General features: G+C 33.9%; 12 protein-coding genes, 1 long non-coding RNA gene, 1 other non-coding gene and 1 pseudogene across 21 annotated transcripts; 8 read left to right on the top strand and 7 right to left on the bottom strand.

Moving 5' to 3' along the window:
• Positions 1–15,868: 15,868 nt before the first annotated feature.
• Positions 15,869–20,227, top strand: LOC123909263 (probable pectinesterase/pectinesterase inhibitor 34). Its single transcript, XM_045960075.1, has 3 exons — positions 15,869–17,078; positions 17,845–17,981; positions 19,345–20,227. Exons 1-3 carry the CDS (start codon positions 16,117–16,119, stop codon positions 20,040–20,042), a joined length of 1,797 nt encoding a protein of 598 aa, XP_045816031.1. The 5' UTR covers positions 15,869–16,116; the 3' UTR covers positions 20,043–20,227.
• Positions 20,228–22,411: 2,184 nt separating this feature from the next.
• Positions 22,412–26,694, bottom strand: LOC123909262 (phosphatidylinositol 4-kinase gamma 3). The gene is made up of 3 exons (XM_045960074.1): positions 26,421–26,694; positions 24,046–25,869; positions 22,412–23,119 (listed from the first exon to the last, which is right to left on the bottom strand). Exons 2-3 carry the CDS (start codon positions 25,405–25,407, stop codon positions 22,742–22,744), a joined length of 1,740 nt encoding a protein of 579 aa, XP_045816030.1. The 5' UTR covers positions 25,408–25,869; positions 26,421–26,694; the 3' UTR covers positions 22,412–22,741.
• Positions 26,695–31,390: 4,696 nt separating this feature from the next.
• Positions 31,391–38,497, bottom strand: LOC123909261 (dipeptidyl aminopeptidase 4). Of its 3 annotated transcripts, none has more exons than XM_045960072.1 (7): positions 38,298–38,497; positions 38,171–38,196; positions 36,831–37,301; positions 36,506–36,700; positions 35,985–36,014; positions 32,875–33,984; positions 31,391–32,128 (listed from the first exon to the last, which is right to left on the bottom strand). In XM_045960072.1, exons 3-7 carry the CDS (start codon positions 37,254–37,256, stop codon positions 31,577–31,579), a joined length of 2,313 nt encoding a protein of 770 aa, XP_045816028.1. In that variant the 5' UTR covers positions 37,257–37,301; positions 38,171–38,196; positions 38,298–38,497; the 3' UTR covers positions 31,391–31,576. The 3 variants fall into 3 exon arrangements, with proteins under 3 accessions (XP_045816028.1, XP_045816029.1, XP_045816026.1); XM_045960073.1 differs by having other exon boundaries at positions 38,302–38,488; XM_045960070.1 differs by having other exon boundaries at positions 36,831–38,196; positions 38,298–38,459.
• A 13,687-nt stretch (positions 38,498–52,184) lies between these two features.
• On the bottom strand, positions 52,185–57,536 carry LOC123909260 (calcineurin B-like protein 4). 4 transcript variants are annotated; one of them, XM_045960066.1, is made up of 9 exons: positions 57,330–57,536; positions 53,736–53,875; positions 53,525–53,607; positions 53,353–53,412; positions 53,166–53,274; positions 52,995–53,047; positions 52,645–52,725; positions 52,423–52,535; positions 52,185–52,335 (listed from the first exon to the last, which is right to left on the bottom strand). In XM_045960066.1, exons 2-9 carry the CDS (start codon positions 53,821–53,823, stop codon positions 52,272–52,274), a joined length of 651 nt encoding a protein of 216 aa, XP_045816022.1. In that variant the 5' UTR covers positions 53,824–53,875; positions 57,330–57,536; the 3' UTR covers positions 52,185–52,271. The 4 variants fall into 4 exon arrangements, with proteins under 4 accessions (XP_045816022.1, XP_045816023.1, XP_045816024.1 ...); XM_045960067.1 differs by lacking the exon at positions 57,330–57,536 and adding an exon at positions 54,308–54,413; XM_045960068.1 differs by lacking the exon at positions 57,330–57,536 and adding an exon at positions 54,046–54,133.
• Positions 57,537–58,947: 1,411 nt separating this feature from the next.
• Positions 58,948–61,219, top strand: LOC123909257 (pentatricopeptide repeat-containing protein At3g49240, mitochondrial). The gene has a single exon (XM_045960064.1). The coding sequence runs from the start codon at positions 59,027–59,029 to the stop codon at positions 60,983–60,985; it is 1,959 nt and encodes a 652-aa protein (XP_045816020.1). The 5' UTR covers positions 58,948–59,026; the 3' UTR covers positions 60,986–61,219.
• A 407-nt stretch (positions 61,220–61,626) lies between these two features.
• On the top strand, positions 61,627–67,693 carry LOC123905136 (annotated as a pseudogene).
• Positions 67,694–70,293: 2,600 nt separating this feature from the next.
• On the top strand, positions 70,294–72,284 carry LOC123909258 (two-component response regulator ARR14-like). The gene is made up of 5 exons (XM_045960065.1): positions 70,294–70,587; positions 70,688–70,834; positions 70,929–71,270; positions 71,585–71,661; positions 71,783–72,284. Exons 1-5 carry the CDS (start codon positions 70,467–70,469, stop codon positions 72,107–72,109), a joined length of 1,014 nt encoding a protein of 337 aa, XP_045816021.1. The 5' UTR covers positions 70,294–70,466; the 3' UTR covers positions 72,110–72,284.
• A 1,199-nt stretch (positions 72,285–73,483) lies between these two features.
• On the top strand, positions 73,484–75,801 carry LOC123909259. Its single transcript, XR_006809858.1, has 4 exons — positions 73,484–73,662; positions 73,808–73,833; positions 74,356–74,426; positions 75,159–75,801. It is a non-coding gene; the product is annotated as an uncharacterized LOC123909259 (long non-coding RNA).
• Positions 75,802–76,169: 368 nt separating this feature from the next.
• LOC123909256 (E3 ubiquitin-protein ligase SINAT5-like) lies at positions 76,170–79,535 on the bottom strand. Its single transcript, XM_045960062.1, has 3 exons — positions 78,980–79,535; positions 77,443–77,829; positions 76,170–76,803 (listed from the first exon to the last, which is right to left on the bottom strand). The coding sequence occupies exons 1-3, from the start codon at positions 79,190–79,192 to the stop codon at positions 76,444–76,446; spliced, it is 960 nt and encodes a 319-aa protein (XP_045816018.1). The 5' UTR covers positions 79,193–79,535; the 3' UTR covers positions 76,170–76,443.
• A 1,742-nt stretch (positions 79,536–81,277) lies between these two features.
• Positions 81,278–87,529, bottom strand: LOC123909255 (CLP protease regulatory subunit CLPX1, mitochondrial). Its single transcript, XM_045960061.1, has 15 exons — positions 86,648–87,529; positions 86,504–86,559; positions 86,255–86,367; positions 85,818–85,897; positions 85,352–85,402; positions 84,738–84,812; positions 84,583–84,660; positions 83,817–83,873; positions 83,407–83,477; positions 83,215–83,314; positions 83,000–83,104; positions 82,623–82,685; positions 82,139–82,261; positions 81,777–81,935; positions 81,278–81,692 (listed from the first exon to the last, which is right to left on the bottom strand). The coding sequence occupies exons 1-15, from the start codon at positions 87,245–87,247 to the stop codon at positions 81,621–81,623; spliced, it is 1,803 nt and encodes a 600-aa protein (XP_045816017.1). The 5' UTR covers positions 87,248–87,529; the 3' UTR covers positions 81,278–81,620.
• A 6,071-nt stretch (positions 87,530–93,600) lies between these two features.
• On the bottom strand, positions 93,601–93,672 carry TRNAD-GUC. The gene has a single exon. It is a non-coding gene; the product is annotated as a tRNA-Asp (tRNA).
• A 3,145-nt stretch (positions 93,673–96,817) lies between these two features.
• LOC123909254 (protein IQ-DOMAIN 21-like) lies at positions 96,818–102,011 on the top strand. 2 transcript variants are annotated; one of them, XM_045960059.1, is made up of 6 exons: positions 96,845–96,936; positions 97,086–97,149; positions 97,265–97,351; positions 99,858–100,151; positions 100,556–100,882; positions 101,242–102,011. In XM_045960059.1, the coding sequence occupies exons 3-6, from the start codon at positions 97,265–97,267 to the stop codon at positions 101,869–101,871; spliced, it is 1,338 nt and encodes a 445-aa protein (XP_045816015.1). In that variant the 5' UTR covers positions 96,845–96,936; positions 97,086–97,149; the 3' UTR covers positions 101,872–102,011. The 2 variants fall into 2 exon arrangements, with proteins under 2 accessions (XP_045816016.1, XP_045816015.1); XM_045960060.1 differs by having other exon boundaries at positions 96,818–97,149.
• Positions 102,012–107,007: 4,996 nt separating this feature from the next.
• LOC123909252 (starch synthase 1, chloroplastic/amyloplastic) lies at positions 107,008–117,626 on the top strand. The gene is made up of 15 exons (XM_045960058.1): positions 107,008–107,561; positions 112,743–113,101; positions 113,246–113,323; positions 113,421–113,545; positions 113,870–113,951; positions 114,464–114,637; positions 114,754–114,835; positions 115,203–115,294; positions 115,378–115,440; positions 115,547–115,636; positions 116,119–116,243; positions 116,342–116,450; positions 116,531–116,601; positions 116,748–116,787; positions 117,010–117,626. Exons 1-15 carry the CDS (start codon positions 107,240–107,242, stop codon positions 117,163–117,165), a joined length of 1,968 nt encoding a protein of 655 aa, XP_045816014.1. The 5' UTR covers positions 107,008–107,239; the 3' UTR covers positions 117,166–117,626.
• Positions 117,627–119,665: 2,039 nt separating this feature from the next.
• On the top strand, positions 119,666–120,994 carry LOC123909251 (phytolongin Phyl2.2). Its single transcript, XM_045960057.1, has one exon. The coding sequence runs from the start codon at positions 119,962–119,964 to the stop codon at positions 120,649–120,651; it is 690 nt and encodes a 229-aa protein (XP_045816013.1). The 5' UTR covers positions 119,666–119,961; the 3' UTR covers positions 120,652–120,994.
• Positions 120,995–127,046: 6,052 nt separating this feature from the next.
• LOC123909250 (RING-H2 finger protein ATL65) lies at positions 127,047–131,366 on the bottom strand. 2 transcript variants are annotated; one of them, XM_045960056.1, is made up of 3 exons: positions 129,158–131,366; positions 129,007–129,038; positions 127,047–128,381 (listed from the first exon to the last, which is right to left on the bottom strand). In XM_045960056.1, exon 1 carries the CDS (start codon positions 131,017–131,019, stop codon positions 129,919–129,921), a length of 1,101 nt encoding a protein of 366 aa, XP_045816012.1. In that variant the 5' UTR covers positions 131,020–131,366; the 3' UTR covers positions 127,047–128,381; positions 129,007–129,038; positions 129,158–129,918. The 2 variants fall into 2 exon arrangements, with proteins under 2 accessions (XP_045816012.1, XP_045816011.1); XM_045960055.1 differs by lacking the exon at positions 127,047–128,381 and having other exon boundaries at positions 128,896–129,038.
• Between the last annotated feature and the right edge of the window lie 76 nt (positions 131,367–131,442).

The raw sequence follows: 131,442 nt of genomic DNA, 5'->3' as shown, positions 1-131,442 counted from the left end.
GATGTAGAAGGTGAAACCAGTGAACCAGTCACTGAGAATGAGATGGAACTTAATGTTGACAGTGATTCAGATATGAGTATAGCTGATGAAAGTACAAAAGCAAGTATTTTCGTTATATCGTATCCACAGGGACTAGTGTGATATCAATTGTACATACACAAATTCCATGATTTTAAGTGCGGGTTTGTTTCGATTTGGTTTCGTAACATAAAATTGCAATAAAAGTGCGGGATAAACTTTTGAGATAAAAACTTGTTGGAATTGGATTCCATCAAATCATTCACATGTATCAGTTTAACTATTGATATATATATTTCATTTACCAATCAATATCGTCACGTATTACTCGTAGATCATATCCATGTCCGGAATATGTCTTGAAATCTATTGTATCTATCAACTTTCCGATGTCTCGAATCATTAATCGATAAAATAGCATTAAGCTCTAATACTTTTAAGTGACAATTAAAGCTCAAGATCTATGTCTAAACTTTGAATTTTAACAAGTGATTATCCTACCTTTGATTCAAATAACATATGTCTATATCATTTAAATCTTTTAATAAAAGCATGAAAACAAGGACATCACTAATATTGATTGATAAATAAAACACATATAGCAAAGTTAAACTAGATTCATGATCATAATTCAATTACATCCAATCCCAACAAAAGAGATTTAGCTATGAATAGCCATAATAAACTTACAAAAGAGTGAAGATGAGAAGGATTGAAAAACCATTGGGCTTGATTTCTCAAGTTGTGTGGAATCCACCTTCAAAACCTCACTAACAGGATATATCTATGAAAATAGTGTTTTTCTATCTGATATTTGGTAACTTCATATTTTACAAAATGATCTGAAATGCTATTTATAGACTTCTGAAATAGGCTTATTCGCTACGCGAATCCGTGTTCGCTACGCGAATAAGTTGCTTAGTTGAAGAGGTTTGCTGACACGTGTATTTAGCTGTGACTCATCCTTTGCTCGCTAGGTGTTCGCTGCAGCGAGCTTATTCGCTGCATGCTCGCTGGGTGTTCGCCAAGTACCCTGGACTCCCTGCCTTCGTTCGCTGTGTGTTCGCTGTATGTTCGCTGCAGCGAATGCTTCAGGATTTTGTTTCTTTTCTTTAATATCAGCATGAACCTAACAAAATGGTTGGATTTGATAATTCTTGCACAATTTCTTAGTACATACTATATTTACATCAAAAGTGATTTATATTCCAAGGATTTGTATTCAATAAGTGCCTTTTAAACATGCATTTTAACCAATATTTAGCACTTATCAAATCTCCCCAACTTAGGACTTTGTTTGTCCTCAAACAAAAGGTATTTTAACAAGCTCAATATTCATTCAAAAGAGTGGGTTTGTAATCAATCAAAGTTTTCAAAATCTCAGAGCACAAGTAAAGCAATGTCATCTCAAAGATTAGTCCCCAAAACATTCAAAGAAAACAAAGCATGATCATGAAATGATTCCTATGCCTAAGCAAAATTCTCAACATTCTTATCAAACAATCAGGACTCAAGTGTTATCTCAAATTTCTCACAATTATTTCTCTCAAGGGTAAGTGTTTAACTCAATCCAAGCAATGTGCATGCAACATTTCAATTCAAACATTTATCCAAGCAAAATCACAAAACATGCTATCAGTTGTGGATCACTAAGGACTTTATCAAGCTTGTAATGGGGCTGGGCTACAAAAATTCATTGTTTTTCTATGGATTCAAAAAGCCTCAAGGATAAGAGAGCACAAAATCTGCAAAATTCATCTCATGATTCATTCACTCCCTTTCTTTTCCCCCTATTTCCATTTGTGGTGATTTCTTTTGTTTTGACACTTTTCACAAAATTTTGTTTTCTTTTCTCATTTCCTTTTGACTTTCAATTGTGTCAAGTAACTCTTTTATTTTTTTTTTTTTTTATATATTTTCTTTTCTTTTTCAATCACCACAATACTACCTTTTTTTTTTTTTTTTTTTTTTTTCAACCAATTTATTTTTTTATTTTTCAACCTACTTCTCCCCAACTTGAATCTTACATATAACCCTTATAAAAATACACTTGCTCTCCTATCCTAAGACAAGGGTAGAGTAGTTGTTTTTCTTTTCTTCTGGTTTCAGGGTTTATAAAACAAACAATTTTCAAAATTTAAGGCTCAAATGGGGACACAAAAGATCACTATCTCACAGGGTAGGTTAAATTTGGCTAAGTGGTTATCACTCAAAAAGAAACAAGGCCTTGATCATATCCACAACATCAAACATATTAGTGACAGCAAGATTAAGCTAAAATCAAATGAGCATACACAATTGCCGGCACTCTCATATTTATGTAAACAATGGAAAGTTCACACATTCTCACCCAGCTAGATTGGATAACACAAGTTTCAATCATGTTCAACAAAAATAGTGAGAATCATCTTAGGACAAGTAACACATTTCAAAAACATGTTAAGTTTCTAAGCCTATTTTGAACACTAATCAAAGAAGATTGACATAAATCTCTACAAATCAACTATCATGCTCAACGCATTGATTTATCACAAACCTATCTTTCAATTTCAAACACATGTGAGCTTGTTCTTCAAAATGCTATTCACAATATTTCACATTACTAGACTATCATACTACTATATTAAATTACTAATTATCATGCATTAAACTTCAAACATTCATCATATGTTCACAACAAAACACAAAACAAGTGACACACATTCATACTTCCACATGTTCCACATAGTCAATACAAAAGATAAACTACTAAAACTTAAACATTAAATGACTGAAAGCTTTTAAAGTTCACTCATTTTGGCGTGCTTTTCAGCCATCTCCTTGCTTTCTTCACTCGGATTCAGAACCGGCCTCCGAACCAGATTCGGAGCCAGCATCACTTTCATCTCCTTCTTGCATAGATGCATCAGAACCAGCTTCTCCTTCACTTGCATTGTCTCCTTCACTAGCAGCTTCAGCATCTGCTACATTACCCCCTCCGAGAAAAGTAGGCCTGACCTCAGGCCATGCAACAAAGGCTTCGAAATCTTGTGGTGTCATCACCGACTGCCCAGTATGCTGATTATAGAAAGATTGCTGCATTGCACTCATGGCTCTATATCCTGCATCATTCTGATCATACAAATAAGTAAAATGATTATAAAAATTCTGATCATGAACAGCAGAGGTGGAGGCCTGGGGTGGTGGGGGTGGTGGTGGTTGTTGTGCAGCTCTTCTTCTCTTCGGTTTGCAATACCGATCCACATAATTATCATCAATCTTCCCAATCTCCTCACGTCCAATTTCAGGAATGTGTATCCTATTAGCTGTACACAATCCCATAATTAAGCACGGGAAACCCAAAGGACTGTCGGATCTCACAGCAGTGGACTTAAGGTTTTTGTCAGGGTGGCCACACAAGGTAATCTCTTTCATCCAACCAGAGATGATACCGGCCAAATCCACTTCAAGGCCTTCATTTATGTAATGAATGAGGCCAAGTATATTCATGACAGCATCAGAAGTGTGAGAATTAGGTTGGATGTTATATAAAACAAGTAGGAAAAGGAGTAGGGTGAAGGTGCGCATATCATCTCTAAGGGCCCTCAAAGGTTTGTTGGTTGTGCCATATACGAAGTCATGGTTAGGCCTAAGAAGTTTTCTTCGCATGGTGTCAATGTCCCAAGTCTTGCGGGCTCTTTGCTTCTGAAAATCACACAAGGTTTCATGGGCGGGTAGGGTGAAAGGGTTGCCAAGATACTCATTGATGGCATTGCGGTCAAAACGGATGGTTTTTCCGCGTACCACAGTGGTAAAAGAGAATGGCTCACCCTCAGATGGGTAAGCATTTGCATAAAATTCTCTCACAAAGGTAGAATTAAAATATTTTGGTGGGTCAATAATTCTACCCCAACGCCTATCATTGATGATTGTTGCAAACCTCTCATAGCTGCCATGCTCAAAAATCTCGAATTTCCTTTCATTCCAAATCTTTTTCTTTTCAAGTATTTGGTACCGCTCAAATTGCTCCGGTCCACGAAACCTGCTGGGGTCAAAGGCTGTGTGCGATGAACTTGCCCCAGTCTTTTGCTTCTTTCCGGTGCTTGTTGCGGGTCTTTTTGGTGCCATTCCTGAAATTACTTCGAAAAACCACATAAGTCTTTTGCTCAGAATTTTAGATAATTCATATGACAGAGCATGAATTTCAACTTTTCACAGTTCAATTGATCGAAAATTTTCGGGTTTTTGAAGTAAAATATAACACAAGGATTTTCATTTTGGCAAACCACAACTATGCACACACAAAGGGTTGGAGTTAGGGTTGACAAATTCAATCTTTTGAAACAAATTTGTAGCATGAGTGAACAAATTTACACAATTCAAAAGCAATGTTATTTATTCACAATTGTTCACAATTTTGTCAAGAAGAATTTTAACATGAAGAGATTTAAATTTGTGTACCCTAATTCATTGAAGAACATACAAGGCTACCCAAAATTTCATCAAAATTTTCAAACTATCTATACAATTATGCATCTTTCTACCCATAATATCATGCATCTTTCACTATGAACAAAAATGATAAAAATTTAAAATTGAAGTTTAAAATTTCTGCATACCTGAGTGATGGAGATGCACAAACTGAAAGTAGAAATGAATGGGGTAGTGGGTGTTGTCTTAGATTGGAGATGGTGAAGGATGGAGATGGTGGTTGAGAATTTTGTGAGAAGATGGAGTTTAGAAAAGTGGAATTAGGGTTGAAAATGGGGAGATTCGTACTCCCCTCTGATTTTGTGGAAGTGGGGTGTGAGGTGGCATGTGAGGTGGCAAAAAATGGCCAGCTGTCACTTAATTATAAAACTGCAGATTTCGCACTGTTCGCTTAGCGAATGGATTATTCGCTTAGCGAACACACACCAGAAAAAAATTTCTGCATAATTGGCCTGCTGTGTCTGGCCAACTTGCTTCCTTCATAACAAAAGTGTTTAATGCATGCTAAAACTCATAAATACTTACAAAATTGGGTTGCCTCCCAACAAGCGCTTGTTTTACGTCATTAGCTCGACGTTCTTTTTGGAGCTTCAAGGATCGGAAAGTGGGATTTTGGTAGTGCCACGATCAAATTCACCACCAAAATAGAGCTTCAATCTTTGACCATTCACAGTCCATGTGTTATTGGTAGCTGGATCTTCCAACACAACTGCACCATATGGTTTCACTTCACGGATTTTGAAAGGACCGGACCATTTGGATTTAAGCTTTCCCGGAAATAACTTCAATCTTGAGTTGAAAAGCAAAACCATTTGGCCTGGCCTGAATTCTTTGTTGACAAGCCGTTTATCATGATAGCTTTTGACCTTCTCTTTGTACAGCTTAGAAGATTCATAAGCTTGGCATCTCAATTCATCCAACTGTTGAAGCTGAACTTTTCTTTGCTCTCCGGCTTGACTTTTATCAAAATTTAAAAATTTCAAAGCCCAATAGGCTTTATGTTCAAGTTCAACCGGGAGATGACATGCCTTACCATATACCATCTGAAAAGGTGTAAGGCCTATTGGTGCTTTGAAAGCAGTACGATATGCCCATAATGCCTCGTCTAACTTCAATGACCAATCTTTTCTTGATGCAGACACAGTTTTTTCAAGAATTTTCTTTATTTCACGATTCGAAACTTCTGCTTGTCCGTTGGTCTGAGGATGGTATGGTGATGCTACTTTGTGCTTGACTCCATAATGCTCAAGTGCTTTGGCTAGTTGAGAATTGCAGAAATGTGACCCTCCATCACTAATAAGCACACGAGGAGTTCCAAAACGAGTGAAAATGTTTCTTTTTAGAAATTTTATCACCGTTTTGCCATCGGCTTTTGGTGACGCAATTGCTTCCACCCACTTAGACACATAATCTACTGCCACAAGAATGTATTCATTTGAAAATGATGATGGAAAAGGGCCAACGAAATCAATACCCCAGCAATCAAATATTTCCACAACATGCATGTTTTGAAGTGGCATTTCATTGCGCCTTGAAATTCCACCAATTCTTTGACAGTTATCACATCTCCGAGCATGTTCATAAGTGTCTTTGAACAAACTCGGCCAAAAGAATCCTGACTGCAAAATTTTTGCTGCTGTTCTCTCTCCATTATAGTGACCTCCATATGGTGAGTTATGACAATGCCACATGATGCTTGTGGCTTCCTCTTTGGTAACACATCTCCTCAACAGGTTATCTGCTCCAATCTTAAACAAATAAGGATCATCCCAAACATATTGATTTGCTTCACGGAGGAACTTTTTCTTTTGGTGCCAATTGAAATCATCCGGTATTAATCCAGATGCTTTGAAATTAGCCATATCAGCAAACCATGGCCTTTCTTGCACCATAAGCAGTTTTTCATCGGGGAATTCTTCAAGAACCTCACGTTCATGTTTGGTCACCTCATTGTTTACAAGTCTTGATAAGTGATCAGCTACCAAGTTTTCTGTTCCCTTTTTATCTTTTATCTCAAGATCAAATTCTTGTAATAAAAGCATCCACCGAATGAGTCTCGGCTTAGAATCAGCTTTTGTAATCAGATACTTGATAGCTGCATGGTCAGTATACACAACAATTTTTGAACCAATCAAATAAGAACGAAATTTCTCAAATGCATACACTATAGCAAGCAATTCTTTCTCGGTTGTTGCATAGTTAACTTGTGCATCATTTAATACTTTGCTTGCATAGTGTATAGCATGAAAAATTTTGTTCTTTCTTTGGCCAAGGACTGCACCAACTGCATAATCACTAGCATCACACATTAATTCAAATTCGAGTTTCCAATCGGGTGCTATGATTATGGGTGCAGTCACCAATCTGTCTTTCAATTCATTAAAAGCAATTAAACATTCATCATCAAATTTAAAAGACGTACCTTTATTAAGCAAATTGCTTAATGGTTTGGCAATTTTTGAGAAATCCTTGATGAATCTTCGGTAGAAACCGGCATGACCTAGAAAACTTCTGATTCCTTTGACATTTACCGGAGGAGGGAGCTTTTCAATGACCTCCACCTTTGCTTTATCCACTTCAATACCCTTGGAAGAGATCTTGTGACCAAGAACAATACCTTCGGTCACCATGAAATGACACTTCTCCCAATTAAGAACCAGATTCGTTTCAACACACCGCTTCAGTACGGTGTCCAAATTCTTCAAGCAATGTTGGAATGACGGACCGAACACGGAGAAATCATCCATGAACACTTCGATGCATTTCTCTATCAAGTCAGAAAAAATTGCTTGCATACACCGTTGAAATGTTGCCGGTGCATTGCACAATCCGAAAGGCATTCTTCTATAAGCAAAAACACCGAAAGGACATGTGAAAGCTGTTTTTTCATGATCTTCGGGGTTGACTGAAATCTGATTGTACCCCGAATATCCATCTAGAAAGCAATAGAACTTCTGACCAGATAATCTCTCAAGCATTTGATCCATAAATGGTAATGGAAAATGATCTTTTCTGGTTGCTTTGTTGAGTCTCCGGTAATCTATACACATCCGCCACCCGGTGACGGTTCTTGATGGAATTAACTCATTTTTGTCATTTGTGATTACTGTCATCCCACCTTTCTTCGGGGCCACCTGGACCGGACTCACCCAAGTACTGTCTGAAATAGGGTAAATCATGCCAGCTTCAAGCAACTTCACTACCTCCTTTCGCACCACCTCTTTCATTGTTGGATTTAATCGACGTTGAGGTTGAGCAACAGGTTTGTAATCATCTTCCATCATAATATTATGCATACAATAAGATGGACTAATACCTTTGAGATCGGATAAAGACCATCCGATTGCTTCTTTGTTTTCTTTCAGAATTTGAATCAAGTTTTTTTCTTCATCAGCTGACAATGAGTTGCTAATGATCACCGGCTTCTTTTCTTCTTCTTCAAGGAATGCATACTTGAGATGAGATGGTAATGTTTTCAACTCAAGCTTCACTTCACCCGGTCTTTCTTCATTTTTAAGCTCCTCAATCTTTGCTTCTAAAGGAGTTACTTCCTTCAAAGCATCCAGCTGCTTCAGAAAGCTCTCAACTTCTTCTTCTTTCTCAGGATCAAGTGCTTCAAAACTTTCAGTTAGGGCTTGTTCGAGTGATGAAGGTTGATGTGCTTGTTTCCTCACATCTAAGATGGCTTCATCAGTTGCATCTAACTTAAAACATATATCCTTCTCATTTGGATGCTTAATAGCTTCCCACAGATTGAAGCTAACTTCCTCATCTTGTACTCGAACTTTCATCACCCCGTCATCAATATCTATCATCATACGAGCTGTCTTCATAAAAGGCCTTCCAAGAATCAATGGAACATCGTCATCCTCTTCAATATCCATCACCACAAAGTCAATTGGAAACATGAATTTATCAACCTTTACAAGAACATCTTCCGCCATTCCCGAAGGACGTGTGATTGACTTGTCGGCTAGCTGTAGTGTCATTCTTGTTCGGGTAACATCAAGACCACCAATCCGTTTAATTACTGATAACGGAATGAGGTTAATGCTTGACCCTAGATCAATGAGAGCTTTTCCAACATTCACATTACCAATGGTAACTGGCAACGTGACTCTTCCCGGATCTTTTTCTTTTGTCGGAAGAGTGCGTTGAATGATAGCACTGCAGCTTGCATCTAACTGGATAACTTCATCATCATCAAACTTTCTCTTTTTTGTAAGAATCTCTTTCATAAACTTTGCATATGTCGGCATTTGCTCTAAGGCCTCGGCAAATGGAATGTTTATTTGCAATCTTTTGAATATGTCGAGAAACCTTGCATATTGCCTTTCCTTGTCTTTCTTTGATGGAGCATGAGGATATGGTAAGTGTTGAACAAGTGGATTTTTCTGAATACTTTTCTCTTCTCTTGCCTTTTGTTTCTTTTTCCTCTTCTCCTCACTTACTTCTCCCTCAAACTCTTCTTCTTTTTCATTTTTTTCATTTTTTTGATTTTCAACTAAATCTCCCTCATTATTTTCTTCAACTTCCTTCTCACTTACTTCTACTCCCTCTCTTTCTTTTCTTGTCAAAACCTCCTCTTCAGTTTTCAAATTGTCTCCGATTCCCTTTCCTACCTCCTTACCACTTCGAGTTGTGACAGACTTACATTGCTCTTTTGGATTTGGTTCGGTATTTGCTGCAAATGATCCTCCTTGATTTTTGTTATTGGCCATTTCTTTTGCTATTTGACCAATCTGAGTCTCAAGATTTCTTAACACCGCATCATTGCCTCTTTGGTAGACTTGAGTTTCTTGCACAAACTGATTTTGTTGTTGATTCTGTTTGGTCTGCATCTCTATGAATGATCTCAAAGCTTCTTCCAAATTTGAATTTTGAGTTTGTTGTACCGGTGGTTGACTGTAGCTTTCATATTGTCTTTGCCTATTTGCTGAGCCACCATCTTGTTTCCAACCTTGACCATAGTTTGAGTTGTTTCCCCTTTGATAGCCAGCATTATTCGGATACTGACTTTGTCTTTGTTGATTTGCCATGAAGTTCACCTCTTCATGAGATGGAGGACAATGACCAGTTGGATGATTTCCGGTGCATAATTCACATGATGCTACTTGCTTTGCTTTCCCCGATCCTTCTTGAAGAGTCATCAATTTTGACATTTGTTTGGATAACTCCTCCACTGTGTTGGTAAGAAGTTTATTTTGAGCCAATACAGCATCTGACGGATCAAGTTCAAGAATCCCAGGCTTCCTTTGAGTTTTGCTGCGTTCACTTTGTCGATCACTAAGTGACATTTTCTCAATGATAGTCGTAGCATCTGCAGCACTTAATGATAAGAGAGAGCCACCTGCTGTCGCATCTAAAAGGAGCTTTGAATCCTGCAAAAGACCATTTCTAAAAATATGAATTTGGGTTAGTTCATCAAATCCATGATTAGGGCATTTACGCAGCATTGCTTTGTATCGATCCCATGCTTCACATAGAGTCTCATTGGAGCCTTGAGAGAACACCGCAATTGATGTCTTTGACTCCATGAATTTATGATGTGGAAAGAACCGATCAAGAAACTTCTCTTCCAAAGTATTCCAATTTGTCATGACTTGAGCTGGTAAATCAAGATACCAATCTTTGGCCTTTCCTATCAATGAATGTGGAAACATTCTCATGAACACCGCTTCCTCCTCCGCTTCAGGAGCACCAAGTGAACCGGCTATTTCATAGAACTTCACCAAATGATTGTATGGATCTTCATGTGATAAACCTGTAAAAGGGTTAGCATATAACAGTTGCAAGAGACCGGTTTTCATCTCCGTCTGTCTTGCACCTCTGGGAGGTCTTGCAAGATGAGCAAGCCTTCGTGGACTGTTGTGACATGGCCTCATACCGGCACCTTCGTTACGTGGCGGATCTTCAGCCATCTCTTCGGCTATTGAGGATGTTGAAGAAATAGAAGCAGAATTTTCTTCTTGCAGCCTCTTTTGTTTGGCTAATTGTTTCCTTTTCTTTCTTTGACTGTTATTCCTTCGAGCTGTTCTTTCGATTTCTGGATCAAACAGTAAATTCTCTGCAGAAATCTTTCCTCGCATAAACAGGACAACAACCTAACCAAACAAGTTAGCGTGCACAAAAGATAACGAATAGTAACTGAAATTAAAAAGTACAAAATTGCTTAAAACGATAGAAATTGCGATTAAACAACTAATATCAAACGCCAGTCCCCGGCAACGGCGCCATTTGATGAAAGTACAAAAGCAAGTATTTTCGTTATATCGTATCCACAGGGACTAGTGTGATATCAATTGTACATACACAAATTCCATGATTTTAAGTGCGGGTTTGTTTCGATTTGGTTTCGTAACATAAAATTGCAATAAAAGTGCGGGATAAACTTTTGAGATAAAAACTTGTTGGAATTGGATTCCATCAAATCATTCACATGTATCAGTTTAACTATTGATATATATATTTCATTTACCAATCAATATCGTCACGTATTACTCGTAGATCATATCCATGTCCGGAATATGTCTTGAAATCTATTGTATCTATCAACTTTCCGATGTCTCGAATCATTAATCGATAAAATAGCATTAAGCTCTAATACTTTTAAGTGACAATTAAAGCTCAAGATCTATGTCTAAACTTTGAATTTTAACAAGTGATTATCCTACCTTTGATTCAAATAACATATGTCTATATCATTTAAATCTTTTAATAAAAGCATGAAAACAAGGACATCACTAATATTGATTGATAAATAAAACACATATAGCAAAGTTAAACTAGATTCATGATCATAATTCAATTACATCCAATCCCAACAAAAGAGATTTAGCTATGAATAGCCATAATAAACTTACAAAAGAGTGAAGATGAGAAGGATTGAAAAACCATTGGGCTTGATTTCTCAAGTTGTGTGGAATCCACCTTCAAAACCTCACTAACAGGATATATCTATGAAAATAGTGTTTTTCTATCTGATATTTGGTAACTTCATATTTTACAAAATGATCTGAAATGCTATTTATAGACTTCTGAAATAGGCTTATTCGCTACGCGAATCCGTGTTCGCTACGCGAATAAGTTTCTTAGTTGAAGAGGTTTGCTGACACGTGTATTTAGCTGTGACTCATCCTTTGCTCGCTAGGTGTTCGCTGCAGCGAGCTTATTCGCTGCATGCTCGCTGGGTGTTCGCCAAGTACCCTGGACTCCCTGCCTTCGTTCGCTGTGTGTTCGCTGTATGTTCGCTGCAGCGAATGCTTCAGGATTTTGTTTCTTTTCTTTAATATCAGCATGAACCTAACAAAATGGTTGGATTTGATAATTCTTGCACAATTTCTTAGTACATACTATATTTACATCAAAAGTGATTTATATTCCAAGGATTTGTATTCAATAAGTGCCTTTTAAACATGCATTTTAACCAATATTTAGCACTTATCAATAGCTACAAATCCAATTCAGACTCCAAATGAATCTGATGATGAGGTTGCTTTACCACCAAGAAACAGAAGACCACTAGCTAGTCACAGTGATTATGTATCAGGGAGTGAACTTGATGATGAAGATTTGCACAATCTAGCTATCTACTCTCCAGCTGATGATCCAAAGAACTATGCAGAAGCTGCAAAATTTGATGTGTGGAGAACTGCTATGGATCAGGAGATTGAAGCAATAAAGAACAATGATACTTGGGAGTTGACAACTCTACCAGATGGTTCCAATGCAATTGGAGTTAAATGGATCTATAAGACTAAGTACAATGAAAAGGGTGAGATTGAAAAGCATAAAGCTAGGCTGGTTGCTAAGGGCTATAGTCAGAAACTTGGTGTTGACTACAATGAAGTATTTGCTCCTGTGGCAAGATGGGATACAATCAGATCTATATTGGAGTGTGTTCCAATCGGATGTAAAAAGTGCCTTTTACATGGTGAACTAGTTGAAGATATATATGTGGAACAACCTCTTGGATATCAGAAGGATGGTAATAACAAAGTGTACAAATTGAAAAAGGCTCTTTATGGATTGAAGCAGGCTCCCAGAGCATGGTACAACAAGATTGAAAGTTACTTCAATTTTGAAAAGTTTGAAAAATGCTCTCATGAACACACATTGTTTGTGAAATATGGAAAAGATGGAAAAATATTAATTGTCAGCTTATATGTTGATGATTTAATATGTACTGGTAATGATATGGATATGATTCATGAATTCAAAGAGTCTATGAAAAGAAAGTTTGCTATGACTGACTTAGGGAGGATGAAATATTTCCTTGGAGTTGAAGTCATTCAATCCAAAGCAGGAATTTTCATCAATCAAAACAAGTATGCAGCAGAGATTTTGAAAAGGTTTGGAATGGAAAACTGTAATGAGGTATGTAGTCCAATAGTGTCAGGTTCTAAGCTTGTCAAAGATGAAAATGGAACAGCCACTGATGCAAGAGAATACAAGCAGATGGTTGGATGCTTAATGTTTTTGCTAGCTACTAGGCCAGACTTAGCCTACTCAGTGTGCTTGGTTGCCAGGTTTATAGACAGGCCAACAGAATTGCATGTCACTGTTATAAAGAGAATTTTAATATACTTGAAGGGTACACTAGCTGATGGAATCATGTACAGCCACAACCCTAATGAGAATGAACTGATAGGTTGGTCAGATTCAGACTATGCTGGTGATTTGGATGACAGAAAAAGTATTTCTGGTTATGTGTTTATGCTTGGAACAGGTGCTATATCTTGGTCTTCAAAGAAACAGCCTATTGTAACCTTGTCTACTACTGAAGCTGAGTATGTTGCAGCTTCCTTGTGTGCTTGTCAGTGTATTTGGTTGAGAAATATTCTGAGTCATTTAGGGATTGGACAAGGCAAGACATCTTTGATCTACTGTGACAATAGTTCATCCATCAAATTATCAAAGAATCCTATAATGCATGGAAGATGTAAGCATATAGATGTGAGATTTCACTTCTTGAGAAATCTTGCTAAGGAAGGAATTGTGGAGCTTAAGCATTGTACAACTCAAGAGCAGCTAGCTGATTTGATGACTAAACCATTGAAACTTGATACATTTCAGAAATTGAGAAGCAAATTGGGAATGATGGCTCTTCAGAAGGTGTGATAGTGCTGCTTGATTGGCTGCAGTTGAGGCCTGCAAGGCTTGCCTGGCTTATCTGTTTGTGCCTGAGGCCTGCAAGATTGGCGCGCGCTCAACTAGCTTGCCTGGCTTGCCAATGAGCTTGACTGGCTTGTGATGCTGCATTTTGTCTCGATCTGTTTTAGTTTGGATTATAATGTTTGTTGATTCTAGTTTGTTTTTACTTGTTTTGTTAATTGTATAGTCATACAATTAGGGGAGGATTATGTTAGGTATTGGGCCTTATGAGCATTAAGCCCAAAACAAATGTGTACTTTGGCTCATTAGCTTATATATGGTGCTTTGCCTATATAAGTAATGTGTGCTTGATCAATACAACTAGAGGATTACCATTTGATCACAACAGTAACATATATGGTCTTTGAATATATGGTCTTTAAATTAAACATTTGTTTACTTCTAACGTGCATAGGGTATTTCACGAATCGCTTAATTTCTTTGTAGTTTTTTTTTTGACAAATGCTCTCTTTGTAAATTAAAAAAAAAAAAAAAAGTCATTCATTTTGAAGGAGAGTTAAAATTAGTTTATTGAGGACTTTTGTTTCCCTCTCCTCCTCTTCTTTCATCTTAATAATTGAACCAAAGAGTACATTACGCCATATAGGAAATGGGGGATTCTAGCGTGGGAGACTCAAGCTTGTCTCCCACGGGTGGAAAATCTAGAATACCTGTTATAGTAGGTGGATCCAGTAATAGGAAATAATAATTTTTAAATTTTTTAGAAAAATTTTAAAACAACATAATTTATTTATACTTTAAAATTAGAGTTATTTACAAATATTTTGGAACTTGCTACCAGATCTGTTTCTCTATAGAATTTACTGCCAAATCTGTTTCTTCCTTGTTCTTTCATTTTTGTTCTAAGATTATTTTGGAACTCTATCATCCTTATACAATATGTGAATTTGAGATTTCCTTCCTCAACCTAAATCGTTTCTGCATCATCAAGAACGGAGAACAACATCCAATCAACAATTTATGCGCCCTTCGTCTAAGTAGAAACGAGAGAAGGAGATAACATGTGGAAGAGATGAAATGCAGTATTCCACCGAACAACTCCACATAGAAACAAAGAAAATGAAATAAAAATCTTATAAAAGAAAAAATGGATCTTCCATCATTGCTCTATACAACTTCAGATCTAATTATTTTTATACAAAGTTTAGATTTTTTGGTTCAATTCCTTCCATCTTTGGATTTTCTTTCTATTCAAAGTTTTTAATCTTCAGATCTTGTTCAAGCAAGCAACAATTATTTAAGTCATTAACTAACAAAACTATTATTTTCTTTCTGCACTTTTGCAGATTCAGAAAGGAAGCAACAATCTTCAGATCTTTGTTTAAGAAAACTATTATTTAAGTGAAATAGATAATTAAAATAAAAAGAATAAATCAAACATTAAAAACTGCTATTATAATGTAGCAATAGGTTTCTTGTACTTAATCACAGCCGTTGAATGTTTTTTACACACATCCTACGGATGAAACCAGTCTCGCACTTGTGAGAGACATGTTTCAGTCTCCCATGCTAGAATCCCCCATAGGAAATGGGGCCACAAATTCATTTGGTTGGTCCATCATCCTGGTGAATCATCTATGAGCTTGATCAATTAACAAATCGATTACATTAGGAGGAGGATACTCTAATATAAGCACACACACAATCCTTTGAGAAATGAATTTGAAAGGAATTAAATTAACTAAACTTTTTGGGCATGATTGAAAAGTTGAAAAGTGAAATGGAAGTAGAATTTAGAATAACAAGGATGAGATTAGATCGTTAAAGAGTTATCCTATCCACTTAATCATATTAATTAAGATGTATGATCATGATGCAGCATGGTCGACCCCTTTTGTACACAACTAACTAATAATCTAATATTAAAGCTTAACTTATCTTTCCAATTTTTCTTCATCCTCACGTCACATTTTGATCATAATAATATATGTAAATTATAAGAATGAGCAAACAAAGCAAGGGGTGGTAACAGAAACAAGAACCCCAATACTGTATAATGAGTGAGTTTTGTTTTGAGTTCAGTTCAGTGGGCAGTAGTGGAAATAAAAGTCCCAAAGTAGTAGCTTCCAGCTCATACTTCTGACGATACCGACCTCACACCAACCTCACTAAAAACATCAACATACAACACATTACATTACACTATTCTTACACTGCATTTTGTACCGGACATAAACATCGGACACTGATACGTCGACGCTGATTATAATTAAAAAAAAAATCTTATAATTTAAATATGATCATAAGTGTCAACATGGTGACTGACACCAATAGGTGTCGGAAATCAAGACACACCTAATCCAAAGATAGCTGATAACATAATAGCACCGTCATTTATATAAAAAGGTCCCATTCATTACAACATTACTCTTCACAACAAACTTCATTATTAGTATAAACTACACCATTTTCTCTCTTTCACTCATCACACAAAACACAAAAACAAAACACACAATGGAGTATGGAAGGTTAGGACTATCCGAACCTGGAGGCTCGTCTCCCTCCCCCTCCGAACCTATAATCATTTCCAGACCTAGATCTTCCAAGAAGAAAATCGTTTTTCTTTCACTACTTGCTGTGTTACTGATCGTTGTCTCCGCCGTCTCCGCCGCAATGCTCACCGGAATCCATTACCGAACATCCTCACCAAAAAATCCAACTCTAAAGCATAATCCAACACAAGCAATTTCAAAAACATGTAGCAAAACTCGTTTTCCATCACTCTGTGAAAACTATCTTCTCGATTTTCTTGGATCGGATATTGCATCGGAAAAAGACCTGATCCACATTTCACTCAACATGACACTACAACACATTTCAAAAGCACTTTATTCCTCCGCCGCTATCTCCTCCACCGTCGGCATGAATCCTCGCATCCGCGCCGCTTATATAGATTGTCTTGAACTTCTAGACGATTCCGTCGACGCTCTTTCTCGTTCACTTACTTCCGTCGTACCTTCAACTTCCTCCGGAGCAGTTAAGCCTCTTACAGCTTCCTCAACAGACGACGTTCTCACGTGGCTTAGCGCCGCGCTAACTAATCAAGACACGTGTGCTGACGGTTTTTCCGACGTTTCCGGAGCGGTGAAAGATCAGATGGCGAGTAATATAAAGGATTTATCAGAGCTTGTGAGTAATTGTTTAGCTATTTTCTCTGCTTCCGGTGCCGGAGATGATTTCTCCGGTGTTCCGATAGGGAATAGAAGACGGTTAATGACAATGCCGGATGAAGATGAGTTTCCGGTGTGGTTGAAAAAGCGTGAGAGGAGGTTGTTGAGTTTACCGGTGACGGCGATACAAGCGGATGTGGTTGTTTCTAAAGACGGTAACGGAACGGTGAAAACTATAGAGGAGGCTCTTAAGAAGATACCTGAATATGGTAACCGACGCTTCATTATCTATATTAGACAAGGAAGGTAAATTAATTAGTAGTATAATTTTTACTGTGTCCTTTTCACTGTCTCTGTTTTCTTCTTCTTTGTCATTAGCATCCAATTTTTTAATCATTTCTGTTTGGTAGATTATTTATTATTGGTGGAATATGGATTGCGTTGTCATTGCGTCATTGACTTGTTGACTTCATTAATTATTCATGTACCAATAATAACTGTAATCATGTGATCAGCTTAATTAATTAAACAATAACAGTCATCAATTAATGATCTATTTTAGCGGTGCTTAACTTAGTGTTTGTTTGGTTGGGCGTCTGTACTCGAAACACAGGTCTATCATTGCTACTTTTGTCATAATTTTTGACACGCTATGATATTAAGTTTATGCGTTGCTGTGATTTTTTGCCGCGATTTTGGCATGTACATCTAAACATACACTACATCTTTGTTATAGTACTTTAATAGTCAAGACTCAAATGGTAAACGCCATTGAAATTTACACTTTAAAGTGTTTAGTTTTTTCTTTTTTATATATTTTTGAAAGTCTTCAGTTTAACAGTATTGATATTGTCGGTTAAAATATTTCATTAAAATGATTTTAACAATATTAAAATTTATAAAGAAAAGGTTAATGTGAATCATGTGATAGTGTAATCCATGAAAGCTACATGAAAGAATAGTACTATGAAAACCAGGGTGTTTGGTGGTGTACTGACAATGTTGCCATTATAGATAATAAAAAATGTACTAGTAGTAACAATTTTTTGATTAATACAAAAATACATTTCAGGTACGAAGAGGACAATTTAAAGATAGGAAGGAAGAAAACTAATGTCATGATCATAGGAGACGGAAAGGGAAAGACAGTGATCACAGGTGGCAAAAATGTTTTGCAAAACTTGACCACATTTCACACAGCTTCCTTTGGTAATTTCCCTTACCATTTTCTTTACCCTATTGTATTTGTTTAATAAAAATTGGCAATGTTTTTTATTTTTAAAATATGATAAAATTTAATGTGTGTAAATTGGGAGGGGAGGGGTGAGCCTGTCCCTCTCCTTTAGGGAGGGGTGCATATAAAAAATAATTTAAAATTGAATATGAAAATGTATAATGGCTAATCTAATCTAACTAAATTTTGTTTTGTCAAATAGTTTAGTGTCTATAATTTTGTCTTGGATAAGTGAAGTGTCTGTGCCGCTGAGTTAAATTTGTGGGATGGAAATAAATAAATTTTAAAATACTGTAGAAAGAAAAATCCTAATTTAACATAGAAAGATAATTGATTTATTATAAAGATACACTTTGGCCTTTCTATGTTAAAAAATGAAGGAAAAGAACCACGAATGAAACTAAGGTTAAAAAGCATGCACGAAACGAGGTATAGACTTGGTACAAGTTGAACGTGGGCTGCTATTCCAATTTCCAAATCCACACTGTCATATTTCAAGATTCCTGTTTACTCCCGTGTCTACTCCTCCAAAGTGAGTCTTTGTCTATGGTATCACGATAGATACACCAGAATCACGATTATCTGCCGTGGTTTTTCAAAAGCTACACTATGTAGCTTTTGTGATATCACAATTGGTCACCGTGATTTTGGCATAACCACCGTGATATCAAACATAGGTTTTGATTATATCCACCCTCTTCATCTATCTTTTTTAAATAAAAAAAATAGAAGTAAAAGCAAAAAGGGGCATCCATTTAATTTAAACTACTTTTACAATAACATTATATCTTGAGTGAAGTCATGAAAATCGTAGTGGTTCATTCTGATTCTAACACACACATGTAGTGATGATACACTAGCTAGACATGGACTTTATCATTTTCGTTACACTATTTTAAGTTATTTACTTATATAAATAATCAAATCCTGTCGACATGATTTCCTTTATTTTAATCCTTATTTCTTCAGTTGGATAATGATAACAATCTAATGAAAAAAACAATTGGTTATATCCAATGAGACAAATATATTGTGAACTTTTTTTAATTATATCAGCACTAAGTTCAATTGAAAAAGATGAAAAAACGGAAAAAAACTAATGGCTTCAAATGAAACTAGCAAAACCGAATTATTGTCGGTGGGTCATGCATTGCTTGTCAAATTGAAAAACAATGTAACATGTTCTTGTCTAGCACCAGCACTAAAAATAACAGAATTCTCATAATTCCTAAAGACAAGACCACTAACGATAATTCTATTTCAACCACTTATACAAAAGTATTTTAATCCCATAATGCTAATGCTAATACTAATCCTTAATCTTATATTGTTGTACAGCTGCTAGTGGTCCAGGTTTCATTGCAAGAGATGTAACATTTGAGAACTATGCCGGTCCGGCGAAACACCAAGCGGTCGCTCTCCGTGTCGGATCAGACCATGCAGTTGTGTACCGTTGCAACATCATAGGATACCAAGACACAATGTATGCACACTCAAACCGTCAATTCTACCGCGAATGTGACATATATGGTACCGTAGACTTCATATTTGGCAATGCTGCGGTGGTTTTTCAAAATTGTAGCCTCTATGCACGAAAGCCCATGCCCCAACAAAAAAACACCATCACGGCTCAAAACCGAAAAGACCCAAATCAAAACACAGGTATATCCATTCACAACTGTCGGATCCTTGCCACATCAGATCTACAAGCATCCAAGGGTAGCTATCAAACCTATCTGGGCCGTCCGTGGAAATTATACTCTAGAACGGTATACATGCTATCATACATGGGAGATCATTTGCATCCACGTGGATGGCTAGAGTGGAATACAACTTTTGCTCTAGACACTTTGTATTATGGTGAGTACATGAATTATGGGCCAGGTGGAGCTATTGGACAAAGAGTCCACTGGCCCGGATATCGGGTTATTACATCCACCGTGGAAGCGAATAGATTCACAGTGGCTCAATTCATATCAGGATCGACTTGGATACCGTCTACCGGGGTTGCATTCGTAGCTGGCTTATCCACCTGAAGTCTATTCTGCTGCAAGTATAGATACATGGACCATTCAATCCTTAATATTAGTACTATTTAATTGTTAAAAAAAGTGCTAATTTGATTCGATTTGCCCTGTAATTTTATAGTACATAGTTTATTTGGCAATTGTACCAAACTACATATATAGTATTTTTCAGGCATGATGCTTATTTTCCACAATGATAATATGAGAAATATAAGTTGTAAACAATGTTTGATTAAAAAGAAAGAGATATACTACTAGCTCTTAACCTTAGTTTCCTTCTTTTTTTTATTCACAAGTCTTAAGTTGGTAACAAAGTCAAAAAGAGAACTTGCAAGTTGCATCATTGTTCCACCGACAGAAATTAAATAAGCTGTACTAACTTATAACTTATGAGTACGGGTATTGACTGTGAATCACGAGCTTAAGTACTATTTACAACCTCTCTGCCCCTTTATTATAAGGTGGAGTTTAAGTTGGGACAGTGAATTAGATCTCCCAACGTAGACACGTACTACTACTCGTCTTGGATTTCCAAATAGCCTTACCTGAAACTACTAGACACACTGAGCCACTAAGTACCTCTCTCGCCCGCCGTATGCTATGGATGGTCACACTAGCCCCTCGATGGCATGGTGGAATTTCTCATTGATTGTTTCTGAGGTAATGTCATTCATTCTTTTGGGAGATCCTTTAACTCCAGACAGAAGGAAAAGCATCGATCCAGACCGGTAACACCCAAAAAGGAGTCTTAGCTTTAGTTAGTCTTTTTGCGTTTGGCTTGTTGAATCATCTACATTGATTGAGGATTCGATGTCAGAATGCATTCTTCGATATCTGTTGTAGTGTAACCGTTAGATTGTAAGGTCTTAATTTTAAGGATGTCATGATATACTACCAGCAAAAGTGAGAGTATTAGAATTCAAATCATAACCTTACATATTATATACAATATTCTTACCAACCGAATTATACTAACGGTTATTCATGAAATTAATTTTTAAGTCCGTCGAACAAAAGCTCCCGGAGATAAAATACTTGTGTGCTACTATTTGACTTCTTGCACCATCCTCCTGAATACCGATTTGGACTTATTAACAAGGTTGTTGCAAGTGGACCAATGTGCCAAATTCATTTGTTTTGTTTTTGCAATAAAATAAATAAAAATAAAAAACTTTCTTTTTTTATGTATTCTATTCTCAATTTATCCATGACATCATACATTTACTTTAGACAAAAAGTGCAAAACAGTTTCTACAAAAAATGAGAATACAAAACTTTTCTTGTTTTCCCTTTTAGGCATTGGATGAGACCCTTTTAGTGCAATTTCCTGGAAACTTCCGTGGAGCATGCATTGTAGTCTCCGTAATCAATTAGTAACGGGGGCACCAGCTAGATTAGAGTCTTGACATCTCACATGGAGTGTCCTTTGTAATGATAGTTCCTATCACCAATCTTCCCATGTTTAGGTTCAACCTGGGACACTTTGATTAGAGAGGCCCATAAAATGTACTTTGAGAGATACTAGTAACTACTACTAGTAGTACTGTGTCCCTCTCTAAATATAAGTTACTTAAAAAAAATTGAATATATTGATTAATTTTATAAAAATATTTATATTAATGATAATTTTTTAATATAAACAAATAAAATTTATATTTCAAGATGAATTCAGAAGAAATAAATAGGTGTTGAAAGAAGTGTGAAAGATAGGTGTTGAAATAGATAGGCCTTTATATCTAAATTTTCAAAAGAAATAGATAATAATAGAACTCAATTTTTGAAAGTGTGTTGTGTTTTTTTCAGGAAAGATAGAAAAATAAAATTAAAAAATTAGTATTTTCTTTCGAAAAGATAGATAGGCGATCTAGAGTATCGAAAAGGAGAGCCAAGATTATGAAAGAGCTGGAAAACATTTTGTGGCCTTCGAGGTAGAGTGATATTTGCAAGTACTCTAATACATAAGTCGGTATAAGAATGAGTTGAAGTATATATAATGATTAGATATAAATTGTGTATTTTTCGCTTAACCAAAATCAGTTTGTTTATAGTGAAAAAATGATATGGAAGAACGGTAATGTATCATTAGTGGGACAATTTCGAGCCACATAATTCGCCATACACCTATTATTTGTTTGTTGGGGCAATGAATTGGAGGGGGGACGTTGCAATTTCAAAAATTTATAGACGTGGGTCTTTGGATTGTTCCTTGGTGCATTAGGAATTTAGATTCTTGAAGGGTTGTATCTTGGTCCAATTTAGAACAATATATTCAATCTAGAGGCTATTTAATTTAGAGGTTTAGCTTAGAAAGGAGACTATTAGAGGTCATGGTATCCCTCAACCCCACTTAACTTTAACATATTAAGAGAAAAACAACATGGACAGAACATGGAATGGAAAATTTTATTTATCAATATTTCAAATATTGGTTCAAGAAGCACAAATCAGTTGAATGATAGTGCACAGAAATTCCATAATCATTCCTTGTCAATATACAAATATAGTTCCATTCCATACAACCAGAGATGTAGTATAAAAAACACAAAAGTCTACATAGCAACACAAACATCAAATTCTTGATTGGTGGTTGCAACTTGCAAGAACTTAACTCCATCATAGTAGATTGTGGGATATACCTTGAAGACGAATCGAGCACCATCACTTTACACCAGTATCTTATTAAATGTAGCATGTGCATTACAATTCAGTCATGGGAATAGCTCTTCTAAATGATTATCCAAGAACACTGAAACAAGATCAAGGAATGCGGATTCACTTGTTCCAGGAAGTGCAGCTTCATCCGCTTTCTGAACAATCTGCTCAATGGTAGAATTTTTGTTTAATGTTTCTCTACACATGATGCTTCCAATGGTGAAAGGAGTGAGTCCTTTCTCTGCACCTTTCTGAAGAAGCATTGTTGATATATGTAGGATGCGGGCACATTCAGGAGGAAGTTCCCATCCATGAGACTTCAAAAGCTTAATATCTTCTTCTGCATTCAGAGATTTTATGTACTCAATGGTGTCTGGGGAGTAAGGTTCTTTAGCTTGTGGCCAGTATAACCAGTCAAAAGTGCAGTCTTCAAACTGCAAAAGGGGGAAAGGAATAGCCTTTACAAATATAATAATTTAACTCCTTTAACAAATAAAGAAGAGTTAACCAATCGTTAGTTGGTTCAGTGGTGATTGACGCTGAACTTGGTAGGGAGGACTACGGTTCGATCCCCCGCAACTGCGATCGGGAGGGGGCTGAAACCACTTGATGCCAGAACTGACTCCCGAACCAGATTAAACTGGTGGTGAAAAACCAAAAAAATAAAAATAAAATAAAGAGTTAATATTGACTACTTGACTACTATTCCGTCTTCCATGTTACAACAGTAGCCACACACAGGTTAATTATATCCTAACTTGGAAAAGCATTTATAAAGTGGCTTAAATATATGATAAACCAAATTAATTCAATCATAAAATGGTAGACACTACTAGACAGTATAGAGACAAATGCAAAAATGGTAGAAGTCAAGTCGAGAGTTTTCAAAAGGTTTTGAATTAAGAATGACAAGCATTGTTGGAAATGATTGCAATGTTCATGCTATAAATGTACTAGAGAGGTTCAGCAATCAGCACTCGGCAGGGATCATGGGCAATAATGAAAATCCATTATGTAAAAGTAATCAATATGGAAATTATCAGATAGTAGTATGCAGTATAGTGACACAAAAGAAGAGTCAAAACTCAACAGTTTACCGGTCTAGCCTATGGCAATTTGAGAAAAACTACTCTCATATGAATGTGACACAAATTTGTTAAGCACATAAAAGTTAGAATAGTAGTTGCAGATATAAAACAGAGAACTGGATCCACATTTTTGCAGCATTTTATCAAATATCTTATCTAGGGGATAAGCATGAGAAGTTGATCTAAGAAAGACACGACCAAGTTGCCCAAAATAAGATCAGACAAATGGAAGAAAAAAGGAACCGGTTCACATATCATTTTAGAAGACTTACATTCTTCGGTAGGCAATAGCCATGATCAATAGGAATAAGGACAGTTGGACCACCTTCGCCATCCTTGGCAACCAATATGTTCCCAGCATGTCTATCTGCATTTACCAATCTCATATCCAGAACAGAGATCTTGTGCACCTCTTCCACCGGAAATGCACTAGGGCCCATGTCTTCACAGCTTCCAATGTTCCTCATAAACGTCTGAAGCGATCCTATCTTAACATCACTTGAACCATTCTTATAACCTTCAGGATGATGGAACCCTTCATTCATGCATTTGACCATAACAGTAGGTGGAACTCCCGCGAATCCCAACTCCTCATTGTTATTATATGTTCGGCGTCCTTTCCTAGGATGGTCTAAAATGTAAGCTGCAACTTCTCTCAACGCACCTTGGCCTACTTGAGTGCCTTTCTTTAACCCTTCACCGTCGACAGAGATAGGTAATCCCCGAGGATTATTAATTGCCATTGGCTCCTCATCAATAGGCTTGAAAACTGAAACATACTTTAAGCCAGAAGAATCTTGCATGAGATAAGCTCCTCCTGACCCCTCTGAAGATTGAATTGGCTTGCGACCTTTCTCTAACCCCTCTAATGTAACCTTAATTAGTTCCTGGATCACTGGTGGAATTTTGATATTGGAATTCTTAAAAATTGGTTCCAAAAGAAATTCTTTAGCCAAAAGGCACCTTTTCAGGACCTTATTTGTTATAGACACTGGCCCTAACTGGTCTGCAGCTAAATTTGGCACCGTATCATGTGTGAATGATGCCCCAATTGATAATTCCAAATCCTTCTCAACTGGTTTAGTTCTTACCTTGGTATCTGATATCCTGACCAACAAATGAATCACAGCATCATTGTCCTTACAGATGTCCTCAATAAGTCTCTGATCTTCAAGTGCCTCACCCTCCCATACCAATTCTTGATCTTCAATATGAAAGAACCCTTGCCCTTTCCTTGCAATCTGCTGCTTCACATAACCCACATTCCTAGTCTTCTCGACATAAAACCCAAATTCCTGACCACATAAAGTCCTAACAGTAATAGCTTTAAGATCAGAAAGCCTTAGCATTAGGTGGAACACATTTCCATCAGCAACACCATAATCTCGAAAACAAGATTTGTTATGAGCCAATTCCTTCCCTTCAAAAACCAGTTTCCGTTTCTTTACAAAAAATCCTTTGAAGGTTTGAATTCTCAGCTTCACCGAAGCAATAGAATCCGTCTCCATAATATGCATGGGGATCACAGATCCACCAACAGTTAGGTAAATCAAAATAGAGACCCTCATATGAGGACTAAAACAACTGGTAAATTCACCCTGTTCATGCATCGGACCAAGTGTCAAACAAGCCATTCTCAATTTACAGGTTCAAAATCTTGCTGGCTCAAAAATAAACAAGCTATGAACCCTACCATCAATACTAAAATCAAAACATTCCCATCACAAAATCAGTACCCTCAACTAATCTCCCCCCTCTATATTTTTACTTTGACCGACTTTCACTCTCATTGCAAAAGTAACTCATGCCTGACCCTAAGCAGTAAACAAGAATCATAAACCTAAAATATGTAATGCAGTTTCTTTCCAAAAATCAAGGTTCAGAATCAAACCAAGACTTCTGGAAAATGAAACTTCTAGCGAAATGAAGATCCGCTGATCAAATCAAATGTCTCCTTTGTTTTAAAAAAAAATTAAATGTCTCCTTGAATTGATATTGATAATACCAGATATTCTTACATCGCGACAGTGTTTAAATTTAATGCTACCACAAAATTTAGTAACAAGAAATTTCTGGGAAGCCGGAGTCCGGTTACCCTACAGAAAGAAAAAAAATACATAATTAGACAGATAATTTTAAATTCAATGAAAGAAATGAAAGAGGATAAATATATTCAACAACTTATAGTAAGATACTAAAACTTTGAAGCATGGACACAGATACGGACACCAGACACAATACAGACACACATATAGACACGGGCACATCAATACCGATTATAATTCAATGTTATCATAAATGTTGGTGTGAGACACCAGTGCGAGTTTGTGCTGCACAGTACTAAAATGCCTATTTAGTCTTTAAATAAGATAATCACCACTAAAATGTAAAATGTGACGTTTAATTTGACATGAATTAGGAAATATTCAATCAGATTAAGTTAATTTCATATCTATGAAGAAAAATCTAGTCTAGGTAAACACAGAAATTGCATGTTGAATCAAAAGGAATTATCGATGAATATAATAATAATTTATGGCACGAATTTGAAATAATCAATTTCAAAATTTCAAATTAGAATCTATAAAACAAACTACGATCATAAATGAGAATCCATAAAACGAATCTTGTTACAAAAAATGCTTACAGAGAGTGAAAGAAGAACGAAGAAACTCAGGTAGGAAGACGGTGGAAGAAGAAAGTGTCGAAATGAAGCAGCATTGTGTGAATCGGAAGTTATTTCAGATTTGACTCAGTGAGTCACGACGCACGAGCGATGAAAAGATACAGTGTTGTGTGTGAGTAAAAGTTGAGTTAGAATCACATCAAATCACATCACGGTTTTGAGGTTGGTTTGGTATTTATAATGATCGATGATTTCTTACTTGTCTTGTCACCCAAGTTCAAAACATTTTTCATTTTTCTTCATGACGACATTTATTCCACATTTATTAACCTCCTCGCCAAGTAATATTTATTATTTAATGTGCATTTTCCAATTCAAAAACTTTATTTACTCATTCTTTTATAGTTTTATTACATTTTTTTTTTTTGCGTTTTGAATCTATGAAAGTTCTAGAATGTGGACATCACACAAGGTGACGATAGCTTAAGCCATAATTAGTGCACAAGATAGCCGATTACCTAGTATATTTGTAGTTTTTTTTTTAAAATAAAAAACTTAACAATTGAATTCATCTATTATTACTAATATATTAAAATCGATTACCACCAAAGTTACTAATTTATCCTTATTACTTTTAACCACGTTGCAAGTTTTATATAATTCATTGTAATTTCACTAAAAAAAAAATATAGAAAGAATATAAGATTTGTACAAAAAATAAGATAAATACAAAAAAAATGAAAAAGAGTTTAGTCAATAAAAAAAATTATAGAAAGAATATAGAAAAAATAAGAAGAAACCGCATAAAAATAAGAATAAATAAATTAAAAAATTACTCTATAAAAAAAAACATAAACAATATTTTTCATAAAAAAAACATAAATAACATTACTACCAAATTTACTATTAACCACTAATAATAATATAATAAAGTTTTAGTTTTTTTGACTTAATAATATAATAAAGTTTTTTTTGACTAATAATATAATAAAGCTAATTAGTATCAAACTTACTAAATTACACTAAATATTCCAAATAAATTTCTAATTTTTTTTATTAAAAATATACACGGGACCATTATTTGTCACTGAAACATAAAAAATTAAATAAATAAGTTTGCAAGAAAAAACACAATAATTCCTCTTATATTTTAACAATATTATATAACAATTTTTTAAATATTTAATTCTAAATAAAATTTTCACCTTAATATAATGACAAACATAAATATCGAACAAAAATTAATTGACCCGTGTGAATGCACGGGTCTTTAAACCAGTAATAAATATAAAATAATATTAAGAGAATCTAATTAACATTATCTCTATCTTTTTAAATATATAAAATCTTATTAGGGTGTTTGCTTAAAGGTTATTTAATTTCACTCATAATAAGTAGGGTACCAATTTTTATTTGTAATGCATATCTTTGTGCGGATTGCCCCCATTTTAGACTTTGTATATGGCGGACTTCGCCTTGTGGAAGTGGGATGGGGATGGAATTTCTCTTGAGAGGGGTTTAGGGATAGCAGAGACCCCCCCCCGAATATTTTATCAAAATAAATTTCATATATGTATTTTTGAGTAGTTTATACATTATATTTATTTGTATTTTCACACATCATTGTTAGTATTTGGTAAGCAACTTTTTAACAATTTGATTAATAATACTACGTACGTGCATTGTTGATGTTAAGCATGACAAAGGTTCCTATTAAAAAGCCAAGGTGCTCCGAGCTTGTAAAGCTATACGCAACAAACAGAATGCTTGTTTCCAAAAAAGATTAAGTTGTAAAGATATACGCAACATTTAGAATGATTGTCTACATATGACCCTCATAGGAAATATCAATCAACAGTGAAGGTGAAGTGCATATTGGATCACTACTTGACTTTGGATCCCTAATATTTATGTAATCAGTGTATTATGTTGGAGATTTTGTTGGGGAAGATATTGCAACACTTGAATAAAGAAAGTGTTGATGACGGATGCACGTAAAAATTTAAAGCGTGTTTTCACACTATTCTTTAGGTTCTATTCGCCCCCACCAATAATGTGTATTTGATGCAAATGAGATGAACAACGAATACCTTGCAGGATACTTTGAATGCCTTGATGTGATTTGCACTAACACAACAAGCATATCTCTTATAACATTTTACAAAAATATGATTCCAACAATTCACTCATGCATTAATGAAGTGAAGGATGATTTAGAAGAATGTAAGTGGGAGAGAATTTGGTTTGATTATGTCAGTTTTCTTGTATGTTTACTGTTTCCAACTTTCTCTATAACCATGATTTGATCAAGAGAATAACTTCTCCTAATAACCATTATTAACGGTTACAATTCAAAACATATCATTAACTGCTTGCCTAGTCTGATGGTGTGCGCATTTTTTCCAATAATGAAGGGATGGGTGTTCGGTTCCAATAATCAACAATTTAAAATAATAAATGATGAGTGAAATTCACAATTAATATATATATATATATATATATATGATCAATATGAATAAGATTTAGAGTAATGCTTTACCATTCTGGTAAGCGGTACGAGCGAGTCTAGAATAAATTTTTGGAACTCTCGCATTTTGAATCTTTGTAACTTAAGGGCAGAAAGTTGTCTGTTAGCTTCAGAGAGATCCAAACTTGCACGGTGGAGCATCCGAATTGCATTTCGTTCACCTTCTACCTCCACATTTTTTCCGGCAATTTCATTTCGCATCCTTTGGAGATTGGGTTCTTCCTCCGAAGAACAATTCCGCTGAACTTTCATTAGAAAATCCCATTGGTTGTTCAAATATGTATTATGTGCTTGTTTCATGGCCGCTTCATTCTTTTTGTCGAGATCCACCCATCGATGGCTAGATAAGGTCTTACCCTTCTGATTTGGTATGTTTAATGTTTCCAACTTTCTCTATTTATAGAGAGATAACCATCATTTGATCAAGAGAATAACTTCTCCTAATAATTGTTATTAACGGTTACAATTCAAAACATATAAGTAACTGCTTGCCTAGTCTGATGCGTGCGCATTTTTTCAATAATGAAGGGATGCGTGTTTGGTTCCTAACTGTTACACTTTTTGCTAAAAATTCGAATTCTGAAAAATCAATGTTACACTAAATGTTACACTTTTTGCTAGAGGACGTCGAAGAGGTCAGATGGGTAAGACCTTATCTAGCCATCGATGGGTGGATCTCGACAAAAAGAATAAAGCGGCCATGAAACAAGCACATAATACATATTTGAACAACCAATGAGATTTTCTAATGAAAGTTCAGTGGAATCGTTCTTTGGAGGAAGAACCCAATCTCCAAAGAATGCAGAATGAAATTGCCGGAAAAAATAGAAGGTGAACGAAATGCAATTTGAAACGTGACAAATCAATGTTCGAATTTCGACTGAAAGAGTTGCTCACATTTAGTGTTTGACAGTACCGAGCTTTGTCTAAAAAGTGTAAAGCCGAGCTTTGTCTTTTTTATAGAACAAATTGGTTATTTAATGTGTTAGGGAAAACAATTTAAATTTCTAAACACTAGTATTTATTCTAAAAAAAATCATTAGAGACATTGTTATTCTAAAAACAGTAGTATGAAGAAAAATTTGTGACCAAGAAAGTACTACACTATAATATTGTCAATATAAACAAATGCATTGTTTTAAATGAGTATAGCATAAAGTATAAATAATTAAAATTTGGCTATTCAAAAAAATTGTTTTTTAGCAAATAGTTGTTATAAATAGTTAAATACATTGGAATGCTCATTTTTGCAAAAAATAAAATAAAATAAAAATGAACTTATGCAAGTGGGGCATTCATTCTTACTTATAGTATTTAAAAGGTGTTGAGGGAATAGAAAAAGATAAAGAAAAGGTATTTGGTGTTGTTAATTTGTTAATCCCTCCGTCCCAAATTATAAGAAAAAAACAAAAAACACATTTATTAAAAAAAAAGTAAAACATGATAATTTGAAATATGCTTTTGTGGATTTTTCTTGGAATAAGATGCATGGGAAGATGTAAAACTAATTCTTATTGGTTGTTGTTTATTGAGATTAAGGAAAAAAAATTCTTGAGAATGGTTTTTCCCTTATAATTTGGGGAAAAAAAATTAGATTTTTTTTTCTTATAATTTGGGACAGAGGAATATTATCTTAGGGTAATTTTTATATTTAAAGTCAGATCCAATGTACAACTGCACACTATGAATTTTGAAAAGTTGTATATACAACCTCAAATTTTCCATTTCAACCACTCTTATTTATAGTTTTGCAAAGGTGTAAGTTTATCTTATTCCTCCTTGAAAGAACTCATATCCCCTTTTTTATAAGTCTTGTAAAGCCTTGTTAGTATTCAAATCCAAGAAAAGTGAGAAAATATGTATGATCACTTAGAACATCTCCAATGGTGGTACTTATATTTTTAAGTACTAGTACCTAATAGGTACTCCCATTGGAGAAAAAGCAAAATTGTACCTTATAGGTACTAGTTATACAATAAGACATAATACCTAAATAATTTTTGTGGGACCCATTTAAAATGATGTTGAGTTATTGGATAGATGTGTTACTAGTGGGACCAATTTAGAACTTTTGAAGAGGTTTTAGGTTGGAGGGATTGAGTACTTATTATGTACTATTATTAAAAAAATTATAAATGAATAATGTGTACATTTGGGGCCCACTTAAGTACTCAAAAATGAGTAGCTCCATTGTGGATGCTGAAAGAGTTTTTATGAGTGAGTGCTAAAATCCTTGCATGTACTACTACCTGCAATTCATACAAACTCTTTGACCAATCAAGATGCTATCATACTAGTACTAGCATTAACAGAACTCCGCATTGAGAGCCGAAGCGTCAATGCCATTCAAAAAAAAAAAAAGAGAGCAGAAGCGTCAAAGCTAAAAACAATTCCATACGATAAGGGAAAGAAGAGCAACATATTTCAGAATCAAAATTAGACTAGTTAGTTTTAATGCTTATTATAATGTGATAATTGGAAGTTTTTTTTTTTCCTGTATAATGAAATGCGCCAAATGGCCAATGGTCTTCGGTAAAAGAAGCTAACAAGTTACAAAACAATATTACATGTTGGGTAAAAGAACTTGAGAAACTACAATGCTCATTCGATCGAACAAAAGAAAATAAAAATGCGCGAAAAATGTATAATGTCACAGATTCCTGTCTATGAATTCCCACATCCTCTCTTCCATATAAACTCGATCGCTATATCGCCGAGGCATATGTCGCTCATCTGGGAAAATTATCAGCTCGTACGTTTTTCCAGCTGCCACAAGTGCATTGATAAGCCTTGCAGTGTGCCGAAAATGTACATTCTCGTCAATCATGCCATGCACAAGCAACAACCGTCCTTTCAACTTATGCACATGGTTCATCACAGAAGCTCTTACATACCCTGATTTATTTTCAGATGGCAGTCCCATGTACTTTTCTGTATAGAATGTGTCGTATCCATCCCACGATGTAGCAGGTGCACCGGCTATAGCACACTTGAAGAAATCTGGATACCTTGACAGTGTCATAGCGGAGAGATACCCTCCGTAGCTCCACCCGTATAACCCAATGTGACCAAATTCTGCAAGCCCTTGTTTGACAAGCCACTCTGCTCCAGTAAACTGATCATCAGCGTCGATTTGTCCAAGTTTGTGCTTCAAATAGCTTTCAAACTTCAACCCTCGTCTAGAAGTTCCTCTATTGTCTAACTGTAAACAAGGAAAGTAAGAATTGAGATGGAAGGATGAACTAACTAACAAGTAACAATGTACTGGGAAGCTGATAAGAGAGAATGTCTAGATTTTTTGCATGCTACATGACATTAAAGATTGGACAAAAACCTATGAAATTAAGACATCGGAGCAATTCAATAACCATTGAGTATACTAATGGAAACACCAAATTCAAGGATGTTATGAAAACATTCGAACAAGTTGTCACTGGCATGAACATTTTGTAAATATGGATCATTGAGTATACCAATGGAAACACCAAATACAAGGATGAAAACATTCAAACAACTTGTCACTGTTAGGCATGAACATTTTCCATGTATAAATATGGATTTTGCTCATCTTAATCATATTCGTGTCAATCTGTCTTCTAGCAAACACTCGAGTATTCAATTTAACCACATCTGAGGGCCCGTTGATTACAGTTTTTTTGTGAAAATATTTTTTAAAAAAGAACACTTTTAGGAGTTTTTATGCCGTATAAAATATCACTTCTTTTTTATAATCTGTAACAAATGGGCCCTAACTACACGAAGGTTCAAAAGTTTGCACAAATTCAATATAGGGACCATGTAAATGTTCACACCTGTATATGTTTTATCATGTGGTTGAACAATAAAAAACTACATGCATAAAAATTTAAAAGCAATCGAGAGAGAGAGAGAGAGAGAGAGAGAGAGAGAGAGAGGAAGTCCAAATCACGTAAAGTTCAGAAAACTAACCTTCCAAACTAAGATGCCTTTATTTCTCAAGTATTGTGCTCTCAGGTCAACTGTATTTTGCCAAGAGTTAGAAACAAGCTGTACACTTGGACCGCCATAAACATTGATCATGGTTTTGTAAGGTGGAGGTCCAAATCTTGAAACATCAGGCTTATAAAGAGCTCCATATAAGATAGTGCCATCGTCAGCCTGTACTTCAACAATCTCTGGAGGTTCAAGTTGAAGCTTTTTGGATTTTGGAATTGGTATTGGCTGTTCATACAAAGGCATGATTATGCTTCCATCCTCTAACGAACAAAGTAATACCCTAGGCGGACAACTAAGGGAGTCATGTAAATCAACAAATGTTTGCATATGATGATCAAGGACCACAATGTGCTTTCCCTTGCTATGTGTAAGTCTGGTAGGGGCTTGAAGTGGTTGAGTTCCATCGACAAAAAGTTTAGCACAGTATAAGTTGGATTCAAGAGGACTATCTAAGGTGCCGGTGAAATATATTAGACCTGTTGCCTCATTCACACCGGCGATTTGCTCAACCATCCATTCACCTTCAGTGATGGGTCCTAAACAATTCCCATTTGCATCATGAAGATAGAGATGTCTAAATCCTGTTTTCTCACTAGCCCAGATAAATCCACCTGAAAACTTGGTAACTCCTTTATCAAGAGGTGTGAAACAATCATGTATGTTGATCCAAGTTTTGTTTTCTTCTACCAATATCACTTTCTTTTCTCCTGTTCTAATATCAAACTTAACAATCTTTATTTTAGTCTGGTGTCTATTTATGATCTGAGCAGTAAGAACATTTCCATGCACCCAATTAACTCTCGCCAAATATTCATCCTCGTTGTCTAATTCTTTCACACCCCCGCAGACAAGATCCATCCAAGTGGTGGAGCCTCCAGCTATGGAAACAACTCCAAGACGTACTTTAACATTTGAAGCTCCTGCGAAAGGATATGGATGGTCTTCCTGTGCATCTGTGCCAACTGAGCTCTTACCTGGGTGCATAATTCTAAAAAGCGGTATTTCAGAATAATCAACTTCCGTAAAGGCAATATATTTACAGTCCAGTGACCACCAATATCCAGTTTTTCTGTCCATCTCCTCCTGAAATCAGAAAATTACATGTTAAAGATATAAACCAATCGCAGGGTTGCAAGTAGATGCAAGATTGTAAAACGTAGGAACATAATGGGAATGGTAAGGTCCCACCAATATGAAAAAGTATACTAATATGCATGCATGCATACATAATATGAAAAATTATATCAATATCCTTTAAATAGAGGATAGATATTCTTGCTTGCACTCAGCCTAATCTGAATAAATGAATACAAAACCTGGGGGCCAAGTGCGGTGTCCCTAGCATCATATTTATATCATAAACAAACCAATAAAACCCAGAAAGGAAAAAAAGGCCCTTTCAGAATCAGGGTATGCTGTCACTGAGAGGGGGGAGATAGAAAACGAGAGACGGGGCAGAATGGAGGAGGCCCTTGCACCCTAGCCACACAACAGAGCTGAGACCATCGTAACACAAGAATTGCTCTTTTTCAGATCACAACATATCAAACAATCTCTAGTTCTCTACGATCTAATGCGCAGTCTGACTCCAATTTTATCTGTATCCGATTTTGCATGGGATCCAACTCGAATTGAGAAGGCAAGATCGCTACATCATGCGATCTTACGATTTAGATTGCGATCTTGACAACACTCTGATAGGCCGGTTACTGTTAGTTAAAAAGTACTTAGTTAAGGAGTTAGTTAATTAATTAGTTAATGGGTAGTTAGTGGGTGTGTTGAGACTAACATATGCTGCCTATAAATAGAGAGGAGGATTAGAGAGGGGATCATCTGGTCATTTGGGAGGAATAGGGCCTTTTGGCATTGGGAGGTAGACCAGGTCAAAGTACTGCCATTGTTTGTAATCAAAGGGGATTCTTCCCCATTTTAACTGGTTGGTGCTATCAATTGGTATCGGAGCTCTTTCTGGGCTCTATGGGTGGCCATCATAATGAATGCAGAAGAAGTTCAGAATTCAACAAGAATGATGAATATTTTTGATGAATTGCTGAAGGAGTTGAGAGATTGGAGAAGAGAACTCAAAGAGTTACGATTATCAATACCAATCTTTGAAGGAAAAGAATGCTGATGGGTGACTTGTAAAGGTTGAAGAATTTTTTTTTTCTGTAGGAGGCGTATGGGAAAGAAGAAGAGATACGTGAAGTTGTGCAATGGATGGGTGGTCAAGCCCTCACATGGTACCAACTATGGGTTTCAAGCAATCTAGATGCAACTTGGGAACATTTTAGAAATGAAGTTCGCCAACAGTTTTGGCCAGAATTCAAATATTCAACCTAATTATCTCTTAACACACCCACTAACTAACCCATTAAATAATTAATTAACTAGCTACTTTTTTTTTTGAATAGCAAAGAAATTTATTAATAACCCTCTAATCTTGGCACAAGAAGAACCAAGAAAGGGAAACAAAAAAAAAAAAAAAAATACAAACAAAGAGTACAATGGGATTAAACTCAAACACAAGAGATTAAGCACCAACCCCTCCAAAGCAAGAAAAACAAAACAACCTATAAACCAAGTCAACGAACAAACTACCAAACCCCAAAAGAACACAAACATCAAAAGAACTTCATCTATTAAAACAAATACCAGGTTCCCATTTCCATTCATAAAAGAGACTTGGGACTATTTTCAAACTCTCCACACTCCATTTCCAAGAGATGACTTTCACTTCCTCCACAACCTCCAAAGGCTCCAACACAACATTATTAAAAATGTTATTATTCCGCGCATTCCAAATGTTATTAACTAGCTACTGAACTAACAAGAAACAACTTCTAACTAACAATAACAGACCTATCACACTCCATGGCACTACAAAACCTAGGTAAAGTATTCACTAAACCAACAATCATATAGTAGATAATACCATCCTAGTAGAACAAAAGTATTATGCAACTTGGCTAATCAAAAGTAGAGAAAGTACGGACTACTTTATACACACAAGAGATACAATGCACCCAACATAATTTAAAATTAAAATATACATAGACAAGATATAATTTTGAAAGAAATATCACCTGTGCTATATATTCAGCGAGCCCGTGAGTCTGCAACACAATAATGCAATGTCAATTTTCAGAAACCGAGACTATCTAAAAGTATAACAAACGTAAAAAAAAAGACTACCATTGTATGAACATGCATAATTGATTCTTTAAAGCTCCAAATGTCTTAATACAATCGAGCTCTATTTCAGGATTAAGAAAAAAGAACCATAGACTACTACTAAAGATTGACCCTAGAAGTCAATCAACACTGCATTTAACTACCATTACTAAGCTCGATGATAACAAAGGATGGAAGAAAGCTTAACTAAATTTGGCAGGACGATTCTTAACCAAACACATTTGATGGTGTAAGTATATGCTGGGATATTTCAAGATACATCACACAGATCATTTATCTTTTTTATTGTTAAAATTATGTTTTCAAAAAAGATATTTTAGCTACAAAGGCTATATTTGGTTGTTAGTGACTATATAAAACTCATTTAACTGTTTTTCATATAAATTAACAATAAACCAACTACTGGACTTACAACGCCATTTTCCTTCGCGCCATGGGTCAACTGCTTTGATTCATTAGACAAGAGATTCATAACATGCAACTCGTAGTCTCTTACATAAGCAAGCATAGATCCATCTGGAGACAGATGTGGATCAATAATGGGTGAAGCTGGTATACTTGGAAGCTTGAGCTCTGCTTTTGAATGGGAAATATCATGGAAATAAATCTGTTCAACGAGACAAAAAACAATAACCATAACAAATTTGAGTGTAAGATATTAATCAATATTTAATTAATTCATAAGAAACAACTACAAAACAGTGCTAGAAAATATTTTGTACGATAAAGGAACACACCCCAGCAGGTAATGGAACCATGACTGTTTTCCTTTTTGAGTTCGTCTTCACCCATTCGTACCGCGTCACTCCTAAACCACGCTCCCTCAACCTCTCCCTCCTCAACTTTTCTTCTGGAGAAATATTACTCTCATCAAGTCCGCCATCAGGGGGGCTGAATAACAATTCTTGTTTATTGGTCTTCAGATCAAAAGTGAAAATCTTTCTGTTTAATGTATTATCAGGACTAAACAAATAAGAAATCAAACTATCATCTGGACTAAAACTTATTGAAGTCGGTGATACATATCCAGGCAATGGATATTGCGCGATCTCTTCAACAGGGAAAAGAATGCCGTCATCAAGATTTTGCACATCATTGAAATCTGTCACAGGCATTTTGAAAGGAAGTGGTTTTTGACGCTTTGGATTCCTCTTCTCATTCATCAACTGATCGCATTAGAGATATACACCGACAGGTTTAAAGTCGAACTGTAACAATAGAGCACAAATATGAGAACCATCCCAAGACAACAGCTACTGTATTAATAACATTGTGAATTTGTAATTGTAATAAGATTCAATTACAATGAACTTAATAAAAAAAATTATTACAGGACATTTCAGTGCTTAATTATGAATAACTCCTCTATCATTGAGCCTGACTTTAATGTGTTTGTAAGACCAAAATTAGAGGAAGACTTGGGGACCTCAGAGTGTGCTCCTCTCAAGGTCTCAAGTTCGAATCCTGTCAGTGTCAATTCCTATGTTGGGTCAATCCATACAGAGCAAAACTCTAACTTCAATTGGGCCCCGGCTAGTGGGCCGTGGGAATGGTCTCCAGATTATGCACTCCTTAGGCCGGATACCGAGTTTTAAAAGCTAAAATTGTGTGTAGATTAAAGCCTATAATACTTAAAAGAATTTCATTCACATGGATAACAAAAAATGGATGGCTAAAAAGCAAAAAAGTTCCACTTGAAATTGACAGGCACATAGTATCAATTCAAACTGGTTTAAATTCTGTACATTAAATGAATACATCATAACTTTTTCCAAATTAAAAAACCTTATACACCAAGCTAAATAAAAAAGATTCAACAAGAACAAAAAAGGAAAAAACCTAAAGAACACAACTTTTGGGATAATTTGGTTCTCACTTAATCTAAAGAATAATTGCCGCAAAATCCATTTAACAGTCTCTTCATAACCAAAAAAAAAAAAAACTTAGTGAGTCAAACAACTGCAACCGGATCCGATCGCAAAGAGTTTATGAAAAAAATAATTTTTTGGATTGAATAATGGTAATTAAAGAAAACCCAGTTGCGTTATAGAAGAATATATGATAATTGAAATCTAACCTTGAGTGGTGGAAGATGGAAAAAACCTGGCAAGAAAAGGAAGAAATGGTTAGTTGAAAATCCTAAGAAGAAGAAGAAGAAGAAGAAGAAGAAGATTGATGAAAAAGAATAAGAAGATTTATATTACAAACGTGTTGAATTGGATTGGATTATCTTGAACTTAAAGGAATGAGTGATGAGAGAGAGAGAGAAGAAAGAAACGAAAATGAAATGATATGAAACAAAAAGAAGAAGAAGTTTAGTAGTAATATTATTTCTGGTTCGTTCTATTCGATGGATTGATTGATTATAGATAGGGAAACATCATGGAACATGTGTAGAAACAATATTTGCCCAATCAATTTATTTATAAATAAATACTATTTTTTATTTTTGGTCCAGTAATATTTTTTTATTTTTTTCCTTAAATGTTAGCTCAGTCGATAGAAATGTAGAAATTGTTAAATCGAACATCGTGAACATTGATCAGAGTTTGAACCTCAATCATTTAGTTTCTGTGTTGAGTTTTCAATGGTTTGTTATTTCGTCTATTTGACAAAAAACAAATAAATAATTATGGTAAACTAATCGACAAGTGTCGCCAAAATTCACATATGGTTACGAGTTTTTGGGTTCGAACTATGTGATGATGAAACTCACACACAGCTGTTTAATTGCTCCCGCTTCCTCGCATCTGCGCTAGTCAGGGAAATGAGAGGTCATTCAAGCTTAGGCAGTGTATGGATACCAGCACCATGGAGGAGATTACAAAAAGAAAAATATCCTAAAAAACTTGTAATTTGATGGCACTTGTTCGGCTACTCTTGGCACGAAATTTTTTTTTTTTTTGGTAGAACTCTTGGCACGAAAATTTATTATCTAAGCACGTAAAATTATGCGTTTCAATCCGACTATTCACCTTTTATTATTATGTAAATAGAATGAAACAAATTATTGCATTTTTTATGGGAAAATAAATTATCTCCTGCGACCGAATTATTTAGCATTGAGTGTAACTATTTTATTTTTGATAGAAATGAATAAAATTAAAGAATTAAACGAATCAAATAAGTTCCCCAAAGTTATTGTACATAATGGTTCGAAGAGAATGACAAGCTATATATATATATATATATATATATATATATATATATATATATATATATATATATATATATATATATATATATATATATATATATTATGAAATATAAGTAATAGTAATAATATATAAGTATAGAGGAGAGAAGAGAGAAAGAATAGAGATTGTATTATTCTCATCAAGGTGTATGTTTACATGACAATACAAGTCCTATTTATAGGACAATATAATGGGCCAGTGGAATGGGTCAATGCTTAATTGACATCCACCAAATTATTCATAACACTCCCCCTTGGATGTCCATCGAGGATATCTCTCGTTAAAACCTTACTAGAGAAAACCCATTGGGAAAAAATCCTAGTGAAGGAAAAAGAGTACATCATCTTTTATGTGTGAACTGCCTCATTAAAAACCTTACCAGGAAAACCCAGTGGGACAAAACCATGGTTAAGGGAAAAAGAGTGCAGAACATATTTATATCTCCCCCTCATAAAGACAATTATATATGAGACGAAGAAAATCAAATAATCTTATGTAGTTGTAGTAATTGCTCAAAAGTTTTACTTGAAGCTGACTTTGTAGAAAGACATGTCTTATCTTCTTTATCATATAATCTTCTCCAAATATGTAGTTTGTGCGACATTATCTTCATGTTGAATCATTGCAAGAACCCTTTAGAAGAAAACTCACAAATTCTTGTATATGATGAATGACACACTTCAACCAAATCACATTCTTGATTTATCTTCTATACTCCTCAACTTTCCTCGTCATTTTTTTTTCTTCATGATATTGTTATTGTTGTTTGTTTCATAGATCTCCATGAGTAATTGTACTTCTTCATGTGAACATATAGTTTGTTTGTGATCTATACCTTTACGAGGATTAAACAAATTACCTGCATATCTAAAATAACAAAATATATACTCGATGATATATTGACAACAAATAATAGGTCCATAATGTATTTGACCCCAATTGAACTAAAATGTGGTACTTCAGGACCAATTAGTTCTTCATCATTTACTCGAACTCTAAAATATTCTTCAAATACTTATTTTGTAAGAAATGACAATATTTCAAGCTCTTAAGGAGTCTCTTGATGATATTTTTATCATCAACATAGATATAAAAAAATTCATTGTCAAATATTTTCGTAAAATGAACAAATTGTCATTTTCATATTTCTCACTTGAAAATATTCAACAAGAATATTATACAATATGCATATATATATTACTCGAGTATTTAAGGAGGCTTATTCATGTTTATTAAGTCACCTTTCCAATAGTTTGATATATGTGTCTCACGAAAATTAAATCTTTTTGGGATTTTCATATAATTATCAAGTGAGATGATTTTCATGTAATCATCATTATTAAGTGAGCCATTCAAATACATATACTAAACTTAATCAATTATAAAGAAGTTCTGAATTCACTTCAGGTGAATATGTCTCTTGAAAATTAAAGATAGACGTTTATCATTATTCTTTAATAATGAGTCAAACTTTAAATATTTGTATATTTTCTTTTCTCAAATAGTTTGAAATGTATGTCTCGTGGAAATTAAATCCTCCAAGGAGTTTTATATAATTCACACTAACAAGTGAGCCATACAAATATATCGTGACACATTTTTCAAATAAATTGAATTTTCCATGTGTTAATAAACTTAATCAAGTAAGACTTAATCAAGTAAGAGAAGGATTTTGATTTCACTTCAGGTAAATATTTCTCTTCACATTCAATGGCAAACTTTTACCAATATGCTTGAATAAAAAAATCAAGCTTTTAATGTTTGTATGTCAACATTTTCTATTCACACGAAAATTAATTCGTATCTATCATGTTTTACATCTTCAGGTGTATGGACTGCTGGTCCAAAAATCTTCACTTTGCAAAGTGATTTTAATTACGTAGCAATTGCGTTTTCATTTAGACAATCATTGTCTATAATTCTCAATAGAATTTAGTTCATGATCCTCATTAACTCTTTTCACAAATAGCGCTATATTATATATAAAAATATCATCAACGTTGACTTCCTTTCGGTTCCATCATATTCCATTCATGACATAATTTTCATTCATGACATAATTCGTCAAGATTTCTTTATTATCATAAATTTCAGGTACCTGAGAAGTTCTTCTAGAACTTAAAACTCAATTATGTCAAATACTCTTTTGAAGTTTTCATATCCTCACTTGGGTCATCTTTCTTTTTAGCTTCTTTTCTTATTTGAGGATTTTTATCGTTGGAACCGACTGATCTACCACACTTCAGGGTGGTTAATACTGATTTGCAAAATAAGATTGTCAAACAGGGACATCCATTTTGTTTGGAGCATTAGCAGCTAAATAGTTGATCTCATAAATTTTGCAAATGATTTATATTTTGAACATTTGATTCAAACTATGAGGATCAATGTGAGATAATAACATTAATTTATTTCAAGTGATTCATTTGAACTTCTGGTTCATATTTTTCAGCTGCTTATTCTCCCCCCTAATATTGGGAAAATTAATTCATCACTATATTAGGAAAATTAATTCATCACTTGAAAATCAGCCTACAGGACTGTAAATAATTCTCCAATTTTTGGCTCAAGATGATTTATAATAGATGGAGATTCATATCAAATACATTTTCCCAATATTCTTTAAGAACCGTTTAAATGCATTCTATTGGAGCAATTGCACATACACAACACATCCAACAATGCTTATATGGGAATCATGTTTATAAACAAAGTTCAAATTGTAAATTAGGGGAGAACTTATAATAACTAGTTGGCTTGATGCGAATTAGTATCTCAATATACATGTTTGAATGTTCCCAAAATATAAATTAGAAGTTATGATCTCATAAGTATCAATCATGTAATTACTTTAGACGTCTAAAGAATGGATCTTCTAGTCCATTTTTTGGTATGATCATATTCTATTTGATATCGATTTCAATTGATATACGATACTTATCAAATATTTTCTAAGAATTTAGAAAATGAGATCTTAGCAAAACTATTTGCGAAAACAAACTCACAAACTTCTGGTTGTGAGTAAACATGCATGTGACCAATTTAGTTGATGCATCAATTCAAGTCACAAAATATCTAAATGGTCAAAAATCTCAAATTATCAATTTCTTTTGGGAATTAGTAACCTATAAAAATTATTAGAATGAAGGAACTTCAGGCCCTTAACTATATATTTATAGTTTTTTTTTTCCATCATAATAAATCCGGGATGACCCAACCGGTATTGCCAACAATAAATTTAATATGATTTGTAAACTTCTGGTTTACAATAATTTGTGCTTCAATTGCATTATTATATATAAAAGTGTAGTATAAACTTCTGGTTTATAACTTTTTCATTACACTTAATTTATCCAAAATATGTGTAGTAATATATAGAGATATCCAACATCTCTTCATTTCTTGTTTCCATATTGATATTCATATATGAATGACAAGAAGATTATACTTATGCAATCAATTGTTCTGCAAATCAACATCTCCCTTATTATTGGGCTGAATTGTTACTATTGTCATTTTATGTCCGTTTAAAAACGTTTCATCATATTAGCGAGTGAGTGCCTTTACCAATCATTGGTACATTTATATAAATGAGCTCCAAGCAAACTTCAGGTTGCCACTTGAATTCTTCCTTACAAATGGAGCCAATAAATTTTGATGACTTTACAAGTCATCTCAAATAGCCACAAATCAACGGCAAACCAATGTATAATAATAAAAGAAAAACTCTTATAATAAATCAATGTAAGGATAATTTAATACTCAATTGTCTTAATAGTTCCTCAAAATAATAATTTCAATAACAATTTGCAAGTGAATATTCAAATAACAAGACAATATAAAATTTACAAAATATTTACAAATATTCATATAAATAACATTTGGTGTAATAATTATCGTAAAAAAATTTGGCGTAATAATTAACAAAATTGAGCCTAAAATAAATTTCCAAATAGAACACTTTAACAAAATAATTAACATTAGTGTTACAACTTTTAAAGTAAAAAAGAGTTTCTCATATAATATTTTAGACTCAAATCGTGAGATTATATCTTTTATATTATAAGCTTGTATACACAAGCAAACTCTAAACCCTAATTTGTTTTCCTGTTTCCCTCCATTTTATCTTGTAATTTTTATTAAAAAAAATATAATTTTGTCTTGACTAGGATTCGAACCCGCAAACCTTCAATGCAAGGCAATATTTCCAACCACTATGGCAAGTATACCAATTGTGATTAAAATTATGTGCAATAATTGATAAGCACCATCAATTTTAAAAGTATATCATATCAAAATTATTGTTGACTATATTATTCATCACAAAATATTTTTATGTCTTTCCTGATCAATGATTTTTTTTCTACCGGATCATAAATTTAGAGAATAATTATCATGTGAGATTTGGAAAGTTATTATCACGTGTAATTTGAAAAGTTATTATCAAACTCAATTCTGCTAAATCAATTTTTTTTTGCAATACAACCAAACACAACCATAGTCATGTCACTAATCACATTAATTATTTTGATTTTAACATTGCAGATTTAATATTAACCGATGATCAATTGATACAATATGCACTAGCAGACCAATTGTGATTTAAATCATGTCCACAAAGTGTTAAGCTCCATCAACTTTCATAAGAAAGATTTCATACGACAATTAAGCACCATCAATTTTCATTGCACAATTTAAACAATTAAAAACCAATAATCTCTTATATTATAAGCTTACTAACATAAGCTAACCCTAAACCAAATTTTTTCCCCTCTTATTTTCTCTTTCTTTTTATTGCAGCTTTATATTAAAAAAATACAGATTTGTCATCGAACTTGCATTTACAATAAAATCTTTCAACCGCTAAAACATGTGCTTCAATTATGAAAGAATTTAGGAATCCTAATATGTTAACCCCGTTTTCAATAAATTTGAACGGCGGAATTAATCACAATTTTTATTTATTTATGGATGTCTACTTAAGTTTATGTTCTTGATTATGTCTTTAATTTTTTTTTAACCTTTAATTATCATCAATTTTTTAACCTTTAGTTATCAGCAATTTTTTTTAATAAGTAAACAAAACGATGAGGTTCCAAAATTATTTAAAAAATATATAAAATATAAAATAAGCACATAAACAAATATAGAATAATTAGTCCATGAAATTCCCTATACTACTGTTATTGAAAATGCTCTTAGAATTTTTGTATTTTATTTTTTATTTGTTACAAATTACACCTAATTAGACCCATGCACCGCATGGGTCAAAGTTCTAGTAGTTTAAAATTATATATGATTTTCAGTTCTCACATTCAATCAACACCAAATATTTAAAAATTTCACAAAATAAATTCAAATCCCATAAACCAAGGATATGATATTAATATCAAACAAATATTCTTGAATTGAATATATAAAAAAAAATATTCTGGGTCTAAATTATAATTAAATTTATTTCCTAAAGAAAAAAAATATGTTTAAGGTATGAATTATAATTTTATTTCCAAAAGTAAAAAAAATCAATCAAATTGATTTATTATGGAAGAAAAATATTTCCTTAATAAGACACAATTCATACCTTAAGCATTGTAGTAGCTGAATTAATTCATAATAACACAAAGAACAAAATTATCGTATAAAATGAATAAAGTATTAAGTCATGCACACCTTTTATTTTAGTAACATTCAAACTTAGTATATGAAAGTAACAGGAAACATCACAATTGTCAAAAATAATGTAAATAAATAATCCCTTAATTCATGATTTAAAAGGTCAAGTTGATTTCATCTTGCAAAAATCCCAAAAGTAATAGGTAGTATCACAATTACAAAAATTTGGCTAATAGAAATCACAAAAGAAATTAAACGATATGATATTTTAATTGATATTTAAAAATTTGTCAAATCAACTAGTTTTATTTTCAAAACAAATCATTTAATTTCAGATGAATCAATCATAATACTTCATTAACCGATAATGTAATAAATTGAAAACAATAAAAGAAAGAAATAAAAGGCATTCAATTGTTTTCAATGAGATTGATTGACCAAATTAACATATGAATGACTTTTTTTTTTTTACGGTACATATGAATGACATATGAATGTATTAGTAGTGTACTAAATTATTGAATTCTTCTAGAATTCACACGGAATAATCTTGAGTTCTTCATGAACCACCCTTTTGAATTCTTAGGAATTCATAGAGAATAATATGAGTTCTTTAGGAACTATGCTTTTGAATTCTTTAGGAATTGACATAGAATATTGTTGAGTTCTTCAAGAACTATGCTTTTGAATTCTTCGGGAATTCATAAATTAAATCTGTAAGGCCGTAAAAACGGTGCGATTCATGCTACATGCTTTTTGTGAAATTTACTTAGCAATTGAATTTTACAATTTTATCCATTGAGTTCTTCATGAACTATATAATAAATCACTATCAATTTACAATTCTTCAAGGATGTAGGAATATTGAATTCATCTAGAATTCATTGAAGAGAAAAAGAAGTTGCTTTATTAGTTCTTCAGGAACTATATAACACATAAAAATATTTTTGATGTGCAATCCATTAGGGATGCATGGTGATAAATGGTGATATTTCGTAAGTTCTTCAGGAACAAAATTAATTTTTTCTAAGTTCTTCGGGAACTAAGATTATGAATTCTTCGGGAATTCATGTATTAAATGTCTAAGTTCTTCAGGAACTAAGAATAGGTTCTTTAGGAACCAAGATTATGAATTCTTCGGGAATTCAAGTATTAACTTTCTAGGTTCTTCAGGAACCAAGATTATGAATTCTTAAACATGTTTATGTTCTTTTGGATGATCGAAGTGTCGATGTTTCACCATACATGTGTCGGTCACGAAGCATAATGATGCTTCACCAGACTATTGTCGGTCACGAAACTCAAACAATATTAAACATCCAAGATACATATTATAAATAAATAAATAATTGATCAACATTTTATGTAATATTAATGATCAAAGTGTTATGCTTCACCATACAAATGTCGGATATCACGAAGCGTAAACAACATTGAATCAATTAAATACATAAAGAAATGATGCTTATTTATTTATTTAATTTTAATTATTATTATTTGATCTTTATAAGTATACAAGGTTCAAACGATTCATAATCATATAATAATAAATAAAAAAAAACTACTTGTGATTTTATAAAAATAGAATAAGAATTGCGTACCTCAGTTGGTAAGCTCGTGCTGATAACGTGTTATGAAATATAAGTAATAGTAATAATATATAAGTATAGAGGAGAGAAGAGAGAAAGAATAGAGATTGTATTATTCTCATCAAGGTGTATGTTTACATGACAATACAAGTCCTATTTATAGGACAATATAATGGGCCAGTGGAATGGGTCAATGCTTAATTGACATCCACCAAATTATTCATAACAATATACCAATTAACTTCTATTTAATAAAAAAAAGTTTAATTTGTATATACTATAAGTGTAAATATTTTTTGCACATGCATCTAATGATGTGTTGTCACATCAACACAACACATGGTATGTTAGTATATTATTGGACGCATATGTTAAATAATTTTACATTGTCAGTGTATATCAATTAAATTCTAATAAAAAATCTCAAGAATATTTAAATTTAACCAAAAAAAACCTGAAAATAAAATTGTTATCTTTGTTCTCAAAACAAGTATTTCCAAAAACGAATTTAATTTTTTATCAATTATCAAAGCTTGTTTGTCTTGTCTATACTAGTATGTCATAGTATAGTTTTAATTAGATTGAAATGAATGGTGGTGAATCTTATCCCCAAAGGATTCTTCTAAACTTCTTCACCTCCTCAAGCTTATTGCGTTAGAAGAATCCTTTGGAAGATTATTAGACATCGGTCACTCATGCTTATCAAATACTTATGTAATATATCTGTGCTTTTCTTGTCTATGTGTGTGTGTTTTGTTTTGTTATGCAAACTTATGACACAACTATTTAAAACTTTTTTTTGAATCAAACAAAATATTTAAAACTTTTAATTATATAGAATAACATAAAAAAAAATTATGAATGAATTACTTTTTTCACAATAATTTGAAAATGTTTTTTTTAGGAAAATGAAAATTTATAGACCACTGACAAAATCTACAATAATGAATGAGTGGGTGCAAATTACGGAAGGGATGTTTTCAAACCAAGTTAGATTGGGCTTCCTAATGGCCAATCAATCAAGCCCACGATCTATCCGGTTATACTACTCATTTCATTTGGGGAAAAGAAAAATTAATTAAGGAGTTATTCTTTTCGTGCCCCAACAATTTCTCATGCACCTCCAAAAATAATCAAAATACACCCTCGCCATCTAGGAAGCGAACTGCATTCACACCTAAAATACGAACTCGAACACAGTTTGCTACTTAGAGTGCGAATTCGAACACAATTCGCTACTTAAAGTGTGAACCTGAACTCAGTATGCTAATTAGAGTACGAACTCAAACACGGTTCGCGTATGTAGAGTGCAAACTCAGTTTGCACTTTAACAAATTAACATTATAAAATTTTGGCCACCGTCCAAAACCATATTTTGATTGGTTATTGGAGCAGCTATGACATAGTATCGACCAATCACACAAACGCTCACACATTGTATAATTCAATAAATTGAAAACTCTTTTCATTTTTTTAATCACTCACTAGTCACTCATACAATGTTTCATTCAAAACAAATTCCTGGAGGGTGAAGGAAGGGTTCGAATTTTAATTTGTGAACTGCGTTTCATTCAAAAACATTTCATGGAGAATGGGTTCTCTAAAAAAAAAATCCTCAATTTTCACATCTCAACCATCAATCAACTTTTCTCCATTTCTTTTAAATTTAAATATCATCTTATATTTATAAACCAATGGTCTATTAACCACATTATTTCCTCAATTTGTTTTTCAACTTGAGAGAATCCCCTCTCCATTTCATGGGAGGTGAGGGAAGGGTGAGAGGGACAACAAAAAAAAGATTTTTATAACATTTGCTACTTAGATAGCGAACTGGAAGTTCAAGGAACGTGAAAAGAAATACTCTTAATTAAACTAGCACAAGTCGGATATGTATGAGGCTTGGATCTTGTTAACTTTTGTTATAAAAATTCATGTTAAAAAATTTAAAAGTACAAATTTTATATCAAAAAAATAACATTTTTACTTTTAAAAGTTGAATGTATAATTTTTAAGCCGAACATTTTAACATTTAGTTTTTTAACATGTGGTTTTAGAGTGCGTGTTAGCATTTGTCAGTATATTATTCTAAATTATATCAATGGAACCACATGGTTGAAGTACAACTCTGTATATTCAAAAACAGTTCCTCAAGAATCATTCGTTCTCATGTTTTTTAAAAAAATTGAGAGATTAAATTGATGGAAAATATTAATTTAAGAGCTATTTAATATATTTTTATAGTTCAGAGATCAAGTGAAAGATAAATCGATAGTTCATAGATTAAATTAAAAGGAGAATAATGATTTCATCGGTCAATATTTGGACAATTGGCATATGTTGACTATGCGATCTCCAAAGAAAAAAAATGATAATTCATGTTTTTTTCGTTGAAAAACATGTCTCCAAAAAATAGAATAATTCTCGTTGAAACACTTTAATTTTTTCTCAATTGCAACATTTCAACAATTGAGAGATTAAATTGATGGAAAATATTAATTTAAGAGCTATTTAATATATTTTTATAGTTCAGAGATCAAGTGAAAGATAAATCGATAGTTCATAGATTAAATTAAAAGGAGAATAATGATTTCATCGGTCAATATTTGGACAATTGGCATATACTATGCGATCTCCAAAGAAAAAAAATGATAATTCATGTTTTTTTCGTTGAAAAACATGTCTCCAAAAAATAGAATAATTCTCGTTGAAACACTTTAATTTTTTCTCAATTGCAACATTTCAACAATTGATCTTACTTGTTGGGATTCAAAGTCTTCTTTCATTAAAGAAATTTTTCTTAGAGATAATTAAATCTAGGGTTTCTCTGTTATAGATTTGCTAAGTTTTTTTCTTTCTTTCTCTCTCTCTTTTCTTGGGATATGGTTTAGTAGGTTAACAATACAATCAATCAAAGGAGAAATAGAAAACCAATAGGAGGTTAGGATTTCCATTGAAATAATAAAAAGCATGAGTACAATAATTACTCTTACAATATAACAAAAGATCCAATGATATATGCTAAAACTATTACTCCATCCGTCCCACAATGAGTGAGTCAGTTGACTGTGTCATGCATGCCAATGCATAACTTTGACGATTAATATTTTTAATTGTATAATAGTAAAAATTATAAAAATATAATATTTTGAAAATACTCATCGAGATGAATCCAACAACATATTATATGCTAATATTTGTTTTTATTTACTAGTGGAAAAATAGGGTCAAAACAAGATATGTGAATAGTACATATATAGTCATTTGGAGGGAGAATCTAACATAGTCCCCCGCCCCCTATATATTTTATTCTTTTTAAAAAATATATATATTTATGAGATATAAGCATAGAATGAGAATATCTCATAAGTGTAGTTCAAATGGTAACTACTAGAGATATTATTGGAGTGGCCGGGATTCGATCTTTGATATATAGAGGCTCTTAACTTATAAAAAAAATTAAATATGAAAGTATGAAAAGAGATAAAATTATTAAAAAAAAAAAGAGAGATTGAAATTAATGATTGAGATAGTGCAAATTGCAAACAAAAAATAATAATAATAATAATAATATGAAGATTGAAGAGGACTCTTATGGAGAGAATTCACTCTCCCAAAAAGCATATCTATAATCCTACCAAAACAATATACAGAATCCATCTTTTTGTGTTATTATGCAATAACAATGTTTAAACTCGTGAATTCGTATAATCATGTCAAATCCTTGGTCACCATTAACCATTTCAATCCAAGTAGCTTTATTTCCATAACCCATTATTATTGTTACAAAAATTGACCATACCAATCTTCTCTTTAATGAAAGGGTCTATTTGATTCGGGGGTTTTGGAGGGGAGGGGAGGAAATATTTTTAAAAAATTGTGTTTAATTCAATTTTTAAGAGGGGAGGGGAGCAAAATCCCTCCAAAGACAACTTTTTGCTTCCCCCAAATTGGGGGGATTTGGACGGGAGGGGAGAGAATGAAAGATTTGATGTTTACAATTTTATTACAATTCCTAAATTATGCTCAATTTTATTTTTAAATTCCAAAATTATCCTTTTTAAAGATATTTAAAATTAGGTTATCTTATCATAAAAAAAAAAGAAAAAGTTATCTCTATTATTGTTTACCTACAAATTGCTTTTGTCCCGGATGAATTTCCTAAAAATCTGTTTGCTAAGTATATTGATTATCATCTTCTTGTATTTGTATTCACTCTTGGTATACAGTATTATGCTTCACTGCTTCAGCCTTCAACCCTACATTGCATTATTTTTTTTTTTATATTTATTTTACTCTTGCATTCATCCTAATTGATCTATGTCTATGTAAACTTGATTCTGTACATCCATCCTAATTGATCGATGTTGTTTCTATTTGATTGCAATAATCGGTTTGTTAGTATATTGTATTTGTGATTGGATTACCAAAAGCACAATCATGTTAATAAGAACTCAATTTGATTCTGCAAGAGGAAAAAGAAGTCACTCGATTTTGGAACATACACGTGTAGGGTGTGAAACCTTGACCAATAACATATGATTTGATCTCTGATATGTGTCGAAGATTATAAGAGTGTGGTTGTAAAATTATAAGGATACAAATGTAATTTAGTTATAAAATCTCTCCCCTTCTGAACCAAACATAAAAATTTCTCATCTCACCTTTTTTGAACCAAACATGTTATATGTAAAATAAATTACCTCACCTCACCTCGGTTCCCCTTCCTTTTCTATTTCATCACATGACTAATAACTTTGTCACACTCTTTTTTATTTTCCTTTTTTTTTTGTGGCCATGAATCTTCTTTGAAAGATTTCTATGTCGTGAGGAAGCACTAGAAATAGCCTTTTACTAATAATTAAGCAATAATACTAGCAATTGTTGCATCATGTATCAAGATAATTGACTTTTTTTTTTCTTTTTTCTTTTTTTTGAACCAATCAAGATAATTGACTTTAACTAGCTCATTCTTGCAAAATCACCCAAATTGATAACCATTGTTATAAATTAATGCAAAAATATTTTATGAACTTTGTTGCAAATGCAATAATACTAACCATTGTTGTATTATGTATTATACTTTGATTTGAGTTTAACTTATTCTTATAAAATCAAACTTAAAATTTGTTTAGTTGTGGAGAATATTTTTCACGTCACAATAAACATATTGTCATGATTTTATAGAAGGTGGAAATTAATTGTCACAATAAACTTATTCTTCTATCTCAAAATTAAACATCCGCTTATACGATGAAAATCTATGAATTGTTTTTTAGATTTTATTTCCTTTTACTTTGATACTTTTTTTCTTCAAGAAATTGAAAAATAAGTGCAATAGTTGTTTTAGAGGAAAAGATATCCAAACTCAGATATAGTAGTCTTATTTTTTATTATTTAAGAACGAACAACAAAGTCTATTTAAGTCTCTCGTGATTTTTTCTTCCTGCGCCAACTGGAAGTTGTCGTTCGTCCCCGGAAATTTCAAAAATACCTCTCTCGCTACTTAAGTAGTGAACTCATGGGAAAAATCAGTTTGTATCCTAGAATGCGAACCGTTTTTCCCACGATTTTTCCTATTTACACACTCGCATCCTACGTTGCGAGGGGGATAGGATTGGAAGCCGGTGCACGTGTTAGACTATATTATATAGTATTATATACACATAAAAGTATATTATATAGTATTATATACACATAAAAGTATAAGCTAGACTTGCACTAGAAATAACAATTCAAGTGAATAAATAGTAGTCACTATTGGCACCTCCCTAATTATTCACACCTCCGAGTCTTCAACTTCTGTTCTTGCAATAAAACTGGGAAATACCAATGTAATATCCCTACAAAATGAAGATGAGACATACTTAAAAAAGAAATTTGGAAATTTCAGTCAATAAAACCAATTTCGATGAAGAGTTTACACTAACTTTAGATATGGAAGAGTCATGTTCTTTATCAAAGAGGGATGTTGAGAGACAAATGCTTTCCACTCATCTTGATCTATTCTCCCATCATCTTTTGTATCAGCATCTTTAAATGTCTTGAACAACAAAGAACATACACAACTTACTATTTTCAATAAGCTCTTAAACTTAATTAATAATCATAAATTCATAATAACAAGGTCTAGTAAAATGTAACCAATTAACCTTATCAACAATAGATTCTATCATGTCATCTGAAAGCACAAGATCTGATTCGTGCAATAGTGCCAATACCATTTCCTTTAACTGCAAATAAATAAACCATGATCCTAATTAAGCATGTTGAACTAAAGTCTAATTAAAATAAAAAAAGAGCGAGGAGCCATTTCGATTCCTCACAAATTTCTGACATGTCAAATTCAGTTCATGACAAAAATAAAACTCAAATTAGTCCATGACATTTTTATGGTAGGGACAAACTAGTCCCTGATTCATTATAACAGAGAGACTAATTTGTCTCGGTATGAAAATGTCAGGGGTACGAAATAGGTCTCACTCGAAAAAGAATATGTTACCTCCTCTCTTTCAATGTATCCTGTCTGTCTAAGATCATACAACCTAAAAGCAACTGCAAAAATCAATATTTGCAATTCAATAACTAATAAGGTGTATGGTAAGAGTAGCTAAAAAAGATTAATGCAGTCAATATAAGTAACAAAAGCATAAGAGAATCAATCTTATCTTACATGCAATTTTGTCTTCTAAAGGTGCATTTGGATGAAAAACACCTAGTGATCGAACAAATTCACCAAACTCAATAACTCCGTTGCGCTTCACATCGAATAAGTCAAAAATCTATAAGGAGAAATTAACAATTATGAAGATGAAACAAGTTTAATTAATCTGTTGAGCATCAGAATCAGTTATACAAACCCTGTCCGCGAACAGATTCTTCTCGTTTTCATTCCTGAAGAGTGCTAGCTGAAATTCTTCCTGGATGAAAAAAATGTACCAGAAGTCAATTTTGTCAAATAGATTAAGCACATGAAATTAATGACATTTTATCTAAACTAAAAAAACTTATTTAAAAAAGTACTTAACTCACCTTGTGAATAAGACCATCTTCAATAATAGAATTGCTTAACTTCATATAGAGTTCATATAATGCTTCTACTTCACTCACAGTAACTATGAAGAAACAAAGAAAACTTTAATTAGCAAATTATGCAAGCATTTTATAGTCATTGATTTAATTAATTAATCCACTAATCAGGTGGAACAGAATTACCAGTTAATTAATGATGATGGATACTCACAAGGTGTCTCAGAAGCAAGAACTGTAGGTTCTTCATAACCTTGTGTTTTTCTAACTTTCTTTGAATTTGTTGATAAATAGCAACCCATTTAATTCAATTAATTACCACAAAATTTCTCTACAAAGGAAAAAGTTGAATATCTGCAAAAATAAAAATGTAAAAACAAAATTTCAATCTAAATTAACTTTGATTTGAGATAAATTGGAAAAAAGCACAATATAAATAAACAAATTAGCTAGTCACATAAAATATAAATCAGAATACAAGTTGATATAATTAACAGAACTAAAGTAGAAAATTTGAGGAGTACCAATTAATTTGGCCATGTTATTTATATTATATGAATATGTGATAGCAACATGTAGCCTTAAAAATTAAAATACACGTTTACTATAAGGTAAGTAGAGTTTGTAATATTAAACAATGAAACAATGAGTTGGAATTGAATTTATATGATGATTATTATCCCTAGTGACCAATACCAAACGTCTCACAACTTGTAAATATTTTAGTTTGTTGCAGAAAAAAGTCAAAGCATATCAAGAAAGAAATAAAATACTAGTTTCTCCTACCAGTTTATTTTGAAGAAAGAAACAAATTAAGATAAGAAAAAACACGAGGAAAAACAACTTTGATGACTCGATCTTTGTTCTAGTTGTTAAATGGACGGTCACATTTTTTTCTACTTTAAAAAATGGAATAAAATTGATGTTTTTGTATGAAAAGATGAATTGATGTGATGTAAGGGTAATTGTTCTTGCGCTGATCTTTTAGTTTTTTTATTTTTTATGAGTAGTAGAGAGTGTTGGAGAGAAAGTAGGGAGTAATAGGCTAAGGAGCAGTTTAAATCATGTACAATGGTTAGAATCATTCGACACCATTTTTTACTTCCCAACACTTCACGTCATTTTATCTTTCTTTCACCTAATCATTTAACACTCATTCAACTTTTACTCTCTCCGATGGATTTTCATTCAACACTTTACCACACCATTTTCTCTACCCCACCATTTACTACTCCTTAATTGAGAGTTTTCATCACCTCTCCCCTCCATGTTATTTTCAACAGCAACTTCAACACATCATTGGGCAATATTTAGCAGTTGAAAGGAGTTTCAACAACACCATTGTATATGGTTAACTCCGACTTAGACACATAGACCCACATGCTCCTCATGTTCCTCCTAGGTGTGACCAAGTCCCCGCCTCATTAGATAAGGACGACGACGTATGCCCTATTACTGCGTAATAAATATTTGGGTCAATTGTAATAGTAGTGGATCAGATTTAGTGGCGGAGTCAGAAAAAATATAGATTATTGGCAACATTTTACATCTGACATAATAATATATAAATAGTCGACAAAAATCTCAGTTTTGTCTTCAACTAATTTCTAAAGTTCTTAGTTTTGCCCTAAACTAACTCTTAAAAGTATCAAAAATTTTGACTAGAGCTCGAACAACTACCCAGACTTGTTGGGTTTTGACTCCGCCCATGATCAAACTCAACCCAAATTATGGGTCTCGCTCTGTCCAGTAACTAATTAAACAAACATATTTAAATTACCAACACTTACATTAACAACTTTCATTCTTAAACATGTGAAGTTGTATCGTTAAATCTATATTCTAAAGTGTTCTTTTGTTAGTGATTTTATGAATAAATCGACTAATAAAGACATTTATCAAAATTAAATTAATCAATAGGACACATACGGAGATCCAACGACTAATAAAAGATACATTTTAAGTATACTGTTGTAGTTTCAAATACTATAGTGACATTATTCTACGGACCTAGATTTGCTGTTGTCAAACAATGACGCAGTTCCACACGATAATCAATCATGACTATTAATTTAATTTGAGATCAAACGATTCAAATTTAAAATACAGTTTTATAAAATAAAATAATATTAACCGCGGGAAATCTGTTTCCTTATTCTACACCTTCAAAGAACTAAATTGCATGTCAAAGTGAGACTCTTCTACTCAAAACTCCTTCGACGTCTCTTGGCTCACCAACAGAGCTACCTACATGTGACATATCTATAATCCAAACAGTGTGTGTCACTATCTGAGTATATAAATCGAGGCGGCTAGATTTGTTTGGTTGCTCAAAATTGTTAATAAATTAGTTTTCCAAAAAAAATGGACAATATAAAAAAAACACAAAAGTCAAGTATTACTCGTATGCAGGAGACAAAATCTGTTTTTTAGTTTTACCAAAATAAGCAAGGGTCGTATTCCATGATCTAATGACACCACTCATTACACTTTCGTATAGTTTGGCCACGTTATTTTTTATGACCCTGTGTAATATATCTATCGTCATCACAAATAAACTAACAATATTTGGATATAATAATATAAATTAAAAAAATAAATAAAGGTTGTCATCCATATCATAATTCATAAGTTTGCTTGCCTAAAAAACATGTATATAGTCTATCATATTCACATATAATATTCAGAAATTACTAGGGAGGCATTACATTTAGTCTAGCGTAAAAAAATCGAATAATATACATGAGATTCTAAGAATATATCTATTTATAAACAAGGTAGTTATGACTTTGTAAGAGTCATGTTAGCCTCAATTAAAGCCTAAGACATCTTCATTACCATGAATTCGAGTTTCCTCCATTGACTACTCATCCGTTTGTTCTCCATTAAGGAGAAAGATAGACAGAAAGTGGAGATTTGTGGGACTCTTTAAAATAAGTTTCATTAATTAGTGAGTCATACTAATCTTCACTTGTGTCTATCTCTCTCATAAAATGACAACAAATTAAGGAGTAGTAAATGAAGTAAACTCAAACCCCACTCTCATATGCCAAAGTACTTTCACAACTTACACCTCTTATTATTGTACGCCTCTTTATCGGGCCAAAACTCTAGACTATCATGGCGGCTCCCACCAAATATAATTTTTTTTTTATTACGTGACCATCTTAGAATAACTCCTTATCATAAATCAATCCAAAAGTGTAAGTGATTATGATGGTGGGTCCGAAGCCTGTTTGAATATCGATTTCCATCTAAATCAAAAATAAATTTGATATTGATATAATTATAAATTAAAGGGAATGGGACAATTATCGTTATTGAAATGTTCACCGTGCATAAATGACAAGACCAAATATTATATAGGTACTTTCTTTTTCTTTTTCAAATAGTGAAATATAATATAATTATATACACAAATACTAAAAATTTGAAATGAACAAAGCATAAAGATCATATTATAAATATGAAAAATAAATATATAGAAATGAGAAATGTTATTTCGACACAACTTTTCTTAATTTTGTCATTTCATATTATTCCCTCTTCCATATTTATATTCGTCATTTCTTCTCTACCAATTTTTCATTTTTTATTAGGAAAATGACAAAATTGTCTATTGATGTTATATTTTTATCTCAAAAGTTGTATCCGAATAATATTTCTGAGAAGCATTAGCTAAAGTGGACTAAAATCTAAACCAAAGGGAGGAAAAAACATGAGGCAACAAGAAGAAGGCGTAGTTTAGGAGAGAAATTAAAGAAAATGCATAAACACAAATAGAAAAAGGGGATATAGAGATACTTACCTGTTAGTATATGTTAAACATAACTTGTGCCCAAGCTGAGCTCTTAAATTTGGGAGATGGAATTGGAGATACTGTAAGTACTGTAGGAGTGAGTGCAGGGGAAGTACTATAACGTAACGTATAATGTAACTTATGTTTTGCAATTCACAATTTGTGTTACAACTTTATAACAATAATTCCAACAAACCATGGATTAGGAGAATCATAATCAGATTTTGAACTTTTCCTCCGTCCACATAAATTAATTAATTTATGTTATAGCTGGCTGCTGGTCCCATCCTCATAAAAAAATCAATACTCCTTAAATTGACCTGCGCAGCGTATCTCTCGTGGTTCCGTGTGGTGCTGGTAGATAGGAGTTTGATTTTGGTCCATTTTTTATGTCATAAATAGACAAACTTAACTGATCGTTAGTTGGTTCAGTGGTGACTGATGCCGAACTTGGTAGAGAGGATCACAGTTCGATCCCCCGCAACTGCGATCGGGAGGGGGCTGAAACCACTTGATGCCAGAATTGACCCTCGAACCAGATTCAACTGGTGGTGAAAAACAAAAAAAATAGACAAACTTATAAATATAATTTATCAACTTATACGAAACAACTTATATAAATAAATACGACATCTGTCCTAAAATATAAACAAAAAGTGGTCAACAAAAGTGAATGTATTTAGTCAAAATCTTTAACCAAATACATCAAATTTTATTGACTAATCTTTGCTTATATTTTGGGACGAAGGAGTAAGTTTTAAAAGATATTTCATGAGAAAATAACTTATAACGATACAATTTTACGAGGAAAAAAAGCTTACAGTTACATAAAAAGGAGGAAAATGAGCACATTATTTAGGTCTTAGTTTGCAAAAGAGGCATATTAGAGACAAGAAGGCATTTTTTCTCGACGAGGTTAGCTCAGTTGACAGAGACTTTGCACTATACATGTAGAGTCGGGTTCGAACCCGGACATAGTAATTCACAGGCTACTTAGGCTCTGTTTGGTAAAAATAAGCTATAAGCTAGCTGATAGCTGATAAGCTAGCTTATAGCTAAAAAGCTAACTTATTAGTTGATAGCTGATGGCTGGTAAATGTTTGGCAAATTTAGCTGTTGTAAATACAAAATGACATAAAAATACATGGTTAGTGGGTAGTTTTTTTTTGTAAGTGTTAGTGGGTAGTTATTATAATTTTTTAAAAATAAATAAATAAAATTAATGAGGATAAATATGAAATAAAATGAAAAAGCTATAAGCTATAAGCTCATACGCTACTTGAAATAGCATCTCAAAAAACGCTATAAGCTAGTTAGAGAAGCTCGTTACCAAACACTTCACATTTTTTTCAAATAAGCTTATAAGCTAGTTCAATAAGCTATAAGCTAGCTTATTGGACTTACCAAACAGTGCCTTATTCATAAGCTGGATCAGGATTGTGTAACTTTTACGCGGGAAAGGCAGGCTGCCTTTGGGCTAATTCTGTCCGTTTGATCAATCAAAGGAACAAAATCATGCCACTTGTCCTGTTTAAGATTAAAATAATAAAAAAAGAAGCAGGAATTGTTCATTTGACAAACAGGCCCATTTGACAAAAAACCCAATAGGCCCATTCCACTACATCATCATCATCATCTTCTTCAACCGAAATCAAAACTTCTAAACCCTCTCTGAACCCTATCTGTAATTTCCTCACACAAAAACCATGGCACTCTCCAAAGCTACATTCCTCACTCAACTCAAAACCATCGCACAACCTCACAGACATATCCGAATCCGACAACCTTCTTCTCTCCTCCCACGTTTCCTCTCCTTCGCCTCTCCTGAAGAAGCCGCCGCCGAACGCCGCCGTCGTAAGCGACAAATCCGAATGGAACCACCTCTCTCCCCTCTTAACCGCAACCAACAACAATCACCTAATCCAAACCCTAAATCACAATCACCACCTTATTATCATAATCCCAGTAACCCTAAACTTCCCGAACACGCTTCCGCTTTAACCGGTAACCGTCTCAACCTTCATAACCATATCTTAACCCTAATTCGTCAAAATGATCTCGATGAAGCTGCACTGTACACGCGCCACTCCATTTATTCAAATTGCCGTCCTACTATTTTCACCATCAATGCTGTTCTCTATGCTCTCCTCCGTCAGTCTCGATATTCCGACCTCCTGTCACTCCACCGTTTCATTCAACAAGCAGGTGTTATTCCTAATATCATTACTCACAATTTAATCTTTCAGACTTATCTTGATTGTCGTAAGCCGGATATTGCTCTTGAGCAATTTAAACAGTTTATCAATGATGCTCCGGTTAACCCTTCTTCGACCACTTTTCGCATTGTTGTGAAGGGTTTGGTTGATAACAATAAGGTTGATCGTGCTATTGATATTAAGGATCAAATGGATGCTAAAGGTTTTGCTCCTGATCCTCTTGTTTATCATTATTTGATGTTGGGTTATGCTAGGAATTCTGATGGGGATGCTGTTTTAAGGTTGTATGAGGATTTGAAAGGGAAGTTGGGCGGTGTTGTGGAAGATGGGGTTGTTTTAGGGAGTTTGATGAAGGGGTATTTTATTAAGGGAATGGAGAATGAGGCTATGGAGTGTTATCAAGAGGTGTTTGTAGAGGGAAAGAAGATGAGCGACATTGCTTATAGTTCGGTGCTTGATGCTCTTGCCAAGAACGGAAAGTTTAATGAGGCATTGAAGTTGTTCGATAGGATGATCAAGGAGCATAATCCTCCCGCCAAGTTGGTTGTTAATTTGGGAAGCTTTAATGTCATGGTGGATGGTTATTGTGCTGAGGGAAGATTCAAGGAGGCAATTCAGGTTTTCAGGAGCATTGGTGAGTATCGTTGTAGGCCGGATACATTATCCTTTAATAACTTGATTGAACAGTTGTGTAATAATGGGATGATTTTGGAAGCTGAGGAGGTTTATGGAGAAATGGAGGGTAAAGGGGTGAACCCTGATGAGTATACATATGGCTTGTTGATGGATACTTGTTTCAAAGAGAACCGGCCTGATGATGCTGCTGGCTATTTTAGAAAAATGGTGGAATCAGGCTTGAGGCCTAACTTGGCTGTTTACAATAGATTGGTTGATGGGTTGGTTAAAGTTGGGAAGATTGATGATGCCAAGGCTTTCTTTGACCTAATGGTGAAGAAGCTCAAGATGGATGTTGCTAGCTATCAGTTCATGATGAAGGTGTTGAGCGAGGCGGGACGGTTGGATGATGTGCTTCAGATTGTTGATATGTTGTTGGATGACAATGGTGTTGACTTTGATGAGGAATTCCAAGAGTTTGTTAAGGTGGAATTGAGAAAAGAAGGGAGAGAAGAGGACTTGACCAAACTGATGGAGGAGAAGGAAAGGTTGAAAGCTGAAGCTAAGGCTAAGGAGGCTGAGGCAACAGAAGCTGCTAAAAGAAGAATAGGATCTGGATTTTTATTAACTTCCAAGTTGTTTGGGAATAAGGAAACTGAGCCAGAGAGCGCTGTTGCCACTCCTGCTGAATCGCCAGAGAGTGCTGTTGCCACTCATGCTGAATCGTCGGAGAGCACTGTTGCCACTGGTACTGTATCAGAGTTGGCAGAAGCTGACGGTTCAGACGAAGGAGAGGCTAAAAATGATAGAGCAAGTGAACAGCTAACAGGTTGAAGGTTGCCATTTTGTGGTGCTTTGATGAGGATGTATAATAAATTATTGATGCCTTGATGAGGAAGTATAATGCTAGGATTTCTTTTACAAAATTGCTTTGGATCATCATCATTTGTTACCAAATTTTCTAATCAATGTACATGTAATTATTATATTTGTTGGAAAGGATTGGGCAATTTATGATTTCCCCATTTTATGCTATTTTACTATTGAGCTATTGAGTATTGTATTGGACATTGGTCTATTCTGTCTTGAAATCCCTTTAGTATTTTGGTTATGACGTAGGATAAGAGTTTGGTTGTTTATCTCATAATTTTTTTATAAGTATTATTTACTGGTGAATTGCAGTTTCGAGACTTTGGATGTGTTTTATTTTGGATTTTTATTTTGTGAACTGTTGCTTGATTATCATATTCTCTAATTTGTTCTGTATTCAGGTCTCTGTACTGTTTAATTAACTTTCAGCAGGTAATTGTAAAACAAACTGAGGAGGAAGGTGTTCCATTCAGCACATTAGACACTTTTTTGATCGATTTATGACAGGAGCTGTTGGAAAATTTTGTATTACTAGGACAGGAGTTACTTTTAGGGCATGACTTAATGTTTTGGTATTATGTCATCATTACGGTTTTTTTCTTTCGTATTACCAGTTGTGAGGAAACCAATATCTTATCTATTTTGGATGTATTTTTATGATGGCATTTGCTGTTTCCTCTCATTTATACTATGGCTCACACTTAAGCAGTATTAATGGCTCTTATTTGGTAAAATTTATGCTGCTGATATACAAATTTGACACAACCTTTTTATTATGATTCTCATTTAGGACAATTTATTGATTTTATGGTCATTATGTCATGCGGTAGCCAGTATCTGTCATAACGGTGTGCATAGAGCATAGTTGATAGTCTTTCATACAATGTTTTTTACAGCATAATATAATATTAGGTCACTATTTTTTTTTTGCATTAGCAGTTGTGGGGATGCAAAGTCTTATCTATTAGAATTTGATTTCTGTGATATCAGTTGCCTTTTCCTCTCATTTCTTGTTATGTTATGTAAATAATTATGCTGTATCAGTGGCTCTCATCTGGTTAATTTTGAGAAAACTGAATTATGCATTTGAGTATATGGTTGTATGATGATATGGTAGCTGATTTTTAAATGGATATTGCAATTCTGTAGGTTTATGGTTATTGTCTGAAATGGCATCGGTCTCTAGTCAGCAACAGTTCCGGTACACCCAACCACCATCAAAGGTGCTTCACTTGAGAAACTTGCCATGGGAATGTACGGAGGAGGAACTGATTGAACTCGGGAAGCCATTTGGCCATGTTGTGAACACAAAATGCAATGTTGGGTCGAACCAAAATTAAGCTTTTATTGAATTTGTGAGTGTTTTATTTTTATTTTGATATTTTTTTCCTTCATATGAAATAAAATTACTGATTATTAGCTACAAATTATATGTTGTTACCATAACCTACAGGCAGATTTGAATCAAGCCATTGCAATGATATCTTACTATGCCTCATTGTCGGAGCCTGCAGAAGTGCTAGGGAAAACTGTATATCTGCAATATTCAAACAGGCAAGAAATAGTGCATAACAAAACTGCTGCAGATGTTGCTGGAAATGTATTGTTAGTAACGATTGAGGGTGAAGATGCATGCCCTGTCTGCAATCAGCATTGATGTCTTGCACTTGGTAAGCAATGAAACGTGTGCATCAGTTATATATGCTAACACGGTCATCACGAGGATGCTGGTCATTTAGTTTTGTGATTAGGTGTTCTTTTTCAGGATATGGAAAACTTGTTGACATGTATATAATAAATGAATCAGCAGGCCCATGTGAAGGCAATATCTTCGATGGAAGCTTAGTGCTTTGGGAGAAATAGTGCTTATGTGTTTGTCTCTTTTCTCCTTTCTCCTTTCATTATCACTGCCTCTTCCCTATTCTCCTTGTGGACTGCTACAACTCTTGTAGTTTAGGACATTGCCTTGTTTTTGCAACCATGCTTCATTGACTCATCATCTGCATTTTGCTTGTACATATGATAAGATTAGTCACTAGATTTTGTGCTGTTCATTTCATTTGTGTTCTTGGCGTAGCTATTTCCCCCACTTTCTGCGGTTAATGTTAGAGATTTTTAATGAGAAAAATCTATGGCAATTGTTTTGATGGTTTTGAATTTTTCAAAATATATGTTGTGATACCACCAATACATGCAACAAAAGCATTTCTCTTTTAGTATTTCAAAATATATGTTGTTATCTTAAAGCCTTAAACTTGCATAGTGTTATTTAGATAGCACTTCTCTGTTAGTATTTCAAAATATATATTAGGACAAAAATGGATGAAAAGTGGTTCGGAATGTTAGATCAATTAGCTAGGGGAGTTAGAACTGTTAGTTAGGGGAGATTTATTAGATAAATAAATAAGGGGATATAAGGTTTGAAGGATCATTCTGATTTGTTAATTAGGAAAAACAGGGCAATGGCTCTGTTGTTAAGGTCACGTTTCGGACACCGACACACGTATCTGACACGTTTTTGTTATGTCCAACGCAAAAAAATAAAAATGGGACACGCCGGATACGGATACAACACATTATTTTAAATGACGGACACTGCACAACTAAAAAAAGTTCAAATTTTTTTTTTAAAAAAAAAGAGATTTTTTTTTACCTTCATATTCTACTTCCCCTCTATAAAAACAAAAACTATTAAGTTTCCTTATTTTATTTTTTCTGTTTCTGAGTTGAGTTTGTGCCGTCCACTTCACTTTCTCTTGTCGCCCAAGTATCATTTCGTTTTAGATAATTTTCCTTAATTGAAAGTACTCGGTTTGTTTTGTTGGATTTATTATGTCTTTTTTTGGTTGATTGAAGTACTAAGTTTAAATAAACATAACTTTTGCTTCTCACTTTAGACTATTTATAAATTGTGCTCATAAATTGCTTTATTTTATTAATATATAAAATATATATAGCCGTGTACGTGCCCTATGTTTTTTACATTGTCTCGTGTTGTGTCCCGTGTCCGAGTCCAGGCTTCATAGGATTAATATGATTAGCTACAGAATGCCAACTGGGCAGGATTTGACTAAATCGAAGTGCGATGTTTGAGCTGGACTGCAACTTTGTAGTTATTGGAACAATCAGCCGTATTATTTCTCCAGTTTTGGTATTTCAGATTGTTGATCTTTAATCCCACCCTTTATCAGGTATCTGCTCCCCAAAAATGTGGGACCATGTACCCTCAAGATCACATATTCTGGACATTCAGACTTAACTGTGAAGTTTCAAAGCCACATGAGCAGGTATTTCTGTTTTCCCTGGTATTGTTGGCTTACTGGAAATCAAGCTTTTTTAATTTAATACTTATTGTGGATATTGGTTTGATATGTCACAGAGACTATACCAATCCTTACCTTCCTGTTGCTCAATCAGCCATTGAGGGAGGTGGACAGGTAATGTTTTGGCTGTTTTGTTTTAAGGGACAGCATATTAGAATTAGATATCTTGCCACCTCGCCCACCTGCTTTGTGTAATTGAAAACCTCCAAATTGCTTGTTTTAACTTGAATGCTTTCATGCACATCAGTTATGTGTCCGCCTTCCGCCAAGGGTTTCCCTTGCATGAGACTCTGTATACTGAGGATATTTTTTGAAGTATTCATTTATAATATTTCCAGGTCATGGTTGGTTTGGATGGCAAAATACTGGAGACTGAGAGTAATGTTCTTCTTGCATCTATTGAGAACATGCAATATGCTGTAACATCGGATGTCTTGCAGATGATACTTTTAAGCCTGACCTACCATTTTTTACATTATTTTCTGACAATAAAGCTTAGAGAATAATATCTTACTATTTTTTATGTTAGGTTTTCTCTGCGTTTGGGCCTATCCAAAAGATTGCAATGTTTGATAAGAATGGTGGTTTGCAAGCATTGATTCAATATCCAGGTTAGGTTAGATTATTTGAAGAATATAACTGATAAAGTGATAATTATTTGGATATATTAGTATTTATGCATAGTGCAAACCAAGTGGGTGTGGTTGTTTATTGTTTTCCATGTCACCTGAAAGAATTGCATTTGGGGAAAGTTTTCAAATGTGCTTTTATGTTGTCCGGTTCTATGGAAAATAAAAAACTTAGGATAGTTGATGAAACTGGCAAACGTATGCACCTAGATAAACTCCTTTGTTTATTATCGCCCTGGAGATCCTGCCTCTCGTGATCTAATAATCATTCTAAATGAAAGTTGTCCTGCCGAGATTGATATTTATTTTGGATAGAAAATGGTAATATTTAACAAAGATACTTGAAGCTGCAAGTGCATGTTATTGTTCTTCTCTCAATTTTGCTCTAAATAATTTATGAAGATTTGATTGTTCTCGCAAGGATTTTGGGTATGCTGCTTGCTGGGAGTATTATCATGAGGGCTTAAAGCCCGGCCTATACTTATCTTTGATAGGTATAATAGTGATAATTCAAGTGCTATGTATGCATTTTTAAGTCAGTGTCTCAGCATGGAAACATGAGGAATTTTAACCTTATCAATAGTTAGAGATTTACCAGATGCCTTGTTTTATTTTGTACAGTCACTGTCATTACAAGTTTGAAAATTGAGAGTTACATGCTATCGCTTGCAGATACTCAGACAGCTGTTGTGGCCAGGAAGCCTTGGAAGGACACTGCATATATGATGGAGGATTTTGCAAGCTTCACCTCTCGTATTCACGTCATACAGATCTTAGTATAAAGGTAAACAATCAACCCTATCTGTACATTGAGGATTGATGTCAGTTAAATAAATGCTTGAAAAGAATAAATGAATTGGAGGTGTCTTAAAACATTTTGATAACTGGTTGCTTTATTTGTCTTTCTTCATGGCTACACTTGGTTAAATATCTAGTTTTGGACCTTGATTTTCGTTTATGTGAAAATGTTATCGGTGTTCTGCACTGAAAATCCTTCAACTTCAAAGCTTGAAAAGTTTCCCCTATAAACATTGATCTCCATCAGACCTTTCTGAATCTCTCGACCGTATTTCAAAAATAAATGAAAATGCGGTATTATAAAAACCCTGTCTCATAATTTTTTATTTGCTGCTCAGTATTATATTTTCCTTTTTAATTTTTAGAGGTGGCACTGGCAGGATCAACCAGTGTAAACATTTTTTAAAACTTGCTACATGTATTATGGCTTCGCAGTTTAAGTTTAATTTTAACGATGATTTGTGTAATTACAGGTCAACAATGATAAGAGTATAGACTATACCCATTCCTGTTATACCTGTTGTGAACTTTCAGCCTTCAAATTTATGTCATATCATTAGCTTGATCAATACATGTTGGAATAATAATGTCATAGATGTAGTCACTCTAGCTACCTGATGATTGATGTAAAGTTAAATTGACTTCCTAGTGAACTGTACCCACGAGTTTGGACGAGGAGTAAGAACCCCGTTATTAACTAGTGATTAATTATCCTCTTCCTTAAGCTGTGATTGGAAGTCTAGATGGGGGAAGAGACAACTTTAGAGGAAGGGGATGATTTATTTTCTCCTCTCACCTTGTTTGGGAGTATACTGTAGAGGAAAATTCTCTCATTTGGAGGATAACCTTTTTTTCCATTTCACTTTCCTCCTTTTTCTCAAACGCCCCCCACCACACACACACACACAACTCAAACAAAGCTCTCTCTCTCTCTCTCTCTCTCTCTCTCTCTCTCTCTCTCTCTCTCTCTCTCTCTCTCTCTCTCCCTCTCTCCCTCTCTCCCTCTCTCCCAACAGATGTTTCTTTCACCTTTAGATGCACTTTTCATTTATTAACACGTTCTTGATCCTATCGTAAGATCGAGAAGGGGGAAGACTATTTTCAAGTAACAGCAAAACTCAGATGAGATAAAATCACAAGAATGTAAGAAGCTTGGCTTAATATTCTGCTAACATTTGCATACAATTTTTCTCATTATATGAATTCTAAGAAGTCTGAATTTGAAGTTATAATAATGCTACTACATAATTAAAGAAACAAAGCAGTCTCAGATCTGTTTATATAAGTATCCTCAGCTAAATGATGGAATTTTACTGCAACTAATCGGAAACAATTTTACAGACCAACTTTCACCAGCACCTATATACAGAAAGAACATGACATGAAGATCACACTGAAGCATGTTGTCCTTCTTCACCTTTTACTGTGCCAGATTCAGATACCTATATATATATATATATATATACAGGTATTGCCCCTTTCATCCTCTTCTTCCTCTTGAGGCTGTCCTACACCAGTTATTGCCCCTTTCATCCTGCTTTGCTATTACAAAATCCCATACTTGGCATCTTGAACTGCCAAGCAGCTTGCTTCTGCAACTATGTATGAACTCAAGTCCTCTAAATTGAGCATGATGATTATTTTAAATTTCTTAGACCTTGGTTAGAGCATGATGATTTTGTGAATCAAATTAAATTGGCCTGGGTTCCCTCTAGCAGCTGGATTGATAATATAGAGTTACTTCTAATTTGAAAAATTGGAATATTCATGTAAGTAGACTGTAAATAAGCTCCGTCAACTGATAAGATTGGCGGTGTTAATTATTATTTATGGAGATAAACTTCTTCGGTAGCCTTCTATTATGTTTCATTTACGTGATTATTTAGATATTGCCGTTTCCTTGTACTTATGCGACATTCGATTACAACAACAATCAAGTCTTATAAACTCACATTCAAGTTGCCGCTCCCCCTCTCTTCTAACCCTATTTTGCTTTTCTTCTTCATCATCCACCAAGGAGGGGTGGTTTTTGGGTCAATTTTTGACCCAAAATCACCCCTCTAAGTTGTTTTTTTATTTTCTTTCCATTTAAATAAGTGATTTCACATAAATTAAGTTTTTTAGTTTTGTTTTTCTTGTTTTGTGATTTCGTCGTCTGAGTGCGGCGCTTTGTTGGTGGTCGTCATTGTTACGGCGTTTGTTTGTCCGTCTTGTTGCGGTGTTCGTTTGGTTCATTTTGAAAGGTAGATTTCAATCAATTGCAGATTCGATCAATGATTTGGGCATCATCGTTGCAGATCCGGAAGCATGGACATTCTGGTGACTTTTATCATATTATATTATTTGTAGGCATATTGCAATTGCCGTTGTATGCTATTAACATGGATGCTGTGAGATTGTTTGCAGTTTCATCCTTTTTGTTTTTAGCTATGTTGAATTTGTATTTGCATGTGATGTACTGTATCAATTATTGGAATGAATGAATATCCTTATTTTGAGTCAAAAAAAAAAAAACAATCAAGTCTTATCCCAAAGGGTTACAGAGCATGGCATATTACCTAAACAGAATTTGGTAGTTATGGAGAGGGAGCTTTGGACTAAATTTGTTGCTTTTTTTTTTTTTTTTTTTTTTTTATAGATGAGTGGTCACACATATTAAATTTCAAAATACATGTTGTATTATGTCACATATATATCCCTTATTATAACTTTTATTTGATAATTTCATTCATATTAAAGAAATTATGTAGTATATTTAATATATTCATTTAATTTTATTATGCATTAATATTTCAAAATTCTTCTTAAAGTAGTGTTTTAAATTTTTAATTGAACAGTGACACCAAATGTAGTAAATCAATTAGAGGTACTTTTTCCTTAAAAAAAAAAAACGTGGTCATTTTTGTGAAAAAGTATTTATATGATCTTAAGAGATATTTTATTAATTTAAAAATAGAATAGTAGGTGTTTTATTAATATAACAATTAATTGAGATTTGATTATCTATAAAAAATTATTGTGACTAAAACTCTATATATTTTTAGCTGATAAAAATCTTATTTAATTCAAGATTTTAATAATTGAATTAAATTTAAATGTGTAATTATTAGTCCTTTTTATAAGGAATATTTGAATTTTTTTATAAGAAACACTATAAATTTATTATTTATTAAATACACAATTTCATTTGCACCCTTAGTAAATAAAATCAAATGAACTTACTAAAAGAAATAAATAATTCATTCAAATGTTAATGCATTAATTAGATAGATCTATTTTTCATGCTAGTTTCAGGATTAATTAGATAGACCTATTTTTTTGACAAACAAATAAAACATAAAATTTTAATTTTTTTGAATAAAACATAAAATTTTAAAATTACAAATTTGAAAATTAAGGGATAAGGACTCTTACTACTTGGACCTATTTTCCATGGTTTTTTTAAAAAAGGGAAAATAGTCCTTCACACCTGTTGTAAAAAATAGATAGACATATTTATTTAAGCCTATGTAAAAAAAAAAAAATACAGCTGTTAAACTTAAGGCATGACAGTTGTTAACTTGAAATAGTCCCTTCACTTCACTCAGTCAGCTTTCACGCGTCATTTTTGACCGTTGGTGAAAATTAAACCCTAATTCTTCTAGAGTTTATGCTATTCGCCTTTAGAATTAAGATTTACACTGATACATATATTATATACATAGGCCAATAACCTGCATGAACATCCACTAATAATATTAACAAAAAACATTACATTTTTATTTTTAGTGACTAAAACTAAAACTCTCTATATATTTTTAGGGACAAAAATCTTATTTAAACTTAAGATTTTAATAATTGAATTAAATTTAAATGTGTAATTATTAGTCCCTCCTGTCCTTTATAAATTTATTATTTATCAAATACACAATTTCATTTGCACCCTTATAAAAAAATTAAATCAAATAAATATACTAAAAAAAATGAAAAATTCATTTAAATGCTAACGATTAATTAGATAGACCTATTTTGTATGCTAGTAAAAAAAAATAGTCCTTCACAGCTGTTGTAAAGAAAAAAAATAATCCCAATTAGATAGACATATTTATTTAAAGCCTATGTAAAAAAATAAAAAAACAATACAGCTGTTAACTCATACGCATCACAGCTGTTTGTGACCGTTGGGGAAAATTAAACCCTAATTCTTCTTCCAGTTGTTATAATAAATACATACATAGTAACATAGCGCCGTTTTAATTTCATTTCATTCATTCACTCACTTTCACAACAATCGCTGTTCCTTTCTGATCATATCGCCGTTTTCTTAATTTCATTCATCGCTGACCCAACAATCGCTGTTCCTTCTTTCATCGCCATTTTAATTGAAGTTCGTGAGAGAGACGCAATCGATCAATTGAAGTTCCTTACTTGGTTCATCGCTCACTGATCCATTGCTTTCATTCCATTCAACAATCAATTTGGTAAAGTTTTCTTCTTTCTTTAATTTCTTCTTTTCTTTCTTTCTTTCTTTCTTTAATTTCATCGATTACTTATGCAATTTGTTTATTCATTGTTGATTTTCAGACTCATTCTTCCTTCTACTTTCTACCCTCTTCACTCACTCACTCACTCTCTTACTTCCATTATTATTCATTACAATCCATTCATTCATTCATTATTCCATTTCATTCATTCATTCATTCATTCATCGCAAATATGAACCTTTTCACTACTAACAATCCATCATTCCCCGCTGGGCTTAGAGTACTTGCAGTCGATCATGACACCTACGATTTCTACACTATTCACCACATTTGCAATCAATTACACTATCAAGGTACTTACTTTCTCACTCACTCACTCACACACCTTAATTATTATTCTAAACTACTTTTCATCTTTTTTTGTTCTAACTCTTAATGTTTTTTTTATTGCAGTTACATCATGTTCTACCATTTCTCAAGCAAAGCAGCTCTTGTCGACATCACATTTCGACATCATACTCGTCGAAACTCATATTCCACAGCAAGATACTTATGCATTTGTTCAACAAGTGACTTCACATTTGAAAATTCCGGTGATTAGTAAGTAGTTCTTCCTTAAACTCATCATTGGTTACACCTTTCCATTAATTAATTAACAAATGTGACTCACCCTGTTATTATTTTTATTTTGTAGTGATGTCGCTTGATAACCGAACCTGTTCTGTTATGGATTCCATTTCCAACGGGGCTTGTAGTTACTGGGCCAAACCACTGGATGAAAATCTATTCAAAAATATGTGGCAACATGTCGTGCGGCAACATCTAGTGCAAAAGGAAAGTGAGGCTAAAGGGCTTAAAAAGCTAGGAAGAGAACATCTAGTGCAAATGGAAAGCGAGGCTAAAGGGCTTAAAAAGCGAGGAAGAGATGATGAGGTTCATGTTTCTAAACAACCTCCGGCAAAGAAAGCTCGTTTCTCTTGGACAGATGATTTGCACCAAAAATTTGTGTCGGCCGTGAATCATCTTGGGATTAAAAGTATGAATCTTTCCTCAGACTTTTTGTTTTTTGCATTTGTTTGTATTCTATTCTTCAAGAACTCAATAATGATAATCAACTTACTTATGTGCATCAGTTTTATGTTTGTTTTGTTCTGCTGCTTGTCGTATTTGTTGTTGTGTTTCTTTACTCTGTTTTTGGGTCTGTAACTTGCTCTTTGGTTAGAGCTCTAGCTCCACCTTTCATTGTTTTCCTGCTTCCCCCCTTTCTTGGCCCTTCATGTGCCTTGATCGGAGGCTTAATAAATTGTTTGCATTTCAAAAAACTTACTTATGTGCATCCTTTTCTTTCAGAAGCAAAGCCTAAAAAAGTTCTGAAGATCATGGATTGTCCTGGCTTGGAATTACAGCATGTAGCTAGTCATTTGCAGGTTGGTTTTTATATTAGTTTCTTGTTTAAATTTCATACATTAGTGTTTTGTGTAATTTGAATCTGAAATTTATGAAGTGTTTTATTACTAACACTTCTGTACCTGTTATGTTCTTTTGCAGAAATATAAAATGTATTTAGATGGTGGGATAAAAAATTCAAAGATGAATCAGAAGAACAATGAAACACAAGCACAGGATCAAGAAATTGATGAAACCGAAGTATTTTTTAGCTTGACTGATTTTTTCCCCGATCTTAACGATGATGATATACACAATAACAACTATGCTGTTTCAGCTGAGAGCATTGATTCCCCTAGCACCTCTCTTCCACAGCTTGGGCAATATTCAATGACACCACCTGATCAATGTGACGATTCCGACATATTTTCTAATTTGACCGATTTATTCCCCAATCTTAACGATGAGATACACAATGGGATGTGGTGACTATAAAGAAGGCAACATTGAATATCTCATTCCACCTTCACGACATTTGTTTCTATTTTAGTCATAGTTAGTATATCAATTAAGCTTTAGGCTTATGTTTTGTAACAAGGGCACTATTATAAAAGGCCCATTTCTGTGTTTTGTTCATATTGAATCAATAAAAATATTTTTTTTTAATGCATTCCATTAAGAATTTTCAGCACCTTTTTCCATTCTGCAGAGTACTTTATTGATGGTTGATTGGTTCTGCTTTATTATAGTGTCAATTAATTGATTTAACCAACCAATTATTAACAATGTCATCCATATTCAGGTTGAGACCCTTTCAGCTTTTGCAGGTGTGTTAGTATACTTTCAGGTTCATTGTATTGTAGTATATACCTGGGGCTGGTCCTGTCTGATAGTTTCACTGGTAAGGCACCAGTGGTTGCAGTCGGAGAGGCCTGTGTACATTGGTTGGTCCGAGGCTCATTGTGTTTGGTGGCGCCACACTTCCCCTGCACTTGAAGGCAATTATGTTGGAAATATGATCAAACTTGGAGTTTTAAATCACTTTGTTAAGGGTGGAGGAACGAATTCAGCAGCAACACAAATGGCAGCCACTGCAAAATGGGTGGTTAAAATTCAACATGGACGTCGGGTTTCACAATCAGAGCGGAAAACAACCTGTGGCTGGTGCATCAGAGATGAAGCCGGGATGTTTGTGCGTGCAGGTACAACATGGAATCATGGAACTCATTCTATCATTGAAGCTGAAGCACTAGCCTTGTTAGAAGCAATGCAGGCTGCTATAAGTATGTAATTTGAATTCATATTCTTATGTAGTCCAAACGGGAAGAACAAATTCAAGTCATGAGGAAGCTATGTTTAGTCGTACAGCTCATCCACCTCCCACCACCAGTACAGTCAGCGAGCCTGAAAGGAAGAACGAGAAGGCGATTGATAATTAAAAAGACCTGGTTTCAAGCCAGTGAAACAGTGAGTGATTTGTATACCAAAACAGACATGGATACATGTAGCAGATAACTCAAATAATCATTTTATTTTGGTTTCAGGTGCTGGCCAAGCAAAATCGGTCTTGGCGTGACCTGGTTCGTCAGACATAGAGCTTGCAGCTTGAAGGAGATGCTTCTGATAGAAAAGCTGGCCAAATTCACATGGATATTGTAGCACAACCTCAATTTTGCAACTTGAATTAATCTGGTCGCTTTTGTGTTCGGGATGCTATCTGTTTCAAGTTTACTATAGTTGGCTCGAGTAACATGGGTCACATCTTCAAGATAGATGAGTAATTTGTCCTGCTTGCATGTTGATTTAGGTTTTGGTTCTGTGGAACTTTTCAATTTTTAATTTTATTGAAGTTGGAGAAAAAAAAGAAGTTTTTAAGACATCCTTTTTGTGGATGTTGGTTTTTGTAGGTGGAAGCGGAGCGACTCCTGCTAGGAAGAGACTGATGTGAGATTTTAAGAGGTTGGAACAAGACCCACCTGCAGGAATCAGAAATGTGCTCCTCATGATAACAACATCATGCTGTGGAATGCTGTCATATTTGGGTGAGTTGAATTGAGAATTGTATAAAGATGCATGATTATGTACACTTTGTATAATTTAGTCACTTTTTTTATTTCATTATTTTCCACTTGGTTTAAGTATGAATGGATAAACAATTTCTGGTTTCTTGTTGCCTTTGGATTGCAGTCCTGATGATACTCCCTGGAATGGAGGTGAGTCAATTCTTTACCACAGCTCAGCTCCTAAAAAATTTTGGGTTATCTAGGCTATCTTAAAACTGAGTTTTCTTCTAGAACTGGCATATAGATTCTGCTTAGTGGTTTGATGCTATGTTATGATTCTATCTTGCGCTGTCTGTGTCTCTTGTTCTTTGTTTTTCAATATTAATTTTAACTCTTGTCTGTTATGTTGTCTTGTCATACTCTACTTCATTTGCCTGTTAAGAGACTGCATTTACACTCTACTGCATTTGCCTGTTAAAAAATTATCTTAATTAGAATGTGATTACTATATTAAGCAAATAATATAGATACACAGGTAAGAAAACTCAATTAGGTAGTAGTAAGCTTCATAATAATGACTATTGGTGTTGACGTGTCGGTGTCCATGCTTCATAGGTAATGACTATTCGACAATCTGCTATGCTAATTGCTTGCAGTATTAGTTGATTTCGTTGAAACTAGGGTGGCCATTAAATTCTGCATATTACATTTTTGCCATCTTCTTGCACTCAGGTAGCAAACAAAATGTAGGTAAGCTGGCAAAAGATGGCGTGGACGAAATGGGCGCACGATTGGCACAGGAGGTTAGTAACTAATTATATATGAGGTTTGTTTGATGAAACTCATGTCATGTGAAAATCAATATACTGTATCTCCATTCGGCAATCAACAAAAATCTAAGAAAAAATAAACCTCATTAGAAATATAACAAACAAAAAGATGTGTGGAGCCCCTTAATTCCGGCAAAAAATATCGATCCTAGTTTGGCGTCTATTGCAAGATAGACTCCCAACGTAGGCTAACCTTAGGTTGAGATGTGTGAATTTGAACTCCTCTTCTCTTTGTGTGGGTGGGAGTGGATGCGAGGAAAGCATTATTCACACGTTCTTTAATTGTCCGACGATATTTATCGTTTGGAAAGAGTATTTGATGTGGTTAGGAATCTCAACCGCATTTGTAGAAAGGGGGATTGATCATTTAAGAATGTTCAAAGGACTAGTGTGTTAGGTAGCAAGAAAATTCAAGAATTGTTAGGGGTGATTTGGTTTGCAAATATATTTGTAACTTGGAAAGCAAGGAATGCAGTAGTGTTCAAACATGAAGGTTTTAATGGGGGGGAAAGTTGTAGAAGAGGCAAAGGTTTTGGCTTGGAGAATTTTAAAAAATCGACTTAAAGGTTTTATTTTTCCTCTTTTCCAATGGATTAATGATCCTTTAGCATGTATTTACTTTCCAAAGAATTTACTTTTTTGTGATATGTGGTGTCGAGCTGTCCATTACTACATAGCAAAGAATGTACTGTTATTGTTTTGCAGATATGCTATATTGGAGTGATAAACTTCAAACCAAGTCTTGTCAAATGTGATTCTCTTGTGTGGCATCAGTATTGGAGTTGTGGCTCCTATAAGTTGTAGCGGAAACCGTTTCTGGTCATAATATTGGTTGCTCTACAGGTTAGAATGGCACTTGTTCTTTTGGGTTCGCCGACTGTTGTGCTTTGCCCTTGTCTACTTGGTTGGGATGGTTGTATCTCATAAGGCCTTGCTCGTTATGCTCGGGTCTGAAGCCATCTCTGCTTCTCGAGCTCTTGAGTCTTTTGTGGCATTGGCGAGAGATCCCGTCTCGCAGTCGTAGGCTAGGCTATTGCGTTTGTTTGATTTAGATCTGTCATTGTTCTGCAGTCATTTCGGTGCCTTTCTACATGACTGGTTGTTAAACAATAAACATAAGGGTGGATTTCAAAATTCTGGTACATATTGGATGCTGTCTGCTATTAATCGGTGTGATTATTGTGCTATATAGTTCTCTGTTATTGACAGAATTGATCATACATTAAAATTCAATTGGCTTTGTTTGTGGTCTGGCGTTATTAGATACCCCATAGAATTGTTGTGGAACTTGGTAGATCTTATGATTGTTCCAATTCTATGTACTTGGGATTTATCATTAACAATATTATTTTTGACTCTAAAAAAAAAAGGTCATATTTACGAGGACAAAAATCATATTTAAGCAGAAAATCAATGTTTAGTGTTGACCATGATATCTTTTTATAAATATCTTACGATATTTTATAAAGATCTAATTGGTACATCGATTCTAAGAATAAAGGATGAGAATAGAGTCTAAGAATGCCACATGTTTATATGTTATAATTTCGTGATTGATTTAATTAAATTTAAAGATGGTATAGTTAAGGTTTTTATATATATATATATATATATATATAAAAAATAAAAAAAAAAAAAAGATACATGTTATGTATATACAAGAATTGTACCTAAAAAAGAATAGTGTTTCTATAAAAATTATGAGAGTAGTGACTTAAATTGCAAGTGAAGCAATATTGATATTGGGGTAGATGAAACTCTTCCAAATTACCCTGATTTGTCAAATACAAATCTTACAATTCAATCTATGTGTGGAGTAAAATACACATTCTAAGTTTCCAGTAGTATTAAATTCTGATCAAGCAAATTTTAAAAGAAAATCTTGTTTATTACACAGCTCAAGAAAACTGAAAAATACAATGCCACATTAGTGCCTTAATCTATCGCAACAAGCACACAAACAATAAAAAAATGCTTCTTAAATAACATGTCAGCTACAAATATTAGGTATGCACACTCCATTTTCTTGATTCTGTTCCTTCCAAATTCTTCCTGTGACTCTAAGTTTCAGCTCCTTCCTATCCCCACCAGAGAAAAATAGTGCCATATTTCTTTGAATGATGAGACCATCATGGCTATCCCTGACTTTACGGTGGCTATCCCGAACACTTCGAGGCGTACCCTCCCAAATTAGTTTCCTGCCATTGGCCCCAACTTCAAGGCTATAGCTGTAGTTCCGAGCATCATTTTCATCGCCCATAAAACGAAGGAATGCCATGTAAACAGGGGCCATGCCAAGCTGAAAAGCTTCGAAATGAAGGCAGAAATATTGACCAAAACAGTGAAATACCTACCACGGAAAAATAAAGTTTGCAAACAGAAGAATCAGAGAAAGTGGGGAGTATATATACTGAGATAAGATTGCATGTTGTCCTCATCCTACCAAAGGGTGAATTGATATGAAGCTGTCCTCATCCGTCACTCGTTAACAAAAAGAATAATATAAAATCATTTAACCAATCAAATGAGACACAAATATGGTTCAGCATGTTTGGATAAACAACTTAATTAAGCACTCACCATATAAGTGTTTATGTATAAGTTATTTCCATAGCAAAAGATAAAATTAAGTCATTGTTTTCATATAAGCTATCATGGAGAGGTTATGAAAATAAGTCGAAAACAACTTATGGACATGTCATAAGCTGTTTCCATAAGCTGTCTTAAATAGTCTCAGAAGTACTCATGTCAATAGATAAACTCAAATAAGTCAATCCAACTAGACACGTACAAGGAAGTGAAATAAAATAAATGTCATGGACATTGGAAAGTATTTCACCATAAAATCAGTTCCCTTATTTGTAATGAACATTGTAAATTGTATCCCCACAGATTTTTCGTAACGGCAAAATTATGAGAAAGCGAAACAATCTCCCCTACCCAGGTTCTAAAAGTCAGGAAAAAATTAGATAAAAAATGTTACACTTACTGTGAGCATCCAGGTTGCATTCTCTACTTCACGTGGATTTGACTTCACATAACGATGGTTGAATGTGCATCCAGTGTGCATGTCGACCTTATGATCATCCCTCAAATGAGCAACAAGGAAGGGAATATCGCCAACAACAGAACACTCTGATCCAGCATAAGGACAACTATATGGCCTAAAATTACATACTGTCTCATGCTTAAGCTTGCTGTAGTATGGAAAGATTTCTGGACATCCAAGGGAGTAGTACTTGCACGGTAATTCAAGTGATTCAGCCACCTTCTCTAATGCCAGACACCTAATATCTCCAAGCTCTTGTCTACAAGTGGGACACCGGTTATGCACTCGTGCTTTGCATGTGGAACATAGCGTGTGGCCATTGTGACACTGCAAAGAAACTAATTGTCACATTTTTCTCCTACCCTTTTGGCAAATATAGACTTTTTGCAGCTTAAATCATGACAACATCAACTTCCTCACAACTTAAAATGAAGAGATTAACACAAGCTAAAGAATCAAAGACTGGCTAAAGTTTAAACAACATGAATAAATTTCAGCTTACATCACATCACAAATCCAATGCTTAAAGTTGCAGTTTTTGTGTATATTCATGATTTTTAAGCCATTTTGATGTAATACAATCAATATTCTTATTTTTTGAGTTTACGTGCTAAGAAATTCTGGTACAATTAGTCATCTCTCATTGCGGGAATGTTCATCGACTGTCAAAAGTTCCGGTAATTTATGGACACTTGACTTCAAAGTTGTTTCCTAAATGAGTTAAAAAGGTTTTGGAAGTCAAAAATCATCTTCGTATATTCAATAGGCGTATATTCAATCACAAGTTTTAAGCTACATATCCTCAATAGGCATATTTTCTAGAATCAGGGATTGAAGTTTCAGCTCATTGAATTTTTGAGATGATGGTCTGCTTTTTCATTTTTGGTATTAACCCCTCTGGTTCCCGGAGGAAGGGCCCCCCGGTAATCCAGAGTTCGGCCACGAGGTAAGTAAAGCCCGACCATCCCGGTAATTTCCCAAGATGGTCTGCCTTTTCTGTTTATGTTCTTTTTGCTGTTTTTCTTGTGGTTTATAAGTGACAGTCTACCTACCTACCTAGAGTTTCTGATAAAATATATGTTTTTCCTGTATTTCACATACATGAAGGTATAATTGCATAAAAATACATTGAACAAATGACTTTCAAATATTATCAATAAATTTCAACCAAAACAAAGCATCTATTCATGATCCCCTTCCCCTGAGAACCAGAGGATTAACACCAACAAAAAAAAAAATGTCTAGAACATTTCCATTTCTAAATTTTAACAACACAACCATTCCTCAATTTGACACCTTACAAACATAAATTGCAAGCATCATCACAATTTCACAATCATAATCAATTCAAATGAACCCCCTCTAATTTTTTATTTTTTTTTTATAAAAACCCTAAAATCTGTCAAACCAAATCCAATTCAAATAAAACCATGGAAATCAAAATCAATTAATTCAAAAAATTAATCAAAAAACTGACCTGATGAATTGGAGGGTACATTGAATTAGTACAAACAGGACATTCAAGCAATTCATGAACGCTTGTTGCAGGAGTAATACCATTTGGACCCAAAATATTTGTGGCACCATTTCTATGCTTTGTGGAAGAAAATTCAGAGTGATGATGTGAATGGATCTCATCTTCTTCCATTCCATCAGAAGATGACACACACTCAATATTATCCAAGTCCATCAAACACACCAAATCGCAAAAAAGAGAAATACCCACTAATCAAAATCGAAAATTTCACAAAATTAATTATCTGGGTATTCCTCTTTTTTCACAAATTTCCTTCCCCCAATTCTCTCTGTTTTTTTCCCTTCGCTTTCCCGGAAAATTTAGAAGAGAAAATAAATAGAAAGAGAAAGAGAAAAAGGAGAAGGAAGATGGTGATGGTGATGAAGATTGGAGAAAGATCGATAAATGGAGAGGAGTTGGAAAAACCAAACTCCGTTCTGGGGAAGAAAATGTTCTTTTCTTCGTTGTCTCTGTTTTTCTCTCTCTTTCTATGTGCAACAGCAAAGAGAGATAATGAAAGGAGAACCGTTAAATTTCTCAAATTAGATACTTGATGGATCTATCCAACGGTAGTTAGATTTCAATGATTTTTTTTGGTTATTCGTTTGTGTTTTTATATGGTCATTTTTGTTTTTAGGTAATTTAGTTGTTTGTTTCATGTTAAAACAAAATCACTATTATTATTAGCATTTAATAATAAAGTTAAGTTAACCGAATCTGGTAGAGCGCACAAAATTTAATTTTTTTTAATGTGAATATATTTTTTAAATTTATTTAAAAACTTATGTATCTGATTTATAATATAGGTCAGATACATTAATTATTCAATGAATCTGAAAAATTGACTTTTACTTTACATATTATAATCTGAACTAGATTCACGCAATATAACAAATCAATGTTCATATTTTGGTTTAAATATTCATATTTAATTTCTGACACACATTAAATATGATTATCTCACATAAAGTAATTTATAAAAATAAAAAATAAAACTAGTTTAATTAAGAGTTTAATAGACATAAGCAGACAGAGTAAAAAAAAATTGCACACTCAACCAATAAAAATGTTTCAATCTTCCATGTCATATAAAAAAAATAGGGTTAAGTGGGATGACATGACAGAAAATATAGTTATGATTGATTGACAGGGTAAAATTATTTTACATTGTCTTGTGCATATATGTTTTTTCTCTTTAATTAATACTATAAGTAAAATAAATTTACTTTATGTTTTCTAGAAAATCAAATCAAATAATATGAAAAGAAAACTAAATTATTGCTTAATGGTGATAATAAATTTGAAGTGTGAGAAATGGTCCAAAATACACAGAAACAGGACAAGATATCTTATTCCTGTCGATGGAAAGCTGCAATCACAGGATGAAGCTGCATCTAAGTAATCACCTATGTACAAATTGACAACAACAACAATGTGACGTGTATTTACTATTTAGCTCTCAGTTTTCTATCACTGTTTTTCTCTTCAGCCACTCAACTTTATTTAAATGGTTCTTTTCTTTTTCAGACGAAATAATAAACACCATTTTGAACCAAAAAATAAAAATAAAAACCATCAAATCAATAGTAAGATTCTGATTTGAACATGAATAAAAATATTCAATATAAGTCCCTTGCGAAGGTGTGAGGGCTAAGTTAGTAAAGACATCACATTTTATATATAAGGGTCAAAGTTCGAACCTCAGACATCTCACGTATCCACTTTAAAGGTGAAATTGTTGACATTGTACATTAAATATTAATATTTTATTAGGAATACGTGATTTTTTTAGAGGATCTTGCTGTCCATGTCATTCTATTGCACAAGAGAATATCTGATTCTGATCTATATGTATCACCAAAAATAAAAAAGAATATCTGATCTATATCCAAAAAAAAGAGTAAGCATATAGAAAAATAATTTAATATTGTACTAGTTGCACCCAAATAATAAAAATTATAGTATATCAAATAATTAGTAAATATCATCCACAACATGCATGGTCGAGTATTTGTCCTTGCATTTGCATTTGTTATGAATGAAATGCTGGATAGAAGTAGAACTTGCAACTTGCATTTGTTAACATGTTTTGTCTAATAAAAAAAAAGGTTTAAAGAGCTTGTGGGATGTAGCTCTACTACTCAATGAGTAAGTACAAGTTAAATTTGCGGTGAATTTAACAAAATACCGTGATTTTGCAGACACTACACTATGTAGTTTTTGTAAAATCACAGTGGCTCGCATCAAATGGCCAAAGTGTTTGCAACAAAATAAAGAACGCATGGGAATCATCATATAATGATATACAATTTTTGTTCCTTCCACCATTTTTGCCCCAAGATTACATCAATGAATAAGGTATCCTCATCACATTTAAGAGATGTATGTGACATTTAGTTTACCTCACTATGATTTGTGCTTTTATGAAACTAACTTCGCCATGGGAGGTCACTCTTGAAACTACTCTTATAGTACATTGATTTCGACCTAATCCACATGGGGCAATCTGAATCTAACCCTTTTATATTATTTTATCATCAAATGTACCAACTAGTTATTATGTACAAAGATAAACTACAATAAATATCACCGACGGATTTGATTACATGCTGGCAACAATGGAAGGAAGTTCTGTCTCGGCTTCTTGTTGATCTCCACCAGAAACCTCCGTTGTCTATAAACAGAAAACAAACATCATTAGGAATTAATTTGATAGCAGCAAGAACACAACATTTACGACTTCACAAATTATACACACCTCTGAATCGTTCTTCTCTTTGGAAAGATAACGATCCAATGCACCTTTACCATAAAGGATTTTAGCACCTCTCACCAAGCCGTCACTTCCAAGTTCAATGGACTCTTCATCAACAACGACACCATCTATAACATCGTCGCCTGTTCTGATATCGGGAATCTGCACAAAATTTGATTCAATCAAAGTAAATAAGGACATTTTAATCAACCATGAGATAGATATTCGGTGTGAGTGTGTGACTGTCTTATTATGTTTAACTGTCTTTCATACTGAGCACCCTCTCTGAACCCAGAGGTAACACCTTCAACCCATGCCACTCTATGAACAAATTATTCATCTCATGAAAGTAAAAGAAAGCATACCTCATACATAGCATCTGCCAAAACATTCTCAATTATTGCTCGTAAGCCCCGAGCACCAGTATTTTTAGACATTGCTTTTCTTGCAATTGATTTACGAGCATTTTCCGTAAAATGTAGTTTCACCTGAAAATGAAGTATACAACATATTGTTGTCAGAACAGCCATTTACATTCCAATAAAGCCTATACCAACAATTCAAAATCTAAAGGTGCAACCAACTCTGCTATTCTTTTTATTTGGTTAATCCTCAATCATCAAAACTTACCATAAACAAACAAGAAATAACTTCATTTACAAGTGAAAAGACCCATAGACCTAATGTATTAGGCTTAAGGGTCAAGATATAATGTTAAGTTGATATTGTAGCTTCCCATGCTTAAATGGACGCAAAAGCTTTTAGAATTAGAGATACCGGTTTGGTATTGGAGAGAAAACATATCAGCAGTAAAATATACAAGAAATTAGGAGCCTTGTGGAAACTTACTCCATTAATTTTGAACGTCTTCTTGTATTGCTTCTCTAGAGCACTCTTCGGTTCTGTGAGGACCTATATAGAAAGTAATGGCATCAGGTGACAAGAAAAATGACTTGTAAAGTTAAAAAATAAAGCACTTTTAAGGACATGTAAAAAGCCGACTTTAACTGACTGAAGAAGGGAAAGACAAAAAACTAAGAACAATGCCAGATCTGAATAATTTTGCTCACTGAGAATCCTAGTCCCTCTGACTTCCTCACCAATTAAATTTCACTATCAACAAATAAATACTTAAACCACTACTTCAGTCAATTGTGAACACAGCCAAATGAGAAAAGCATTACATGTAAAAAAAATAAGTGACCATTGACCAAGTTAAAGCCTACCTGAATGAGTTGATTCTCAGTTAAAGCTGACAGGCTGACAAGAATAGGAAATCGTCCAACAAATTCAGGTATTAAACCGTATGCGATAAGATCACTGCTTTCAACCTGTAGAAAATAATAACTTTCAATGGTGTACAGAACCAACTTGAAATTAGCAGGTTAGTACTAAGAGTACTAGGCCAGTATGATTACAAGATCGATCATATGAAACTTACAGTTCCTAATAATGATGATGCAATAGCAGCCTCTGTGATAGTTCCAGTCCTCATCTTTGCACGTACAGGTGCTCCAAATCCAATAGAAGAATCTTGGCGCCTGAAAGGGTATCAGAGACTTACTAGTTACAGAAACGCTGCACATACTACATTATAACAAAGCTACTACGAATTTTTCAGGATTTGTTCAACCTTTCTGAAATTGTTTTCTCTAAGTCAATGAAGGCTCCTCCGCAAATGAAAAGTATGTTCTTTGTGTCTATCTGCGAAAAGACACAGATGGCACAACACTAATAAATAAAATGAATACCGCAGACGGCTCTTTACAATTTAGAAGAATATCATAAATGAAATTCAACCAATCCAGAGTGTTCAGATACATATATACAAAGTTGACAAACTGGAAGAGAAGATGATAAAACTTAAGAGAACAAAAAATATCATTCAAGCTAACTTAAAGGTTTAAACAATTAACATTCTTAAATATTAAAATATGATTGCACCAACGTATCAATTCCATGTATATATCTGATAGCCACTACCGGCTACAAGCAAATAAATACCTGAAACCGTAAGTCATAAAGAACAATGTATACACATACCTGAATATTGTCACCTCTTGGATGCTTTCGAGCTCCCTTCTCAGGAACATTGACAACCTGGATTGGAAACAATGCTAGAAGATCAACATAAAATGGTGAATGAACTGCTAAAAATACTATAATAAAAATGACATACTTCAACCATCTTAGACTTCCTTGTTCCTAGAGATATTAATTTGTATCTGCAAGTGGGGATCCCTATGGGGACTGCCCCATTTGGGGGGTGTGGCCGTGGGCGAGGGGAGTTTATCCCCGTTGGGACGGGGATGGGGAAGAAAGTCCCCATGAGGATGCTTAGGGGACGAGGAAGGGGATGGGGATCATACCCCCTGCCCCGCGGAGACCCCATCCCCGAGCAGCTTACAAAAAGAGCCTTTATATGTAGATATTCAAGTATTTGATGTTATTTGTCTTTTTACACAATGTGTATAAATTTCATTCATATGTGATGCTCAAATTTTTCATTTGTTTTACTTTTATGGTTATATTTTTAATTATTTTACTACCAGATTGATTGAAAATAATAGAATATTGATTGATGTAGATGGGGTCCCCAAGGGGACCATGGAGATCCGGGGAAAATCTTTCCAAGGAAGGAAATGGGGGCACTTTGGGTGGCGGGGATGGGGAGCGGGAGAGTACTCTCATCCCCACCTTGCCTCGTTGATATCTAGAGACTGTTCCATCGTAAATGTTATATGAAGTTTCATAAAACTTAAAATCCAGTTCAATTTTTTGGGTGTTGATAATTATGAAAAGAACCAACCGTTCCCTCAAGCATCTTCAGTAATGCCTGCTGAACACCTTCGCCAGAGACATCTCTACTGATATTAAGGCTCTCAGCCTGAAATGTCAAGAAGTGATTTAGAACAATGGACAGATACATAATTGGAAGGGAAAATAGAGATAATAATGTAGAACCTTTTTGGTAATCTTGTCAACTTCATCAATGTAAACAATGCCTTGCTGTGCAGCAGCCACATTATAATCTGCGGCCTGGAATAAATTTATGCAATGTTGATTCAGACTACAATTTGTTGTCTGTGCTAGCTAATTTATGTTTCTTTCATCAAACAGCAGCTAGTTTCATGATTCCATGAAAGAAACCAATAACTTTTTAAAATTGATAGAGCACGGAGAAAAAGATATTTCCAAAAATAAAATGGAGGGAGCAGATAGAAGAAAATGATTCCCAACAACAAAGAAAAATTTGCAATAGCATGCACAAGTATAAATTCAATGATGCGCTCAAGCCATAAAGATATAAAAACGGAACCCCCTATGTTCTTCCCAATTATAAATCACACATCATACCCTCTAAACCCGGTCAATGCTCCACATACAAGTAGATTTGAAAGCCATTTGTCATGGATAAATAAACATTTTTTGTATAAATTAACATATCTTGTTCAAATAACAAGAAAAACTCAAAGATAGGATATAGTAACATGGGTCTTGTTTGGCTTGTCTATAAAAAAAACCACATTACTATATTGTCTAAAAATAACATAGTTGTCACTCTTCAAAGTATTTACCGCGAGGAGCTTGTATAATATGGACTCCACATCTTCTCCAACATAACCAGCCTGCAAAAGGCGATGTTAAGAGTTAGAACTCTAACATAAACATATAACTTTCACATAACATATATTAAGATGAAAATGATATAAATGCACAAAGACATACTGAACGTTACTTATAAGTTCCAACCACTGAGAAAAGGAAACAATAATTCCACAAAGTGCCTTCCGTGCATTTTCTCGATAACGAAATGTTTCTGATATAGTTCTTAATTTGTTTTTGTTTAGAATCTGCATAAGCTGTCTACACTTTTTAAGTACGCGAGATTAGAGGATGGCAATGGCATCAACCGATCAACATGTGTATTTTTCTTCATTTTAAGTTTTAACCTGTGTTTTCTTCCCATTCCAATTTTAAGTTTTATTCATTTATTTTAACATATGATAAATCAGATAACAAGAATAGAGCCTTCTAACTTGCCTGAGTGAGTGTAGTTGCATCTGCAATAACAAATGGAACATTTACAAACCGAGCCAAGGTTTTGGCAAGTAATGTCTTCCCTGTCCTTGAAACAACATCAAGAAAAACAAGTTAAACTGGTTGCCAGAGGAAACGAGGCATTAACAATTTTTCAAAGAAATGATGATAGAAAAAAGCAAAAATCCCAAACTAGATTGCCTCCATCTATTTCAAAAAATTGACAATTTCACGGTACAATTTGAAACTAATGCTAAGCACAATTAATATACTAGTGCAACTAAATAAAACTAGGCCACTAACAGCCAACCAAGTCCATTACAACAATTTGTGATTCAAAGAACAAAGCATCACACTACATTTACAATACTGAAAAATGACAACACAGAACCGCAAGTAAATAATACACTCGAGAGTGAAGAAGGTAAAAACCAGTTTACCTGATCCAGTTGGCCCCATTAAAAGGATATTGCTTTTCTCAAGTTCAACTTCTTCATCATCATCAACAACAACAACATCAGCTTTAACATCATTACTTAAATCTCCTGCAGGCCTAACATTCCAAATAGTAAGAACATAAAAAAGACAATCTCACTTCACATTATCAACAACAAGAAAAGGTGTGTATATACTATACATGTGCATCAAAGTAAAGAAAAGATAATAACATGCTGAAGTAATATACCAACCAGGACTTTTCATGAGATATTCTCTTATAGTGATTATAAACTGCCACAGAAAGCACCTACAAATACAATTGAGATAGTAACATTAACCAAACCAATCACAGAAAATCATTGAAGAAAAAAAGTCAACCACACACAAAAACACACCTTCTTAGCCCTCTCTTGTCCAATTACAAATTTATCAAGCCCTTTACAAATCTCCTTTGGTGTAGGGAAACTACCTCCCAAATTAGACCCACCCCAACACCCATCTTTCAGATTCCCCGAATCACCGCCACCGGAGCTAGCAGCACCACCTCCACCACTACCACCACCACCACCACCACCAGAAACATCAAAACCAGAATTCCCTGGACGAACAACCATTCCACCACCAGACCAAACTTCAGGAGGATCCCCAAAGGAATTAACAAGAACCCTATAAGCTGTTCTATCATAAGGAACATGATTAGGGTTTTCATTAGGGTCTTGTAAAAGGGTTGTTGAACCAGTTTTACTATTACTACTACTAGTACTACCCTTTTGATTGTTTTGAGTGAAATCACCACGGAGAGAAAGGGGTTTGAAGGAAGTGAAATGATAAGGAGTATTGATTAACGGTGAACGTGGTGGAGAGTGAGAATTAGCACCACCACCACCACCAGCGTATGTGTAATTGAAAGCGAAATATCTTAACTGGGATAAAGCAAGAGTTGCTTTTTCTTTGCAATTTGAAGGTTTGGATCGAAAAGCAGCAGTAGCAGCCATGGAAACAAGGTTGGTTACTTGATTTGATTGTTGGGTTGAAAAATTTAAGGAAAAAAATGGGATTTTTTTTAGAGAATTGAAGAGAGAGAATAGAACATTGAATCGTGGGTAAGTGAATTTAAGATGATGATTATGTTGTGTTGTGTGTGGATGAATGGAATTGGAATGCAAATTGAGTCTTTGAGGAAGAAAGGTGTTGTCTTATTGAGAGAATCGGGTGGGTTTGTTTGCGGGGAAGGATGAAACACATTTTAAGGTTTTTAGTATTTTTAATTTTATTTATTTATGTATTATCGTGTTTTTTATTTTACGGTGGTTTATGTCTAAACTACAACGCCACGCCACTAATAAACCGCCTATAATCTTTTTTTTTTTTTTGAGTAATTTACCACAACCACAACTAGTTTCAAAAATGTTTTTTTTTTTCTTTTTTCTTTTGGCCTATTGAGGTTTATTTATTTATATTTTCTCCTTCATCTTGATCATAGTTGAACTTGAGATTTCTAATTTTATTTTACTTTAATTTTTAATTTAAATCAGTTGAGCTATTCGTTCACCTCTATAAAATTAATTGATAAGAGACAAAATTTATTTATTTCTCGGTCGATTTATCTAAAATTCATTTTTCTAAAAAACTAGTGTTATGATATAAAAAAAGGAAAAATTTTATTGCACTACAAAAGACTTCTTAATTTTAAGTTGAATTAATTTAACAATGCTTACTTTATTTATTTTTTAAAGGAAAATAAATTTAGAAAATTTATTAATTAATCTCACAGACCTAATAGCTCGACCTTATTAATCTATTTAATTGTGCATCGAAATATTATTATTATTATTATTATTATTTTGTCAAGTAGTTTAGTGGTTAGACTTACACTCTTTAATTGAGAGAAGTGAGAATTCGGGATTTAAGCTCCAACCACATTCAATAATGTCGAAAGTAACTGCCAATTGAGTTGCACTTACACGACTACTTATTGTTAGAATGTAATAAAAATATATTATTATATTGCAGTATACAAGGGCCAAAGTTCAAACTTAAGATTATCCGCTTATTTATCTTAAGAGATAAATTTCTAGCCAATAGACTCATTGACCATCAAAAAAGTATACAATGTTTGTGTCTAGATAGAGCACACACTTTTTTTGGGTATTAACTATCTGATTCTTAAAGGAACAATCTTCGGTAATTCAGAGTTGTCTATCCCAGAATTGTTCTCATCAGAAATTGAACTCGGATTCTCCTAAGCAATTCATCGAAGAAAAGTTCATTAATCACTTAAGCTCAATTACTTAGTTAGATACAACACACCTTCTTTTAATGAGAAAAAATGGCTTAAACTCAGATAGAGCACACATTGTTTATATTTATAATAGAGATAAAATCAATTACAATTAATGTCAAAACCAATTACAATTAATGTGAATTAAAATATAATTGATACGATAACAACCAACTTATAATATTTAATTTTTAATTGATTTTAACACTTATTTAAAATCGTTAATACGAAATAAGCTAGGCTTTAAAACCATTGGCATAATATGCTTTCAAAGAGACAAACGAAATAAATATCAATGTGTTGACGCATTAGCTAATCTTCTATGTTATTTGGATGATGATATTGGGTATTATGAGTTTTGTCCTACTCATATTAGCTATATGTTGACACTTGATGTTTGGAATTTTGATTCATCGATTAGCTCATGTATAGTTTTCTTTTTGTAGGCATTTAGTCCTCTATATAATAATAATAATAATAATAATAATAATAATAATAATAATAATAATAATAATAATAATAATAATAACATAGAGACAAACCAAACCAAAAATACTATGACAAATAATATGACATGTTTGAGCTTTGAATTTTTTGAACAAATTAAACTTAGGTTTTACAAATTAAATATAGTTCGACCTAGTCTATTTCTATAAGGTGATGTTGATAAGTTGAATTAAGTGAGAAGAGTTGTAGTATGATGAGAAAATGAAAGAACATAAAAGGTGAGTGAATGATTCCTAAAAGGAGAGGAATTTGTGAAAGTATTTTAAATTTTTAGAAAATTTATTTTCATTTGTAAACTTTTGTTAAAACAAAAAAAAATTATAATCTGTTTAACTACCTGAGAAAAACCACCAAAAAGAGGAATGTTCTTTAACTTGCAAAAGTCTTTGTTGATCATGTATGTCCTTAATTTCTCTTCCTAGTACATATAAGTCATACTCAACAATCTCCACCTTGACGAATATCAAACCCTTGTGAAGAACCATTGAATGAAATTTGCATCCTTAGCGCTAGGGGGTTGTTTCCTTCTTAACATTGAGAAACATGTCCAAGTGATAGAATATAAATATTGAAATGAATGAAGAGGAAATGGAAAGGGCGGCTTGTACTTTTGTGTTTCTATACCATGGAACAAGCTTAAACCTTTGAAATGAATTTTAAGTGGAAAAGTGGCTTTCCTTTTAGTTTTAAGGAATCTTTGTTCTATGTGTCCCTTTTTAATTTTAAATAAAATAAATTTTAAATATATAAATTAACAAAGACATGGGTCAATGTTAAAGCACCTGCGATTCTCAAGTCAAAGAAAGTAAAAAATATCGTCATAACTGTGACACTTTGATTATACATATACATATAATAAAGTGAAACAATAAATATAATCTCATGGCCCAACTATAACAAAATTTAGGTGTTATTTGAGGTGCGTGCAAACTGTACATAGTAAGTATTATATATACTCAGACAGTCGCGCATAAACGTTCACTAGCACACACAAAACAAAAAATAAATACTACTTATATATTTACAAATCTGTCATTGACAAGTATTCAATATATTCTTAGCATGAAATTGGAATAAGAAAAGCTTAGCCCACTAAAAGTTGTTCCTCATTTTTTTTTCTTCTTTGTTGGTTTGCAAAGAGAGAGGGGGAGAAGCAGCTTTTTAATTTTCCATTGATTATGCATATTATATACATATAATAAAGTGAAAGAATAAATAACACTTATTTAAAATTGTTAATACGAAATAGGCTTTTTAAGTAAGCATTAAAACCATAAACATAGTATGCTTTCAAAGAGACAAACGAAACCACTACCAATGTGCTGACGCATTAGCCAATCTTAAATGTTATTTGGATGGTGATATTTTGTATTATGAGTCTTGTCTGACTCATATTAACTATTTGTTAACAACTAATGTTATAGGAATTTTGATTCATCGGACAAACAACATGACATGTTTGAGCTTTGAATTTTTTGAACAGAATAAACTTAGGTTTTGCAAATTAAATCTAGTTCAACCATATGTCTATTTATTGAAGGTGATGATGATAAGTTGAAATCAGTGAGAGGAGGTGTAGTAATAGTATGATGAGAAAATGAAATAACATAAAAGGCGAGTGAATGATTCTTGAAAGGAAAGAAATTTGTGAAAGTATTTTAAATCCTTAGAAAATTTATTTTCATACATAAACTTTTGTTTTTGATTAACTACTTGGAGAAAAAACCCCCAAAAAGAGGAATGTTCTATAACTTGCAAAAGTCTTTTTCAATCACGTATATCCTAAATTTTTCTATATTTGTTAATGGAGGTCAAGCTTCTTAGCACTCTATCAATATAATGATGGTTAGTGCACACTGTAAGAATTGAAATACTATAATTGGAATATCTCTCAACCAACTTGGGAGAAGGAGGAACATTCTTGTTTTCAACAATACTCGAGTAGATAGAAATGTCTTAATTTATAATTGTAGTAAACGATTGAAATAATTGGCATTGTCAGAACCCTATTTTGGATAGCATAGTTCCTGTAAAAGCAGTTAATCTAGAAAAACTACCTATTGAGAGATTAAGGAAAAGATTTCTACAGGATACAGTTTTAAGAAAGATTATTTTCTCCCATTAATCTATTCTTCTTTTTTTGTAAAAATGGAAACACTGATGTTATTTTCATTCCCAGGATGCTAAAGTTTTCAGGCTGTCATAATATATTTTCAGAATATACATAATTTATAAATAAATCAGCTTTTCATATTCATACCTATTGCCCAAGGAAAATACACCAGGACTCCTATCCTAACCATTCCTCCATCTAAAGAAAGAGCTCCATCACTTAATTATACAAGGAAACAAAAAAGCTATTACAAGATTGAAACGAGTGCATGATTTCGCAAGCCAAAAAATAAAACATATACAAAAAGCACCTACTAAGATTGTCATCCTCAACTTTTCCCAGCATAGCAACAAAGCCTACAACATCCTTTGTTAGTGTAAGAACAGAAGCCAGTGCTCCATGACTTGACGAGTCTTCACCTGGCACAAAATACCAGCACCAGATTTTTCATGCTGCAATATCTGTTTATTTACCTCCTCCTCAGTTGTAATGCGGGGATCGTCATCATTAACAATCTTGGTTGTACTTGGAGACTTAGATTTTCCAATAGCACCTATGAATATTATAAGAAAGGAAAAGCATAAATGACACCTACTTTTGTTGATAGAGAACTATTACAGAAAAAATGAACAAAAGATCATTTCATTTAAAAATAAAATTGAAGAGTGACAATTTGAAGTTTATTGCATCCTAATATCCTGAAGAGTTAACACTTGAGACATGCACTTCAATTTTTAGTCTATACATATCGAAACATATTATTAACAATGCCCTATCTTTGATTTTGGGGTCGGCCAATCTCAACCTCCAAAGCTAACTCATGGGGTGAGGATTGGCCTGGTCTTGTGAAAATTGTCCACATCTCTTGCTGATGGGGGATCTAAACCTTCAGAATCAGAAAGAGCTTAAACCATTGATTCAGTGAATGTACTCAATGAGCATGTTTAGGGTGTGCAATTACTTAGTTACTAAATTTAAAGTTGGAAAGACTTGCATTGTCAGTGTAAATTTGTTTATGCTGGCCGTCAATAAGAACTCACCACTTTGCAAATCCACTTTGTACTCAATGGCTTTTGTAAATTCTCCGTTTTTCACATTGTCCTTTGTGTCCATAGAGTTTTCCTTCAAATCCACTGGCACCAATGCCGAAGTCCCTTGGACAGACAATGCTTTTGTATGAACCAAATGCTGCACACGAAGAATTTATTCACTCACATAATGAAATACAGATAATGCTTGGTCACATGAAAAAATAAAATAATTACTTGGTACTATACTACTTCAGCAGGTAGATTATCCAAAACGCCAGTCCACCCCCAAAAGAATAAGAATCATCCAGTCTTTAACAAAAGAGGAATTTGGAAGTTTAAACTCGTAGAATCATGCTTAGGGATGGCAACGGGCGCCCATGGGTGCGAGTTTGACACTTACCAAACTCACACCCGAAATTATCACCCAAACTCAAACTCAAAGGCTGTTCGGGTGGCAAAACAACACCCACGCCCATACCCATTGGGTTCAGGTTTTTTCCAACCAAACTCAAACCCGCAGCACATTTGAAAATAATTTGCAAATTTAAGAAATTAAATTCCAACATAGACTTTGAATTAAATTACAACTAAAATTAAGGTCTTCCAAGGAAATTCAAACATAGACTTTCAAGAAATTACAACATAGACTTTTAAGAAATTAAATTACAACTAAAATTAAGGTCTTCCAAGGAAATTGAGGGAGACTATGGGGGTAATTAGGTAATTATAAAATATTTCGGGTGAGTGTATGAGTTTTGGGTGTGGGTTTGACTGATACCAAACCCACACCCATATTATTGGATGTCACCCGAATCCAACCCAAATCCAGTCAAATCGGATTTCGCCCATTAACTTGGATTTGGGTTCGGGTGGGTCTCTCGGGTTTGAATTTTTTTGTGATCCCTAATCATGCTATTGATGTGAGTATCAATGTGTGTGTCTAAATTTATTATTCACTTAAACCATCATTTCACTATTTCTTAGACACGACGGTTGTATGCATTTTAGGTAGCATATTATATCCATAACAATAAGATTTTTTCTAGTATATTATATAGCAGACGCATAAAAAGGGGGAAAAAAAAAGTTAACTTATTTCACAAGTTAACTTATTTAGTCCACAATCCACATTATTGTGGACTAAATACATCAAACTATCAATGAATCTAAAAAGTCAATCTTTTCTTATTGAAACATTGATATGAGAATAGAGAAAAATGCATAAAGAAACTGACCTGGTTGTTGCTACTATTCGGTGGTTGAAACATGGTGACTCAGTGAGTGAGGCTACGAGTCAACGGAAACTGAAATTTCGAATGAATAGAAGCGTTTTTTTCACTCTGAGGTGAGTGCGTAACATAAAAAGAAAGCGTATTGTTGACTCGATTTTTTTTAGCAAAGAACATAAAAAAAAAACGCCGTTGCCGGGGATCGAACCCGGGTCACCCGCGTGACAGGCGGGAATACTTACCACTATACTACAACGACTTGTTATTAAAGGAGACGATATTTATGTATTTATTTATATTTTGACTTGTTGGTTTTTATTTTCAATATATGAGATGTGCTATTAGCCTATGGAAGATCAATTAACTTATAGTGATGAGTTTATAGTAGATAGTAAATTGAATAATGTAATGTTTAATAAAATTAAAAGATAAATATAAAAATGGTATACAAATTGTTTTTTTTTTCAATTAAGAAGTTTTTTTACTTAGGGTCTGTTTGGTAAAAATAAGCTATAAGCTAGCTGATAGCTGATAAGCTAGCTGATAGCTGAAAAGCTAGCTTATAGCTGATAGCTGAAAAGTTAGCTTATTGAAATTAAAGTGTTTGGTAAAATTAGCTTTTAAAGTGGTTATTAAATATAAAATTACATAATTGATAGTGGGTAGTTTATTTTTTAGAGTTGGTAGTTATTAAATTAAAGGGTAAAAATGGAATAAATGGTAAAAAGCTATAAGCTATAAGCTCAAATGCTACTTGAAATAGCATCTGAAAAAAAGCTATAAGCTAGTACAAAAAGCTTGTTACCAAACACCTCTAATTTTTTGAAACAAGCTTATAAGCTCATATAATAAGCTATAAGCTAGCTTATTTGTGTTACCAAACAGAGCCTTAAAGAAAATTACACTAACGAGATTCAAATAGGAGGTTGTGACGCAAAAAGTAAATCTTTTGCTCACCAACGATTGAGTTGTCCGTCTTCAACAGTATAAGCTTGAACATTACTTTAAGATGTTGAAAGTAAAAATCGGAGAAAACTATGATGCATGACAATTAAGGTTGACAATGCATGTCATTCTTATCGTAAAACAAACAAATGTGTGAATGCACCGACTAAGTTTGAATGTCAGCTTGAGACTACTTTGATGATTTAAGAACAATGTCCGACTCAACTAAATTCTTTATTGTTTGCTAATATTATGACTTTTGAGTATAATGACCCTAAATTTATGGTAGTTATTCTCTTTTGTGAACTTTTGTCGTCTTTTTATAAAAAACAAAAAACTAAAGGACCAAAAGAAAATTGGGATTTTTTTTTTGTTGCATGAACTGAAATAAAAATAATAATATTTATGTCGTGACTAAAATAGAAAAATAGTATATTTATAGATTAACTGACATAATTTTTTTTAGGCTTAAATGCAGTTTTACCCCTCTGTTTTGAAAAATGCGGAATTTTACCCTCCCTATTTTAAAATGCGGAATTTTACCCCCCTATTTTATAATTTGTTGGATTTTGCCCCCCACCAAAATTCTGCACAAAATCTGCTTCTAAGCCTCAAGTTCAAAGCTTCGCACAGAACTCAATTTGGATCAATAATTCATAAAACTGATACCTAAATGACCGTAATCGAGTTAGCTTTCAACAGAATCAAACCCCACTAAATTTGAAATTATAGACAGTGATTAATTACCGTTTTAGTGAACGTGTGTCATAATTTTTTTTATAATCTATCTAATTAAATATAGAAATTTTGATAGGGATTTTAAGTTGATGCCTCGCTCGTGAATAAAAGAAACAAAAAATGAATGGCCACACCCACAGCACAGTTGCCTTACACACGTGCTTGTATTGTAACTATCGCAACTGTTTGAAAAATATGTCCAGAAAAACAAGTAACAACGAAAATAAACTAACATAGGAGTAGTTGATTTTGTGGTTCAAGGATTGCAGAAAATTATAACAACATTTTTCCATTTTTACGATACACACCACGACATGAATTGTTCAACTACGACTTTTCTGATCGTATCACTTATCAGTAGTAACCGTCAAGCTAAAACTTACCCAACATTGAGCCATCATAGCTAGGCCAGTAGGTCCCTTCTTTCCCTGCAAGAGTAGTTAATATTGTGCCATTGCCAAGAGGTTACGTTACAAGAGTGGTACTAGTATATTATTTTTGCCATTAAATTAAAATTGTTAGAAGACATATTTTTATTTTTATTTCATAATTAACATATTTTTATTTTTGCCATTAATTTTTATTTTTATTTCATAATTTTTAACCGACGTTAGTGTAAATACATGATTGTTTTACAGTTAGGGTATGTTTGTTTTGTGGACTCACCGTTCGTTTAACTGAAGCTACAATTTTCGGATTCTATAAAATCACCGTAGGTGAGAATTGTCATCTACGGACAAACCAAACATGCTATCAAAGTAACACATGGTTTATTGACATGTTAATTTTTTTATACTGATGTGTGAAAATTAAACTCTTATTTAAAAATTTTATTCATTTTTTACTCCAACATAGAAGTTTTCATCACCGTTTGTTCTGGACTGGGCCTAGAGCCTAATAGATGAGGAAATCCTCTTCCGGACCGTCGAGCATAACCCATTTGCGGAGCAGCCCACGAAGAGTTTCCTTTGGTCAACGGTCACAATATCCTTGCATATTGTCACGGTCGACCAGCGGAATGATGAGCATTAACTTCTCATCATAGCTCTCCAGCCGTTTTCCGGCAGCCATTGATAGCCATCAACAGCCTTGGTCCAGCGCTGGAGGCTATATATACTTCACTCATATAGTGGAGTCAAGTATATTCTCTTACTCTCTGAAAACCCTTCGCTTCACTCTCATTGACTTGAGCGTCGGAGCACCTGCAGGTATACAATTTCCCTCCCATTCATCGGAACAGGAGAGGAGCAACGCAGACGCGGTCACATTCTGATCAAGTACGATCACCGTTTAAACGTGCATATAAGATTGGTTTTCCTTCAACTTAATTTTTTTCATACCAATGACTACTTTGACAAAGTCACTGTGGTTAAAAGTCCAAGATTCATACTACTTTGACAAAGTCATTGTCGGTTAAAAAGCTATTGTTAAATTATTATTTTTTGTATTAACGCTCTACTTCACAAGAGAATGAGCATAATATTGTATTGATTTTTGTTTGATTTGTCGATAAAATGACAAATATTATCCTAAACACTTTTACACAACTACGAAATCTGAGTTTAAAATAGAGTGCAATTATCCTACCTAACAATATAAACATTGTCGGTTAAGTTAATCTCAGAGATTAATCGGTCCAAGATCCATACCACTTGGACAAGAGTGAGAGCTGCTGTTGTCACTCCACTATATATAGATAAATATTATTTAATTTTGTAATTAGTATACGGATTTTCCTATATATATGTACCACACCAGACACCACCGAAGAGAGTTATTACAAAGTCATCTGTCTCTCTGACCATATTATGTACACACACGCTCTCTCTGTTCTGTCACGGTATCCTCACTCACTCACTCACTCACCATTCTTTCTTTTTGCATAACAATTAGGATTTCATAACTCTCTCACTTTGCTAAATCACCAAACATTACTGTTCCATGAATCTGAATAATGCTGCTGCTGCTGCCATACAAAACACATAAAAGACCAGACCAGACACCAGTTAGTTAGTACCACCCAACAACATAGTCATTCATCTCAGAAACGCAGGTTTGTTTGTTTGTTTCACAACATAAACATTCTCTTTCTAACATATTTGAATGAGAGAAAAAGACAAAGGTAACAATCTTATCTAACATGTTGTTGATGCATTTTCTCTGATCAGATGGGTAAGAAAGGAAGTAGTTGGTTTTCATCGGTGAAGAAAGTTTTCAAGTCTTCTTCTAAGGATTCTCCGGTGCCGGTGAACAAGGTTATTCTTCTTCCATCAGTTTCTCTGTTTTTATTACTCAGATGTTACGTTACCTTTTTTCTTTCCTTTTTTTCCAAAACTGGTTTATTAAATTAGGATTTTCGCTTTTCATTAAGTTTAAAACCATCATAATAATACTAATAATCAAATGCTCATTATTTTCTTCATAAATACTCATTTGAGAGACAAAATCGACCTTGTGAGTCCCACAAATTCTTCGAGGAATATTTTTTTTTTTTTTGACTAAAAATAAAGGATATTCATTCATTCAAACTGATAGAGTACATCGATGTAATACAAATTCAAATTTGCTAAAAACAAAAAGGATGAATCTGCAAACAAATTCACAGCATCCATGTTAATAGCATAAAACGGCAAATTACATAAGCCTACATATATGACTATATTGAAGTGTCTGGAATGTCCATGCCCCCAGATCTGCAGCGTTGATGACACAAAAGTCGACATTGGATAGATTTGTACTTGATCGGATCTAATCCTTTAACCTGAAACAAATGAACACCGCACAAAGACGGGAAAACAAAATACACCGCACAGAGACGGCACAACAGAATACACCGCACAAGGACGGGATAACAAATAACACAAAACCAAACAAATATGTGAAAAATCACACTTATTTAATAACGAGAAAGAAAAAACAATTTGGAGGGGTGATTTTAGGTCAAGATTTGACCTGAAATCACCCCTCTTTGATAAACTAAGAAGAAGAAAAAAAGTGACGGCTAGGGTTAGAACTTAGGAGATGAGAGAAAAAGAGATACTCAAAAAAAACTTCTTCGAGGAATATTAGTCACCAAAAAACTTGATTACCTATAACAGTTAACTGGAAGAAAGGAAAAAACAAAAAACAAACTCATTTGATAGTTAAAACTTAAAAGTTCTTTTAACATCAAATGATATTAGCATTTATAACCCTGTGTTTTATGAGAGAAGAAGCTAGATATTCTAGAATTCGGCTGTGAGGTAAGTAAAGTTTGATTAAGAATTGTTCTCACTAGGAATCAAACTTGAATTCTCTCGAATAATTTGTTTTAGAGAAAATTCATTAACCACTTGAGTCTGGTATCTCAACTGATATCAGTACTTTTTTTCATCAAAATGATTTTAACATTAATGACAATTTAATAAAATTCATTCATGGCTGGCAATGACATTTGTTCATAGAAAATAGGTTTTTATATTGAACTTAATTTGGCTTTATAAAATCGACTATTTTAAAACGAGATATGTCACTCTTTATAAACTAATTCATTTTAGACTTTATATTTATTTTATGTGAGACTTGAGTTTTTCCGATAGTGACTCGCTATTGAATTAGTCATGTCATGAATGCATGATATTTGATTTGTTCAATCTCCAAAAAACCAAAAGAAAGCAAAAATGGCTTACCTGCAGTATAAGTAATGCAACCATATCAGTGCACCTTTCGCATTAAAGGATAACATCTCCTCCTCCATATAAGTACAGTAAATGAACTTTTTAGTTGTAGTTGTTGTCTTTTATGGAACCACATAAAGGATGAATCTACCTTACCTTTAGGACCAACAACCCAATACAGTATGAAATTATATGTATACATGGTCCCCTATCATGTGAACTTAACATGTATCACATAATTTTGTTAGTATTTGTTTCTGTCACATACTTATCATACAACCTAACACATCACATCATTCATCTTCATCATCATGTGTTTCCCATATGTTAGATCTCCATCTTGTTTAACAAGTCCATCCAGCTGGTTTAATTACTTAATTATTCCATAATTTACCAAATGATTGCTAATTATGAGTTAAAAACTATTTGGATTGGTGCATTTGAGATTGTTTACCTGTTCAAGTGTACTCGTAAGACCGTTTATGGCTGTTTGTGTGAACTTTTTTGTTTTGTAGATAGATGAAATAACAAATTCATCATAAACTCACACACATAAGTGGAGGAGTCTGAGTTCGAACCTCGGTCATTACGTCTAGCTTAACAATTTTGACATTTTTACCGGTTGAACTAGGACTTGTGGACTGTTCGTCTGAACTTATGGAAGCAACTTATAACATTTCATGATCTAGTTAGATATGCGACATAATTAAATGCTTATATCATATGGATTTATCATATACTAATGCTTATGTATAAGTTGTTTTTATAACAAAAAGATAAAATAAAATCAAACTATTTTCATATTAATTATAAACGGTTTATAAACTCTCCCAAAAATCTAACAAGTACATATGTCAGGAGATAAACTTAAATACGTAGATCAAAATAGACTCTCATAAGTTGTTTTCAGCTTATTTACATAAGCTTTGCAATATAGCTTATGAAAACAACTTATAGCTCGTATGAAAACAGTTTGACTTTATTTTATCTTTTCTTATTGAAATAGCTATATAAAAACAATTATATATATCATAACCATAAGCACTTAATTAAGTTGTTTGTCGAAACAAAGACTTAATTTTGTTGGGGCATTTTCCATTTTCAGAAGGAAAAGGAAGAGAATTGGCAGCATGAAGCAGCAGAGGAGGTATCTTTGGAACATTTTCCTGCATATAGTTCACCAGATATCACCAATGAAGGAAGTACCACCACATCAACACCAATGACTGAAGAAAGAAATCATGCTATTGCCTATGCAGTAGCAACAGCAGCAGCAGCTGAAGCTGCAGTGACAGCAGCTCAAGCAGCTGCTAGAGTTGTGAGATTGGCAGGTTATGGACGTAACTATAAGGAAGAAAAAGCAGCAATACTCATTCAATCATACTATAGAGGATACCTAGTAAGTCTTCTTTTATCTATTTTGGTAAAAGTTGTTGATCATTATTTAATACTCACACTCTAACAATATCATATTAGTTCAGTGGTTCAGTATGGTTCATAAATATGTCATACCTACTTCAAACTTTTAGTTACATATATTAATAACATATGATGAAATGAATGACACTTGCTTGCAGTATGTGACCGCGGTTTTAACTGCTTACATGACAAATATTTGTACGGATTAGCTAATAAATAATCTGAGCATGTCTATGTGTCAGTGTCATATCTGGTGTCTTTATATGTGTTTGATTGTTGATCACTTTAAAAGTGTAAGTAATTGATTTCTTAGGCAAATTAATTTGATATAATGTTGAATCTGTCTGCGCACTCACACATGTGATTACATTGAATTGTGTGTAGGCTCGACGTGCACTGCGTGCTTTGAAGGGATTGGTGAGGCTGCAAGCACTTGTGAGGGGACATAATGTGAGGAAGCAAGCACAAATGACAATGCGGTGCATGCAAGCATTGGTAAGAGTACAGGGAAGAGTAAGAGCTAGAAGACTCCAATTGACTAATGAGAAACATCATAGGACATTGGAGGAACAACATCCTGTGACAATGTTTGACACAAGTGGTTGGGACTATAGGCGTAAAAGTAGCCACAAAATTAAGGAAAATGATTTCAGGAAACATGGAACTATAATGAATAAAGACAAAACTCTTCCATACTCTTTCAACCACCAGGTTATTCATTTTTTCTTAGAAATAAAGTTATTCATTTTTTATTTCCCTTAGAAATTACGTTTTGTTGAATGCAAAAATTTGGCTCCTTTGACAAATTTTAGTAAATTGATTATGATTATGTTAGTTTTTAGAGTTGAAATCTTGAACCTTATTCTTACTTAAAACTTTTTTGGTGTCCTTTAGCTCACCAACCGAACTATCTACTTAAGATAATAATTTTGATCAAAATAGAGTGTTAAGCGATAAAAAATATTTCAATAAGTGCATTACATGGAAAACCACATGCAATTAAAGGAATCAATTCCATGTGAAGAATATAGATTTGATTTTCATTAATTTGTTTGTAATTTTCTTTGCAGCAACTACAAAAGCAATATTTGCAAATAGACCCAAATGTTGATGATATTGAAAGTTATGGCAATGAACGTGAAAGAGCTCAATTGGATTGGAATTGGTTGGAACGTTGGATGTTAACACAATCACACAATGTTAGGCCTATAGGATTGGGCCCACTTGGGACCCCACCCTACACACCCACTGATGACATGTCTGAAGAAAAAACAGTTGAAATGGACATGGTCGCACCAAGAGACTCAATGCATGCAAACATGGGCCTAATGAATCAAGAATCTCATGATTTAAGCCCAATTGCTAAACACCACCAACGAAATCACAGTGGAGGTGTACCTAGCTATATGGCCCCAACCCAATCTGCAAAGGCCAAGATTCGGAGTCAAGGCCCGATAAAGCATCGGGCTTCGTTTGGGTCTTATTGGAATTCATCATTAAGGAGTCCTCCAAGTGGGCTGGGCTATGACTCATCTGGGTCTGGTGGGGCCGCCACTCATCCGATTACGAGAAGCCCAAGCCCAAAAATAAACGGAATTCGTCTTCAATCGAAACGGATTTCGGGTGTTAGCCCAGATAATGTTGGTGTTGAGGATTGGCCTAATCATCATGGAGCTCATGCTTGGGCTAGATTTGATTGATTTGTTTATTTTCTACACCTTGTTATTATAATTATACTACCATGTTTTGTGTGGTCTAAACTCTAAACCATGGGCATGAATTTGTAATTTAATTAGTATATGATTATTTAAGAATGGTGTAATGTGATGAAATTGTATAACCCCCAATCCAAAACACACCTCTAGCAATTCTATTTGATGTTCTGTCTCACCGTCACTTAGAAAAATGTTTTAAGTCTTTGTCCTTTTGGTACAAAATAAAATGTTAATGTTTGAGTTTTATTTAACTCTTTCAATTTTTTTTGATATCTTTTAATTCTTTCGATTAAAATGTACATTTTTGACCTATTCAATGTGCTTCACTTTTAAGGCGATATAAATTTATTTATTTTTCCTTCTCTTTTTTTTTTGGGTGTTACAAAGTGAGTAGAAAAAGAAAAAAGAGAAAGAAATAAGCATAAGCTAAGTTCTAAGCTTATCTCTTAAAATGAGGGATTTCTAAATTAGGCGGGGCAAATCTAAAGAACAGAGCACTTCAAATGTGATCCTTTTGTTGCCATAAAATATGTGCATATATTTTGTTCCCTAAGAACATACACCAAAGTAATGCTATCAGTTTCATGCAGAGCATCTATAGTGTGAAGGATATCATTACCAATAATATGTTAATGGTCCCCTAAGAACATACACCAGAGTAATGCTATCAGTTTCATGCAGAGCATCTGTAGTGTGAAGCATATCATTACTAAGGTATCGTTTGACCAAACTTTTTTCCCTCTTATTTAGAGCTTATGCAAACAACTTATGCAATTTTTATATATTATTATAAGTTTGTCAAGGTACTTTATGATAAAATAACTTATAAAATTACAATTTTCACCAGTGTGAACTTACAAATACCGTAAAACTTAATTTATATTGCATAATCTGTTTGCATAAGCTTAAAAAAAGCTGGGCCAAACGGACCCTAATAATATGTTAATGCTCGTACCAATAATAAATTAATCTAAGTGGTAAAAGTTTTGGATCCCCTAATCAAGTGATCAGAAGTTCAATTCCTGAATACTCGTGTATGAAAAAATTCAATTAAAACCACCTTGTTTATCACATATGTTGCTTCTAGACAAAGATTAATCATCACTGTCACGGATATAATACGGTAAAAAAATCTTATATTCATAGAAAAGAAACACCTAAATTTCATATTTTGACATCTTCAAAAATAGGTAGATTACACTTGCCCGTGTATTGTTGTGCTACTGCTATGCTTGTTATGCAGGTTCTGTTTTGTGTTATAGAGGTGCAGCTTCGTGATTTCAAATTTGTTAGAGTAGATGGTTGCATTCTGGTTGTATTGATTTAGTACAGTGATTGCGCTGTTTTTGTTCCATTGTTGAAAGGGAGGACTCTGTTGTATCATACTGTTGTTTTGTGAATTAGCACTTCTTGTGCTTATTTCACTTATTAATCTATTTTGCTTTTCCAAAAAAAAAGAGTTATCCTTTATCTTTGCAATGTACCGTCAATCAGCTTCATGGTTGTTATCATAATGTATCATAAGCAGTGGTGGTGAAGTTAAAGTATATTGGTCTATTGTTAAGCTTCAGAGGTATCAGTGTGAGTAGATAGTTTTCTTGTCCTTACTGTAGTAGTGGTAGACTTGCCTATGCCGGAAAAGCAGATCATAAAGGTGTTAACTCAGAGGAAAGCTTTGGATTATGGTATCTTGATTGCAATTGTGCAGATCATTGGGGGATGTATTTGCTTGATAGTGAACTAAATGACTGACCTCAGTGTCGTGTTGTAAGAGTGTATTTGGCTTCAGCCTTATGCTGAGATGATACTGCAAATATCTACAGGAGGCAAACATTTTAGGGGCAGGTTTCATTGCAAAACAAAAACCTAGCTATGCATTGAGGAGTATTTGGAACTCTAGACAAATATTGTTGAGAGGGTGTAGGTGGGTGATTGGAGATGGAAATTGTGTGAATGTTATGCCACAAAGGCCCCAAGTGTATAGTTTGTAGGTGAAGGATTTGATAGTGGAAGGGGAGAGGAGATGGAACGTGGAAAAAATTGATGAGATTTTTCCACTCACTATAGCTCATGAGATATTGAGATTGTATCGATACCGTTATTACCGTCGGTGCAAGCGGATATGTTAATATGGAATGATGATAAGAATGGATTGTACTCGGTGAAGGGAGGGTATAATATGGTCATGAAGGAGTTGTTACTAATTCTAGTAATCAGGAGAACGAGCAGTGGTCCGACCTGTGGAAAGTGAATGTGCCGTCGAAAACTCGTCATTTGATTTAGCGACTATGCAGGGGCTGTATTCCGACGCGACAAAAATTAATTCAGCGTCACGTGGATTGTGTGATGCATTGTCTTTATGTGATGAGGATATTGAAGATGAAGCTCATGTTTTTCTGAACTGTGTAGCTGTTTGTGCTAGATTATTGCAAGCAGACAACAACAATTTGTTAACGTTGCAGATTTTATATTCGATGTTTGCAGGTATGTTGAGAGGAACAAAGTTGGGCGTGTTGCTATTCTTGTGTGGTGTATTTGGCAAAACTGCAACGATTGGATTTGGTAGGCCTGAGCATCGGTCGGTTTCGGTCGGGTTCGGGCCGAAAATCACTAAATCGATAAAAACCGAAACCATTTAATTTGGACCCAATCCCGACTGTCTATATCTTCGGTTTGTTCGGGTTCGGGTCATACGGGTGGCGGGTTGAACGAGCCGGTTATTACGGGTTAGATCGAAACTTTGTTTACATCTAAAACTCCTTCATTATCCAAAAATTCTTAATTTTCGAATAGTTTAATACCTCGTACACAATGCAACAAAAGATAGACGAAGTAAATTAAAAAACAAAGAGGGCAGTTACTTTCTTTCAATATGTAGATCTAAAGACAATAAAATATCAAGTAGAAGAGACGTAGAAATTAAAATAGATCTAGAATATATATTAGAATATCTTTTTCACCTTCTTTATCACCATATTATTAATTATAAGCTTTGTAAAATATAACATTTTTATCTTATATCAAAGATGGATAAAAATAACAAAGAGAAGAGTATATTAGATTGAAAGGGAGAGAAGGAAAAAAATTAATTTGCATCTAATGGTTGTTCGGTCGGTTTCGGTTATGGAGAGATAGAATTTTAGAGACCCGCACCCGCTCGTATGCAACCGTTCATGCCCGGTTTTTCGCAATTTGTTGACCCGAGACCCGACCCGCACCCGACTGAATGCTTCAATGTGTTGTCGGTTATATCGGTTTCGAGTCGGGTCTCGGATTCATGCTCACCCCTAGGATTTGGAATGGTCATAAGCGTGATGCTCTTCAGTTGGGACAACAAGCTTATGTTATGTGGCAAGAGTGGTTTACTAAAAAATAACAGAATGTACTGTAATGTTAGTCCTCGAATGCAAGAAGGCGAGTCATGGATAAAGCCATCACAAGGGTGGATCAAATGTAACATTGATGCGGGTTCAGTGGCGTCTCCAAGTTTTAGGAGACTCTGTGCAAAATATAAAAGTGGCGATCATTAATAAAAATATAATTTTTTAAAAAAAGATTATCAATTTAAATTGCATATAATATATAAAAAAATCATTCTTGTAAACAAATAAATTATCAATATTAAATCAATTGCATTAAATTAAATGGAACAAGAAATACAAAATAATTATCTTTGTATATAGTGTCAAAAAGTAACATCCTAATCTAAGATTAAATTTTATGCAAAGATTAAAATGTACTAGAACTATATATATTTACGAGTATAGCTAACTAATTATCTATTGATACTCATATGATATTTTATGAACATTAACAATATATAACTATTATTTTAGGGCCTAAAAATTAATCTATTAATATACATTTGATATTTTATAGGTATAAATAATATATAAGTAATATTATAGGAACTCAAAATTTTGAGTTGGGGCTCTCAAAATTTTGAGATCCGGTACCGTCGCGCACCCCGCATGTGTGCGAGACGCCTCTGTGCGGGTTTCCATAGTGCGCAAGGAATTACTTCTTGGGCGTGTTGTGCTCGTGATTATGAAGGGATCTTCATCCAAGCTCAAACAGGTTGGAAGCAGGCTGCTATGACTATGATAGTGACAGAGGGAGAAGGAATGACTTTGCTTGAAGGAATATATGTGGCAATTAATAATGGTTGGGAGTGTGTTGTATTTGAAACTGACTCTCAATTACTAGTAGACCATTCATGCTAATATTGTAGGAATTTCAGAGTTTGGCTCTATAATTTCAAGCATTAGAAATAGTTTGACTTTTTTTTTTCCATATGTCGGCACTTGCAAGTTAGCGGTATCAGAATAAATACATAGTACATCCGAATTAGGGACCAGACCAGACAGAGACTAGCTAAAAAAGAGGTTGGGACACAGTGCTACCGTATGAGGCTACCAATAATATACCAGAATCATACTACTAGTATTTATAGACTGAATTGTTACGGATTAAAAAAAATAATGATTTTGGTCTAAAATAAAAGATTAATTTTTAGAGATTTTTAGAAAAGTTGAATTTATTTTGTGTTTGTTTATTATAATAAAAATTAATTTTTTTAAATAAAATAATTTTTAGTTTGTTTGGATACAACTTATAAAAATAATTTTTTTAATTACAAATAATTTTCTTATTTTAACCTTTCCTTTCTTTCTCCTCTAAAAAAAATCTATTATTTTATAAGCTACTCTTAGTAGCTTCTCATTTTTAGCTGTTTTATGATTATTTTTAGCTTCTGATTATTTTAAAAATCTATAACAAACATATGCAAAACAATTAAAAGTTATTATTTTTATAAAAAAAGTGATTTTTTTTCTAAAATAAGCTATAACAAACGACCTCTAATTATTAGTCGGTTTAACGATGATTGACGCTGAATTGTTAGTTGGTTCAGTGGTTTGAAGCTAAATTTGATAGGAAATGACCACGATTCAATTCCCGCAATTACAATAAGAAGAGGATTGAAACCGAAACTACTAAATTGCAGAACTGACTTCGAACCTCATTAAACTGATATGGTGGCGAAAGAAGAAAAAAAATATAGAAAGAAAAAAAAAAATGATGTCGATAGAGGTAAAATCTAGAGTTTTTTTAGGTATTGGCTGTTTTCTCTTTCCAATCCATATCTATAAATTCAGGCGTCACACGTCATCCATCGTCTCATGTGATCCGTGCATTTTTCTTCTCTTCAACTCTGTTTCTTTCTCTTCACACTCACACCACACACTACTCTCTCTACTATTATACACACAACAACACAAACACTTTCTCTTTCCTTCTTTGTCTCTTCACGATCCCTTTCCTCCTACATTGGTCTTCGTCCTTTCGAATCCCTATGGAGTCTCTTGAACTCCTCCCTCGTCTGTTATTCCTCCATCACCATCCTCGCGCATCATCTTCAACTCGACTTCATACCACCAACACACGATTCTTACCTCAACTGGGTTTTCCTTCTAAGCTTAAAAAAGCTACTAAAAATGCTACCTTGCGATCAATCTCTGGTGATACTGATGGTGGTTCCACCGCTTCACAAGATGGACCTGTTTCATTCGAAGATGAAACCCAACAACGTGATGAAGATAGGGCTCTTTTATTGTCTAGAGAAATTGATGATTATGGTTCTCTTGTTGGCTTTCGCTTCAATTCTTCTAACTCTGGTGTGTCCCTGTGTGCCTTTCTTTTTCATTCCCTCTTTGCTAAATTCTTGTTATTTTTATATATGCATATTACTATGTAATTGAAATTCTTTTGCTAGGCTTTTTCAAATCCTGTTTAATTCAAAATTATAGACAATTAGTGTATTTTAATGTTGTAATGGCAAATAATGACCCTGCATACCCAATTTCCCATCAAATTTTAGATGAGGTTCATTTTTTTAGGAATTGCCAAATAGGAGATATTTGTATTTTGTAATCCTATATTAGTTGTTACTTGTTAGGATTTTCTCCACCAACAATGGATTGGTACAAGTGCCAGGGGATTTGTTCCCCTTAAGTCAGTGGCCAGGATTCAATCTCTGACTCTTGCATATGGAGAAAATTCGTGGGTGAGATGGGTAGTTCAACGGATTGAATTGGTTGAACTTAGGGTTAAAGAGTTAGAGGTCCAGAGTAATGAGAAAAAACCTAACATAACAATTAACATACTAAAAATTTGCCATTCAAGAAAAAAATATGGAGAAAATTCGGTTTGAAGTGAAGAACTCACCTTCTATACCCAATTGGTTACCCGGTGGTGAAAAATTTGTACCTATAACATGGTAACAAAAAAAAAAGTTAGTGTTGTAAATAAATAGTAAATATTCTATTATTAGGAGTAATCTTCTATTAGTAATTTGTATTTGGCCCATGAGCCCATTAGGTTAGAATAGCCTATATAAACACATTAGTGATTGTAAATTATTCATAACTTGTAATATAATAATATATTCAGTTTTCACATGGTATCAGAGCTCTCGTTCTTTGAGGGCCTTGCTTCCGCATAAACCCTAGCCGCCTTCATTGCGGTCATAAACCCTAACTGCCTTCATTGCAGGATTAGGATTTGTTACTACTGCCTTTATTGCAGTTTCAGCAAACAGTTGCGAAATCACTGTTCACGTGGTACTGTTCATCCACGACACTGTTCACGTGCGTACTGTTCATAGCAGTACTGTGCGTCACTGTTCATTCGGAAAAAAAAAACTTGGATTTTTTGCTATTTTGTTCTCCTTATTAAGACAATCACATGACATCGGTCAATATGTCAAAAAAAGGATTTGTTCCACTCAACCAAGATGAAATAAAGAGGTTGAAATCTTTTCTTAGTGAATTGGAGACACCAACAACGGTTACAACTTCTCTGGCATATTCAGGTATGTTTCCGTTTCCACTTTCTCTTGGTAAGTCTCAATTTTCTGTTGGATTTAATGCTTCGGATAAACCCTATAACCAATATTGGATACTGGATTCTGGAGCCACTGACCACATGACACCCTTACCCACACAATTTTCCACTTATTCACCTTGTCTCAGTAACAAGAAAATATCCACAGCAGATGGTACCCTTTTAACTGTAGCAGGTCAAGGAGATATCCAAATAAGTCCATCTATAATCCTACGAAATGTCCTTCACATTCCCAAATTGTCTACTAGCCTAATTTCCATACAAAAACTCACCAAAAACCTATCATGTAATGCTATTTTTTATGACAATGCTTGTGTTTTTCAAGATAAGCATTCGGGGAGGACAATTGGAAATGCGAAAGAATTGAATGGTCTTTATTACTTGGATAACCAAAATCTCCCCCCAAATCCACTCAACAACAACAACTCACTTTTTTCGGAATCAATTAAGACCAACAGGGAGAAAGTCTTTCTATACCACCGTCGCCTTGGTCATCCTTCATTTAGAGTCATGAAACAAATATTTCCTTCCTTTTTTAAAAATTTAGATGTTGAGAGTCTTTGTTGTGAGGTGTGTGAACTTGCTAAACACAAACGTGCCTCTTTCCCGGTCAGTAACAAAGTGAGTACTTCTCCATTTTATTTAATTCATACTGATGTGTGGGGTCCTTCTAATGTTCCAAATATATCGGGTGCTCGATGGTTTGTAACCTTCATCGATGATTGCACTCGGGTTACATGGGTCTACTTACTAAGACAAAAGTCCGAGGTTACCTCTGTGTTTCTACATTTTTTCTCATTGGTAAAAAACCAGTTTGGAGTGAGTATTAAGAGGGTTAGGTCTGATAATGCCAAAGATTACTTCAATCAAGGACTTAATTCCTTTTGTCAAAAAGAGGGTATTATTCATGAGTCCTCTTGTGTCAAAACACCCCAACAAAATGGGATTGCTGAGAGAAAAAACAGGCATTTGTTAGATCAAACACGTGCTATATTATTCCAAAATAAGGTTCCCAAGAAGTATTGGGGAGAGGCGGTTTTAACCGCATCGTATCTCATAAATCGTTTACCTTCCAGTGTCCTTGCCTCTAAAACTCCTATGGAGGTTCTATCCTCATTTTATCCTGATGTGTCCACCTCTTGTAATCTCATTCCTAGAATATTTGGGTGTAAGTCGTTCGTCCATATCCATAGTGATGGTAGAGGGAAACTTGATCCTAGAGCCTTAAAGTGTGTCTTTATAGGGTATTCTTCCACCCAAAAGGGTTACAAATGTTATCATCCACCGTCTCATAAATTCTTTGTCTCCCGAGATGTCACCTTCCATGAACATGAAAGTAACTTCATTCAAACTCATCTTCAGGGGGAGAGCACAAGTAAGGAAGATGAGTCTCTTATACTCCCTGACCTTAATTTCGGGCCAGAAGTTGAGGCTGAAACTAGAGGTGACAATGTTGAGACTGAAATTGATCTTGAAAATATTGAAACTAAAGTTGACAATGTTGAGACTGAAATTGATTCTGAGAAAGATGAAAATGTTGGTGTTGATGTGAGATATGGGAAGAATTTAGTATACACAAGAAAAAAGACCATTCCTGAATCTACTCATATCCATGAGTCCGATCCAACATTACATGAGGTAACTTTCCTTGACCCTTCAAACTCTAGTGATTCAATTTCAGAATTTTCTCATACCCAGGAACCAGAATCTAGCTCAACCATACAAAGGGAACCAGAATCCATTCTGATAAAACATAAAAACCCAAAATCCAGAGAAATAACACCAGTAGGCTCTAAAGATTTACATCTCCCAATTGCCCATAGGAAAAATACTAGAACCTGCACCAACAAGCCACTTTACCCTCTATCCAATTACTTATGCTTTAAACAATTATCAACTACCCATAAAGCCTTCCTCACAAGTCTAAACACTACCACAATACCTACTTCCTTGTCTGAGGCATTGTCTGACAGGAAATGGAAACAAGCCATGGATTTGGAAATGGAGGCACTTGATAAGAACAATACTTGGGAATTGGTCTCTCTACCAAATGGAAAGAAACCTGTAGGGTGCAAATGGGTATACACTGTAAAATACAAGGCTGATGGATCTATTGAGAGGTACAAGGCAAGATTGGTAGCCAAAGGGTTCACTCAGACTTATGGAATAGATTACTCTGAGACATTTGCTCCAGTTGCAAAAATGAACACTGTTAGGGTGATATTATCTTTAGCAGCTAATTACAATTGGAACTTGCAGCAATTTGATGTAAAAAATGCTTTCCTTCATGGAGAACTTGAAGAAGAGATCTACATGGATGTACCCCCTGGATATCGTGAAGATATTGCTGCCAACACCGTGTGTAAGTTAAAAAAGGCTTTATATGGACTAAAGCAATCACCACGAGCTTGGTTTGGAAGATTCACCAAAGTTATGGTTGGTTTGGGCTTCAAACAAAGTCAAGGAGACCATACTTTATTTGTTAAACACTCTAAGTCAGGGGGAGTCACAGTGTTATTGGTGTATGTGGACGACATTATCGTAACAGGCGATATGAAGAGGAGCAGCAAATGTTAAGTCAACACTTAGCCAAGGAATTTGAGATTAAGACCTTGGGAAAATTGAAGTATTTTTTGGGAATAGAAGTGGCTCACTCTAAGAAAGGAATTTTCATATCCCAACAAAAATACATTACCGACCTTTTGCAAGAGACTGGCAAGACAGCATGCAAGCCTGCATGTACACCAATTGATCCAAATATAAAGTTGGGGAATGCAGAAGAAGATGTTGCGGTTAATAAGGAAAGGTATCAAAGATTGGTCGGCAAACTAATATATTTATCACATACTAGACCTGATGTTGCTTTTGCTGTAAGCTTGGTCAGCCAATTCATGCACCAACCAAAGGAGATTCATCTACAAGCTGCACTCCGAATTGTTCAATATTTGAAAGGAACTCCAGGTAGAGGAATTTTGTTCGAACGAAATGGAAGTGTGGGACTTGAAGCATATACTGATGCTGACTATGCAGGGTCAATTGTGGATAGGAGATCAACTACAGGATATTGCACTTTTTTAGGTGGAAATCTTGTGACTTGGAAGAGTAAAAAACAAAGTGTGGTATCCAGATCTAGTGCTGAAGCAGAGTTCAGGGCAATGGCACAAGGTATATGTGAATTACTATGGCTGAAAAGCATCTTGGAAGACTTGAGGATAAAGAGTGATGAACCAATGAAACTCTATTGTGATAATAAATCTGCTATTAGCATAGCTCATAATCCAGTGCAACATGATAGGACCAAACATATTGAAGTTGACCGACACTTCATCAAAGAAAAATTAGATAGTGGTCTAATTTGCACTCCATATGTCTCTTCCCAAGGCAACCTTGCAGATCTTCTAACGAAGGGGCTGAACGGCAATAACTTTGAAAGAATTGTTTCCAAGTTGGGAATGATAAATATTCATTCACCAGCTTGAGGGGGAGTGTTGTAAATAAATAGTAAATATTCTATTATTAGGAGTAATCTTCTATTAGTAATTTGTATTTGGCCCATGAGCCCATTAGGTTAGAATAGCCTATATAAACACATTAGTGATTGTAAATTATTCATAACTTGTAATATAATAATATATTCAGTTTTCACAGTTAGGATGTTCTCCTCTATCCGTACTTGAACCCGGTCCTTTAACTCATTCAACTACTTTAATTCTTAACCTTATACCAGTTGAGCTAGCCAACCCCTAGATGATGCTATTGTTATAGGAGTGTTGAGGTCTTTTATAGAAGGAACATAGGGTTGGAGAGAGAAGGTACTGTGGCTACCGTGGCTTCAAATCAACACTAATATTTCTAACAACTAATTACCAATGTTTATAGTTTTAAACAAAAATTATGCTACTGTTATGATTTTTTGGCTTGAGATGAAGAGTTGATGAGAGCATTACATGCAGGGAAAACTAATGGCATTCAAGGGGATTTAAGGAGTGGTGAAGTTGAAAAACCGGATGTTGAGAGTGTAGAAGAAGAGAAGGCCAAGACTGGAGTGACCTATAACATTGTTTTTGTTACATCTGAAGCTGCACCCTATTCTAAGACCGGTGGCCTTGCGGATGTTTGTGGTTCTTTGCCAATAGCACTGGCTGGTCGTGGACACCGTGTTATGGTTATCTCTCCCAGATACATACATGGTACTGCCGCAGATAGTAAGTTTTCTAAAGCAGTTGATCTTGGTAGTCCTGTCAGTGTATTTTGCTTTGGAGGTGCTCAAGAAGTTGGTTTTTACCACGAGTATAGAGAAGGTGTTGATTGGGTAAGAACCTCCTTATCTTTGTCCTTTTCTTTTTGTTTTAGGCATTTTCTACTTTTGGATTTAATTTTTCTTGCATCGTAGCATAGCATCTACTTTGTCCATGTGTTGACGATACTCAGTTCTGTACTGCATCACTGTTTTTAGGTATTTGTGGATCACCCTTCATTCCATAGACCAGGGAATCCTTATGGGGACAAGCATGGGACTTTTAAGGATAATCAGGTAAAATCTTACTTCTAGCATTGATGCTAGTTTATCGTTCTACTTCCATCCCTGATATATGAATAATAATACATTTCCTTCTTGTTTGGTTTTACAGTTTCGGTTCACTTTACTTTCCCATGCAGCATGTGAAGCCCCATTAGTGCTTCCATTGGGAGGTTACACTTATGGAGAAAAATGTCTATTCCTCGTAAATGATTGGCATGCCAGCCTAGTTTCAGTGTATGCATGCCTACCTTTAATCTTTTTCTTTTCCATTGACGAGATACTATTTTCCCCAAGCATGATATCTGTCAAAGTTTATATTAAAATATTTGAACAAATATTTTTTTTAAATACTAGTATATTTTTTCTAATGACTCCCTAAAGTCATGCAATTTGCTATTTATTTGGTAATCTCATTCTTCCTTATTTTCATATACTATTTTTGATTACGCATCGTCGTGGCATGTTAATTTTTACATTTTAAGTTTTATTTAAAGCTTATTGTGATTTATCCGAGTTGATACCGCCTTACTGAGCATGAGCACTACTACTGGTTTGCAGACTTTTGGCAGCAAAGTATCGTCCATATGGAGTATATAAGGATGCACGTAGTATATTAGTGATTCACAATATTGCACACCAGGTAAGTTAATTTATTTATTTTTATGTTTTGGAGGTGTTTCTAGGCAATAGCATCGATAATAGTATGCTTTTGATCTCTACTCTTTCTCAAATGAGCTTTCGAGCTTCAACAACAGAACAAGATTCTCTAATCTCTATTAGTTCAAATATATGCTTTCAACAAACACTCCTTCAGCTTTTCTCTCGTTGACAGTTATTCAGCCACCTTGTATAAATCAGATCATAGGATGCTCATATGTGCATTTATTTTGAAGTTAATAAACATAAAATATAATCTTGCTGGTCTATTTCATATTAAAGATGCTCGTATGTGGTAGTGAACAGTACGGATAGTGATTTTGTCTTTGATCTGTGATGCCACAAATAGGATAAATAATGTTTAGTTGAATGTAATTTATATCTACACAAGAAATTTGTGACGAGTTCATGTCAAAACAGTGGAAGCATTAACCTATATAATTAGTTTAGGTTTGTTAAATCTGCAAAGACGCTGATAAATATGTTTATTGTTAGGGAGTTGAACCTGCAATTACATATAGCAACTTGGGGTTGCCTCAAGATTGGTATGGAGCATTGGGATGGGTATTCCCTACTTGGGCGAGGACGCATGCTCTTGACACAGGTGAAGCTGTCAATTTTCTAAAAGGCGCCATTGTTACATCTGATCGGATAGTAACAGTAAGCAAGGTAATTAATACTTCATATCACTTACTTTCTTCTGTTCATCATAGTGGATACTCGATACAAATTTTAAATCACCCACCAAATGTTTAATGGCTTAAAGGCATGCCTTCGTTTTCCAGGGCTATTCTTGGGAGATAACAACTAATGAAGGTGGATTTGGTCTACATGAGATATTACGTGATAGAAAAAGTATTCTCAGCGGTATGTGTGTTTGCATTATTTTTCTTGTTCATACATTTTCAAGATTATGCCATGAAAGATTTAGTATGGACTAGGTACTTTTTTAATTGATGAACTCCTGAAGGAACTATAAAACATGAGTTTGGGGATAAATAATTCCTTTCCGTGAAAATTCACATCTCCAATAAAGTTGTAGTCTTGTAGATTATATTTGGTACATCTGTTGTAAATGTTGATATCGGACAATAATAGCAGCTAGGTTGACTTGCAAATTAGGATTGCTCGAAAATTCAGTTCAACTGTCTCTTCTGATCCAGTTCTTATCAATTTTTTTACTGAATGATTTAACGATGATGCTCAAACTTGTAATGGTTTTACTATTCACTAGGGATTACAAATGGAATTGATGTTACTGAATGGGACCCATCATCTGATGAACACATTGCCAGCAACTATTCTGCTGATGATCTTTCTGGGAAGGTTGCTATAATATTTCACTGTATCGCTGTCTCCCATATATATTTAGCCGAACTTTTCTTAACCTAATTATCGTTAATGGACAGGTGAAATGCAAGATTGCCTTGCAGAAGGAATTGGGTCTTCCAGTGAGGCCTGATTGTCCGATGGTAAGTTCATGTTATCTACTTGGTAAAAATTCTTTCTCACTCTTATCTTGTATTGATCGTGGCTGAAACAATTTTTATTTTGACAACACGTGGCTGAAACATGTAGATTGGATTCGTTGGAAGACTTGATTACCAGAAAGGTATTGACCTGATTCGCCAGGCGATTCCAGAGCTTATGAAAGATGATGTTCAGTTTGTAAGTGATTTTGTAAATTAGTTTAATAAGAAAGGCACTCTTAGTCTTGGCGTTCACTCTTAGTCTTAGGATATAATATAATAATATAGGGTTCAGTAGTTTTTTATTGCTGTAAAATTGGTAAAATATGATTTTGGTCCCTATTAATATTGTATTCGTTTTTAATCCCTACACTTAACAAAATTAGTGTTGAGTCCCTCATCAAGCTCTTACCAGGGCTGTAAGTACATAATGTTTATCTTTGAAGGACTAAAATGCATAAATGTTTATAGAGAGACTAAAATCAACATTTTCCCAATTTTATAGGACCAGGTAATTGATCAGTTTTGAAAATGTAGCTTCTTTCCTTGTATGAATAATTTTATCTGAGAGTATATTTGGGTCCACTATAATTGATAGATATGAAGTATACATTTTAAGGAATATATGTTGTATTAGTGGCGTTTTATATTATCAGGCTCTAATTTTTTTTCTTTTTTCAGGTAATGCTTGGTTCTGGAAACCCTGTTTATGAAGACTGGATGAGAGCGACAGAATCAATTTATAAAGATAAATTCCGGGGTTGGGTTGGATTTAATGTTCCAGTATCTCATAGAATAACAGCAGGGTAAATCCATAATTATGTATCTTCTATCTTCTATAGAATAATCGCATCCATAATTATGTATCCATTATTTATTTTTAATTTATTCCTTCTATGATCAGCTGCGATATACTGTTAATGCCATCCACGTTCGAGCCCTGTGGACTAAATCAGTTGTATGCAATGAGATACGGAACTATACCAGTGGTTCACGAAACTGGGGGACTAAGAGTAAGTCAAGAAATTATGAAGCAATTTACTAGTTCAAAATTATTTCTTTGCATTGACGCCTTTGATTTGTTGTTTTGCAGGATACTGTTCAAACTTTTAATCCATTTGCTGCAGGAAGCAACGCCGAAGGATGCAATGCGGAAGGCACAGGGTACGTTGATATTCATAAGCTTGGATTTGTTTTCCCTTAAGTTGTCGCTTTTTCTTAATAAACCTCGGTACCATACAACTCTATTGTCCGAGCGAAATAACAGTTAATTTCAGATTGGTTGACATTGTTTTAAATTTCATCAACAGGTGGACATTTACTCCGCTGACAAAGGAGAGTATGTTAGTGGTAAGCATGATCTACATGCAAGTCATTTTTTGTCCATTCAAATTCAATATTTTTATATATAATCATGCTTTGGCAGTGCATTTATATTTCAACATATACAAATTTTATACTCTTTTTTGCAAATTCATGTTGACTTTTCTGTCATATGCCGTGTTATCTTTCGTTGTCATCTTTTATGGTGGTTTTTGTAATCATGGTTTTGACTTTTAGCAATTTTGACAGGCTCTAGGATACGCCATTCAAACATTTAATGAACACAAGTCTTCATGGGAGGGATTGATGAAAAGAGGTATGACTAGAGATTACACGTGGGAAAACGCCGCCACTCAATATGAGCAAATCATCAAGTGGGCATTCATGGATCCACCCTATTGCTGAAAGCATAAATGAAGTTAGCACAAAATTTCAAAGATCAACACAGAATTTTCCTTCAACATCAAAGCCAGTATGACGATTTTCTTGTTCATGATAATGATAAACGGGGCCGAGTGGTAACAGCAAAGTGGCCTTTTTCTCGGCTCATTTGAGATCGGCTGCATGTTGTAATTTTTACTATCGAACACAATTTTTTACTACCATTTGTTGAGGGGGTGCACAGCACATATTATATCTTACCTTTTTTTGCTGTCTGTATTCTATGATAGTAGTACATAAAATCAGCTTAAGTAGTCCTTTTCTTGTGGAATTTTTTATATTGATTATAGGTCCACGTTGTTTGTAACTTATGTATGAAGCAATGGTGAATGTTACTGTACACAATCTTGAGTTTTGGGTCACTCTATAAAAAAATTGCAAAAAGTCTATACTTTTCATAGTTGGAGGATGAATTCTCATTGTCAGTTGGAAGATCTCACCATAAGGGTTATTCTGATGTGATGGAAACGCTACATAAAAAGTTAACTCTCGGTATTTGTTGTGAAAATTTTGTAATTAATTAGTTGTTTAGTTAAACTGTTTAGGGTTATGTTAACTTGTGCCCTAAGGGCACATGTTAAGCTACCTAAAAATAGAAATATAACATTTAATGATAGAAAACATTTAATGTTTAGAGAATTAAATACACTACAAGTTCAATAATTTTTTTCCACATTTATCTCCTTAACATGTGCCCTTAAGGGCACAAGTTAACATTTTCCAACTGTTTATAGCAGTTATTTAGTTTTGGTGCTAAACATGCATTGAAACACGCATTAACGACAAATCAAACATATAATAAATCCTAGGCCCTGAATTATTATGGTGCTATAATAAGGTTTTTCTTCCATTTTGTTCAAAAAAAGGTTTTTCTTCAATTACATCTCCATCAAATTCTTAATATAAAACGTTGATGTCTCAACCTTAATTTAATGTAGCACTCCATTGGCAGCTAATGTGTCATCCTCTTTAATTTATAACATGACGTGTTTTCATAAGAAAAACGGAACTAACATCTTTGTGTAGATGTTGCTTCTCCCAAGTTTGAGATATGATTGAGCGGGAATTGGTTGTCCGCTCCTTCCCTTTCCCTTTCCTCTCCTCCATTAAAATTTTTCTCCTCCTATCCATTGAACCAAACAGATCCTAAGCGAGCTGTACATGCCAAAGGCACTTAGACGCCAAAGACAAGCAATGTGCTAGTAGATAACAAATAGTAAATTGATTGTGCGATCGTACTCGGGGCAAGACCCTCTATTTATAGTGTGTCTCCAAAGTGCTAAACTCTTGGTTGTTGCTGTTTTTAATCTTGAGTTTGAATCATATAAGTCCATATATGGAGCATAGATAAACCCGAGAAGAGTTTTTGTGTATGATCCCTTATCTTACTTGAATGATCCCTTATATTAGGAACAGTTAGATGTCATAGTGCTTATCTCGTGTGGATAACTCCAAGTAGCTAGAAAGATGAAGCATGTTGGTGCTTCTAGATGTTTTGATGCCAATATGAGATGGCATTCGGGGTGAGATTGTGTGTTTTGCCATCTTTGTATCTGGAGTGGGCACCTCGGATATACGTGATGACAGACTCGTTGTTGGATTGAATGATCCTTCCAATGTGTATCTTAGATACTTATGGTCGATATGGTAATAAGGAGTATATTATTACAATAAAAATAATTGTTCTCGACTAGCTGTAGGACATGTGCTCAATCCTTCACCACCCTTAGACTCATTTTTACTAGGACTCATGCTCGCCGGCACTCTCGACCCAGACTTGAACGACCCACGTCAATAGTCCAACCTTCAAACATACCACAACAGACACAAGTAGACGACACTGATAATGTCTGTAGTATGAATCAGTGTCTTAAATGTTAATCAAAAGATTAATGACCTTAATTCCTCTTATCTTCAATGAGGACCCCGCGACCTTGGTACACCCATCAATGTCAACGACTATGCACTGGACCTATACATACTCATCCACATCGATGGTGAGAGGGCATCAAGGTATAAGGTATGTTATCTTATACCTTTTATTGATCACTTTACGCATCTTACTAATTTGAGCACGAAAGTGTTTACAGATACTCTCAATTTTGACTAGAACTGCATAGTTGCGACATGATCAATGCCGACCACATTCTCACATGTTAAAACTCATTTTGATAATTACATATCCAAAAACTGTTTTAATACAAATAATTCAAACTAACATAAATTGATAAGAACCACGTTCATGTTAATGTAGTCAAACAAAATCAGTTGAGTCAAAATCAATTTAATTAAAATCATTTTCCATTAGTTTGTTGTGACCATACAAAAATAGGGGATTTATTAGCTAGACACATGAGGATGAGGTAAGGTAAGGTAAGTTAGAAGAAGTTGGTAATTTAGAAGTCAAGACAGCGATAGTTTGCTGTTGTAACCAAAAATATCCAACCTCATCATCTCATCTTCTATTTGCCCCACCCCTCTCTGTTTTCCTTTACTTCTATTCTCTTCTTTCCACATCTTCATTCCTCTCTCCATCTCTTTCTTTCTTTCTTTTTCTCATTTCCATCTCAAATGAGATCCTCTTCCATCATTCCTAAAATTCACACCAAAACCCTAATTCCAACCTCAATCCTAATTCCACAATGACCCTCACCAAAACCCCAAACACTCAACACACAAAGATTGAATTTTGAAAAACCCCCAAATCTCAATTCATCAATTCATTACCGTTTTCATCATCATAGAGATCAATAATAATAAATGGGTGCTGCTGCAATGGTTTGGAATCCAGACCTAATTCACTATCTATGCATTGCAAAATCAACAACAATCCTTGCACATCACATCAATAGTAATTCCAAAGATTCAAACAACATTGAAACATTAGCATCTAAATGCTTAGAACAATCCCCTCCAAATCATTCTTTTTTCTCTCACACAGTTAATAATCGCACCTACACTTTCCTTATTGAACCCCCCTTCATTCTCTTCGCAATTTTCGATCAAAACCTTCTCAAATCCGACGCACTTCCTTTCCTCAACCGTATCAGATCCTCCCTCACCGAAACCCTCAATAAAAATGAAAACTTTACCCCTTTCTCTCTTCAGCCCCAATTCGATTCTGTTTTCAACGAAACCCTAAATTTATACGATTTATCTTCTAATTCCAGTAACGGGAAGCCTTCGCCGCCGACTACACTTCCTCTACTCGGGAAACAAGGTGAAGGGTTGAAGAAAAAGAAGAGACTTGTTGATGATGGTAAAGAAGCTGCAATGGTGGATTTGACCTCAGACGACGTCGTTTCAGGCTCGTTGAACAATCGTCAGAAAGCAAAGCATATATGGAAGAAACATGTTTGGGTTGTGTTGCTGCTTGATTTGTTTGTTTGTTTGGTTTTGTTTGTGATTTGGTTATGGGTTTGCAGCGGTTTTCAATGCATGACTTATTGAATCAATCAATGATTCAAAAAAGAAGAAAAAATGGAAACTTTTTTTCTTTCTGTTATGTCTTTTTGTCCCTTCTCTGAAGGGATTCTTAGTTTTTGTATAAATGGGGGAAAACCGGTTTCTGTATTAATTGGGGTTTTTGGGTTGCTTCTTTTCATCAGTTTTTTTTCTTTCTTTTTCCTGCCTTTTTTTTCTTTTCATTTTCCCTCCTTTTTTTTCTTGATGAAAATTGCAATCTGAAGATCTTGTTATTTTCCGGTTCCTGGTTTGATCATGTTGTATCTCATACACTGGTGTAAGAATTTGAATATGTTATGGTCAATTGTGCAATATTACAGATTCATCATTTCTGGTGTTTAATGTATGTTCTACATTTTGTGCATTATTGTTACTTAATTTTCCTTAAGGTTTAACATAATTAATGTTTCAGATTTTTCTTATTTCATGAGTTGTCTATGTTGAGTTAAGTTAGCTTAGTTGTGTTTGTTATGCTCTTAGGTGGATATGATCATTTGAATGGGTTAGATGGAGTTGCTTGATGTAATGATAAGGTCTTATTTGAGCAATTAAGGGCTAAACATTTGTATGAGAAATGCTGCTGTTTTCTTAAGCATATATTATCATTCTCTAAATGAAATTCATCTCCCATCAGCTAGGAATATATCCTTGTTAATATGTAGGGAAATGCAGTTCATGAAGCTTTGTTAGTTTGGTTGAGTAAAAAAGAGGTTTTGTTAGTTCTGAAAAGCTCATCAGTTAAGGCCATTTTTTGCTCCTTTGGCTATTTACTTTAAAACTCGGTATCCGGTTTTTTGATTGACTAATCCGAAAGATCCATTCGACTGTCCACTTGTGGGAGTCCATTTAAAACCAGAGTTTTTCTACTTTATATGGACTAGCCCACTAAAGTTGGCACTAAAAAGGGCACCGAACCTGAGAGGGATACACTCTAACGTCCCAAGTCAGATTAATCAATTTTGATTTAAAAAGTAAAAATATACTGGTTAATATTATTGATTGATCGTTGTACATATTAGTAGGGTTGGAGTGTTGACTAGGTAACTTTGATAACAAAAATACAAGGCACAAAATTGCAATTTTTTTTGTAGGAAATTTTCAATGTGTAAGCTCCCCCAAAAATAAACCCAAACAGATGAGGAAAAAGTAGACAATTATGGTGTGTGAGGTCGGTGTGGTAGGACTTGGGAATGGCAATTTTAGTGTTTTAATATGAAGGTGGCATATTGATGTGGCCAAATTTGAAGTATCCTTTGTGTGCCATGTTTGTATAAGGTTGGGAGACAAAGAAGTTGAGTTTCAAGGAACCAGCACATGCACAGTTAACACGTTACGGGCATAGACAGAAAGAAGCACAAGATAAGATTAAGATGGAGATGCATCCTTACTTTAAAATAATACTATAAAAATACAGCAATTGTATGACAGGTAGACATGCTAGTTTTGGATCCAAGGAATGTGCTGTGGAACTTGAAAATTAGTAGTATTTGGTTAATAGCTTTTAAGGGTGGTTTTTTTTTTTCTTTTCAAGCTAGTATTACATTAAGAAAAGAATTTTGTTTCTTGATTTGATTTTTTTTTTTAATTATTTTAAAGAATGTTAGTTTTAGTATTCGCCATGAACGTTGTCTACAAAAACTATGTTATGATTGTCGTTATTCAACTAAACCCGCTATAAGGGGTAACCTAACCCATATATACAAAATCAGTGCAAACTTAGCATTATAGTGGGAGGATTCTACCCACCTTCTATGAAGAATAAGCTTATACATCATAACATTGTATGCATATGATATGTGATATGTTTGTCTTGTGTATGTGATGCTCCATGTTTGCATTACTCTTCTATGTTGCACCCTTTAGGCATTCAACTATTTAGACTTCAGCCTACCTTTAATTCAACTCCAGGCTGATTTCAGATAACAACTTAGAATATTTTTAGGCATAAACAAAATAAATATTGATGCCTTGTTAGATTAAAAATTGTCTTTTAATGATTTAATTTTGGTGAAAATGAATGAATTGTATATATCGTGCGCACACACAATATGTTCATGTTTTTATCACCACAGAAATCAAACGCATTTATTATTAATCATAGTAAGTGTACTTTAATAAAATTCAAATGACGAATCTTTAAATATATCATATCAAACTTTCAAAAGAGTAGACCGTACCTTAAAAAAGTCTTTTGACAATAAACATGGTAGAGCACGTTTGTTTTAATGTTTAAATCACGGAACAAAGTTCAAATAGTTGTTGCAAAAAATTATTAGAAGAAAAAATAAAATTGTTTTTGAATTCAAGTGCTATCAAGAAGAAAATACAATTCAAGATGAGGATGACAATTGTGAATGGTAGGAATTTGTCCTCAAATATAACGACAAGCTCTTCAAAAGAAATGGACCATGTATATTTGATCAGATATCAAATTATTGAGCATATCTCAACCTACTTAGTGATGTATTTAAGCTTAAAAATTGTAGTATTAGATTTTAGTCTAGGCATTTTTGTTTTGTTTTTTTCTTTTAAAATAATTTAGTGACTAGAATGTTATTTTGTTATCAATAGTTAGTTGGTCTAGTAATGATTGACGGTGAACTTGGTATAGAGGATCACAGTTCGATCTCCAGCAACTACGATCGAAAGAGCTGAAACCACTTGATGCCAGAATTGACTATCGAATCAGATTAGACGGTACAGTGGGCCAGATACTGTGGTGAAAAAGAAAAGAAAAAAAGAAGTTATTTTGTTCTTTAATTTGGAGCATATGCATTAATTTTGTATTTCTTATGTTGATAAAAGCTATTTTCGATTTTGCATCATATTAATTTGTTTTTGTTATTAGTTTGATTTATTTTATTTTTTTTGTCTAGAAGCATAGTTGTTTACGCTGGTTTTTCGTAAACAATCGCTAGTTTAATTTAATTACTTGCATGACCAACTAGTAAATCCTAGGACATGATTTGTGTATAAATTTTAATGTTCATCATTGAAATAAACATTTGGTAAACCAGTTTGCAAGAACAATTTACAAAGAAAAATGTAAAATTAGACAAGATTCCCTCGAACGAGAGAATTTGAAAGATAAATTGCAAAAGAAAGATTAAATTGCATAAAAATGTAAAAGTTTTACAAAGAAAGTAAATGGTTCACGAATTCATACATGTTCTTCACTTCACCTTTTTCTCTCGAACGCATAGATACTTTAGGTTTGTGAATTTTGTATATGAATTGTGACCTTATTCCAACTAAAGGAACTACTATTTATAGGCACAAGAATACACAACTGCTTGTGCAAACGTGCTTCGCTAGCTTCTCAAGCCCATGAACCCACGATCTATTGATTAAGCTTGAAGAAAGTAACTGCCTCTTTAGCTTCAACTGTCGCTCGAACCCTGCCTTCGAAACTCTTGCCATTTCCTGCTGAAAGTAATGAAAATAATTCTAAGTCCAGAACTTCGAATACCAAGCCTCGAAAACTCCATTCGATTCGAAGGCAATTTTTCCATCTTGTTAAATAAAATATTTTATAAAAATAAGACTTTAAATGGACTTAATTAGGTAAATTAGTCACCCTTTTATATATTTTATTAACTTATTTAATGTGTCCACTTTGTACCTCATGGATAAATTCCATTTATTATTTCCGTCCATTTTATTTAGTGGCACATTTAAGATAACACACCAAATTGACATTAAATGCATATGGTCAAAAATTCGAGGTAACAATAGTGAATAGAAATTCCACCTTAAGGGTGTGTTTGGTTCGGGAGTTTTGGAGGGGAGGGGAGGGGAGGTGAGGTAATATTTTAAATTTTATGTGTTTGGTTCAATATTTATGAGGGAAGAGGAGGGGAGGGGAGCAAAATCCCTCCTAAACCCACTTTTTGCTTCCCCCCAAATTGGAGGGATTTGGAGGGGAGGGGAGCGGAGGTAAGCTATTTAATACTTAATTAAAATGTCATAATTATCCTCATTTATTCATTTTAATTACAAAATTGTCCTCATGATCATCATCAATCACAATATCAATTTGCCAATTTTTTTATTTTTTATAATCTCTTCGCCAATCCTAATCATCCTTTTTTTTTTTTTCCAAATCCTAATTTTAAATCTATTACGGTGCTATTTTGTATTTCAATTTGTTATTATTTTAGAACAAGTTATGTATTATGATATTGTGTTTTAACTTTATTCTTTTACAATACAATACAATTTTCTTTTTCTTTTTTCTTTACAAGTTATTATTATTTTTTACACCGAAACTTTTGTTACATATAATTCTTAATTTTAAATCTATTACGTTGCTATTTTGTATTTCAATTTGTTATTATTTTAGAACAAGTTATGTATTCTGATATTGTGTTTTAACTTTATTCTTTTACAATACAATACAATTTTTTTTTTTCTTTTTTCTTTACAAGTTATTATTATTTTGGGTAAATAGGGTTTTACCCCCCTGCAAAATAGGCCAGTTTTGCGTTACCCCCCTGCAAAATTTTTTTTCGTGATTACCCCCTGTAAAATGAAGATTCCATCATTTACCCCCCTCAGTCGATAATATGGATGCTGACTGGACAAAAATGATGACGTGGCACGTACAAGTGGAATTAATTTATTTTATATTTATTTTTTTATTGTCAATTCATTAATGAATGTATAATTATTATTTTTTTAATTAAAAAAAAACTGAAAAAAAAAAAGAAGAAAAAAACGATAGTAATTGGGGTTGAAGGTTCATCTTCTTCAATAGTTGTGATTATAGAAGATAAATAATTTAGGGTTGTTAATAAGATGTGAAATTTGAGAGAAATTTGGGTAAGAAGATTTTGTTGATTGTGTGGGATTTGATTTGTGATTACACCGAGAAGAAGAACAAGAATGTTTATAAATAAATTCCATTAACAATTTTTGTTAATTTCTTTTTCTTTTTGAAAAATTAATAATTATATTAAGTTATTTATCTACGTGGCACAAAAACTTTAATAAAAAATGAATGAAAAGCCACACATGCATCCCACGTCATCAATTTTGTCCAGTCAACATCCATGTTGTCGACTGAGGGGGGTAAATGATGGAATCTTCATTTTACAGGGGGGTAATCACAAAAAAAAAATTTGCAGGGGGGTAACGCAAAACTGAGCTATTTTGCAGGGGGGTAAAACCCTATTTACCCTATTATTTTTTACACCGAAACTTTTGTTACATATAATTCTTATTATTTTTTTAATAATGCACACATTAATACACACAATAATGTACCTATATTTTTTAACAGTACAATTTATTATAAGGATATATTTGTAAATTAATTATAAAATCTCTCCCCTCCCCTCATGAACCAAACACAAATTTAGTTAAAATGTCTTCCCTCCCCTCCCCTTCTCCCTTTTGAACCAAACACATAATAAATAAAATTCATTACCTCCCTTCCCCTCCCCTTCCCTCACCTCTATTAAAAACCTTCCCCTCCCCTCTATTTGAACCAAACAGACCCTAAGGTGAATAAGTGGAGTGTCCAGAGTTCGAACCCCGACTCTTGCATATTAAATGTGATGTCCCTACTAATTGAACTAAGCTCACTCGGATTGTTATTAGTTTAATTTATTTGTCCTATATTATTATTAAAAAAAAAAGTGTCCTATATTTTTTTAGAGGATAATAATTATTTTAAAAATAATATAACCATAGTAGTTATATCATATTAAAGAATAGATATTGTTTTTAATATAATCTAAATAAATATCATTTTGTAAACATCTGTTTGCATAAAACTATTTTTTTTAACGCAGTTTACATAAAACTATCGAAAAACATAAATCATATTAGAGAAAATTCATTTTTATCTAGAAGTACGTTTGCAAAATAACTTTTACTCAAAAGTTCATATTTGCAAACATGAATTCCAAGTCCAACACACACTGACACACCCAACACACACTTAGAATTTGAATTTATAAAACAAGTCGGGCCTATTTAGCAAAAGTTTTGTGAGTTCATATCTACTTACACCCCATTTGACATTGAATGATGAAAACGAATATGTTTAATTGAATTACTACTCTAGATCAATTTAATTTTAAAATTTTCAACATTGATAATGAAACAAATTCAATTAACATTTTAAAATACATCAAAAAAAAATTAAACCATTTTTGCTTATATGTCCTTACAAATGGAGTAAGTCTTCTTTGCATTTATATTATCTACACTTAACCCATTATTAATCAGTGCAAGATTTATATGCGTGTCTCTACGGGTACCATCGAAAATAAAGCACTTATGTTGGAGAATGATATACGCGAGTGTGTAAATGGGTCACTCCTTGTTAAACGGAGTGTGTAAATGTGTAATGTGCGCCGAAGCAGTAGAAGATGAGATGCATAATTTTGCGATTGATTGTTGAAAAGAAGCAAATCAATATTGGGATAAACGGCAGTGATACCGACCTGTAGCAGGCAACTTATTCTTATGTTATGTTCGTTGTGTTGGCAGGTTTGGAGCATTTGTCGCAGCAGCCTCTCAATGCTAAAGTCGCATGTAACATGGCCTTGGACACAGTTAGAGACCATTGGTGTTGTTCTCAGGCACTTGTTGAACAACCAATATCATCATCATCATCACACACTTTAGAATGGAGAAAGCCTAGTCCAAACTCTACGAAATGCAATGTTGATTGATTGTACTATTTTCTAGGTGGAAAGTCGGTTGGGTATTGGAATTTGTTTTCGTGATAGCTTAATTAGGCCATCTTGTCGAAGCTCGCACAATGGTATTTCCCTTTAATTACTAGCTCGGTGGCCATATGTGAAGCCACGATCTTACAAAAAGCTCTTCAAATTGCGGTAAGTAGGCTTTGAAAATGATTGTCAAACGGTTGTGAATATGATGCTTAATGGTTGTACTTATGATAATAAGCTAGGTGTTTTGTACTGTTTGAATTATTTACTTTGGCTGTAGAATACTTTCATGAGTTCATATATAATGGAAGACGTCCAATCCTATGAAAACATGTTAGTTACAATATAGAACTTAAGACTAAGACGTATCAGTTCATATATCACAAATAACATCCAAATCCAATAACTGGATTCAGGATTCAGCTCAATTTATCTGCAAAGCATATCACAATTCACAAGTGATATATACTTTTTCCGGAAAAAAACCTCTTGAAAGAATTAATGATGAATTATTGATTACATATGTTTATCAAAATCAAAAAAGGCCACTGACATGAGAGTATATGGTTAGCTTTTGCTAACTAGAACTAGAATACAATGTTACTGTACTATGTTAATACTCTTGGTCGGTACTTTGTAGTACTCCTAGTACTATATTAGTGTATTACACTATAGCAACCAACAGCAATTAATAAGGAAGAAACCAAACAAATAAATGGCGACATAGACTTTGAATTATTTCAGCTTTACTGCTTTAAAGGGTCATGCTAAATCACTTATTGTTGGCATATCTTACTGTTAGCAAATACTAGTATCATAAGACACTTATTAAAAATCTAAAAAGTATTTCTTTTATACAAAACTTCTTTTCATTAGGCAAAGAAACTTACTAGTACGATTCATTAAATAGTAATCCTATCGGTCCTATATATAAGAAGCATTTCATTTTTTATGTTCATTGTAGTATTGGATTCAAATTTCACTGAAAAACTTTACATGAGAAATAATCTATTCTCCTTCTAATACATACACCTGACACAAATAAAAATAACTTAGTTTTATTACAAAAGGAAATCATCTAAACTAGATATAATACTCTTTTACATTGGTTTACTCAATCTTAGATCAAATTTAATGTCCTTAATCCTAATTAGCCATCACAGTTTTAACAACTATTGAATCCGCTATAAGATTAATCTTGAAATTGACATAATATCTACTATTTATACTAATACTAAACTATTTCTTAAATAAACAACTCTAGAAATCAAAATTCTCTTTTTGTCTGAGAAGGAAATGTCTACCTACTGGAGCTTCGACCAACCACCACCGGTAAATTCCGGTGCAAAGAATAGCCCCACTCCTATATCCTCAAATATTCAATTTTAGTTAGCTACTCACTCAGTCCACAAATTCGGATTAGTCAAAATAGAACTATGTCAAATGAGAGATTACAAAAATCGAAACCAAATTATCTTTTTATGGGAGAGTCATATTGCCATATTTCCAAACTCATGTTGATGTTGGTACACAAATTATATATTTATCTGGTGTTATGTGCAGGTTATGTATTGTTTTGTATGAAGCAAAAGTTATTAAGACAAATATATAAAAAAAAAAAAATTAACAATACATACATTCAACGAGAAACACTTACGTCAAATCCAGAAACAATATAGAAATAGAAACCTGTCAAAAAAAAAAAAGAAAGATATAGAAACACGTCATGACTCATGCAACAAGTTGCAAGCAACAACAATGCTAATAATTATTAATCAATTAATTAATTTTATACAAAATAAACGCACCGCTTATTACTGCTTGAGATTCTAGAAACGGCTGGCGTACTACATGCAGCTGCAGCCGGCGGCGATGACCCATACGCAGTAAATCCAACAATCTCACATTGTTTCTCTCCAAATCTAACGGTAACCATTTTTCTTTTCTTAGTTCCTCACAAAGTAATAGTAATAGTAATAGTAAATGCTAACTTAGCATTACATTACGTGCAAACTACGGAATTAGCATTAATTAATGATTAGTACTTTTCTTGGGCCTATTAACTTAATGGGCCGGGCCTTTATTGTCCTCTTTCTTTAGGCCTTAAACTCTTCCCACCCCAGCTTCAACTTCAGCCTCCACCATCTCACTTTCCCACTCCTTAATTGCAAAAACAATCAATAATCCAATTGAGTACCAAGAAAGTGGAAACACACAACAAATTTGTCAAATTCACATTTAAAATCACATTTATGAGCACAATTAATTCACCCCCACCACAGTGTCAGAAGATAGGCACATGCAAATCTCTCTCTCTCTCTCATCAACTTTGAGAGAAAGCAATTAATTACAAATTAAATGCTTTTTCCTACCATTCATTTAATGACTCTTTAATGACTCTCTCGTCTCGTCTACAAATATTGGCAGACCAAACAGAGCACACGCCACCACCACCATTTAATTACTCCTCCATTCATTGACTTCTTTAACCAATCACATTCTTCCACGTGTCTTGTCCTCTTCTCTGAAATTAATAACCGTAATTCAATTCCCAACCTATTTTTTCATCTCATCGTCGCCGGTTAAATCTCTCCGGCGAAAGTAACGCCTCTGGATCACCGCATCTTAACCGACTCGATGAAAATACCGCTGCTGAAGATCTCAAAAACATCGGACTCGCTATCGACTTACTCCTCCGCCATGAACTTCCTCCGTCGGCGGCGTACCGATTACTCGACTCCGAAAACGGAAAAAAACCTCTCCGACGGAAGAACGGTGATTTCATTCCTCTATAATATCTGAATGAAAACACTCTCGACTTCCCAAGGGAGCCAAACGGCGACGGTCTTTTATTCCAGAAACCGGTGGTGCTACCTCTCCGGTACCGCCACGGCGAGGTTGTAGCAGGATCAATTACCATCCTCTCCGACGGTAAAGTCCTCTCAAATCCAAACGAATAAGATCGTTTCAAGAGAAAATCCTGGCGTCCGGTAAAGCGATTTTCATCAACAGGAGAATGAGGAGTAATCTCCGGAAGCGGAGAAACAGAATTATGAAAAGGAGTATCAATGTGAAGAACATTAGTTTGATCATGAAAAGAAGGAGGAATTCTGGCAGCCATAAGAGGTCTAAAAGGAGAATTAGAGAGAAGAAGAGAACGACAGAGAGGACAGTTAGCGTGAGAACGAAGCCAAGCATCAATACAATCGAGATGAAAAGTGTGAGAACAGAGTGGAAGAGTACGAACATAATCGTGATCTTCGAATTCGAGTAAACAAACGGCGCAATCACGGAGAGATTCTTGTTGTTGTTCGTATTTAGTTGTGTAGATGAAGAATGGAATTGTTTTTATAACGGATTCGTCTAAGCCGTAGGTTAGTGGAGTTTCGTAAGTAGTGGAATCGTATTGGAGGGATTCGATGTCGCCTAATGAGGAGGAAGGTGGATGGCGATGGAAGCGTTGGATTAAACGGTGGATGGGAGGGGATAAGTGGCGAGTTATGAGACGGGAATAGGTTACGATGACAAATGCGGCGGCGATGACGACGACCATTGCTATTAGAGGTGGACTGAAGTCTACTGCTGCTGCTGCTGATGATGATATTAATGGAGATGGGGATTGAGAGTGATGGTGATGCATGGGTGGTTGAGCTGGAGATATTATTGTCATGGTATGGTATGGAGAGGGAGTAGGAGTATTTGATTTGTTGTTGAAAATTGTTATAGGGGGAGGGGAAGAAGAAGAAGAAGAACAAGGGATACAAAATTGTGTTAGTGAGACTGAGACTGAGAGTGAGAGAGACTTCTTTGCTCTCAAGCATGGAAATTGAACAAGAAGAGAGACTGTGTGTGTTGTGAAATTGAGTTTGTTTTGTTTTATTGGACTTTACCATAGGCTTAAGTTTCATCAATGCATTGCCAAGTCAATTGAATAAATTCTGACCGTCTATAAACATACTACTCTCTGTCAAATCACAATTACAGTACTAAAAAAAGATTAGAGAAATTAGAGTTGTGGCAAAGTGTATTTTTAAAACATGGATAAATTGTTTTGTAAATAAATAAAAAAGTATAAATTGATTTTGTAAATAAA

Source organism: Trifolium pratense, linkage group LG2 (assembly GCF_020283565.1).
Source record: "Trifolium pratense cultivar HEN17-A07 linkage group LG2, ARS_RC_1.1, whole genome shotgun sequence".
NCBI classification, from domain to species: Eukaryota; Viridiplantae; Streptophyta; class Magnoliopsida; order Fabales; family Fabaceae; genus Trifolium; species Trifolium pratense.
The sequence above is the reverse complement of the archived record's forward strand: the minus strand, read 5'-3'. Positions and strand labels throughout refer to the sequence as shown.

Coding starts and splice junctions, on each gene's coding strand:
- LOC123909263 (XM_045960075.1), top strand. CDS start 16,117: ATGGAGTATGGAAGGTTAGGACTATCCGAACCTGGAGGCTCGTCTCCC. Junction 17,079..17,844: donor ATCTATATTAGACAAGGAAG/GTAAATTAATTA, acceptor AATACATTTCAG/GTACGAAGAGGACAATTTAA. Junction 17,982..19,344: donor ATTTCACACAGCTTCCTTTG/GTAATTTCCCTT, acceptor ATTGTTGTACAG/CTGCTAGTGGTCCAGGTTTC.
- LOC123909262 (XM_045960074.1), bottom strand. CDS start 25,407: ATGGCTTGTTTGACACTTGGTCCGATGCATGAACAGGGTGAATTTACC. Junction 23,120..24,045: donor GCTATTGCCTACCGAAGAAT/GTAAGTCTTCTA, acceptor CCCCTTTTGCAG/TTTGAAGACTGCACTTTTGA.
- LOC123909261 (XM_045960072.1), bottom strand. CDS start 37,256: ATGAATGAGAAGAGGAATCCAAAGCGTCAAAAACCACTTCCTTTCAAA. Junction 36,015..36,505: donor GCGCGAAGGAAAATGGCGTT/GTAAGTCCAGTA, acceptor ATTGTGTTGCAG/ACTCACGGGCTCGCTGAATA. Junction 32,129..32,874: donor AAGGCATCTTAGTTTGGAAG/GTTAGTTTTCTG, acceptor CCTTGTTTACAG/TTAGACAATAGAGGAACTTC.
- LOC123909260 (XM_045960066.1), bottom strand. CDS start 53,823: ATGGGTTGCTATTTATCAACAAATTCAAAGAAAGTTAGAAAAACACAA. Junction 52,536..52,644: donor TAGAATCTATTGTTGATAAG/GTTAATTGGTTA, acceptor TTGTTGTTCAAG/ACATTTAAAGATGCTGATAC. Junction 52,336..52,422: donor ATGACTCTTCCATATCTAAA/GTTAGTGTAAAC, acceptor TTCATTTTGTAG/GGATATTACATTGGTATTTC.
- LOC123909257 (XM_045960064.1), top strand. CDS start 59,027: ATGGCACTCTCCAAAGCTACATTCCTCACTCAACTCAAAACCATCGCA.
- LOC123909258 (XM_045960065.1), top strand. CDS start 70,467: ATGAACCTTTTCACTACTAACAATCCATCATTCCCCGCTGGGCTTAGA. Junction 70,588..70,687: donor CAATCAATTACACTATCAAG/GTACTTACTTTC, acceptor TTTTTATTGCAG/TTACATCATGTTCTACCATT. Junction 70,835..70,928: donor TTTGAAAATTCCGGTGATTA/GTAAGTAGTTCT, acceptor TTTATTTTGTAG/TGATGTCGCTTGATAACCGA.
- LOC123909256 (XM_045960062.1), bottom strand. CDS start 79,192: ATGGACTTGGATAATATTGAGTGTGTGTCATCTTCTGATGGAATGGAA. Junction 77,830..78,979: donor TGTACCCTCCAATTCATCAG/GTCAGTTTTTTG, acceptor GTTTCTTTGCAG/TGTCACAATGGCCACACGCT. Junction 76,804..77,442: donor ATGCAACCTGGATGCTCACA/GTAAGTGTAACA, acceptor TTTCCGTGGTAG/GTATTTCACTGTTTTGGTCA.
- LOC123909255 (XM_045960061.1), bottom strand. CDS start 87,247: ATGGCTGCTACTGCTGCTTTTCGATCCAAACCTTCAAATTGCAAAGAA. Junction 86,560..86,647: donor GACAAGAGAGGGCTAAGAAG/GTGTGTTTTTGT, acceptor TTGTATTTGTAG/GTGCTTTCTGTGGCAGTTTA. Junction 83,105..83,214: donor CATCATCATTATTAGGAACT/GTAAGTTTCATA, acceptor TATTTTCTACAG/GTTGAAAGCAGTGATCTTAT.
- LOC123909254 (XM_045960060.1), top strand. CDS start 97,265: ATGGGTAAGAAAGGAAGTAGTTGGTTTTCATCGGTGAAGAAAGTTTTC. Junction 97,352..99,857: donor CTCCGGTGCCGGTGAACAAG/GTTATTCTTCTT, acceptor TTCCATTTTCAG/AAGGAAAAGGAAGAGAATTG. Junction 100,883..101,241: donor CATACTCTTTCAACCACCAG/GTTATTCATTTT, acceptor TTTTCTTTGCAG/CAACTACAAAAGCAATATTT.
- LOC123909252 (XM_045960058.1), top strand. CDS start 107,240: ATGGAGTCTCTTGAACTCCTCCCTCGTCTGTTATTCCTCCATCACCAT. Junction 115,295..115,377: donor CTGATGATCTTTCTGGGAAG/GTTGCTATAATA, acceptor GTTAATGGACAG/GTGAAATGCAAGATTGCCTT. Junction 116,244..116,341: donor TCTCATAGAATAACAGCAGG/GTAAATCCATAA, acceptor TTCTATGATCAG/CTGCGATATACTGTTAATGC.
- LOC123909251 (XM_045960057.1), top strand. CDS start 119,962: ATGGGTGCTGCTGCAATGGTTTGGAATCCAGACCTAATTCACTATCTA.
- LOC123909250 (XM_045960056.1), bottom strand. CDS start 131,019: ATGACAATAATATCTCCAGCTCAACCACCCATGCATCACCATCACTCT.